Genomic DNA, 115624 nt, shown 5'->3' with positions numbered 1-115624 from the left:
AAAACAAGGGCATATCCACTCCAACAAAGTCACACCTACTAAGAGTGTCACTCCCTATGAGATTATGGTTTATGGGGACCAATTTCATTCAAACTACCACAGCCTTGTTTGGTTGCTATCCCCAGGAGGCCTGCTCTTTTCTGTTGGGAAATGGAGGAGGAGTGGATCTGGGGGAGGTGGAAAATGGGGGAAGCTGGGAGGAGTGGAGGGAGAGGAAACTCCAGTGGGGATTTAATGTGTGAGAGAAGAATAAATATAGAAAAAAGAATTCTAGGAGTTTAAAGGAGACACAAGCAACAGTTCAATGAATTCAAGGAGAAAGAGCTAAGTGAAATAAATGCCCGAGGGTTGCAAAAGAAAACACAAACATAAAACTGATGGAAATGATGGAGACAATGCAGGACTTGAGAGCGGAATTCAACCAGGCGGTAGAAACACTGATGAGGACTCAAACTGAAATGAAAATGGAGTGGAAAACCCCAGTAACTCAACTAGGAAACCCCAGGGAAAGCCTTGCAGGTCAAATGGATCAAGCAGAAGATCTCAAAGATAAAGTGAGGATCTAGACCAAATAACCAAGCAAAATGAATTAGAAATAAAAGCACAGAAAAGGAACACATAGGAAATTCAGGAACTGTGAAAAAAATTAAACTTTTGAATTATAGGCATAGATGAGAGAGAAGAATCCCAAGTAAACAGCATAGTCCAGCTCTTCAACATAGAAAATGTCCCCAAACTAAGAAAAGACATACCCATACAAACACAAGAAACACACAACACACCAAATAGACAAGACCAGAAAAGAAGTTCCCTATGGCATATCATAGCTGAAACACTAAGCATACATAACAAACAAGGTGTATTGAAAGCTATAAGAGAAAAACCACAATTCACAGATATGGGGAAACCCACCATTATAACAGTTGAATTCTCAGTGGGATCTTTGAATGCTGAAGAGCCTAGAGCAATGCATCCAAAGTCCTAAAAGGCTACAATGGCCAACCTAGAATAATACATAATACATAAAGCTTTCTTTCATGATTGAAAGAGGAAAAACAACCTTTTCAGAATACAAACACTCCCAAAACATTTATATACTACAAACCAAACCTAAATAAACACAGGAAGCATTGTTTGGAGCTGGAGAGAGGAATGAGGTATCAGGGAGACTGTGGCAAGAAATATGAAGCCATAATTATTAACACACAAAACACCACTGAGAACACAGCACCACCAAAAATCAACAACGCATGGTAACAATTAGCACACACATTAATGATTACTTAAATATTGCCAGGCATCGTGGTGCATGCCTTTAATTCCAACACCTGTAAGGCAGAGACAGGAGGATCCCTGAGTTTGAGACCAGCTTGGTGTGCACAGAAAAATTCTGTATTGAAAAACAAAACAAGCAAGCAAATAATAACTTTAAATATCAATGACCTAAATTCTCCAATAAAAAGATATAGACTGATTCAATGGATCAGAAACAAAATCCCTCTCATTTGTTTCCATTAAACACAGTTTTAAAGATAGGCAGCACCTTGAAGCTTGGACAGAAAAATCCCGTCAGATGGGAAGCAGGTGTCTGTATCCTAATATCTGACAAAATGACTTCAAATTAAAGCTTAACAGAAGAGATAAAGAGGGACACTTCATCCTAATTAGGGAAACAGTTAACCAGGAAGACACTACCTTAATATCCCATCTATCTATCTATCTATCTATCTATCTATCTATCTATCTATCTATCTATCTATCTATCTATCTATCTCTATATCTATCTATATCTATCTATCTATCATCTATGATTACTAGATTTAGACATTGATTCACACCAATCCCTTACAAATAGGTGATTTCAATAGCCCACTTTTTCCAGTAGACAGGTCATCTGTACATAAAAAGTAAACAGGGAAGTATCAGGATGAATTGCCATCATACCAAATGAACTTACCAGATAGCAACAGAGTATTCTATACAAACTCCAAAGAATCCACATTCCACTCAGCAGCACATGGAAACTTTTCTAAAATAAACCACATTAAAAAAGGTTGAACTCATTCCTTTTATCCCATCTGACCACAGTGTGCTGTGATGTAAAACTGACAGCAAATGAACCTCCAGTAAACATGCAAACTCATGGAGATTAAACCATGATGAATGATGAATGGGTCAAAGAAGAAATCAAGGAAGAAATTTAAAAAAACCTTCTGGAGCCAAATGAAAATAAAAACACAACACAACAAAACCACACATTGAAAGTGATCCTACAAGGGGAACTTATAACTTTAAGTGCCTACATTAAAATCAGAAAGCGCACAATAAATGGCTTAGTGATGCAACTCAAATAGTTGGAAAAGCAAGAACAAACTGAATCTAAACTCAGTAGATGGCAAGAAATAATGAGAATCAGAGCAGAAACCAACAAAACAGAACAGGAAACAATACAAAGAGTCAACAAATAAGACCCTTGTTTATCTTGGAGATGATAAACAGCTTTAAGAGATCCTTGACCCAAAGAGGGGATACAAATGAACAGAATCAGAAATGAATGGAGAAATAATATGACAGACACTAAAAAAATACAGAAAATTGTAAGGAAATATTTTTGATACCTGAACTGGGGCTGGAGAGATGGCTCAGCAGTTAAGAGCACTGCCTGCTCTTCCAACAGCGTTGAGTTTAATTCACCACACGGTGGCTCACAACCATCTGTAATGAGATCTGGTGCCCTCTTCTGGCCTGCAGGCATGCACACAGGCAGAACACCGTATACATAACAAGTAAATCTTAAAACAAAATAAAACAAAAACAACCTGATGGATGAATTTCTAGATTCAACCAAGCCACCAAAATTAAATTAAGTTGGATCTATCACCTTACACAAAAACTAACTCCAATTTGATCAAAGTCCTCCGCGTGAAACATGTAGAAGAAAATACAGGTGGTACCCTACCTGATGTAGGAATAGGAGAGGACCTTTCTGAATAGAAGTCAATTTGCCCAAGAACTAAGGCCAAAAATGAACAAGCAAGACTCCATGAAACTAAAATGCTTCTACACAGGTAAAAAAAACAATCAGCTAGGTGAAGAGGAAGCCTACAGGATGAGAGAGAATCTTTTCCAGTTATATACCTGACAGAAGATTATTATACAGGATATACAAAGAACTCAAAATACGGAGTCAAAAAAATAAATGACTCATTCAAAAAAATGGGTCTGAAACCTGATTAAAGGGTAATCAAAAACAAAACAAAAAAGAATGGCAAGAGATATCTGAAAAATGTCCACTGTCCCTAGTAATTACAGAAATGCAAATCGAAACAATTTTGAGATTTCATTTTATCCCAGCTGGAATGGCAAAGATCAACTGAACAACCAAAACCAAACGCTGGGAGGATGCAGGGGAAAAGAAAACCTCATTCACTGTTGGTAGGAGTGAAAACTGGTGCAGCCACTGTTGGGAGCAGTGAGACCCCAGATCCTGAATTTCTTGTAAACAACTTGTTTTCTCCTAATCTGAGTGCCTACAGCTGCTCTGAGCACGAGACCTTCAGGAGTTCCTGATGGCAGGAGAGTGGTTTCTGGTGGGTTTGGCTTGGGCGTGGCTATCTCTATATTATCTGCCCCTGAACACAATAAAAGAGCATTCTTGGGGCTTTGGTGTCAGTCTGTCTCTGAGTCTGAGTTCTCAACCTCCAGCCCCTTACCCAAACCTCGTGAACGGGGGTCTAGTGCATAGAGCGCAGACTGGGGCCGCAGTGTGTGGCAGCCACTATGGAAATCAGTGTGGAGAATTCTCAAACAGCTGAAAATAAATCTACTGTATGTCCAGCTATACCGCTCCTTGGCATATGCCCAAAGGACTCAACATCCTATTCTACGCACACTTGCTCAGCCACGTTCACCAATGTTCACCAATGCTCTATTTACAATAGCCAGGAAATGGAAACAACCAAAATGTCCTACAACTGATGGATGGGTGATGGAAAGGTGGTACATGTATAAAGTGGGGAATTCTTCTTATTATTCTGATGTAAAGAAAAATGAAATCATGAACTTTTCAAGTAAATGGATGGAACCCGAAAAAATCCTACTATGTGGAGTGAGTCAGACCCAGAAAGACAAATGCTGCATGCTCTCTCTCATTGGCCGCTCCCGGCTTCAGATCTTCAGACATGAGTTCATAGTCTGTAGTAACTACAAAAGCAAGGACAGAAAAAGAGGATCATTGACAGATATGTAGGGTGTTTGGTGGGGGGCAATAGAAAGGGGTATAGCTGGGTACCAGTGATCTGCCCAGGGAAACGGCAGAGGGGAGGACCTTTAAAGAGGGAAGAGAGGTAAATACAAAAGAAGGAGGGAGGATGGTAAAACAATAATAATGATGTCTGAAAACTCATAAGGAATTATACTGCTATTTACCTAAAACCCTAAAATACGCACAATTACATACACAACCACACACACACATACACAGTTTTAACGAACTTTTCTCATCCTGGCTTATGGTGCTGTCTTCAAGAATTAAAGATCACCTAACAAAAACCTAGTACTTGGCTTGGGAAGCCTCTTTTATTTTTGAGTTGTTGGTAGGGTTGTCCCCAAATACAGAATCTATTGCTATTGCCCTTTGTTACCCCCATCCCAGAAATAGGAGGTAAGTCCCTATAGCTGAAGATACCACGAACTTCAAAAATGGACCCCAGAGATCCCTTAGCTGGAACTGGACTGAATGTCCCCCACCCTGGGGGTTTACTTTCACAGTACCAGAAGACACTGTGCAACCTTCCAAAGGAGAGCGGCACCAATAGTCCTACCCAGCGATGATACCTATGAACCACATCAATGACGAGCCTGGCATGATAGCCCTAAGGGTGCAGCAATGGCACACATACCTTGGCAACAGCCAACAACTGTCTAATTGGACTTAGGACCCTGCCAACACAAGGGAAACCATGCCTGGCACCGAAACCTAGCCAGCTACTCAGTGCTACAGAAGTCATGGTTATTGGAGGAGAATCTAGAACCTTATTAGCCCAGCATCATCCTTAACAACAATCTACAAACATTTGCCCTTCTACCCACAGAGAAGTGTGGTCTTCGCTCCTCATCAAGGGCACTACCGTAGGCAACAGACAGAGACCACTACAGAAAACCACAACCAACCAAAGTGCAGAGTTGTGGCGCCCAGTCCCAATGGATACATCTACAAAACTCTCACACCTAAGGTTCCTTGAGGAAGTGTGGACAGAAAGATTGTATGAGTCAGAGGATCAGAGAGTTTGCTGTGAGATTTTTGTCTCCTAATAATGTTAGAAGTTACACCAATAAAGTCTCATCAACATGAATGACCATAAGTGAGATGACACCAATGGACATGCCAAAATAGACCAGGGAAAGCCCACGGAACCTCAACCCTACACGAAGAACTATAGGCAACTGTAAAGACTGGGAAAAGAGGAGATGGCTTTTCCCAGGGAAGAGCACACAAACTAGTTATCCAGGGCCAAATGGCAACCCTGAAAACATACATAGGAGTCACATTATATAGATTGAAAAGGTTATATTTAGGAACACATACACATAGACAACACACATACACACACCCATGCACACATGCAATAACAGTTTCTTTTAAAAAGCCATGAATTTGAAGGAGAGAAGGGAGAGGATTTGGAGGGAGGAAATAGCAAGGGAAAACTTAATTATAATCTCAAAAGTGCAACTAAAATGTAAAAATAAATAGAATGATGTGGAGCAAAGTAACTGGCTATGATGGTGGGGTGTGTGTCTAGATGTTCTTAGAGAAGGTTTGTATGAGCAGGCGACTGTTAGCTGGGGTCTAGCAGATGAGATAGAGTAGTACAGATGCGTTATCTGGGTTAGAGCAGCTGGAACAAATTTGATGAGGGTCTATCACTCTAGTGAAGTTGTATCAGTGGTTAGGACCCTGTCAGTGGACAGCCTTGCAAGCAGCAACAATGAAATCAGGTTATTTGCTTGTGAGCAGAGAGACTTCCAATGGAAAGTGTGGGGATGATGGGTTTTGTATATCACCAGTCGTGGTGGCTTGGGTCTGTGAGGCTGCAGCTGAGGAGGAGAGGGAGCAAGAAGGAATCAGGATACCTGGTCTTTCCCCATCGGACACTTGGAGGCTGGACTGGCTCATCTCTCAGGACTTTCCAGCTCTGGGATGTGGGGCATCTTACTCTATCACAAGTGTTGGGACACCTAAATGAGGAAGTGCCAAGGAAGACCTGTTTCACAGAGCAACGGCTTCATCCCTATCTCGTGGGCCGCTTGCCCCTGGGATTGTGTTGACCCTTTTATCACCTTTATCTGCCCCACAAGGATGTTGGCCAAGCCCAGCCAGCAGGCAGTTAGTCATATTCAGACTTTATCTTTTCTATGAGGCTAGGGAGTCCAACTGAGCAGAGCCTGAGTCTATAAAAGGCTACGTGTGTCTTTTATGATCTGAAAGGACTCTTCCTCTCTCTATTAGCTGTTCTTCTGTCCTGGTGTTCTATTCTAGCAAGTTCTCGGGCTTATTTCTTGGGACCCTTGCCTATGCCCCTCCCTCCACCAAGTGAACCAACTGACAGGGAGATGGTCCCGAAGTTGTTGGTCAGCCATGCCACAGGATATATTGCTACACGTTTAGTAATGTAGGGCCACACAGTTCGGTAGATCAGAGATATGCATATGGCATGACTGGGGTTTCTCTTTAGAGGCTCTTAAGGCTGAAATCAAAATGTTGCTTGACCGCATTTCTGAGCTAATGAGGTTGTAGAAGAATTCTGTTTCTTGTGGGTATGGCACTGAGGTTCCTGATTTCTCACTGGCTGCAAGAAGGGCTTCTGTTAGTTTTCAAGACTGCCCATATTCCTTGTCATGGTGCACTCCACTCTAAAAGCCAACAATAGGTCCCTTGGGTTGAATATCCTAACAAGAGATCTGTGACTTCAGGAAGAGTCCAGTTGCTTTTAAGGGTTCATTTGCTTAGACAAATTCACCCCATATAGCCAGCCCTTCTCTGTCTTTCTGTTCTCCCTACCTACCTCCCTTCCTCTTTACTCCTGTTTTCCTTTCTCCTCCTATCTGGTTTTTCTCCTCTCTTCCATGCCCCTTTCCTCCTCTTCCCTCCCTCCCTCCCTCCCTCCCTCCCTCCCTCCCTCCCTCCCTCCCTCCCTCCCTCCCTCTCTTCCTTTCTTCCTTACTTCCTTTCTTTCCATCCTTCCATTCATGCTGGGGATTGAACCCAGGGCCTCATGAATGCTGGGCACCACTGAGCCACAATCCCATCACTATCCCCATCTTAAAATTAGTTCTACTGTAGAATATATAACACGACCACAGGAAGAAGGTCCATATCAATAGTCCCAAGGATTTTGTAGAGTATACACACTGGGAGGTGGGAAATGGTGAAGACTTTAGAGAGCATTGTAGGATTCTTTCCATCACAGGAGCTTGGAAAGTCATTTCTGGTTCTTAAGGAACAAACCGTTCAGTAAAGTTGGCTGTTTTTTAGACTTTCTATAGGTCATAAAAGAACCTATCAAACATCACACACGACCTATCTATGACTGTAGGCTTCATGACTCCTGGGGCATTATTCAGTGTCCAGGTTAAGACGATATGTCCAGGTGCTGGGAATGCAGGGGCATGCTGGTGATGCTGATGAACAGACAATGTGAGTGATATGTTTATATGTGTGTATGTGTACAAGTGTGCATGTGTGAATATGTAGATTAAGGGATAATTATTAGCTCACTTCCCTTTTTAAGGATTAGGGATGGGAAGATGACTCAGAGGGTAGGCTGCTTGTAGTATAACTAGGGGACCTACCTCTGGGTTGAGTTTGGTATTTTGAGCACGCACACATGTGCACACATATAAACACATGTGCATGCATATGTTGCACACAAAGATTAAATAAACCAATATTTCCACACACAGTACTGAAATATGCAAAGTTTATAATTATGAAGGTGGTAGATTGGCCAACCAAGGGGTCCAGTTCTGAGAACAAGTAGATGGCTGTATGAGAATAATTCCTGTTCATTGAGTTCCTCAGCTCAGTGATTTCCAGGCCCATCTTCATCACCATAGTCTGGACACATTAAATGCTCTAGAAAAACTAATTAATAAGAATTTCTCAGAGAAGGTCTTATGTGTTTTTAAAACATCTTTAATACAGACTTTCTTCAAGTTACAGATTTTTGCACAGATAGACTGTAATCCACAGAGACGTGTAGAGTAATAAAAGAAGGAATAATTGCCTCCCTTCTCACTCGTGGATGCCACCAAGGTCCAGATTGGTTGAATTCTTTACACATCTAACTATGGTCTCGATGAAGACTCACAGGAAGGAGCTGCCCAGGTTTCTTCTTGGAAAGCTGTGTTCTCACACTGAGTATTTTCTTCTTGCTGGTGGGTGTGGAGGCAGCACAGGCCTATGGTCTCAGTACTAGAGAAGCTGAGAAAGGAGGATTGCCATAGGTTTGAGGCCAGCCTGAGCTACATAGTGAGTATCAGGGCAGCCAGGCCAGCAAGACCCTGTGTCAAAAACAAAAAGAAAAACCAGAGACACAAACAGAGGCAACGAACAGAGAAACACAAGCAAAGCCCTCAGATGTTTTCCTGTCTGTCTTGCTTTCTTCCCTTCCTGGTGTGGTCCACACACAGCTCCTTGGGCTCAGAGGCACAGGGGTAGCTACAGGAGATTCTCTAAAACAGATGTGACACATTTTAGTCGCCATCCCAGGGGTGGGTAGCCCAGTTGTTCAGATGGTACAATCAACCAATAAGCAGCTTTGTGAAAGTGCCTACATTACAGGTACTTTCCTGTCTAACACAACGGTCTACAGAGAGGGATGCTGGTCAAAAGTGATAATCAATAGGCTCTAACAGATAATCAATAGGCTCCCCCAATGCCTCAGGTAAAGTGGGGAAGACTTGAATTGGGGGGAGAGTCAGAACTCTTAGCTCAGGCCAAGAACTCAAGGCTTCCCTCCCCCACGTGTGGGGGAGTAGACTCCTCAAAGGAGTGAAGAAAGGGCTCTTATCAGCTCATCCTCTCCCTCTGATTGAGACAAGCCCTCCTTTGGCCAGGGGACTTCCTCCAAGGCGCCTATAAATGTGGCTGTGAGATGGGCTGAGGGGGGACCCAGCTTTGGAAACCTGACACGACCCAGGAAGACCTGTAAGTGTTCTCCCTACTGGGGATGTCCAGCTTCTGGGGAGGACCCTGATGTACGCAGAGGGCTGTGGAAGGCTGGCAGGCTTTCATGGGGCTTTCAGCTTCTGCTGGTGCCATAAGCATCACTTCTGAGCAACAGGCAAACTCTCCTCATCAGGATGAGGATAGGGGGAAAGCGTAACTGGCTTGGGGGAAGGAACCTACGATTTAAGCGCTGTGCATTCCTAGCAAGCTCGACAGTTGTTGCTTTTCCATTCACTCATATTGCAGACACTGCCAAGCTCATTAATGTAAACAAAGGAATCATCAATCAATCAATCACTGATCTTGCTTGCAGGCTTACAGGAAAGCAAGGCTGAGCTGCTCCTTATGGTCTGCTTCATTTTGTCCAGAAAGGACTTCTTGGGGCTGGGGCTGGGGCTGGGGCTCAGGTCGTTGAGTGATTGCTCAGCAACGCAGCAAACATTGAGATCAACCCCCAACAAAACATAAACCAGGTGTGATCGTGCAAGCCTGTAATCTCAGCACTTGGGCAGCAGAGGCAGAATAGCCAGGAACTCTATGCCCTCCTCAGCTACATACTGAGTTCCAGGCTGCCTGGGCTACATGAAACCTTGTCATAAGCAGAGCAAAACAAATGAGTTCCTTGGAACAGCATGGACTGGACTCAGCCTTAGCTCTTCCGGGTCATTCTGAGTTCTTGCCTTCTTTTTCCACACTTCCCCTCTCATGGGTCCAAAATGGTCTGGCAGTGCAGTGTGTGTGTGTGTGTGTGTGTGTGCGTGCGTGCGTGAGTGCGTGTGTGCGTGTGCGTGTGCGCGTGTGTGTGTGTGTGAAACATCTGTGTTCTCTATTTCAGGACAAAGCCAAAATGAAATTCGCTCTACTTCTGGCTCTTCTAGTCGGGGGCGCATCTGCTCTTCATCTGAGTGAATCATCAGGTTCTTCAGGTTTGCTCTTCCTCTTTTGTTCCTGGTGTAAAGATGATGGGAATCACATGATCACTAATCATCCCCAATTTCAGAACCCCTGTACACTAGGGGTGCAGGGACTCTGCAGGACTCCCGAGAGCATCTGTTATGTTTGTAGCCTTGATTCTGCTGTGGTATTTCCAATTTTGTCCTTTTTACATAATTCTAATGATGTCTGCAGTAACAATGGCTTCTTTTTATTTTGAAATTGTATACCAATTTCACACACAAAGAAATAAAGTGAGTTGTTGCAGTATCCGGGACCCAGACCCAAAAAGAATGGACTCTAAGCTACTGTGGTTAGCCTTCTTGACCTCGTGGTGTGAAATGGGTTGTCTCCTCATGGAGATGTGGCTGTGGGTTCCTTTCTTTACAGGCAGGGTTTTGCACACTGGTGTTTGGAGTGGAGTAAGAGATACCCATAGTTCTAGGGAGAATAGGGGAAGGTGCCAAGGAAGGACACTTGAATTTTCTACTTGCCAGAGCCTGAAACTTCTGACTTCAAAAGCCCTTTGGGAGATGACAACTTGCCTAGGGATGTGGAGATCTCAAGACCGGAAGCAGAAGAGTGTCCACCTGGAGAGGAGCTAATATCATTGGAGGAAGAGGAAGGTTCTGGAAGTGACGACACCCCTGGGGTTGAGGGAGCTGTCTCAGGCCAGGATGTGGCTGATGAGGATTTTCAGTGCCCCAAGGAAGAGGACACAATCAGTCTGAAGGGCAACCCTGGATGTAAGACTTGTCGGTTCCTCCTGGTGAGGCAGTTTCGAAAGTTTGACAGTGCTCAGGTAAGTGGCTTATGACTGAGGCTGAGAGCAGGGACAGACAGGAGACATGCCTCCATTTCCCACAGCAGTCCACACCAGCAGAGTGTGGGGTGGGGGTGGAGGCGTGTGGAAGCATGTGGGGGGAGGGGTGTGTGGAAGCATGTGGGGGGAGGGGCATGTGGCAGCATGCGGTGTACTTTGCTTGCTTGTTTTCTAATGGTTATGGAGGGAGGGGAAATAGAATAGGAGGGAGGAAGGGAATGGATTTTGGAGACTCAGAGACCATGGCTGTGACCATGGGAACTGCTGTCAAAGGGGTGAGGGACCTTCCCTTCTTCCTCTTTTGTTTTGTTCTGCAGTCAGTTTGCCGGAGATGCTACCGGGGCAACCTTGCTTCCATCCACAGCTTCAGAATCAACTTCCAAATCCAGGCCTCTCTCAGGGCACTCAACCAGGCTCAAGTCTGGATTGGAGGCAGGATCAGAGGCTTGGTAAGAGGAGTACCAGAATTAAATGGGAGCATCTCTTCACCCCATCCCGTATCAATCTTTCTACAGCTTTGTCTGTATTCCCCCCTTACTGTCCCCCAAAGAGTTGGGGATAGAAGGCCACTCACACAAGACACTGAGGTGCCACCAAGGCTTTAGAGTCAGGTTTGAGTCCAAGTTCCTCCCAGACTCTCTATCTTTGTGATCAGGGTGCTATTTCCTGACCTCTAGGTTGCACCTGGTTTCCCTGGCGCCATTTCTTGTTCATGATGTAAGGATGATCATGTCATAGAGAGGCAGAGAATGGTGACGATCCCTATGGGCCAATACTTCAGCTAGCTAGTCTCCGTTATGGCCCTGTGGTCAAGGACCTTAGGGATAGTGCTGACTCTGTCCCTCCCTCCCTCCCGCCTCCTTCCCTCCCTCCCTCCCTCCTTCCCTCCCTCCTTCCCTTCTTCCCTCCCTTTCTCCCTCCCTCTGTATCCCTTGGCCTCCTCCCTTCTCTAGGGTCCCTGCAAACGCCTTCAGTGGGTTGATGGAAGCTCTTGGAACTTTGCATATTGGGCTTCTGGCCAGCCCCGCTGTGGTATTGGCAGATGCGTGACCATGTGTACTCGAGGTGAGGTTGGTTGGCTATGGGAAGGGAAGGACTCAAGAAAGAGTGCCAGGAAGTGAGCCTGGTCACTCAGGGAGAGGCTTTCTAGGTGAGGTGTAGGGCTGGTAGGAACCACAAGCTTCCTGGTGTCATGTGAGGGTAGACACAGGGCTGAAGTTTTCCCATTCTCCCTTCACAGGAGGCCACTGGCGTCGATCTTTGTGTATCAAGAGACGTCCCTTCATCTGTTCGTATTGAGCTGGTCCCAGCCAGGAGTTCAAATCTATGCTCTTCTTGGCAACCTCCTCTCTTTTCCTGCCAGATGTCCCCTTCTTTCTCCTACCCACAATAAAATGGCTTTACTGAACCAGACTCCCTCTCTCTTGTGATCGTTGGTAGCTGGGTCTCATTTTGAGCTTTCTGTTTTATCATCTCATCCTGCCTGTCAAATAGGATGGTGCAGTGGGGGTGCATGAAGCATTCTGATAGTAGAGAATGTGTGCAGGTGGCTCTAAAGCGCCTGTGGAAGACCCAATGACACAGCATCTGTGTATTGGGTACTGCCAGGACCCCGCCAACAGCTTCCAGACATGTGACGGTTTTGAGTGAACTCTCATCCACACCGGCTCTTCTTTCCTATTGTATTAGTGGCTTTCCCTGTTGCTGTAACAAAATATCTGAGTCCGGGAGACAGTTTACTTGAGTTCATAGGTCAAGGGTACTGTCTACTATGGCAGGGAAGTCCTGGTAGCCAGGCTCCAGGCGGATGGTTACATTGTATCCATAGTTAGGAAGTAGTGGGACAAATGCTCAGCTGCAACCCAGGATCCAAACCCAGGAAATGGTGGGTCTTTACATCTCAATAATTGACCCAATCAAGATACTCCCTCCCAGACTTGTTCAGAGGCTGGTCTCCTAGGTAACCAGAGAGATGGTTGACACTCAATAGTCACCATCGGGCCTATTAAGCAGAACAAACACATAGCATGTACTAGGCTCCATTTCTGTTACCCATTAAGGTGGCTGGCATTACAGCAGGTATTTTATTGGCTGCGTGCCTCTCCCCAGATGAATCCTCTCTTCCTCTAGCAAGGTTTCTGCACTTCCCCAAGTTAACTCTAGGATGTGGACTTAAATCCTTGTCTCAGGCTCCGTTTTGGAGAAAACCCCGTATTAAACTCTTTATTATGAGTCAAACTTTCAATAAGGTCTGGGAATCTAAGACACAGTGTGTGTGTGTGTGTGTGTGTGTGTGAGAGAGAGAGAGAGAGAGAGAGAGAGAGAGAGAGAGAGAGAGAGAGAGAGAGCACATGAGCACGTGCTGGTTGTAACCAATGATTGGGCTCTCACCTGCTGTGGCAAACGCCTTGCATTGATCACACTACGGCAGCAGTATCATTATCTCTGCCATGCAGAAACAGGATCAGAGAAGTTATACATGGATGAAAGACTTGCTCAAGACAGAACAGCTGGCTGTTTCCAAGGCAGAGATTTGACTTTCTCAGCTCCAAAGCCTGCTGCTTCTGTATCTATTGTTTCCATGCCTGTAAGTCTTGAATGACCGCCTTCACTCTTGACTTCACCTTGGGGCATAGAACTCAGCCCATCTGGAGGCGAAGAAGCTCGGTTAACGACGGGGAAGGACAGCTTTGATATTACCAGGGAGCTAAGCAGGATGCAAACGGAGATGTGTGAGCTTCTGAATGACTCAGAGAAGGAGGACCGTTTGCTCAATGTTAGTTACTCTGTAAGCTGAAAAGGAGACAGAGCCACATTTTTGTTCATGCAACCACTGTGTCGTCTGCTGTTGGTTTTATCTATGGTCAGCTTCAGAAAGTCCGTGTGTTTGGCTCTGTGGTGGGTGCTGGGAGGATATAGCCAAGGCACCACAAGTCCTCAGGGATGCCATCTTCTGCTGTCACTATTCTTGTTCGACTCTTAATAATAAAGATTAGGAGGGGCTGGGACCATCAGTCTGTGGTAGAGCAGCTGACTAGCACACATGAAGCCCTGAGCAGGCTTCCAGCTCTGACACACATGAATGGATAAAAAGCTGCGGGAATAAGACACGGTTCTCCCCACCACCATCGCTAAGCATTGCTATACTCTGGGTACCAGACTGAGAGTCAGGTAGACTTTTTGGTCATGCTTCTCAGAGACGGCTCTCTTAGGGGAGTTTGTGGCACCTGCTCCATCAAAGTCTCTTTAAAGGATGCCAAGGAAAAAGCAGGCGGAGGCTCCAAGGTGGTTTACTATGTTCTCTACATAGCTTTGGACGTGCTTGTACAGGTGCAATGACTATAGTTTTCCTGCCCAGCTCACTCACAAATACTCCAGGTGTCCTCATCAGTGAGTAAGGCTCAGGAGGCTGAGCTCCTAAACACTGCTCTGACCTGGGGATTTCATTCCTTCTCACACTGATGATGAGAATCATCCTTTTGGTAAAATGGAGTTGGGCTGAGTTTTAGTACAAGATGAATATCTAGAAATCCACATGAAAAACGGATTTATTATTATTACATAAAACTGTTTTTTAAAGTGAAGTGAGTCTGGGGATGAGCATGGTTGGCACGGTGCTTGCCCGGCATGCATGAAGCCCTGGGTTCTGCCCCTGGCACCACATAAAGACACTTAAGGAAATGTTCAACATCCCTAGCCATTAGAGAAATGCAAACCAAAGCAACTCTGAGATTCCATCTTACACCTGTAAGAATAGTTAGTATCAAAAACACTGATGACAACTTATGCTGGAGAGGATGTGGGGTAAAGGGAACACCCCTGCAATGCTGGTGGGAGTGCAAACTGGTACAACTGCTTTGGAAATCAGCATGGCGATTTCTCAGAAAATTAGGAAACAACCTACCTCAAGATCCAGCTATACCACTTTTGGTATACACCCAAATGATGCTCAATCATACCAGAAGGACATGTGCTCAACTATGTTCATAGCAGCATTGGCTATTGGCAAGGTTATTGAAGTCATTGGAATGCCTTTTTTTTTCAGGATTTGTGTGCAAGGAAAACAGGATCCATGTGAATGAATCGATGGGGTTGGAGAAGACAGAAATCCAAGAGGAAGGGCAAAATGGGGTGTGTAAGGGGCACAAAACCCTGAGTTTCGGCTGGTTCCTGACCTGCCATGGGATCTTGGGCAACTCCTTTAAGTACATGGAGATCTGTAAAGAGAAATAATGCCTGCAGAACTTATGGTGCTGCTGGCTCATGAGAAGAGCAACCCCGGGACTCATCCCAGCCATCCAGCGAATTGCCACCTCTGTCATGGGCCCCACGGTGAAGGAGAGCAACAGGGAACGGTGTCTGCTTCTCCTTTCCTCACTGGGGCAATCTCAAACTTGAAACTTATAGACCAAGTTTTAGAGGTCCTAGAATTGACCAACCTTTCCACTGTCAGGTAGATAAGTGGACAGTCTGGTCTGTCGGTGGAGAGATAAGGGCCAAGACCGTTACTCTGAAATCAGGCCAGGAAATGGCCTCTCAGCTTCTTCTCTAATTATAGGTCCATTGGGAGAGCAGAGGAAGTCACGGCATGCATAGCCCATCTTGCCCTCTAGATGATTTGTGTCTGCTTCTTTGGAGGTGTGGGCCAGTGTACACATAGCAAGTATGCACTATCCAATAGAACACCTCCAAACTGCATCAACTTCACTTCCAACAACACACAAACTCTTGGCAGGAAGATATGGCAAAGCCAGGTCTACACACTCACTCTTTTTTTTTTTTTTTTTTTTTGGTTTTTCGAGACAGGGTTTCTCTGTGGCTTTGGAGCCTGTCCTGGAACTAGCTCTGTAGACCAGGTTGGTCTCGAACTCACAGAGATCCGCCTGCCTGCCTCCCGAGTGCTGGGATTAAAGGCGTGGGCCACCATCGCCCGGCTTCACACTCACTTTTTTCTCTTTGGGCAACAGTGAATGAACTGGAGCTTGATTATTTAAATAAAATTAGTCATTGTGAAAATATTTGCACTTAATTTGATTTCAAAAGAGTTTGCATTAAAGTATTACTATGCTTAATATTGAATTGTTAGTGTCTTCTTAAATTTGTGGTCTGAGATGAGCGTTTCATTGCTTGATCCTACTCCTAACCCTGTTAGTGCCAGAGGGCTGGTAGAAGGTAGACAGTGAGGGTGGGGAGGGCAATGTGGTCTCCATGTTGACCGGAAGACCTAACATGAGGGTTTTCATCCCAGTTCCTGCTCCAGTCCTGGAGCTGCGTTTAGAGGTTGGGATGAAATGATGTAGTCTAGGCCAGTGGTCTCTAAATGATCTGGAGGACATTAGGAAATAAAACGTGTGGAGATGGTTTTGATGGCTGTCTACTCGGTGTGTGTGTGTATGTGTGTGTGTGTGTGTGTGTGTGTGTGTGACATCAGACATCTCAAGGATACAGACAAATAGTGCTATTAAACTTTAGATAATGCATAGGGCAGCCCCCACAACTAATACATGGTCCTACATATTAAGAAAATAAATGTTGAGAAGCTTGATGCAGGTCCATAAAACAGAAGAAACCACATACATATTGAAGATGGAAACCACAAAGGTCCTGGTTTGTGAGGAGGGAAAGAGGGAGGAAAGAATGGAAGGGATGGAGAGAGGGAGAGGGAGAATGTGAGAATATTTAGTACTTAGAAATCCCTGCCCCTTGATTTCTTATGAGTCTTAGTTAGGGTTTTTATTGTTATGATGGAATACCATAATCCAAAGCAACTCAGAGAGGAAACTGTACACTTCTATATAACTGTTCATCAGCAAAAGCAGTTAGGGCAGGAACTCAAACAGGACAGGAACCTGGAGGAAGGAGATGATACAGAGGCCACGGAGGGTGTTGCTTCCTGGCTTTCTCATCGTGGTTTGCTCAGCCTTCTTTCTTATAGAACCCAGGACCAGCAGCCCAGAGATGGCAGCACCCATAATAGGCTGGACCTTCTCCCATCAATCACTAAAAAAATGCTTGCCTGCAGCCTGATCTTACGAAGGCATTTGTCAGTTGAAGGTCCCTCCTCTCAGATGATGTTTTTGCCAAGTTGACATAAAAAAAGCCTTTCCTTCTCTGAAGCCTATTGCTTACATCTGTGAAGCAGGAAAATCCTACAGTCTCAGTGGAGATGGGTGAAGGCGAGGATCAGGGGTGTGCTGTCTATGAAGCACCTCGTGAGGGTGTTGAGGCTTACCTCTTCCTCCTTCCCTCCACAGTTCCTAACTGCTCCTTGAGATCTGCACATCACTTCCTAGAATAGTCACTTTGGAAAACTGCTTCTGAATTAAGGGGTATAATTCAGGCTGGGCACTAATTAATATTAATTACATCATCGTGTTATACATGCCTCTCAAATAAACTGGTGCAGAAGGGCTTCTACTTAGGGCAGCAAGCCCCAGACAGCAGGACTCTGCTGTGTTAATAAAGAGCAGGGTCTGGGGTGAACAAAACTGAACAAATTTTTATCAGTTCCATTATCCCCAAGCCTGGCCTGGAGCAATCACCCTGGCCCCTTTCAACTTCCCCAAAAACAGAGTATAAGGCTGGCTGTGCAGCAGTAGCCACACAGCCACTGTGCGTGGAGACTGCAGACTCTCACTCGGTGAGTGTTGTCCTGGGCCAGGATCAGGGAGGACGCAGAAGGACACAAGCAAGCAGACAGCTGGGGAGCCTGTTCTTAGGGTCACCACAACTGCCTTCATTGCTTCGTCTTTCCCCACATAAGTGAAGTCAGTTCTGACTCGGGAATGGTCTGTCCATGCAGGTCAGGAATCTGGGTAGAGTGTTGTCTTAGGGAACGGCCATGGAGATCTTAGCAGGGGTTTCTGCAGCTCAGTTGCCCACCCTGTCCACCACTGACTCCTGTTTCAGATTTTTCAGCTCAGGGAAGAAGAGGGAAGGGAGAAAGAGGAGCTCCCTGACTCTCCCTTTAATTGGGTAATTAAATGACAAGTATCATGTCATGCACCAGAAGCTGTGTTGGACACAGACGGGACAGTTGTGAGGACAAAGGCAGAATTGCCTCGACTGCAAGATCAAGTAGACATGAAACAGCCCCTGATCTTGTCCCTTCTCCTGCTGGGGACAGTTTCTGCTTCTTATCTGGGTAAGTCCTTCCCTTTTATTCCCATCGATCATTCTCCCTTCCCCTCTCTCCCACCCTTTTGGTTATTGTTGCTGTTGCCATAGGGCCAGGGTCACAGAGTGTTCTTTTAGGTTGTTCACGCATCTCTGGTTAGCTATCTCCCAGACCCAGAACTGGTTCCTTCAGAAGGAAACAAACAAAACCAAAGCACCTATATTATAAGATAAAGGGCCAGTGATCATTTCAGGCTTCTCACACAAGGTCTTTCCACCCATATACATACCTGTGGTGACAATCAGTTAGAGTTCAGGCTATTGTCCATCTGTAAATCTGGTGAGAGACATCTCTTTTTGTCCAATCTAGAAGAAGTTCCTTCTTAGTGTGTGGCTCCAGATTAGGACTCAGGAAAGCTCAAGTGGACGCTTAGAGCTGTCCGAGGTGCTGGAGGAAGAGGGACTCTGATGTGGTGGCACGTTACCATCTTCTTCCTAGAGACCACTCGCCACCATCAGGAGAGCCCAAAGAGAGAGCCAGACCTGTGGCAGGATGCAGATGGTTCAAGGGATCAGGGAAGAGATTTGACTTTGACCCCAGAGACAATGTGGACAGAGGGAAAGGAGACTGAGGGTTCCAAACATCAAGACATCTTTGAGGATAAGGATTCGGACTCAACATGTCCCAGAGAAGAGGACATAGCTCATTTTCAGGGAACTCCTGGGTGCAAGAGCTGTCGCTACGTGCTGGTGAGGACTCCCAGGACTTTTGATAAAGCTCAGGTAAGTGATAGGAAGACATGGTGAAAGATCAAGGGAGGGGAAAGGCACTACGTTAAAACTTCTGTTCTGTATTCATTTAGACTGGTGTTTCCCAAAGCTGCAGAATTGCCTGGAGGTCTTGTTAAGATATAGGAATTACAGCTCCATCTTCACAGTCTTTGAAGCAGGAGGTGAGGGGGGGCGGGTGTCTCAGGGAATAAAGATCTTCTTGGTCTGAGGACTGCAACTTTAGAACCAATGATCTGCATTAGAACACTTTGGTGAGAGAGATATTTGCATTTCACAGAAGAGGAGGTGGAAAATGTGTAAGAAAAGGATGTTGGGGGTGGGGATTGGGGTGAAGTGAAGCAGTTTCTTATAGACATGACCGAGATGTTGCATTTGTGAGCCCAGAACAGTTTCGATTGCCTGTGCAAGACAGGATCAAGCCAGTCAACATTCCATTGTGGGTGTGCAGGGGTCCACAAGCACCACCCCTAGGTGATGAGTTATTGGCAATTGATGACTGCTAAGGCAGAGAAAGTCAGCTTTCGTTAGGGTATGGTCACTGGTAGGTTGACTATGGCCATGCATGTAGAGGTAGCCATTAATTATTCTCAGTAGGTCGTATATTTACTAAAAAGAGGCTATGAGGTTGGAAAGAAGATGTTTGTGTGTGGTTCAGGAGGAGCTAGAGGAGGAAGTGGGGAAATGAATATGATCAAAACACATTATATGCATGTATGAGAATCTCAGGGTAAATAGAATATTGTATTAAAACCAGATAGAGCATTAAAAATAACTCCTATAAGAGGGAAGAGTCAAAATGACAGACATACTCTTCTGTGCCTCACTCAGATCTGCCGTGTGTGCGTGTCTAACTGTGTGTGTGCATGCATGTGCATGCTAACTAGGAAGTCTCAAGATCTGACAACCGCGCTGGATGAATTTTAAAAGAGTAATCTTACCCCCAACGAAGAAAAGAAACCACTGTGCTAAAACAACACTCCCTCCCTTGATTGACAATTGGTTGGTTTGTGGGTGACTCTCTTTACCTTTCAGGGCTCAGGCTCTTCCAAATAAAGATATATAGCTGCCCCTTAGTCTCCATGGGACGTTGGTCTTAGGACCCTCTCAATGAACACCAACGTCTATGTTCAAGGTGCTTATAGAGAAATGGCATAGTATTTGCATATAATCCTTGCCCACTCTCCTGTATTTTAAACTTTTATGCATGTTTATTTATTGTGTATTTGTGGGGGGGGTGCACACACTATGACACATACATGTAGGTCAGTAGACAGCTTACAGCAGTTTGTGTTCTCTTTCCTCCATACGTGATCTGGTATCAGATTCATTTACCACTCACCGAGCCCTCTCGTTACCCCTCGTGTGTTCTTTAAACCATCTCTAGATTATTTATAACACTGCGGTGTAAATGCCATGAGAATAGAGCTTATACTTTATTATTTGGGGACTAATGTCAAAGGAAAGAGTATTGCTCAGTGTAAGCATAACTAAAAATAAACCTTTTTCAGGGGCTGAGGAGATGGCTCCGTGGGTAAAGTGAGCTTGTTCTGCAAGCATGAAGGCTTGAGTTCAAATATCCAGCGCCCATGGGAAAATCTGGATACGGCAGTGCATGCCTGCAACTTTAGCACTAGGGGGCAGAGCCAGGCAGATCCTAGGAGCTCACTGACCAGGCAGTCTATCTTGTATACTGCTTCAGAGAGAGTCCCTACTCAAGACAGTAAGGCAGAGGGTGACAGAGGACACCCCATCTGATGTCCTGCTCTGGCTTCCACATGTGCAATCCACACTCACATGCACATACATGCAATACTCCCAGAGCCCCACATACAAACATACAGACATTTTCAATGTATGGTTGGTTGACTATGTGGGCAAGAAACCCACAGCTATGGAAGGCTGACTGTATGGTACCGGTGCTTTTTAATTGTAATGAAGGCCAGACGAGATTATGTTTTTGAATTATCATGTGGAACAGTCTGTAAGTGGTGGCTATAATTATAATTAGTATTAGTACTTCCTATAAGGATTTCCTGACCACTGGCAAAGGAGCAAAATATAGGCTTGAGGGAAGCAAGTGGGTTCCTGTGTTGAATCTGTGAGTAGTCGTAGGGATCTTTCTTGGCGATTCAGGATCTTGAGGCAAAAGAGAGTGAATTCTCTCTCCCATTTCTCCCCTCTGCAGTGCGTCTGCAGGAGATGCTACCGAGGTAACCTTGCTTCCATCCACAGCTACAGTTTCAACTTCCAAATTCAGTGCCTGGCCAGGAAGATCAACCAGTCTCACATCTGGATAGGAGGCATCCTCAAGGGCTGGGTAAGTTAGGGCCCAACTCAGTATAGAAAGCTTGGACTGTCTTGAGGGCTCATTCACTGACTCCACAGTTAAGGTGTCCTTTAAATGATAGGCAAAGGATGCTGGAGTTGCCCTGCACTGTCTTGGGAGAATTGATTACCCACACCTCTCACTAATTCTATTCAGCAACTTCAGGTTTGTGCTCAAAATTAACCATGGGAAATTTACACCAAGAAAACTGGCAACTGTTATCAATTGCTGTCACTGCGACAAAATGCTTGAGAGAACCAACTTAAAAGGAAGAAAGGCTTATCTTGACATAGTTTCAGAGGCTTCAGCTTACACTCACTTGAAGGTGTTGGTCTAGACTTGACACACAGTATGTCATGGTGGGAGTGTGTGGTAGAGAGAACTACTTACTTTTGGTGACAGGGACATAAAGAAGAAGGTAAGAGTTCAGCATCATCACTTGGTATCTTGCTAGAGATGCAGAATAATAGGCCCCATGCCTGAGCTCCAGAATCTGAGTCTGCATGTCAGTCAGATCTGTACAGTTGGGGAAACCTGCCCTGTATGGTGTCTGGGAGCAATGGTTATTTTCCCATCCCATCCCATGCAAACACTGAGAGGTGGGTGATGAGAGCATTCGGCTTCTTTCCAGGCAGGCAATGAAAGGGGTCAGCAGTGGCTTGGATCTTCCTGCCTTCTTTGGTTCTCTGATTCGCTTTCTCTCTTCTCTAGTTCTTCTGGAAGAAGTTTCGGTGGACTGATGGGAGCTGCTGGGATTTTGGAAACTGGGCCCCAGGGCAGCCTGGGAATGGGGGAGGACACTGTGTGACTCTGTGCACCACAGGTGAGAGGAACAGGCTCCCGACAAGGAGATGCACTGATAGAGTAGAATTTTAGCTGCTGTTGCTTTGAGTTGCCTGGACATCCCTCTTCGAACCTACTAACTCTATGTGGAGAACTCAGACTTGGTCTGTGGGGAGAGCTGAGGTACACAGACTTCTCAGGGCAAGACCAGATGATGGGATAGTGGGGTAGCTTGGGGAGGAGGTTGCTGGGAACCCTGTACTTCCTCTGATTCCCCGTGGACAAACTGGAATGACTTAAGGCACTGGTGATGGCTGAGACAAAATGCTAGCTTCTGACTGCAGATGTGAGGCACTTTAGTGCAGGGGCTGAATGCATGCTAGAGCAAGGGGGATGTGATTCACTGTGTTCTCTGCTGCAGGGGGCCATTGGCAAAGAGCTTCCTGCAAGACTCGCCTGCCTTTCGTCTGCTCCTTCTAAGCTGGAGGAAGACCCTACCTCTGAACCTCCTGTCTCCACAGCCCTGGCTGCTGGTGTCCCAGCCTCTGGCATTCAGTTCTGTCTCCTGCCTCTCCTGGTCATAAAGTCAGCGTCCCCCCTGCATTCCCTAAGTCTTGTTTCTTCCTTTTTTCCTCCCTGGAACTCACTTTGTAGACTTGGCTGGCCTCAAACTCACAGAGATATGCCTGGCCTCGAACTCACAGAGATCTGCCTGCCTCTGCTGGGATTAAAGGCGTGTGCCACCACTCACAACAAGTCTTGTTTCCTCGTTGCCCTTTCTGGGAGACTCCTGCTTGTTGGGAAAACCCTGGAAGTTCAAGATGATGGGGCTAGGCAGCCTGCTGCAGGTGGGGAGCAGTGACAGAGCTTGGGGTTTGTGGTGGCCGCATGGAGTCACCCAGAAGCTGAGCAATGCTCTCTGCAGTCTCTTCTTCACTGGGCTCTGATTCACCTTTCTACCTCGAGAGGAGAACAGAGATCTCTCTGGTGGGAGGCTGGTCCTGCCTTTGCTTGGTCTCATTATGAGGTGGGGAGTTGAGTGGCTTTCCACAAAGGAAGAGATGGGGCTTTCTCAAGATCTGGTATGCAATAATGTGATTGGATGTGGGGGACACCCTGGGGGTATGGGGTAAAACCCTCTGTTGGAGAAAGAGATCTGTTCCTCTAGTGGGGTGCTTTTCTGTTATCTAGCAACTGCTTCCATTACTCATTCTCCGAGGCCCCATTGGCTGTCTGGAGAGAGGCGGCCCTCTCCTCCTTCATCACCCCCCCTTTCTGTAGAGAGGCCATGATTCTGAAGGGATCTGTCCTTCACTTGGAAGCCAAAGGCAGGAGACTGGCAGCAGCACAGACCCCACCCTTAGGTCTATTATCTTAGGCCTCAGAAATCCTTCACTTCCCGTTCTCAGGCCTGGGGTGACAGAGGGAGTATCATTGTTGCCTTTAACTTTAGGCCAGCTAGGACCCTGGGCTAGAAGGATTTTGCAGAAAGGGTTTAGAGTTGACAGAACAGGAAGTTCAGAGTATTGAAGGGTATAGAGAGAACCTCAAATTGTACGTGCCTGTGTGCTTATGCACAATTTCTGTACACGTGCTTGTAAAGGTGCACACTTGTATTTTTGTGTATGCATAGATGGGCTATCTGTGTGTGAGCCTACATAGGTGTGTGTGAATGTGTTTGTACGAGTGTGCTATGTGCACACTTTTGCACCTCTCTGCGTATTTATGGAAACTTGTCTTGGATATGTTAGCCTGTGTAACTTTATACCTGTATGTACCTGAGTCTCCGCACATACACATGCATATTTACCTGTCATAGGTATGTAGGGGTATTAGTGTTCGACTGTGTACAGGTTTTGTTTGTATGTGCATCTGATGCAGAATGGCTTGAGGCACAAAAATACTAGTATCCCACAAATTCTATCTCTAAGTTTACTGGATCTGAGGGAACAGAACAGGCATGGCACGGTCCTAGACAATGGTTTGGGGAGAAACAGTAGAGATAAGCCTTTCAAACGTGGAGGTCTCTGACCATGGATGGATAAGCTCTGGTACCAAAACACCTCACTAATGGTGTATGCTCAGGGTCTGTCTCGGTAGAGAGACTGTTGCCTCAGCTCCTAATTACAGCATAGAATCCTGTCAAGAGGTGGGGCTGCTTAGGAGTGGGGTGCCATGTAGGTCCCCCCTCATTGAACACTGCAGTAAGTAGACTCAATTCAATGCTTCTTAAGAGAAAGTGGAATTGCTGCAGGGGGTAAGGAGATGAGCACTAAGGAAGACATTTCAGGGGTACACCAAGCTCCCCCTCCTTCCCTGACAGAGAAGGGTGTCTGACTGAGGAGTCCAACACCCTGATGACCAGAGCCATAGGCACTGGTGTGTGTGTGGGGGGGGACAGGCTCCTTCTCTGCTAAAGCCTCCCTAGGGCACACCTAGCTAGTCAGATGCTCAGTTCTCTGGCACTGTTTCAAGGGATCGCAGTCTGCCCTTGTGTAGAAATTGTACAGTTGTGCAAAGCTTTCCACTCTTGCTTAGCTCTTGACTAAAAGGTGAATAATCTTGACAGAAGGTAGTCCCTAGAACCTATCAATTACCATCTCTGGGAGGCTGACTGGAAACTCGCTGAGAACAAGGTGTTGTGAGGACGAACACAGAAGGGGAGGGTATGGGATGTCAGGGTATGGTAGGCATCTGGGGGAGGGGAGGGAAGTGACAGCTGTGTCCATGAGACTCGAGAGGACATCCTCGGTATTCCTTTAGTAAGTCGGCTCTGTACCTTGTTCCTGAGCCTGGCCAGTGCGGGTCTAGGTACCGGATGATTCTTATAGTTCTCCAGGTCTCCGCTTTCCTGCCACTGGGAGTCTGTGTTTCTCACCCTGCCTAGCTACTCCACAGAGATTTCTGTTGGGACTAATTGAGTCCTGGCTTTCAGCTGCTCTTCCCTGTCTAAAGCCTTCTAATTGAAGTTACTAGAAGCTGTGCCTAGCCTAGAGGATCAGAGGATGGGATTTTCATCTGTTGGCCATTGACTGCAGGGTATTTAAGCCTCCATGGTGCTATTAAAGGAGGGCTTTTGGTACCAGTGTTTGAAGGTCTGTGTGTCAGTCTGTCTCTGCGTGTGTTTCCTCAACCTCCAGCCCCTTGTCCGAAGCTCGCAAACTGGGTTCTGGCGCATAGAGTGCAGACGGGGGGTGGGGGTGGGGTGGGAGCGTGGTGCGCGGCAATTTCACTAGTCACCTCAAGAGGATTCGGGGGCTGGAGAGATGGCTTAGTGGTTAAGAACCCTGCCTGCTCTTCCAAAGGTCCTGAGTTCAATTCCCAGCAACCACATGGTGGCTCACAACCATCTGTACTGAGATCTGGTGCCCTCTTCTGGCCTGCAGGCATACACGCAGACAGAATATTGTATACATAATAAATAAATATTAAACAATGTTAAAAAAGAGGATTTTGATTAGCCCAAGTGACACATACAGATAAAAAATGAGCCAGCAAATTTTCTGACATCCCCCCAAAAGAGAGACCACAGAAGCCAGCATCTCACATCCCAGCAGACAGACCACAGAAGCCAGCATCTCACATCCCAGCAGACAGACCACAGAAGCCACCATCGCACATCCCAGCAGCACACATCTGGGTTCAGGTCGGCTCCACTTCCATTCCTTCATCTTACTCAGCCTCAGTTTATTTTGTAAAACGAAGATTGGATTAGGCAACGCCTGCTGTACATCTAACCCACAGCCTGCCAGTGGTGAGCCACCCCACCACCGAATGGCAGCTTGTATGCTGAGCAGTGTGGCCTCGAGAGTGAACACAGCTTCCAGCTCTAGTTCTCAGAACTGTCCATTTGTTTTTCTACCAAACAAAGAGAATAACAAACCCCAGGACCCTCAGCAGGTGTGGCCAGGGCCTGTGTGACGACGTTGGTGACGGCGCTGAGTAAACACAGAGTATCAGGTACAAAGCTGGCTGCTGTGATTTCTATTATCAGCCTACAGCTAGCACACGACAGTGGACTTGATTCAAAGGAAACAGAGAATGGGGCTTTCAACCTACTGGAAGGTCCAGAAGAGGTGCAGGCACCTGGCGGGGGGGGGTGTGTGTTATCCTAGCCTGGGGTACAGTTCCCTTCCAGGACACAGCATCTCCATCTCTTCCTGTGAACTCAGTCTCAGCTCAAAGAGGGCCTGTGTGCCTCCTTACTGGAGGATGTGCTGTGTCCCTAACTGATGTCTCTGCTGGAGATGAAGCCTGGCCAGGTCTCTGGATGCTGGTGCCGGGGAGACAGTGCCCCATCACTCATAATGATGGGGGCTGTGAGCAATCAGAGTGAGGGAAGGGTTGATGAACCTGGTAGAGGACTCTCACCCCATCTCCACCTGGGGTGGGGGTCATTGGAGTTGAGTCTGTCTAGGCATGCCTCCCCACTACCCTTCCCCACTGCTCACTGTACTTTCTGGTGAGGGGCCAGCCCTCTGTCTACATGTATGCTTATCTCTGCTAAGACCTCACATCATGCCCATGTTCCCAGAGGAGACTGGCCCTGACACTAAGGAAACTTGTACCTCAGGTCCACGTACTAGCTGAACCTCTCTGATATCTAATTCTGTATTTCCTCAGCTGGGTGATGGCACTTGCCTGTAAATCCCAAAACTGGGGAAAGATTGAAGGAGGAGGGCTATAAAGTTGAGGCCACTCAGGGATACACAGCAAAGTCTTTTCATCAAAAACCAACCAACCAACCAATCAACCAACCAAAAAACCCAAATCAAAACATAAAAGCCTCTTGAGGGGCTTCTTCCCCAAACCTTGATCTTTCTTCTAGTTTTGCCCTGTGCAATTTAGAACTTCCTTTCCATCTCCCATTTTCTTTAAAAGCCCAGAAAGGACATCTAAGCCAATGGAGACAAGATGGACTTGACTTCTGCTCAATAGCACCCTTCTGTGAGCACAGGACACCAGAGCTCTCTCTTGGCCCCTACGATGACACAAGGCAAGCCCTTTTCCACTTCTGGCCTCAGTGTTGATGATCTGTAAGCAAGAGGGTTGGACACGGTTCCGGAGGCCCCGTTAGCTCCTAACCGAGCACCAGTTAGGATCACGTGGAACAGGGCTGGCTGACCTGGCTGGAAGCTAAGAAGGGATTGCATTTCACTATGCCTCCCACTTCTTTTCTGAGACAGTTTCAGGGGTCCCAGGCTGACCTCAAACTTCCTGTGCAGCCACACATGAGCCTTCCATCCTCTCTCCATCTCCTGAGTGCTAGGATTACGGGCGCACCACTATATGGTGTGTATAGCGCTGGACATGGGTTCTAGGGCTTTCTTTGCACATCCTAGACAAACACTACCTACATAGCTACATCCCGAGCCCTTACCTGAGGTTTTCCCAACAATGCTTTAGACAAGGACAGCTGATGTACTGGGGCCTGGCGCTAGGATCCGCAACCACTTCTCAGCTGTCGTGTGTGTGTGTGTGTGTGTGCGTGCGTGTGTGTGTGTGTGTGTGTTCTATCTGGATTCTGGAACGAGGGTCCAGATGTGTGAGGGCCTAACTGGAGAAGGAAGGCCTGTTCCTCAGCTTAGGCTTGAGATATGCAGCGAGGCAAGGAAAAATTCACTGGCAGTCATACCTCCTATTTCCTTCTGAAGCTGGACTTGGCCCAGTCAGAAGTGAGAGTTTATACTCCATCTCACTGGGCTCCCCTAAAGTTGGGCCTGCGTTCCTGAGAAAGCTCCCTGGTGACCTGGCCATGGGAAAGTCAGGGAAGGGCAACTGACCCAAAGGGCAGATAACCAGGGATCTGATTCTCCCCCTAAGGCTGTGGGCAAAGGACCTGGGTTGAACCCTTACTTTCTGGCCGCATGGCCTGGGGCAAATGACTCCGTCTCCCTGACCCCTTGCTTCTCTTCAAAAACAAAGAATGGAAACACACCCTATAGAATTATTTTAGGACTCAATGAGATAACGTGTATGGAAACGCCTGGTACTTGTAGGCCCCTATGGGCGTAACTATAGCAACCATTTTCTCTATCCTTTGGAAAGGGATGGATTCTGCTGTCCCAGGACCCTGGGAAGCAGATGGGAGGCATGCAAGGGGTAAACACGAGACTTGGGTCTTAGCGGGAAGCACTACCTGTCTGCTGAATGGGGGCCTGGGTACCTGGCTGTGGTCTTTGGGGTGAGCAGCAGAAATGAGAGCCTGTCTCCTCCTCCCATCCCACCCCTTTCTGCCCAGAAAGAGTGGCGTGTTGGAGGTTCTGCAGCCTACGGGTGAGTGGGACCCTGGCAAGAGGCCCTAGTGGCCGATGGAGTAGGCCCCTGAGTCTGTGGACTGCTTTTCCACAGTGGCCTGGTCGCCGGGGAACACTGGGTTGGCAGAGGCGGTGCCCTTCAGTGTTGTCTCGTTCACCTGCAAACACAAGAGTCAGTCACGTCTGACGTCGGCAGGATCTTCCAATGGGACCCATTTGACAGAATCAGAAGCCGGGGTGGGGTGGGGTTGCCTGGCCCAACGCTCTCTTGGACCCCTGCATACTAATGGCCCACTGAACTTCCGCCATTGAGAGCCCGGGGTCCTTTGCTTTTCAGTCTCTTCCCCGACTCACCTCCTCAAACTTCCTGGCTTTGTAGTGATCAGCCCCTTTGAGGAAATTGAGCAGGATGATGTCACAGAGGACAGTGCCCTGGAGAAAGAGAGAGGCAGTACAGGCTCAAGCAGCAGCTCGGAGATTGGCAGGGCTCGAATAGTTCCTGTGCAGCAGCTCTTGGTTAGGATGATCTACAGAAGACGACCTGACTGTATAGCTCTCAGAATATTCCCAGAGGCTCTTCAGGGTCCTCTATGGCCCACCTTTCTAGCTACTGAGAAATACGCTTGGATCACAAGCACAAAAGGCGTGAAGGAAGAAACAGGGAGCTAGGGGAGGAGTCCTCGGGATGGGCCTTTGTTCCCCAATTTCCTGGTGACTCTGTTCCTCACTAAGGCATCCCAGGACTGTGGAAACACGGAGTCTCTCCCTCCCTTCATAGTGAGAAGCATGATAGCCCTGTGCCTCGCTTGGCCCGACTCTGGCTGCCTGGGAAGAGCCCAGGAAGAGCCTGGGAAGACTGAACTTACCACTCCCACGGAGGTGAAGGCAGCCACAGAGCTGATGATGGTAGGGATGATATTGAACTTGCCAGCCTGTATGGATAAAGAGCAAGGCCTGAAGACAGAGGGACCAGCAGGGAGGGGTGAAGGCTGAGGTTCAACCTGGGCTCCTGTGAGAGAGGCCGTGGAGCCAGAAGGGTTTGTGGAGGGTCAGACAGTTCCGCTCTGCATAGGATAGGGAGCTGATGGGGGATATGGCCAGTTGGCCCGTGGAAGGCCACTGTCCCGAGAGCCTCTTCAAGGCCCCAGTGCAGGCATGGGAAACCTCCCCTGGTCCCCTCCTCCAATGGATCCCAGGACTCACGTTCCCGTACACCAGCACGTCGAAGCGGATGCCGAAAGCCTTCAGGAGGGTGCGGTACTCACTGCCGTTCTCCATCTTGTAGTACTTGGCAAACCTGGAGGCCGGGGGTGAAAATGGGTCTGTCTGTGAGCTCTCCTGCCTGAACTCTTAGGGTTCTTTAGAGCTCGACAGCCAGTATCAAGCAGCTGATGGTTGGTAAGATGCCTGCCATAGTTCTTCCTGCACTCATGTGGGGACTCCAACGGCAGACTCTGGGGTCGAACCTAGAACCTACAGAATCAGCATCTTTCTTGGTGAGAACTAAGAATCTCCTTTTAAAATAATCTTCCTACAAGTGTGTGTGTGTGTGTGTGTGTGTGTGTGTGTGTGTGTGTGTGTGTATGTGTATCCCTATGAATGTGAATGCAATGGTCTATGCATGTGTGTAGCTTGAGGTCAACATCAGGTGTCTTCTCTGATTGCCTTCTACCTTATCTTTGAGACTTTCTCATAAACATGGGGCTCTCCAGTTGGCTAGATGGGCTAGTTAATGAGACCTCTCTGGTTGGCTAGATGGTCTAGTTAGTGAGACCTTGGAAAGCCCCATCTCCATCTCTCCAGCACTGGGACTATGCACGTGTGAGTGCTGGGGATGGAACCCAGGCTCTTAGGTTTGAGCAGCAAGTACTCTACCCACTGAACCACCTCTGAAAACCTCTCTCCCCATGAGTTCTATGTTTATGAAAGCTTGAACTACAGCTGACCACAACTGGCCCCAGGCGTCTTTAGTTCTATTTGCTTGGGTATCACGGGGCCCAGCTTTAACCTACCTGGGCTCAAAGCCTGACTCATATAACTGTGGACCAGAGTCATTTAATCTGTCTGAGACCCAGTGGCTGCATCTTGAGGGGCAGCAATAGAACAGTTCTGCTCTATAGAATTGCAATGAGAATTGAAAACACATGGCCATGTTCTAGAACATCCCTGGGCCCATGAAACATATACTAGTGTTGGCCCTGGTTATTTGCAGAAGAAATATATTTACATGGGAACTGAGAAAAGTATTTCCTGACGCCTCACCTCATTCTACCCTTGCCTCCATCCCATGGCAGAAGGAAGTGATTTTCATATTTTCCGAGGCTCTACAAGGTTGAATGACTCACCTAGGATTTCCTACTGGAAACTCAACGCTAGATCTGCCCAAGTCCTTTGCTTTGTCTTTTGCTCCTCAGCTCTGGCTGTTGGGTGCCGTATGGCAAGCTGGGGGCTTATAGGAGCGATCACATTCCATTCTTCCCACTGACTCAGCCGGTGCCCACACAGAAGGGTGGTGTTCACACCCCGATTGACAGGGGAGGGAGTTGCCTGTGGTCTGGCAGCTCGTAAGTGCTGGACGTGGGGTTGGAATTGCACTGACCGTTTGAACTCTAAATCAAGGGCACTTCTCCTGATATGGCTCTGCCTACCACAGGCCAGGCTCTAACACCAGCAGAGTGTAATCTCCCTGGGCAAAACCCCACTGCTGGGAAGAGGGTTCCTGATGTCAGGACTCAGTGAAGTGATGGAAATGAAAGGGCCCAGAAAGTTCTAGGTGTGAAGCTGAAGCTGTGCTTGCTCAGTGCTGGCTTCTTCCTCTGAATGCAATGGTTGAGGCGGGAGAAGGAAGCGTCAGCCTGAGTAGATCGGAGCTGGAGGACCACAGGTGTGGGAGGAAGGCGTGGTGAAATGCTGGCTGCTGCTTTGGCTGCCTTTGGGGAACTCCAGACTCAGGCAGAAATGAGTCTGGATAGCCGGGCGGTGGTGGCGCACGCCTTTAATCCCAGCACCCGGGAGGCAGAGGCAGGCGGATCTCTGTGAGTTCGAGACCAGCCTGATCTACAAGAGCTAGTTTCAGGACAGGCTCCAAAACCACAGAGAAACCCTGTCTCGAAAAACCAAAAAAAAAAAAAAAAAAAAAAAAAAAAAAAAAAAAAAGAAATGAGTCTGGATTCTACAGTCATCTCCTGTGAGGTTCCTAGCCCTCAAAATGTCAGCTTCAAGTCTATAAAGATGGGGTGCTCCTGTCCTGTCAAAGCTCTGCTAGCAGTTAGGTGAGTATTCGCTGAGACCGACTCTGAGCGCCACTAAAATCCCACAGCAGATATTTTGTCTGCTGGACACTGTCTTTCTCTGCCCAGGGAGCCCGTCTCTTGCCGCTTTTCCCAAGCAGTCTGCTCAGCCTTTAGGTGGGTTCATCCAAAGGAAGAACCCACAGGAGAGCAGAAAGAATGGGGTGTTCAGTCTGCTCAGCCTTCAGCAGTGGCTTAGCTTCCACACAGGCCGAGGGCTGACAGAGCAGCGTCAGCTTTTCTCCCTTGGCCTGCCCATGCTAGCCCTGGGACAACAGCTTCCACAGCTGACAGTCTTGGTCCTTCCCCATCTAGGCTGGCTCCTCTTGGCTCGTGTGTACCCTTGCGCATTGTTTCTTCATGGAATCACACCTTCTGGGCCACCCATGTCCCCTTGAGATGCCTACCCTAACTGTCCCCACTCTGCAGACAGGGAAGCTCAGGCCAGGGGCTTTTGTCACCAGTACAGGAAAGTTCAGGCAGCAGGCTTCTGCCCCCACCCATGCCTGGGCAAGACGAGTGCTGAACCCGCCACCAAGTAAGGCTGAGAACCATTCAGTGGAAGCATTCTCGGGGGTGCCTGATGCGAGGTGTTTCCCGTGGGTTCTGCAGTTGAAGGGACAGAGTGAGGGAAGACGGGAGAGTTCTCCAGAGACTGACAGTGACCCAAGGGGATGCTGAATGAAGAACAGCCACTGCGCAGGAAGGAAGGAAGGCTCGGAGGTCAAGAAAATGTGTGGGGAACGAGACCATCTTTAACTCCGGTCAGTAATGTCTGGGTAGCAGTGGAGAGCTCTATTCAGGTCAAAGCAGAGCAAAGTGAATCCAGCAGCAGCAGGGGGATGATGGAACGGACTGCAGAAAGGGAAACAGTTCTCTATCTATGGCGAGACCCAAGAGCCTGGATTTTCAAGGAGACCTCCAGGGATATCTCAAAGAAGTGTTTGAAATGAACAGAAGATTTCAGACACCCATGGCTTTCAGGCTGCCTTGAGGGTGTGTAGATCAGACAGACCACGCTGTATAGATCAGACAGACCATGGTGTGTAGATTAGACAGACCACGGTATGTAGATCAGAGAGACCACGGCCATCTCAGCACCCACTATTTATAAAGCCCCAGAAATACATGCAGAACACCTCGGCTAACTCATGAATAATGCATGGCTGTTGACCCATTTTACAGATGAGGAAGATGAACAGGTAACTTGCTTGAGTCAGGATGCTGATGACTTCTGAGTCTATGACTTGGAATCTCTGAACCATCTGTCTTCAGCTGGCTGTTAAGGAAGCAGGGCACCCTAGTGCAAAGTCCTAGAGTTCTTCTAAATTCTACATTCTTACATCACTGCAGGATTCAAGGTCTCTGTCACCGAGACATACTCCTAGCAACTGGACGGGGGAGTGGGGACGAATCACGGGTGTTTGGGGAGGGCAAGGGTCAGGCCTGCGGTCCTGCAGCCTTCGTGTGCAGCCCAAGGCTGCGTCCACGACAAGAGCTCTGACATGGACTCAGAGAACAAGAAGTTGGCAGCCTGGGCTCCACTGGTTAAATTTATCCTGGGAAAAAATGTGAAGGGAACAGGGAGAAAAATCAGAGCGGACTTGGTTTTCTTCCAGCACCTACCTTCCAAGAGGCAATAAGCGTGGTAAGATCATTATCTCACCAGCCACCCACCCTCAAGGAGGCTGCCTGCTGGGAGGGAGGAATTGCAGAGCCCAGGGAGGAGGGTCTAGGCTGTGAACAGGACCAGACTCTGCTCTAGGGGAGCCAACGAAGATCATGGAAGCTGTCACATACCTGAGGCGGGGATGTCTCAGGGCACAGGGGCTTGGAGTATATCTCTTGTGAGGCACACCTGGACTGTTTTCCCAGTCCCTCGTACCTAATGGGGCTTCATCACTGGCTCTTCTAATGGAATGAGGATGGATGTGAGGCTCGTTACCGTCGGCTACGATGGTTCAGTGCAGTGTACCTTCTGTGTTCTCCTTTTCTCCCATCTAATGACTAATGGTGTAGGAACCAGGGGAGATTGATGAGGCAATCCTGGAGGAGACTGAGTCGAGATAGGGCCCAGAATAACCACACAAAGCCCTCCAACATTACTGGCCCACAATGTTGTCGCCGATGAGATGAGAGGACTGTTTGTTACAGCAGTTGTCAGTACTTACTCTGCCTGTTACATCCCTCCCCACTAGCTTTATCACTGAGAAGACTGAGGCACAGTGAGAAGTGCTTTTCCAAAGGACAAAGAATAAGTTAGAGCTGACAAGGACTGCACCAAATGGGTCATTCTGAGGGTTAAGCCCTCTAAGAAGGTCCGAGATCTGAGGATGCTACTCGGCTCTTCTTAAACCAGCATTTTGTCCCTGCGTAAGTCACTCAATCTCTCCGAGACTTTACCTTTACTGAAAGGGGGCAGGTTGTGGAGAGAATGAATTAAGAGAGTGGAGTGTCTTATCCTAAGGCCAAGATAAAGAATAGCATTGTTATTTGCCTTAACTCTTCTTGCTCCTAATATATTAATATTACAATATTAACTAATATAATATGATACAACATTTACGATATGCTATATAATAATTATAATATAGTAATATTAGTAACATATACTAAACTCTTACTGTGTAGTTCACAGTGTATAGGACTCACAGAGTTCTCTGTAGTGCCGTAGCTGCCAGCACATCCTGAGAACCAGGAACCGGCACTGTGAACAGTGTTCTGCACTCACCGATTCACTTTGTGCTTGCAGCCACTTCATGTCACAAAGCACTGTTACAGATGAGTGGACAGGGTCAGAGGGGCTAAAGAGTCTAAGCCAAGGTCAGGAGAGGAAGCTGGACCCCCAAGCCCCGTTCGTCCAGCTGCAGAGTGCACACTCTTAGCCAGCTCCGTGCTTTGATAATGGTTTGTCTCCTGCTGAATCTCCATGTAAGACGTTAAGAGGTGGGACAGGCAGGACCTTTATGAGGTGATTAGCTCCTCTCCTTGTGAATCTCTGTCCCAGTAATAATGGGTAAATGCGTTAAAGTGGATGTGCTGGGCTGGGGAGACGGCTCAGCAGATAAAAGAGCACTTGCTGCCCCTGTAGAGAACCTGGGATCGGTTCCCAGCACCCACATGGTGGCTCACAACTCTCCGTAATTCCAGTTCCGAGGGATCGGACTCCTCCTTCTTACCTCCACAGACACCAGGCACACATATGGTGTACATACATACTTTCAAGCAAAACACTCATACACATAAGATAGAAATAAATACAGTTTAACAAAGAAAGGATGACTGGGCGTGGAGGGCAAATGCTGTTAATCCCAGCATTTAGGAGGCAGAAGCAGGCAGATCTCTGTGAGTTTCAGGTCAGCCTGGTCTACATAGTGAGCTCCAGGACAGATAGAGCTTTGTAGAGAGATCCTGTCTCTAACAAACAAAGAGTGGGTGTGTTATGACAGCTGGTCCAGTGGGTCTATTGAACATCACCTGTCTGTCACTATGCGATGTCTCATGCTGCCTCAGGGCTCTGACAGCAAGAAGACCGTCTCCAGATGTGTCCCCTCTACTCTGACCCATCTCCAGATGTGTCCCCTCTACTCTGACCCATCTCCAGATGTGTCCCCTCTACTCTGACCCATCTCCAGATGTGTCTCCTCTACTCTGACCCTTCTCCAGATGTGTCTCCTCTACTCTGACCCATCTCCAGATGTGTCTCCTCTACTCTGACCCATCTCCAGATGTGTCCCCTCTACTCTGACCCTTCTCCAGATGTGTCCCCTCTACTCTGACCCTTCTCCAGATGTGTCTCCTCTACTCTGACCCATCTCCAGATGTGTCTCCTCTACTCTGACCCTTCTCCAGATGTGTCCCCTCTACTCTGACCCATCTCCAGATGTGTCTCCTCTACTCTGGCCCTTCTCCAGATGTGTCTCCTCTACTCTGACTCAGAATCACAAGTCAAAATGAGACCCTTTCTTTGTCCATACCCAGCTATGGTATTGCTATTAGTAACAGAAAATGGGACAGGGCAGCCAGAATTCTGGATTGTTCTCCTGCTCCCTGATTTATCTCAGGTTCTGACTCCGGGCAGTACTTCTGCAGCTAGTAGGATCTCTTCCACTTTCTGGTGTCTGAATCCCTGGTGTCACGGACTGGGTTGCACAGGAAGCCCAGGAGAGCTGCTCAGAGTGGGAAGAAGAGACCCCTCCACCTGCAAAGGGGAAGGCTGGCCTCTGTAGATCCCCATTCTCATCCCTCTAGTCTTGAACTTCTTGGCTAGGAAGTGCGCTTGGTGGTAAGAACACTGCCACTCGACACCCTGGCCTGGAGTTCGGGCTCTCCTAACATGAGCCACAACACACGTCCTCCCCACCCCAGCACATGCCTGCCTTCCCGTGAGTCCCGGACATGCTTCACATACAGACCCTGGAGCTTTGGCTCACGCTGTACCCCTTTCCTCCCTCTCCACTCCGTGAATACTTTATCTATCCATTAGGGCCCAGGCTCAGACAACCTCTCACTTTTTCAGTGGTCAGTAAAGGCTTAGAACGCTTACTGGGTGCTGGGCACTGGGCTAGGCACCGCAGACACGCTGATAATCTCTACTGTTGTTAGAGTGAGAGAAGTGTCCGTCACAAAACCCAAAACGGGGCGCAGAGAAGCCTGGGAAGCTGAGGCACACCAGCTGAAGAGCACAGGGTCGCCAAAGACTTTTGGCCTAGGCTCGATTTCAGGCAAAGCTCGGGGTGATAACACTGAGCTTGGTGGGCTGGGCGAGAGGCGGAGGTGGCAGTCCTGGTTAAGAGAGCAACAGGCTCTTTCGTGGAAAGGACATGGTGCTTTGGAGAAGCTGAGCGTGTGGCTGGACTGGAAGGTAGGGATGGACCGAGGTGCCTGTGGCTTGATCCGCCTGCTCTGGCTTGGTCATCATAGCGAGGGGCTGAGCAAACACTTACTGGAACAGCAAATGAATTTCTCGATTCTTAACCCCTCAAAGACTGAGTTTCTCAATGCCAGCCCCTGGGCATCCTTCTGCTGGCCAGGCTTCTCCAGATTCTCCCAGTTTGGCAGATGGAACTAGGATGGTGGTATCAACATGCTGTTTTCTCTCTCAGACAGAAAACATTTAGATCCGGCAGCTGGCTAGGTGGGAAGGTAGGTGCCACTGGTGGGGGACGTGTTGGGAGGAGAGAGGACATAACATGTGTGGGGCACTTACATAAGCTCAGCCTGGCGGGGAGGCTTCACACTCAGGACTGCCTCTGATAGCCCTAGGTGGCATAGGGACTTAGACCTGGGACAGTCCTGGGGTCTGAACCCTTGCTTTGCTACTTGAAGTACTTTATACACCCTTGGAAACTCTACTCCCCCCCCCCCCACACACACACATATCACTTCCCTGTCTGTAAGGTGGAGACATCAGCATCTGGTGGCTGAGGGGATTAACTAGTGATGGGGGCGGGGGAGGGGAATACTTAGGGAGAGCCAGGAGAGGAAGAAGGGAGAAATAACACTAAGAATGTTTTTAAAAGCTATAGGAAAGCACATTGCTTTAGAAGCTTACTTAAAAATACATACATAACACATATATGTATGTGATAAATGGAGTGATAATGCTTCCCACAAGAGCTATAGACGATCTAATAAAAACCCCAGTGCCTGGCATGAGAAACTCCCTTTGAGTCCAAGAGGCTACTGCCATTGTACTTGGCATCTTCTAGAACATGAAAGTGAGACCCTAGTGCACTCTGAACACAGGACTTGGAAGAATGAAGCTAGGAGCGACCCGGAGCCTCCTTCCTGAGGACTGTGGCTCTCATAGTATCTGAAGGAGCAACACAACATGCCAAAAGAGAAAGGCCATCAACAGTTCTACCCGCTGTAAAGCACATGAACCACAATGACAACACGGCAAGGTATCCCTAAAGGTGAAATAGTGGTGCTCACATCTTGGTGGACAACAACTGTCTGTCTGGACTTAAGGCTTGCTGAACAGGAAGGAAATCACGCCTCACGCTGTAAGCCTAGCTAACCACGCAGAGCTAGTGAGGTCACAGATTTCAGAGGAGAACCGACCACAGCCACTTTTCTAAGCCAGGGTATTTCCTCACTGTATTCTAAACACCAGTCCTGACATCTACAGGTAAGTGTGGCTCTCATCTCTCATCTCGGAAGTTTCTTTTCACAGCAATAGAGACCATTACAGAGAGCCACAGCTAGTCAAAATAGAAAGAACAGCTCACTGTGGGTGCCTGTCTCCAACTGATACAGCTACAACACAACCCTTATATATATCTAGGGCTCAGAGGACAGCATGGAAGAGGGGGCTGGAGAGACTGTGAGAGTCAGAGGACCAGGACTCCTGCCTGAGATAGTTCTCTAGACATGGAAGCTGTATGCATGGAATCACAATGCAGTTGACTACACAAGACCTGCATAACGACACCAGCTGATGCGCCAGTGTCAGTGGGGAAATTTTACAAGGCCTTTCCACTAGGATAAAGCATTACAGGTCGTTAAATCGCTGCTGAGAGACAATCAATTTCCTTAAAAGTCAGTTCCCTGATATGTTGTTCAATCCTAAGTGGCCATCCTTAAACACATGTATGTACAAGCAACACAAAATTGATTCAGTAGGCTGTGTGTGTGTGTGTGTGTGTGTGTGTGTGTGTGTAGCCTGTTTATCTTCACTTCCTTTATTTTTTGTTTGATTATTTTTGAAACGGAGTCTTGCTGTGTGGCTTGGCTGGCCTGGAACTCTCAGTAGACTGGGATGGTTGTGGTATTCTTCCTGTCTCTGTTCCCTGAGAGCTGAGATTACAAGGTGTATACCACCACCCCAGACTCTCTGTGATTTTACAAGCCACAGAAAACCAGAAATACGATCAGGTTAGGGACATGGTTGAGATCCTAACTCAGGCTGTTCAAATCCAAGGTCTACGGCTCTCTAAAACAGAAACTAAAAGGGAGCAATAGCAAAATTACAGTCATGAAGTAGCAAATAAATAATTTTATGGTTTAGGGTCACCCAAACATATGGTACTGTATTAAAGGGTTGCAGCATTAAGAAGGTTGAGGGCCACTGAGCAGAGGGAGTCTCTCTTCTCTGGGGTCTGCTGTCTTGCTCTCTGGCTTCTGGAGATGTGGTTGATAGGAGGTACTGACTGGGCATCAGAAGGCAAGCAAGAGGAAAAGGTGGGTATTTACTCTGCCTGCTGCTTCCAAGCCCTGTCTTGCTTTTCTTAGTGGCTATGTCTGTTTGTGATGGCTGCTCCTGCCCGGAATCCTGGTCTAAACCACGTTCCCATTCCTCCCTCAAATCTAGAGTAGCGATGGCTGTCTGTATTCCCCCTGTCTGCTGCAGCTCCCATGTTGGTGCCTTGGCTGTACACTTCTTCCCAAGTCTTGGCTCAATGTGCTTTCTTACTGAGACCTCCACAGAGATAGCTGTTCCATGAGCAGACAGGACAGCCCGACACTGGACCAAATTGAGCTGTTTTGAGGCCTGCCAGTAGGGCAAGGCTTCACGCGTGTTCCCTTGTGCCATCAGCGGGAACGGATAAAGGATGAGTAAGTACGAACGCCAATTGCTGTAATAAATCATTTGTCAGATGTGCTTCTGTGGGGCAGGACTGAAGCTCCATCCCAGCGTGGCAGGGCTATAAATAACAGTGCACACTTCAGCAGCCCCAGCTCTCAAAGCCATCCCTGGTCCCAACCCTATGTGTGTTAATTTAGGTTGTCAGAGTTCAAAAGGCTTTATAGCCCATTTTACAGAAAAGGAAACAGGCCCACAGAGGCTCTGAGACTTGCTTTCAGTTGCACCAAGTGTCCCTGATTTGTATCCACTCCCTGGACTCTAACTACCTCCCCTTTATTTCATGATAATGATGAGAATTGTTATTAGGACAGGGTCTCACTATGTAGCCTAACCTGCCCTGGTTGACCTGGAGCTCACTATGTAGACCAAGATGACGTCTAGTTCATTGAGTTATGAATGCCTCTGGATCCTACAAGTTAGGTTTAAAAGCAGATTGATTCTTTTTGTTTGTCTTCTATAGGCAAACCTGGCCTCAAACTCAGTATGTAGCTGAGAATGTGCTGTGGGATGTCTTTCTGTATGTATTTACTATGTTACAATGAAAACTTCAATTTTTGGTTAGCCAGAAGAGGGGAAATGCTGTGGGATGTCTTTCTGTATGCTATGATATGTGTTGCTCTCATTGGTTGATAAATAAAGCTGCTTTAGCCTATGGCAAGGCAGGATATAGTCAGGCAGGAAATCCAAGCAGAGATACAGGAGAAGGGCAGAATTTAAATGTAAGCGTTAGCTAATAATCAGCCTTAGTCAAGGGCTAAGCATCTGTAAGTAATATTAAGTAAGTAATATTGGAAGCTGGTGGGCAGGAGAGAAACTCTAATTACAAAAATGACCTTGAATTTAGGATCTTCCCCTCTACCTCCCAAGTGATTACAGGTGTGCACCAGCATGCCTGGTTTTATACTGTGTTGGGCATCAGAAAATAGGGCCTTATGTATACTAAGCAATCTACAACTGAGTTACATACTCAGTTTCATCTTAATTATTCCTAGTCATCCTTCAGTAGTTCCAAGAGGTTGATTCTAGGAGCCTTGAAGACACCAAGACCCATTTTTATAAGGCTCAAGCCCCTTATATAAAACAGCATGGTATTTGTCTAAACTGTGCACACTGTCCTGTGTGTGTCATATCCTCCCTACATAACTTATAAGGCTCACCAGAGTGTGTACTCTGTGCAAACAGTGGTCATGCTTTATTGTTTAGGGTATAAGAAGGAAACAAAGCCTGCTCTTCTTTGGGGCAGGTATAATTACTTCCTCAAATATCTCTGATCTATGTTTGGTAGCATCCACAGATGTAGAACCCACAGCTAAGGAGAGCTGCCTGCATTTTTCAGTATAAGCAGTTTTTCTATTTGGGTTTAGGTTTATCATTCTCTTGATCACAGGAACTGGCCTCATTCCACTCCCCGTCAGCCCTGCAGCTCAGCATGTGAGAGAACCAGCAGCTGAAAGAGACCTTCAAAGCCATCGCCTCATTATCTGTAAGAGTTTTCACTCTTGAGGCCTCAACACTCCTGTGCAGGAAGCATGCAGCCAAGTTTAAGCTTTGAGTAGTGCCAACCATTACAAGGGCTTCCCCATGCTGAGCTGACACTCAAAGAACACTTGCTGAATGGAGAAGCGTTTTTTATCACCGAGCACAAATCCCTTGGAAACACTCATATCTGTTTAGAAATGATTTGTCCTCCCATAGAGTAGTGGAAACTCCTTCCTAAACCAGGACCCAAAACTGTTAAACCAGCAGGAAAAACAGCAACAAACGTGCAGGATCCGGTTTGACTTGGGAGGGAAATTTTGGGTCTGGGATTTGGGTTTCTCTGTGAAGGAGGTGCTGTTCTCAGCAAAGCTTTGCCTGCTGGGAAGTAATTTTGCCAGCTGAAATACACTTTTACAGTTGATTCTGTACAAATATTGCCTGGCAGTCTCTTTGCATCTGGGACGGGGGCCACATCTTTAGAGCCTGCTTGGACTCCTCCCCTGAGAGACAGGCCCAAAGCCAAGCTTATTTATTTAGGGTCTATGGACCTGATAAACTGCAAAAGCAGCCATTTAAAAAGTTGCCTGTTGTTGATGTTTAAGAACACATCCCGAGCTGACCGTGGTAGTCTGCACCTGTCATGCAGCCCTAGGAGAGGCAGAGGGTTGCTGTGAGGTAGCAGCTGGTGGCTTGCATAATGAGCTGCAGGCCAGCCTGGGCCACAGGGAGTGCAGGGGCAGGGGACAACCGTACTGGTCTTATAGTTTACTAGCAGCCGCAAGTGCAGGCTGTGGGGCCAGGCTGCCAGTCTCTGAACATCTTCCCTGGCACTATATAAGGGTATGTGGCTTTGCCCACGTAAATGGGACCACCCAACGCCCAGAGTTTCTCAGAGGTGAAAAGATAGCCCCTTTGGCTCTTTGGTCAGCACTCAACAAGTTTTAGATGATATTTTCTATTAGTAACATTGGTTTCTGTGCTTACAGGCTGGACATGGATGTTACAAAGGGCTATATGCACCTGGGACCACTGGTCCTCCCTTGACATGGCAAGAGAGAGAGGGGAGGAGAGAGGACCATGGGAACATGCAAACACCCCACGGAGAGGCCTTCCCAAAAATGGTTTTCTGTGGAAATGACTGAAGTGGCTGCCTTTGAAACCCAGTCTCTGCGGCGTCTGAAAGCAGGGAAGGAAATCCAGATTGCAGGGAGAGAGGTGAAAGCCAGGGCCCACTTCAGCTCTGTCTGTCAGCTGGCCTAGGAGCTTGGTGAGCTGTGTGCTGTGAGATGGGAGGGGAACCAGGCCAGATCTTGAGCTTCAGGAAAGCTGCCGCGGGTGATTTTCCAACACGGAAAGCCTGCTGGAAATACCTAGCACACGAGGAGTATCTAGCAGATGAACAAGTGCCCCCCCCTCCTTTTTCTGTCCTAGACACCAAGAGAGGAAATCCAAAACTGTGTTGTCTTTTAGTAGCAATGCTGTCTTAGGAACTCTGAGAGTGAAACTGAGAAATCAGACATCATTAAAAGTGCTTCTGTTCCCTTCTCCCCAGCTGTCAGCACTGGGTATGTCCCTATGGCTACTGTATTTGTGTGTTGTTGGGCCAGTCACATAATGGTTGAGGGTATGCCAGAAGAAATGAACACAGACCAGGCTTCTGGCTTTGAGGCTCAATGAAGTCGGGCTATTTCTGAGTGGGAGGGTGTGGTGGTCTGTCAGTGAGGTCAAAGAGCCAAGCGTGAGAGGGCTTCACAGATTCAACATTAAGGGTTTCTTTAAAAAGTAAAGATTTATTATCCTTTTATATATACATTGGGGATTTGTCTGCATGGACGTCTGTGTTAGGGTGTCAGATCCCCTGGAACTGGAGCTACAGACAGCTGTGAACGGCCATGCAGATAATGGGAACTGAATCCAGGTTCTTTGAAAGAGTAGCCGGTTCTCTTAACCACTGAGTCATCTCTCCAGATGAGAGCCAGAGGGGAGTTTTTGAGGTCTTCGAAGACCAGGAATTTTAGGTTGCATGTGTATAACTGACTGGAAGGACGACCCTCCCGCCCCGGCTGCCATCTATGACACTAACTTCTGTGAGGGGAACAGGACTGAGAGAAAAGGAGCCCATGTTGCTGCTCTGTGTAGCTCTTGTAGACAGTATCCCTTAGAGGCATGCTTAGGGACTGAACCCAGGGCCATGCACACACTAGGAAAGGGCTCTACCACTGCGCTACATCCCTAGCCTAAAAAAAAGCATATTTTAATAAAACTTATATTTGTAGAGAACATAGCCTCTAAGAACAAAAGCAGCAAAACGCCAGCAAAATTGTTCATGGCTAGGAGTACACAGTCTTTTATTAGGCAATGGTTCACGCTTTCACCAGGGTTCAGAGACCTCCACAAGGCAGCAGAGGGACTTTGACTGGACCTCACATGTGCCCTCTGACCCTAGCTTCTCCCTGCTTCAGTGGGCTGCTTTGCCTCTGTTCTGACTGCTGGGGCTTCACTCTCCATGCATGCCCACATCTTTAGCTCTAGCCCCTTTCCACAGGCCCTGTAGCTCCCTGCACCCTGCCCACATTTTCAAAGCAGTATCTTTATTAAGCTCTCCTCAAAATACCTAATTTGGGTCTGTCATTTGCTTCCTGCTGAGGCCCGCATAGATACGGTGTTATAAATCTGCCATTATCATCAATGCCTACACACACACATACACACACACAGACACACGCATACATATACACACACACATAATACATATACACACATACACACATGCACGCATGCACATATATACACACACATGCATACACATACACACATGTACACACACGTACACACATACACACACGCACACATGCACTGTACACATACACAGACTTGCTCTCTCTTGGCTTGTAACATTTAATCACTAACAAACACGTGTGCCTCACAAACTCACCATGCAATGCAACAATTAGCCCAATTAATAATACTGAGCTGAATTTTCAGAGGGAATTGAGGCAAATTAAGGGTATATACCTGGGCTGCAAGGTCCCACCCCATTCCTGTCTAAGCTACAGGATGCTACCTCCTGCTTCTGGGGGGTCCTTTGTCTATAGACTGTTTAGCTGTTAGTTCTTATGTTTAGACACGGTGGCGACACTTTGTCCACCACACACCTAGACAACCCTATCAACTGTACTCTCTATGTGCTCGGAAAAAAAGCTCCAAAAACAAACAAACAAACAAACAAAAAACAAACAAACAAAAAAACACTAGAAGATCCTTAGAATAGTTAACTATGCAGAATAGACAAATCTAGGTATAAAAACCAAACATTCTTCTGACCAAACTGCAGGTGGAGAAAGAACAAAAGCCTTTGGAGATCACACAAAAGTTAATTTTAGATGGAAAGAACCAAGTCCACTAGGTAAGAACTGAAGGGAGATGTACCCAGGCCACTTTTCCAGTAACTGGACCTGACTCATGACCAACAGGCCTGCTTGGGGTTGTGACTCAGGAAAGCAGATGCCAGCGGCTTGGACAGAATAACCTCTACGGCTACACTAATATGCTCTCATGGTCTTAGACCAATCACCTCCCCTTCAGAGCGTTTGTTTCCCCTCCGTAAAGGGACAGCGTTGTCTAGATGGGATCTTTAACACCTAGACCATCTCAAAATCAATGATTCTGCAGGCAAAGAGCTGCACAGAGTGGAGAGGTGGGGGCAGAGAAATGAGCCGCAGAAGTAATTAGCGATGGAAGTGCAGGTCTCCAGCTGCCCCTGGGTATCAGATGTGCAGCGAAAAGCAAGGCCAATCTTGTCTGAATAATTCCACTCTCTCCAGAGCAGACGGCAACAATAGAGTGGGGAGAAATCTGGCTTCTGTTGGAGGGGAGACGGATGAACTTGTTTGGGAGGCAAAAGGCCAGACTGCGGATTGGGCCGCCGGCATCTGCTAGTATTTTCACTCCCTGGGAACCCGGGTTCTTTGTTTTTCAGCAGGGTGGAAAGAATCAGCCACCTATGCATGCTTTACTGACGATTCATGAGTGTGAATGCCGCAGCTTTCCTGGCTGTGGCAGGCATCACTAAGAATATTTATCCACATCGGGGTCCCTGCATGGACTGGATGTGTGAACTCAGCGAGCCTGCCTTTTCTCGTTAGGACTGGAGGGATTATAGCGTCTACCCTCTAGGATGGGTGAGGAGCAATCAGACACACAGCACGCTATGCATGTGGCTATATGAGTGCCTGTCCTACTGCTAAGTGGCTTTGTGAGGTTCAAACATCAGCTTCAAATCACCTTGTCATGGAAACCATGAGCGTCCAGAATGGCGATTCTCCCTGCCACAGCAGTAGCTTGGCCTTGAGTGTCAGTGTCTCTACTGCTGTATGAGAGTGGCGGTGGGGACCCGGGTGGAGGGAAGAGATAGAACTGTGCCCTGCTTGGCAAGGTTGCCAGATGTCTCCCGAAGGCAGTTTTCTTTGGCTCTCTGAAGACTTTACCCAGGTTCAGCTGGGTAGCTTTGCCTGCCCTGTACTTCTGGTTCTATTACAGAGCAGGTTATTTGGGTTCCTCAGAGAAGCCTATGCCACTCAGGTGGCTCCCCTACATCCTGATGATTACACTGGTGGAGTCCGGGGAGATCCTCTTCCCAGTCTTGTGCAAATAAACAATCTAAGCTATCTTTCTTTTGAGGCGTGAACTCAAATAGCCCAGGCAGACCTTGAACTCCCTCTGTAGCCCAGGCTGACCTTGAACTCCCTTTGTAGCCAAGGATGACCTTAAACTGATCCTCCTGCTTCTGCCTCCTGAGTGCTGAGGTTACAAGCAAGTGCCTCCATTCCTGGTTTTAGGTTTTGTGTAACTTCTTGAGGTGGGGCTGGAGCCCCAGGCTTCTTGCGTGTTAGGACCACACTCCACCGACTGAGCTACATCCACACCCTCAACCAAAGCTTATGTTGAACTAAGTGTTTCTCCGGTCCCATTGTGCCTAGCCAGGGCACAGCCACTGCATAATCAGCTGGAGCTACAGAACTCCAAAGCAGCTCTTCCTCAAACGAAAGGAAAGGTACTGTTCCAAACTGCATGACAGCAGGAGGCGGGGTCTTCACAGCAGACCCCAACTTCACACAAGCATTCTGTCACTGGAGTCGTTTGGAGGACTGAAGGCTTCCTAATGGCCAAAGGGGAGTTATAATGTGAAAACTTGTATTTTAGATTGAGAATTTTATTAAAGTATATAACTATTTTAAGCCACCATACAAATATCCTTTGTATTGATCTCAGTGTGATGAACTAACTGAATAAATATGCCAATTTCTTCCAGTGAGCCAAACAGTATTTTTAACCTACTTTAAAATATGTGTTGTTTCCTAGGGTTTTTCAAACTCTGGAGTTGATTATGAAAGCAATTTCAATTTTTAAAAATTCTTCTTTCCAGAGAACATACATATATATATTTTAAACTACCAAATGGAAAGCGTAATGGGAGAAGCCATTATTTTTTAAAGTTGCAAAGTAAGGTGAAAAGGAAAGCGGATTATTGTGATGGTTAATAACAACTGTCAATCTGATCTGATTTAAAACACCCAGGGCACCAACTTACGGGTATGTCTGTGAGGACTTTTCCAAAGAGATTTAACAGAGGAGTGAAGACCAACCCTGAATGTAGACAGTACCATCACATAGGTTGGAGTGGCCACGAAGTGAAAAGGAGAAAGCAGGTGGAACCAGCATTCATCTCTCTCTGCTTCCTGGCCGAGCATGCAATGTGACCCGCCACCTCACACTCCTGCCACCAGGCCTTCTTGTCATTATGGATTATGCCCTCAAACCACAAGCCAAAGAAAATCCTTCCTTCCTCAATTGCTTTTGTTGGGTATTTTGCCACAGAAGCTAGAAAAGTAGTTAATGCAAGAAATTGGTACCAGGAGCAGGGTTCCTGTTGCGATAAACATAATCACTTGGGTTTGCGTGCTTTTGGGATGAGTTTGCTGGAGGAATGCAAAGAATTTGGGGCTCCAGACTAGAGAAGCCCTAGAACTACATAGGAAGAGAGTAAAGGGCCACTGTGTGTCAGGGCCACCGTGATAGCACATCAGGAACAGCAGAAAAGCCTGGCGTGTGCAGAAAATGAGAACGGAGTACGGCAGGTTTAAAGCCAAAGACAAAGCGGATGTGGAGAAGGCAGCTAGAGCTGCTGGAGAAATCAATGCCACTCAAGAGAAACTGGCACCCTAGGGCAGTAGGAAAGGCGAGGTCTTACTCACAGAGCACTTCAACTTGTGAAAATGCAAATTCGCTTGAAAAAGAGAAAGCCTATATTAAGCATGCTAATCACCAGAACCAGAGGGCCACATAGGAAAGCATTTTCCCAGGGTCTGCCTCCAAGGCACACAAAGGTTGCCATAACCGTTGTCTGAGGGCTTATGCTACATCTTCATCTGGCAGCATAACTTGGCAGCATTTTCCATGACGCACTGGTTCTGCAGGCATGGAGGAGTCACAGACGCTAACACCAGAGTTCTAGAAGCTACTGAAGCCAGGCAGTGTGGAGCTGGGTCAGGTCAGACTTGTTGTAAGTAGGCCTTAAGAGGCCATGGCATGAAGCTGAGAAGGTGAAGCCTAAGTTGCAATGGAGACCCCAGGATATTGGAGATGCTAGTAATGAGGAATGCGTTCCAAGAACTGCATCATGAAGCAGAGCTGGCCTAGGAGAGAGTCTGTGTGTACTGCAGCCACCCAAGAAAACTGCAGCCCAGACAGTGCCATCAAGAGCCCCACATCCCAGACATGGAACTACAGGGTTTGGTGTCGACCCTGCTGTGATCCAGTCATATCTTGCCTGAGTCTTTGTTTGTTTATTTCCATCCTTCCTTTGTCAGAAGAATATCATGTTTTCTTCATGATATTGCATAAGAGAAGTGTACGACTTGAAGGCTTGATTTTTACAGGGACTCATATATAAGACATTTCCCAAATCTCACAGGAGAACGTATTTAAAGTTCTGAAATTTTAGAACTGTTGAGATATTGGAGACTTTTAGAAATGAACTAATAGGGGCTGGAGAGATGGCTCAGTGGTTAAGAGCATTGCCTGTTCTTCCAAAGGTCATGAGTTCAATTCCTGGCAACCACATGGTGGCTCACAACCATCTGTAATGAGGTCTGCTGCCCTCTTCTGGTCTGCAGACACACACACAGACAGAATATTGTATACTGTATACATAATAAATAAATAAATAAATATTTTTAAAAAAAAGAAATGAACTAATATATTTTACATTACAAAATGAACAGGAGATAGGGATCAGGGAGGGATGCAATGGTATGATTTAAAAGTGATACGCTCGGGTGTCAAGCTGATGAAATGAAGACTTGTGATAGTTAATCCTGATTATCAACTTGGCCAGACTTAGATTCGCCTAGGAGACACACTTCTAGCCTTGTGTGATGGAGTGTTAATTCAGGTGGGAAGACCCACCCGGATGTGGTGGATGTGGATGTGGCGGCTGAGTTTCAGATGAGTGCAGAGCAGGCAGTGGGTGGAGTATCTCTGTTTGCTGACCGAGGATGCCATCTGACTAGCCATTTTAGGCTCATGATGCCATGACTCCCCTCATGATGGACAGGACCCTCAAACTGTACCAAAACAAACCTTCCTGCTTTAAATTGCTTTCTTCTGGAATGTTTTCACAGGAGGAAAAAGACTAACTATATACAATGTAGCATTACACTGAAGACTGCTACAACAAGGTGAAGCTTGAGTAACAATTCTTCACATCTGTAACAATGTATTCTACGTATTTTACCCCATCTATGCAAATCCGTTTTCTTAAGTTTCTTTTTTCAAGCATATAACGTTGTGTACTTAATCAGGGTCCTTCCGGGAATTTGGGGATTTTCAGAAATTAAGGCAAGGACTGGGGAAATAGCTCATTTGGCATAAGTGCTCAGTGCGTAGGCCCGGATATCTGAGTTCAAGTTCCCAGCACACATGTAAAAGCCAGATGCATGGCACAGGGATCTGTAATAGCGGAAGCAGAGACAGGGAAATCGCCACAAGTACATAGGCCAGCTGTCCTGATATGTGGGAATGAATGAGCAGGACCCTGCCTCAAACAAGGCAGAGAACATAGTTTGTAGAAAATTCAGAGTTTGTTCTCTGACCTCTGAATGTGCACATGTACACACATGCGTGTGCGTACACACACACACACACACACACACACACACACACACACACACACACGAGAGAGAGAGAGAGAGAGAGAGAGAGAGAGAGAGAGGGAGAGAGAGAGAGAGCACAAAACTCCGCCCTTTGGGCAGCTAAGTATATTCTCTCAGCATTTCACAGATGGGGACCTAACAGGGAAGAGGCCAAGGACTTGTTCAAGGCCCCGCTCTTCCAATCAGTTCACCCTGGGCTTCCTCTCTTTCCCTTTTGCCTAGTGGGAAAACTCCCCCAAATAAAAGTCCTTCAGGCCCCACAGCTATTTGGAATACCAATTAGATGATATTTAAAAACCAGTTTTCCCCCAGAAGAGCATGAAAGAACTACTGATCACTATAGCTGCTGCCTGTGAATCACGGGATTTCCTGGTTTTAGAGAGAAATGTCAATTTCCCATTTTGGAAGAAGAAACTGTGGCAGATATTGTGCTTACTTTGGGAGTCAGAGCCTCAGAAAATTCAGGCTCAGGGCAGAGAATGGGGCTGGACAGGAACCAGGCACACCAGAGTGTGTGCAGGACAGGGAATGGGGCTGGACAGGAACCAGGCACACCAGTGTGTGTGCAGGACAGGGAATGGGGCTGGACATGAACCAGGCACACCAGTGTGTGTGCAGGACAGGGAATGGGGCTGGACATGAACCAGGCACACCAACCAGTGTCAGGGACAGAGCTAAAAGCAAGTAAAAAAAATGACAGAATCGAGTACTTCCAGAAACTTTGGCCAGCTGGTGTGACTACTGTCCTCAGCAGATCCCAGGTGGTTGGATTCCTTTTATGGCAGGAATCCACACCTCACACCACAATTCAGGGATGGCCAGCTCTCAGGAAGTCCTCCCCAAGCTTGAACTGAAACCTGGTGGGGACCAGACGAGGGACATGAGGAGCTCCCTTCCCAATGTGCATTTCTGCTCAACAGGAACGTCTTTGGAGCTAGCTGCCTGAGGCTTCTGCCCCTGCTCAGCCAGGGAGGCTTACCTGAAGTTGTAGCCAGGGGAAACGCTGCTTTTCTCAGACACTCCGTCCAGCCGGGTGAAGGAATATTTGGGGATACACTGGTCCCAGGCCTTGTCCAGGTCACACACCCAGCCGATCTTAATGCCCAGAACGCCACCCTGAGGAAAGGGCCAGGTATGAGCTCTCTGCTGTCCTCAGTCAGGGCTGAGGGTTTGTGGAGAGGGATTTCTTTCTCTTCTCTACATGGGAGGTGGCAGTAGGGAGGGGGTGACCTTCGGGGAAGAGCCCAGAGTCTTAGAGTCCCTGAGAGACAACATAGGGAAGAGAGAGCACTGTTGCAGATTGCTTTCCTGTGGCATGGTGCTTTCAAGAGACCGAATGCCTCTTCTGGGGAGAAATGGGAAATTGAGGCTTGGGGAAGTAGAGGCAAGATCTCTGGGGGAGAGATGGACAGGATTTGGGGATCTGCATGTCTGGGGTGCTTCCACCAGGAGGCATTTACTGCCCAGCATCCCAGGGGTGATTCCTGAAGTCTATGGGAGCCCTGAGCTTTCCGGGTAAGCAGAGTGGCATGGACAAGAGACAGGTTCTCACCGTGCGGGCCAGCTTGGCAAAATCTTGCCCGGCAAACTTAACCACATCCCCTACCCTCAAGATGGGGCAGAATGGGGCCTTTTCAGGGTGGAAGCGGCATGTCTTTATGTCCTTGGCTGTCAGGTTGGGCAGGAGGTTTCCCCTGGGGAGGAAAGAGGAAAGAGATGAGGCCCAGAATTAAAGTAGAGATAGTTATGCCTAAGTTTTCTCCAGTCTTCTGGATGCTTCTGGCCCTCAACACCGAGCTGGGGACATCTACTGCACCTCAGCCCCTCCCCGTCTACCTCCCTTCTTTCCCCGCATGGTTTTGTAACCCCCGTGTTCCATCTCATGGCAGGGCTAGAAATGTCTGTGGCCAGGGTCTCCAACTACCAGGCTGGGCTCCTGGTGACCAGAGTCTCTCCTGATTGCTCTGTGCATCTCCGTGGTGCCTGGCAGGGTCCTTTGCACAAGGCTCACTGCCACTAGGTAGTTGCTGAATGTATGAGCCAATGTAGTGAGGGCAAACTAAGACAAAGCAAACAAGCAAACAAAACAAAAAACAAAAAAACCAAGCAAACCAACAGTCTCTATTGAGGGCTGTAGGTGGCAAGAAATAAAAGTGCCAGACACTTCACACCCCAACTGCAGGAGGCCTCGGTGTCCACAGCCGGGCCATGCTGTCTTTTCTTTGCTGCGAGAGACTCCTATGTGGGTTCAAAGCTCCAAAGCAGGGACACAGGCAGAGAAACTGGCTATGTGGCATTTGGGATAGGAGCTCCAGGGAGTTGAGTAGATGGAGAGAAAGAGGGGGGCCTCTGTGGCAGGCTGAATGAGGGGGGAATCGGCGACTCACTTCTCGAAGTTGAAGAGAGGGAAACGGATGCTGTTCTTGATGAAAATGGTGAAGTTCTCCGCTTCCATCATGATAGGCCTGCGGGCGAGAAGGGGCGATTCAGCTCTTGGGAGAAGGGAGACAGGGGGCTTTTCTCAGGAATATTCCTTTGCGGGTGCCTCTGGAAAGGAGACATAGACCAAGGGCCTATGGGAGCAAGGGTGAGAGGCAGAGGCAGGGCAGGGCGATGACACCCTAAGATAACATTCCCACTGGGATCATGCAAAGCCCTCCATATGCTTGGGGATGCTCAGAGCCTTACATCTCCACGGTGTCCACTTCGGTGGGGCACCAGCCCTGGATCTCACAGGTCCGGAGAACAGAGCTGTAGTTCACACAGCGGCCAGTGAGGATCCCTGGAGGGTGGAACTTCATGTCGAGGTGGCTTCCTGACCCTTGCCACTCCCACCTCCCACCCCCGTCCTCACCAGGGCCCCAGCAGGTGAGCAAGGCAAGCCAATGCATGTGTCCCCAACACCCCAGGACTCTTCTTCCTTGCCTCTTAGTCTGAGCATCCCTTCTTCCTAGAATACCCTTCATGACGCTCCCTCCATCTTGCCGAATCTTCCCCCAACTTCAGGTCACCTCCAGGAGGGCTTTGGAGCCACCTCTCAGAACCATCCTTGTTCCCTCCCCTGGGCTCTCTGTATTTTTTTAAATATTTATTTATTATGTATACAATATTCTGTCTGTGTGTATGCCTGAAGGCCAGGAGAGGGCGCCAGACCTTATTACAGATGGTTGTGAGCCACCATGTGGTTGCTGGGAATTGAACTCAGGACCTTTGGAAGAGCAGGCAGTGCTCTTAACTGCTGAGCCATCTCTCCAGCCCCTATATTTTTTTTTTAATACTACCTGCTACTCTACGCTGCCACTAAAAACCTAGACTGAACTCTTGGGGCAGGAACCATGTACCTCCACAGCCCTGACTGCACCCAGAAAACTTCTTGTAACATTGGCAGAATTCCATAGAATAGGCTTGCCCCCTTTCCTGACTTGGGCTTATCCCCATGGAGAGTTCACTGCATTTTAGAGTCCCATGAAGGCTTGGGGTTGGGGTTGGGGTGGGATGGAGAAAGGGCTGCACTCACCCCCACCCGGGAAGCGCTCAGGCCCACACTGGCTGTCAGACACACAGCGGTACTTCTCCTCATTCTGTGGAGAGACAGGGTCACACGTGTATGAAGGACCCTCCCTTGGCCATTAGTTCCCATTGCCTCCCCCAGGTTCCCACAGCTGTGGCTTCTGGTGGGTGGCAGGTCCAGTTGCAGCTCCGAGGCTAGACCAGGGGCCTCAGTTCATACCCCCTGCCTTGCTTCTGCCGGTACACTTCTGTGACCTCTTCCACTCACCTCTGGACAGAATCCTTGCATTTGATTTTCAGTGACGATCATCTTGGTGATGATGACAAAGACAGAGGTGCCCTTGGGAGGAGAAGGGAGAGGGAAAAAGCCCCGTCCCAATCTGCAGGGCAGGAAGTGATTTCTGCTGCTCTACAGAAGAGGAAGCCGCAGTCTGCCTGTGATTTGGCCAAGGTGGCAGAGCTAACAAGAGGTACAGCTGGCATTCAAACAAACTTTTCCTAACCACCTGGTGTCCCCTCTTGCTCTCCTGATCGCTCTCCATGAAAGAAAAGATGTCACAGGGCCGGGGTGGGGAGAGGGTTGGGGGAGTCCAGCTTCTTTATGTCCAATCCCCCCAGCAGTGTTGTAGCTTCTGTCCCCACGCTTCCCAGACGTGGGCATGCACGTGTCCCTAGGGTAGGGCACCGTACCTGGGGTGGGGTCACATAATCTGAGACATCCATGACTCTGTTGGCATAGCGTCCGAAGCCTTTCACCTTCGTCACTACAGAGGACTCAATGGCGGTGTCCCGCACTTGGTAGGCCTTCTCGTGCAAGAAAACCCACCTGCAGCAGAGAATGGGGCTCATGAGATGGGGTGGGGAATCCTCCTTCCTGCCAACATTAGAGTTTAGGGGTATGCTTGGCAGGGTCATGCGTTGGGATGAGAAACAGGGACGAGTTCTTGGTTAGTTAGCAAGTCTTCATAACCACCTCCGGGGAGCACGCCTGGGCTTCTTCTTCTAATTGTTCTCCTATGAAAACTCTTATTATTCCTACATGTACCATATGGTGTACAGCGTGTGCATGTCTGGAGGTCAGAAGTTTGGTGCGGTGTCCCTTCTCCTACAGAAGTTGATATTGTTTTTTTTTTCTTTTTGAAACAGAGTCTCACTCTAGTCTGGCCCTGCCTGGACTAGAATTCATTTTGTAGACCATGCTGGCCTTGAACTCACAGAGATACACCTGTCTCTACCTCCTAAGTGCTAGGATTAAAGGCGTGTGCCACCGAGCCTGAAATCAGAAGTTGATACTGAGACAGATGTTTGGGTATCACCTCTATTGCTGTCCACCTTATCTTCTTGGAAACAAGGCCTCGCTGAACCTGGTACTCGGTGACTGGCTAGGCTGGCTAGCCGTGAGCCCTCTATCTACCTGTCTACCTATCAGCACTGGATTACCAGTATGCACCGCCATGCCTGGCACTGCTTTTCTTAGAGACTGCACCAGGGACTCTACAATGCTAGGAAATTGCTCTACTAATGATGAGCTACAGTCCCAGCCTATTTGTGACTGACACATAGAAAACATGGAACTATGTTTGACTCCTTAGGAGGAAGTTCCACCCCTTGTGGGCTACATGCATGGCCAAAAGTAAGTACTGCTGATAACAAGGTCTCGCCTCTAGCAGGCACCAAGGAGAGTGGAGACAGAGGTCCCCAGCTGCAAACCCTGAGCAGCCCAAGCTTTATTTATGGTTGTGCCCTGTGTGTCAGGAACACAGCAGACATTCAAGAAAGAAAACAATGAAAGGTCCTTGGAGCGGGCTTCTTGGCAGTCTTCACCCGGCCAACACAGGCTAGGAAATTAGGAGGAGGTGGGGGTGTGGACAGTGGTGGTGCCTCTGCCTGGGCGGCGAACACCACTGGGGAAATGGGGACACTAATCTTATTTCTTGCATTGTGCTTCCACCTAGTGGTCATTACCTGTCTTCCCATAGTTTAAAGCCGTCATGTGACCTTCCTTCTGTCTCACCTGCTTCTACGGACCTTCCCAGACCAGTCTGAGAGACTCAGACTGCTGACTCCGCCCATCTGTGAAGGCCCGCCTGCCCGTGTGAAAAAAGCCACCACAGCTCTCAGGGTGCAAGGCATCCAGTCCCTATACCTGTCCCAGCCTGACATCTGGGCCTGGTGACACACTGGAAGGTCAATGCAGTTACTGTCTTTATTCTGTAGGTGAGAAAAACTGATCAAACAGGTTTGGGAAAATTTACACATTATACAACAAACCAATGATTTGCTAAATTTTGGTAACCTTATCATCATCATAATCATCATTAGTACCACTGTTATGGCTGTTGTGTTGCGGTGCTAAGGATGGAACCTGGGGCTTTACAGGTACTCTATCACTGAGATACACTCCTAAGCCTGCTGGCCTTACTTGACCACACAAGCTGTTTGGGAGAGAGAACTTAGGACAGTTGGCCGAATCAAGCAGAATACTTCGGGAAGGCTGGGTTAACATCATTATCTGCCTCTACCAAACGTTGGGAAGGCACATCAGGAGATGACAGAAGGAGTCTGGGACAGTTTAGCTCAGAGAATGTGGTGGGCACCCCTGGAAGGGCAGCTGCAGAGGTATACAACCCCACAGAGGGTTAGGCAGGCATGAGGCATTTGGAAGGGGTTAGTGAGTGTCCATCCCAGGAATTCCTGTCATTAGATTGGCTATGAACTGCTGTTTCAGGAGGTTATGGACACCACAAGGCTGGCAAGACTGGGAAGCTTGCTTTTCCATGTTTTATGTAAGCTGAGAAGATATTTTTCTTGGGTGGAGGGTGGACTGTATGACCTTGGGGTTCCTATACTGTTAGAAGATTGAGAAGGAAGCAGCGTTCAGGTCACTAAGGGAGGTAGAGTCACTTGTAGGATAGATACACTGTTGTTTACAGCAAGCATGGGCTGGTCTTTGTGAGGTCTCTCCATTTAGTGAGTCCAGTACCATCCCTATGATGGAGCTTTACTTACTGAAGCTCTCTCTCTCTCTCTCTCTCTCTCTCTCTCTCTCTCTCTCTCTCTCTCTCTCTCTCGTGTGTGTGTGTGTGTGTGTGTAATTCCTCAGAAGCTATCTACTTTTTCCCTTGTGTGGGAGTGAGTATGTGTATGCCATTGTATATGTGGGGAGGTCAGAGGGCAACTTGCAGGAACCAGTTCTCTTCTATTCTGTGGGTCTTGGGGACTTAACTCAGGTTTCCAGGCTTGGTGTAAGGTAGCTTGACATAAAGGCTCTCTCTTACTGGCATAGCATCTGTCTGCCTGTCTATCTACCTACCAATCTACCTATCTCTCATCTATCTATCTATCTATCTATCTATCTATCTATCTATCTATCTATCTATCTATCTATCTGTGACAGGGTCTCTCATCTATCTGTCTGTCTGTCTATGAATCTATGAATGGCAAGGTCTCTCCCTTTTACCTGGCACTCACCAACTAAGCTACATTGGCTGGCTAGCAAACCCCAGGGACACACCTGTTTCTGTTTCTCCAGCCCTGGGATTAGAAGAATGTGCAACAATGCCAGGTCTTCTTCACACACGTTCTGGGGATTAAACCTAAGTGCTTGTGCTTGCGAGGTGAGTACTTTATGCAGTCAACCATCTCCCCAGCCACTCCGTTTTAACGTGTAATTGGCGAGCAATCGTTGTCTGTATCTATGGGACATACTGTGAATGTTTTGGTGCATGTTTACATTAGAGAATGAGTCTATTAAGCTGATTTGCATAACTATCTCTTTATACTTCTCTGCTTTTTTTGTAGCATCATCTTCTTGGATTCTGAATGCTTTCTTGCATGAGAGCAAGAGGGTGGAGTTGCAGCTCTGCCAAATGGCTTTGAACCTGTTACCTGCTTTACTGTGGCTGCCGTGTAGCAGCCGGTAAGTTGATTAATGCACCATTAAGCGTTATCCACATGCTTGTAAAATGCTCTTCTGAGCACCACGCCTTTAGAGAAGTCTGCAGTGCTGTCTGCGTTACTGGTCTTTCCATAGTTCCTTTTTTTTTTGAAGGGGAGGAATTTCATTAAGGTCTCATTCACCATGTTATGTTCTAACGGAGACGAAGGCAGGCAGCATCTTGTTACAGGATCCAAGGAAGTTATCCGAAAGAGAGCACCATTAGCTCATGGCCTTGTGCCCTCTGGAAGGATGGGGAATGAGGTCTGGGGGCCTCATTCTGGCTGCTGCTGAACACTTATCAGAGAGTAAGGCACAGTCCACATGGACTTCTGGAACTCCGGGGAGCCTTGTCACAGGACTGACATGCTTCTGGGTGCTGAGCTAAGGAAATGGTTCTCTGAGGCCAGTACCCCATCCTTAAAGCCAGGGCACATTTGTAGATGTAAAGAGCATTCAGAGTGTCATATCATATACCAAGACTATGACGCTACATGGACCCAGTCCATAAAGCCTTTGTGAGACGGCTGGACATGACCATTGTGCGACAATTGGGAAACAGATACAGATGGGTTGCTGACTTGCCCAAAGTCACGTAGCTGGGAAGTGGGTTCCAAACTGGAGTCTGCTCTGGACCATTCCCAAGCACACCACTGTAGGGTCTCCAGCTATATCGCAAGTAGGATCCCTGCTTCACTGATAGCAAAGCATCCCCTAACTCAGGAAAGTCTCAGGAGGAAGGGGCTTGGGGTGGAGAAACAATTAACCAATCTCTTCCTCCTCCTCTTCCTTTAAGACTCCCTGTATGCCCAGTAGGGAGGAGAGGCCGCATTAGAATTCTCTCTGAGTTAACAAATGGAAGAATTTCAGTGGCCCCATGGGGCTGAGAACGTCATCAGGGTAGCTAGCAATGGGAGGTGAGGGGTTGCTTCATTTCCAGCACAGAGGGGCTGAGGCTGTCTCTAGAGGTCAGGGCTCAGGAGATGCAGCAGGACTAAGCCTCTGATTCTTGGCATTTACTCGGCTGCTCTGATTTCTTTTTTTTTTCCCCTTGCATTTCTGGTTCATTATTTATAGAGCGGAAGGTGGTGGCAGCTCCTTGGCAGGTGGGAAGTGCAAGAAAGAGGCCCAAGCAGCATCCCAAACCCCTCCCATCTGCCCCCAGGGAGGCAAGGAGGAGGAGGAGGCCAGGGAGTGGGTGTGAAATGTGTGCAGTTGTGTGTGTCAGAGGAGAGGGGTCATTTTAGGAAGGTGTGAGCTGGGTAGAGAGAAAGACAGAGGCACATCAGGGAGTCGAGGAGCAGTAATAGTTATCACACATAACACTACTGAGTCACTGTCTCGGAGAGGCACCTAGCATGTGTCACCTCTTGTCCCTGACAGGAGGTACCCTTACACCCCTTTCCTAGACCTTGTGGACTGAGACTCACAGGTCTGTGTCAAGGTGGTATCAAAGCAGGGATGTCAAGCCATGGAGTCCCTTCATCCTGAGGCTGTGGCATAAAAAGAAAGCACGCAACAACGCAACAATGGGTGTCACTCCCCTTGTATCTAGAAGATGAGGGATTCCAACTGATCTTCCAAGTGTGTCACCTAGTGTGTTGACAAGGAGCCTTGGGTGGCCATGGTGGAGCACACCTTTAATCCCAGCACTCAGGAGGCAGAGGCAGGTGGATCTCTGTGAGTTCGAGGCCAGCCTGGTCTATAAGAAGTAGTTTTAGGACAGCTAGGGCTGTTACACAGAGAAACCTTGTCCCAAACCAAACAAAGGAGCCTTGGGTGCCAGCAACATGGTATCCCCAGCCTCTGGCACACTTAGGGCGGGTGAAGGACAAAGTGTGTCAAGCCCAGCTGGCAGATGATTAGGTGGTGTGTTGCTGTGAGTGTGTAAGATGAATGCTTGGTTCATGTTGCACACTTCTTAGGTGATGCTGTATGTCCTGTCTCCCTGGCAGGAAGTTACAGGGGAAACACTGAGGAACTAGTGAGTGCGGACACCATAGCAGTCATTAAATATCCTTTCAAGGGACAGGGGCAATTTGGCTCCTTGGATAAAGTCCTTATCAAGCCCGTGTCCCTGTGGTGGAAAGAGAGAGCGGAAAGCCCCGCAACTCTGTCGTTCTCTGACCTGTACACATGTCTATACTCCATTACCTCACAAAAAGAATAAAATAAAATGCAAAAAATAAATAAATAAAACCCTTTCAAGTTCTATTGAGTCTAGGGAGTGCTGACTCTCCTTCAGGCTCTTGCTCAGCCGCATCTACTCCTGTTAATCCTTGGCGCACCAGGAGGCTCAGATCTCACCGTAGGACTCTTCCCCAGTCTCAGTCATACATAGGCTGACAGAGTAACTCCTTTCTCACTCTACTGTCCTGTGAAAACACAGGCTTCTGTGGGACGCCAGGTCTGACCTCTGTGCTTCCAGGGGTCTTCCTACACGCTAGCCTCTACTCCCATAGACTCCTTTCCCTCCTCCCCCAGACTAGGCTCTTTCCCTCCACAGAGGTGGGTTCTTTCTGCCTCGGGACTTCTTCCTTCTGCTCATCTGTCTGCTCCAACCCATCCTTCAGAACCTGGGCTGGTTGTGGCATTTCCAGAAAACTCCCCTCGGGTTCCGGATGAAGCCAAGTGCCTCGACGGTGGCAGCACTTCTGGTGTTGTGCATATTTCGGACACCATTCACACTTTGCATTTGTCTGTGGGGATCACTGCGTGAATAGCCACTTCTTGCCACATTCATGGGTGTGATGTGGACGGGATAAAGACCCTGTCTGCTCCTGTCCACGGCTCTACCCTCAGTGCCCGATGCCTGGCATGGAGAGATACTTGATGCCTTTTTGCTAAATTAATCACAATGGATTCATGAAGTCACATGGTGTCTGGGCCCCTATAAACAGCTTGGGCCGGGGGGCTGGGCTGCCAAGCGTGCTGATGTAACTGCAGGGCACGGGTCCACGGGGAGCTGTCAGGCTGGCAGATGGATGGGGTTGCATATCAAGACGCCAAAGAGCCTCTCTCCTGCTCCCCTGAGCAGGCTGGACTCCAGCCCCCAGCACTGGAGAAGTCAATCTGATCCCGATGAGGGGCAGCCAAGGGCAGTGCAGGGCTGAGGGGGCTAGGCTAGTCCAGGAGACAGCTGTCTCTGTCGTCCATCAATGCCCTGCCTGGAGCCAGGAGAGCCGGACCAGGTTAGGAATGCGCTGAAACAGCTTTTGTACTCATTTGGACCAATACAGCATCCTGTGACTATCAACAATTAAGATGCTGAATACATGTGTGAGCACAGAAGGCTTTAGGACTGACTCTGAGGCTCAGGATGTAGCTTGGTTGGGAGAGTGCTGGGTTCAACCCTCCAGCATCATATAAGGATGTGGTGGCCCACACTTGTAATTCAAGGTCATCTTCACCTATGTAGTAAATTTAAGGACAGTCTGGAATACATGAGACTGTGTCTTAAAAAAACAAAACCAAACAAACCAGGCAACCAAAAAAGGAACCAATTTCGAGCCAAACTTTGGAGACAGGGATACGGAACATTTCTCTACATCTTTCACAAAACAATATAGGAAAGGAGTTTCAACTCTATAGCTTGGATTCTTTCTAATGTCCTCACAAGGCTATATAGCCCTGTTATACATGGGAATACCAAGGTCTACTGGCTTTCATCAAATCCATAAAGCAAAAATCACTTTAAAAGGACAGCCACATCTGCCCGTCTCTCCACTCATCCAACCTCTCCACATTGCTCAGACCTTTCAGCTCCAGCCCACAGGCACACAGGATGTACTCTTTGATTTGCCTGAATTAACTCATGACCTAGTCAGTGGCTTTCTGTCTTTCATAGACAGACTCATTGTCTCAAGGAACAGCAAGTGACCACAGACCCGAAAGCCAGGAAAGAAAACCCTTGAGGTTTCTGCCTGCATTTCCTGGTGCCGACCAGGGTGTAGTACTGACCGCAAGAAGGACAGACCTGTGTTTTCCTCCCAGCCATTGTTTGCTCAGGCCCCTTTGTGTGTATGTGTGTGTGTGTGTGCGCACGCGCGTGTGTTATGTGTGTGCGTGTGAGTGCGCGCGCGCGTGTGTGTGTGTGTATCTTGCTGACCTTTGAGCAACCCCTAGCATGAGTTTTACTGCACAGAGTCCGGTAGAGGGGAGATTTTATGCTTTTTAACAATAGATATCATTTCTGCATTCTTGAGGGAAGAGCCCCACACTAAGTCAGGAAAGGTACCTTTGTCTTTAGCAAACTCTTTCCGTGAATGTATCTGTGCCTGTGCCTCTCTCTACTGTGAGGGTCACTTTCCTCCTTTGTCCTGCTCTCCAAGAGCAAGGGGTTCTTGCCTTTTTTAACTTCTCACCATCTAATCCATGGTAGGGAGGAATCCCCAACTCTATATGAAGCCCAGAGCTCTCCTTTCCTCCCCAGCCGGTTCTTTTCCCAAAAAACATCAGTCCATTTCCCTGGTCCCAGTGCCTCCTTCCTGTGCTCCTGTATCTGAGACTTCAAAGACTAAGGGGAACGGAAAAGTGTGCGGAGGGCTCTGTCCCCTCACCGCCCCCCCTTTTTTGGGAAGGACCGTGTGGGTCCTTAAATGCCTAGGGAATGCACTTATCCTTGGAGCGTGTGTCTAGACTGATTTTCTAGCCCTGGAAGAATTACTGGGTAAAATAATCCACCTGAAGATGGGACTGGATGGGAGTGGCAGAGGCCAGTCCCGAGGAGAAGCTCTGGAAGCTGCCGAGCAGTCTTGGGAGAGGGATGGAAGGACATCGGGTAGCTCTCCTATCCCAGGACCTGAAGGACCATGGACTCACCCCACAAAGTAGGAGATGATCAGCAGCTGGACGGCTCGGTTGATGATCCCAATGGTCCAGCTCTTCACAACCACCGACTTGGTAGTCTCGTAGGTGAAGAAGTCTGATATACAGTTCATATTGAGAGAGTGCTTACAGTCACTCAGAATGGCCGGCCGTAGATGGCAGCCCAAGGAGACGACCTCAGGACAGGGAGACCAAGGCCTGCAGTGGGTCGCTTAGTGGGACTTGAGGAATGGATCCTGTAAGCCAGGCAACCGTAGTCAGTGCGGTCTCTCTCGCCTCTTGACACTCTGGCGGCTGCCAACTGTCTAGGACCAGGGCGGACCACCTTTTTATTCGTCTTCTTCGCTCCACTCCCCTGTGATGTCACAGCAGGGGTGGGGTCTCCAATCCCGGGCTCCAGATTGCCTGGGATGCAGCTGGCTAGGGCCCTCTGGGACTCGTGTTTTATCTGCACTCTGTCTACTGCTTCCATTCAGTTCTCTTATGCGGTGTCTCCACCACACAGCTCACCAGCTCCTCTGTGTTCTCCAAAGCCCCTTGGAAGGGTCCATTCCTGAGTTAGCTGATCTGCCTGAGCCAAGGACTCCACTGCTGTGTGTCTGCCGATTTCTAGCTAATAGCACAGATGGGGAGAAAGGGTTCTTGGGTCTCCTGAGAGGAAGAGTCACATATCCCCTCCTTTTTACCCTCCAGAATCTCATTATGTTCCCGAGCTAGTCTCAAACTTGTTTATGTTCCACACTCACAATCCCCCTGCCTCAGTCTCCAGAGTGTTGTGATAACAGGTTTGTACCACTGCAAAGCGGAAAGTCACTTAATTTCCAACTCCAGTTGGCAGGGGTGGTTGAAACTTTCTGGTTGTACAGAAATTGCCAGATTTCTTTTTTTGCCCCCAGGTTATTTGGATCTTTTGTTAGGGTACTTGCTCCTGAAACCTTGGGGCTGTTTTAACCATCTTCCACAGTTTCCTCAAATCCTGGAACTGTGCTGCGTTAACAACAGGTTCTCATGACATGTCTTAAACCCAGTTTGAATTAGCTAAATAGTGCTAACAATAGCAGTATTTAACCCAGAGGTTAAAGGCACAAGTTCTAGAAGCCAAGAATGCATTTTGACTGTCTCATATCCCAGGACTGAGTTAGCAAGTCAGTGCAGTGGTTGTCGGGAAAACCGCGAGTTTAAATATTCTGTCTTTATGCAGGACACGTTCTTGCAATTCCTCTAAAGGTTGGACCCTCATGGTTACGATGAAAGGCTGATGTTAAGGATTCTGAGTTCTAGGATTCTTTTGAAGGCCTCACTTTTCTCTTCTGTAAAATGGGGAAGGGTGAGAGAAACTCTAGCACCTCTTTCAGACCCGGCTTCAAATTTTGCAAGATGCACCCTGATGCTATGTGAGGCCATCGGGTTCTGCCAACTCAGACTGATGTGGTTCAAGTAAGTTCTAGCTCAAAGGTAAATCTGACACCAGCACTTGAACTTAATGCGGCCATCTGCCAGGCTCTTCCGGAGAACCCACAAATTAGGGATATGGATGGGATCGTGTTGGCGATGGAAGGTGAACTCATCTCAGAGAGGATCTGATGCACTTGCCAGGGTACAGCGGGAAAGCAAGCAGTCACCGACTACTGCATTCCCTTTGCAGCTAGTGGGGGCGTCATTCCTGGCCACAGCTCTGTATTTTTCTGGTTCAACAGACTCCTTCCCAGACCATTTTACAGGAGGGAGGGACGTGAACGAGTCCAACGCACAAACAAACCTGAAAACCTGATAAAACTGCATAACTTTTCCTCGGAATCTACGCTTTGCAGAGCGGCTTGTAACTTTCTGAGCGGAGCTCCCATCTCCTAGCTAAGAATCGCTTTGATTGCAGAAGGGGACGGAGGACTGACGCTCTAGGTGCCGTCCCATTGGTCGGCTCGGCGGGCGTCCTTCTAGCCACGTCTTCCTCTCTATGGTCAGTGCGCGACTTCCGGTGGCGGGACGCGGGACCGCGCACGCGGGAAAAAGCTTCCCCGGCGGCCCCCTCCCCCGCGTCCCTGCCTCCTCCCCCGCGTCCCCTGCGCCCACCGCCCGGGCGGTGCCGTCGCGAGGCTGCAGCTCCAAGAGGTGAGTGGTCGCGATCCCGGGGTCCCGGGTGTGCACGGGTCCCGCTCCCCCGCGGGACGCTCGAGATGGGTCGTTCCGCGTTCAAATTCGCCGGCAGTGGGCGAATCCAAGTTCCAAGGAGGGGGAGCAGCATGGGTCCAGGGGGCCTCGGGGTGGTGGGATCGCTGGGATCCGGACGCTGCCCCCTGGGCACAGCGGAGGTGTCCTCTCCGGGCTGGTCGTGGGGTTCCGCCGTTTGTTGCTGTGCCTGTCGGTGGAACGTCCCGAGAGGGTGTCGGTGGGGTGTGAGCGCCACGACAGGCCTGGTTCTGCACCTAGGGTCCTGGGCCTTGGCCTCGGGAACGCTGTAAGGTCCCCAAGCAATGGAGAACTTGAGACTATCCAATCCAGGCACAGCTCCCCATGGGTGTGCGGAGTAAGGTGGCGCCTTTACTTGTTTATCAATCTCCTTCCCGAATTCAGATTCCCACCCTGCTGAACATCTTCACATCTACCCAGGAAGTGGGGCCCAGCTCCCAGAAGAGGGTTCGTCTTCTCTGGTGCAGCCTAGGGCTCTGTGCTCAGGCCACCACGGGCAGGTGACTATGGCAGAGACACTGGAGTTCAACGACATCTTCCAGGAGGTGAAAGGGTCCATGGTGAGAATTGCCTGGGCTTTTATTAAAGGCAGAGAGATTGGGAAGAGTTTGTGTCCGTTGGCAAAAGCTTAACTCTTGACTACTGTTTTGGCAATAGTGTATCTGGTGTTTCCTCAAGCAGAGCAGCAGCAAAGTCTTAAGAGTTGTTTGTGACCCTGAGTTTGAAGAACTTGCATGTGCCGTTCTGTCTTGAACCCCTGTGTTAAGAACCAGGCAACTGGGATCCTTACAGGGCTCTGGATGCCATGGTCAAGCTTGCAGTCTCTATTCGATGTCTCTTGTGTCTCTTGACTTGATTGCACTACTTGTTGCTTTTCCATTGATGAATCTGTTCAGCCTGCGACACCACACCAGTGAGGGGTGAAGTCTACCTGGTACACACTGCATCCTGTTCTGAATCCGGGTTTGTGTTTTGGGCAGAACGATGGGAGGCTACGATTGAGCCGCCAGGGTATCATCTTTAAGAACAGCAAGACCGGTAAAGTGGACAATATCCAGGCCGGGGAGTTGACAGAAGGCATCTGGCGCCGGGTAGCCCTGGGCCACGGACTTAAACTGCTCACAAAGAATGGCCACGTCTACAAGTATGACGGCTTTCGAGAATCGGTGAGAGATCTTGTTGCTGTGACCCTCTCCTTTTCTTAAAAACTGTCCTGTCTTGTTTATTTTTAGTCTTCTAGAGACAGTTGGTATTCTGATAATCATGTCATTGCTCATATGGGCTCCTCAGAGCAGGGCTGCTGGAGACTATTGAACCAAAAACGAGTGTTCCATGTTTTGTGAATTTCTTTGTGCCTGGACTCTGGGTTTATCTAACATCTTAATATAAATAGTGGTTTCACTTGCTGCTTCTGTCCTGGTTCAGAATCTTGAGTCTAGAGCGTGGTGCTGTAGGGATTTGTTTTAACATTTTGGGTTGCTTGGTTTTAATATCCACTTTCATCAAAAGAGCACCTGCACAGTTTAAACACTCAGCCAGGTGATTTCTACATCTGGGAATGGAAGTTCCTTTACTCCTCTCCCAGTCTGGGATATTTTTATCTTTTTAAAAAATTAGTTATTTTGCTGGGCAGTGTTGGTGCATGCCTTTAATCCCAGCACTGCGGAGGCAGAGGCAGGTGGATTGAGACCAGCTTGGTTGGAGAGCGAATTCCAGGACAGCTAGGGTTAAATGGATAAACCCTGTCTTGAAAAAAACCAAAACGAACAAAAACACTAAAGCTAATTTTTATGTATATGAGGCTTTGCTTGCATGTATGCCTGTGCACCATGCACATGCCTTGTGCCCTCAAAGCTCAGAAGAAGGCATTAGGTCACCTGGAATTGGAGTTACAAATAGTTGTGCACAAGCCACCGCCATGTGGGTGCTGGGAATCGAACCTAAGTCTTTTGCAAGAACAAGTACTCTTGACCACTGAGCCATCATGTCTCTAGCAGTGTTTTAAGCAGCTGGGCAGTGGTGACACTTGCTTTTAGTCCCAGCTTTCCAGGCTGGTCTACAGGGTGAGTCCAGGACAGCCAGGGCCGTTAGACAGATAAACCCTGTCTCTGAGAGTGTGGCTGAGGGCATCTGGTCCCAGAAACAGCCTCTCGTAACAAAGTAAAATTTGTTTTACAACAGTTTCAGAGTTGATGTGCTAAGTTCCTGTGCATAGTTTTAGCTGTGGTTTCTAATAAAGGATATATTACTGAACTTTTTCTGAACTAGAGATCTCAGGGCTTTTAAGTTGTGTTAAGGTCCAGAGGGTTTACTGGAATTTCACTTTCTCCTTACAATTTATAGGAGTTTGAGAAACTCTCTGATTTCTTCAAAACTCACTATCGCCTTGAGCTAATGGAGAAGGATCTGTGTGTGAAGGGCTGGAACTGGGGGACGGTGAAGTTTGGTGGTGAGTGAGGAAGCTTGAGGGGTTTGGGGAGATGGTGGGGTGAGGGCTTTGGATGGTACCTCGCTTAGCTCTTTGCCCTAATTTCTAATCCCAGTGTGTGTGTTTAGCTTGTATTATTTACCTAGCGTGTCTAGTGTAGCAGGCACTGTGCCTGCTTGCGGTACAGCGTGAACGAAGTTCCTCTGGTCCTTTGTCCTCACGGAACCCAGAGCTGGTGGGCATGCTTCTGCAGACTCCCAGGGAGCAGTTTGCGGCTTGAATAGCCCTTTCTTCACAGGACAGCTGTTGTCTTTTGACATTGGTGATCAGCCCGTCTTTGAGATCCCCCTAAGCAATGTGTCCCAGTGTACAACAGGCAAGAATGAGGTGACCCTGGAATTCCACCAAAATGACGATGCCGAAGTATCGCTCATGGAGGTGCGCTTCTATGTCCCTCCCACCCAGGAAGATGGTGTGGACCCTGTAGAGGTGAGGCTTCTGCTTGTTGGTCTGCTGGGTACTGCTGAGTAGGATTCGGCTGGCTGGCCTGGGAGTAGAGGCTGTTTGATTGCTTGTGTGTGTTTGCAGGCCTTCGCCCAGAATGTTCTGTCAAAGGCAGATGTGATCCAGGCCACTGGAGATGCTATCTGCATCTTCCGGGAGCTGCAGTGTTTGACACCTCGTGGCCGTTACGATATCCGGATCTACCCTACCTTTCTACACCTCCATGGCAAGACCTTCGACTACAAGATCCCCTATACTACAGTGCTCCGCCTCTTCCTGCTGCCCCACAAGGATCAGAGGCAGATGTTCTTTGTGATCAGCCTGGATCCCCCCATCAAGCAGGGCCAAACCCGGTACCACTTCCTGATCCTCCTCTTCTCCAAGGATGAGGACATCTCCTTGACTCTCAACATGAACGAGTAAGCGTCTCACTGAACTTGTTTCTTGCGGCTGTCCAAGCAGAAAGCCGGCCTGCCTCAGGATCTCGTCTCGCTTTCTTGTCAGGGAAGAAGTGGAGAAGCGCTTTGAGGGTCGGCTCACCAAGAACATGTCAGGGTCCCTCTATGAGATGGTCAGCCGGGTCATGAAAGCACTTGTAAATCGGAAAATCACAGTCCCAGGCAACTTCCAAGGGTAAGAATGGGGGCAGAAGTCCTGACCCACTGGGGATGGGGTGGGTGGGAAATGTCCTGCACCTTAGTAATAAAACCTTTCCTGTGATGGGCACCCTCTAGTAGAAGCCCAGGTGCACTTCTTGTAATTGCCAGCACCTCTGTCAAAGCAATGTAGTGGCCTGGACGTTACGTTGCTATTTCTGTGGTCAGTGCTGACCGGGCCCCTTCCATCCTCCATCAGGCATTCGGGAGCCCAGTGTATCACCTGCTCCTACAAGGCCAGCTCAGGACTCCTGTACCCACTGGAGCGGGGCTTCATCTACGTGCACAAGCCCCCTGTACACATTCGCTTCGATGAGATCGCTTTTGTCAACTTCGCCCGAGGCACCACGACCACTCGCTCCTTCGACTTTGAAATTGAGACCAAGCAGGGCACTCAGTACACCTTCAGCAGCATTGAGAGGTAAGAGCTGTCTCCTGTTTCCTTCTGCTGTCCTGATCCTGATCCCACCTCTACTGCGAAGCTCAGACTAGCCTTGGGTCCTCTCTGGGCCCATGATTGGGCTTTTCTAGTTAAGATGAAATTTCTTCAGGTTCTCTGAGATCTGGTCTTTCAAGTATTCAGACTCTAGAAATGTATTCATCATTTTTTTTCTGTCCTTAGAAAAGTTTTTTTTTTTTAAACATTACGAAAGCTGTGTGTGTTGGTTAGCTCATTCTCCTCTTTTCCCATGGTGGAAATATTATCTCTTCCTTTCCTGGAATGAGCTTCATGCCCAGGAACACAGCAGCTAATGTTTATTGAGTACTCAGCTGTGAGTGAAACATTTTACAAACATCTTCGTGTTTAATCCTTATTACAGCCCTGCAAAGGGCGAAACGCAGACCAGTAAAAAAGATGGAAACCTCCCTTCCCACAATGCCCCACTGTGGGTCTATTGGTAACTACCTAGACCTACGCCTCTTCTGTCCCATAACACTTTAGGGTGTGTCTAACCTACCAGGTTGGTGTGGTCATGAGCTCCACCTCCACCTAACCCGTTGGTATCAGAACATTAGTCTACCTAAGTTGGTTCTAACCATCTAGTAACGACATTTGTCTTCCCTCGCAGGGAGGAGTATGGAAAGCTGTTTGATTTTGTGAATGCCAAAAAGCTCAACATCAAAAACAGAGGACTCAAAGAGGTATCTGTGGGCAGGACGCACCTCTCTCCTGTTCTTTCTGTAGAGGAGAAAGGAGCAGAGACTTGGTGGCCTCTTTTTCACTCTTTCTTCTCTTCTTACCCTTATAGAAAAAAGAGGTGCGTGTGGCTCCTTCCCCTTCCTGAGCAGGTTCTCTCTGCATGGCCTTAGATCAGTCTGTGCAGCCTCTTAGGAGCCCTTGTGGGGCCAGGAAAGGGAGGGGCTTGGATACATTCAGTTTAGTAGACCCTGCATGTTGGCTGTGTGGACATTCCTGCTCAGGGGCTCCTGGGAGCGGCCGCTCTGGTTCATAGGTGTGGGGAAAGGCTTTGTGGCGTGCGCAGGAGTTCCGGCTCAAATATGATGGCTGAGTCTCCTCTCTTCCTCGGCTAGGGCATGAACCCCAGCTACGATGACTATGCCGACTCGGATGAAGACCAGCATGATGCCTATTTGGAGAGGATGAAGGAGGAGGGCAAGATCCGGGAGGAGAATGCCAACGACAGCAGTGATGACTCAGGAGAAGAAACTGGTAGGCTAGCCGCTGTGCCACGGCCTGGGGAGTCAGGTTCTACCCTGTGCCTAGGCCGGGTGTCTGGGTGCGGGGTGGGCTAGCCGCTGTGCCACGGCCTGGGGAGTCAGGTTCTACCCTGTGCCTAGGCCGGGTGTCTGGGTGCGGGGTGGGCTAGCCGCTGTGCCACGGCCTGGGGAGTCAGGTTCTACCCTGTGCCTAGGCCGGGTGTCTGGGTGCGGGGTGGGCTAGCTGCTGTGTCGGGGCCTGGGCAGTCAGGTTCTACCCTGTGCCTAGGCTGGGTGTCTGGGTGCGGGATGGGACTCCACTGGAGTAGAAGGTGATGCCGTCTGTGTTCTTCCTTAGATGAGTCCTTCAACCCTGGTGAAGAGGAAGACGATGTGGCAGAGGAGTGAGTTTTGATTGGACCTCACTGGAATGAGATTATGGCCTATAAATTTAAGGGTTTCTGAGTATTTATCATGTCCCTGTCTTAGCCAGTGTTCCGAGATGGAAAAGTGACCTCCCATGAAGTGAGACATGAAAGTATTTGTCAAGGTGTCAAGGAATTTATTAGTGCATAGCATGATTTAAAACCAGAGACATGGAAAGAGGCTGGGGAGGTGAGCTAGAGCTTCTGCATGTGGGGTGCCCTCGCCTGCAAGTGACCGTATAACAGTCGTGTGTGCCGGTCAAGACTCCTGATTGTCCTGTGCAGGAGGGACTGGAACTAGCTCCACAGGGCTGGGTGGTTGTTTTGGTTCATGTAACTGGAGAGTGCAGGGATGTAGTTAACCTTAGGTCCCACTGCATCTGTTTGCTTAGAAGCCGTGAGGAGTCTTTCTTGCTTCTAACTGTACTATTCTTAGGACGCTTGCTCCATGTCCCTCAGAAGGTCTAGGTAGGCTGAACATGGTTAGCTTCATACCCAGAAGCCCCTCTTGGTGAACAGCACAGCGGACAGTGTTGTCTCTGTTCAACTGCCTTTCAGAACTTGAGATAATATGTTCAGGGCTCTAATGGGTCAGAGTCACCCTCAGACCCTGCAGTTGGAATGATTTCCCCTTCTTGCAAAAAACAAACAAGTAAATAAATGGAACTATTCATCTGGAAAGATTATGGGCAGCAAAATCAAAACCCAACTGTGAATGCCCTTCAGAAGCCCACTGGTTTGCTGCAAAGGTTGAGGCACAGATGCTGATGAACCTTGGGAGCCTATCTTCAGGAGGCAGGTATCTGCAGCTGCGTGTGCAGAAAAAATGCGGTTTATTGGACAGGAGAGTCAAGGCAGGGACTGGCTGCGGTTGAAGCTTGGTTTCCTCCCTTTCAGGGCTGTCTCTTTCTCAGAACAGGTTGTGGTATAAACTGAGGTGCTTTAAACCAAAGGGGGAGGTGCAGTAGTAGCCTAGGTGTGCTGCAGGCCCACAGGAGACAGTGACCTGACGGGCAGAGGTGGGGCAGAACCCACCAGGGTTAGAGCGGAGGAGCCCACTGAGGCATTTTGCTCTTCATTGATTGAACCAACGAGTAACCCTGTGTGGTACTGGGTCTGGAGAAGGACTGTGAAGCCATCTTCATGAAAGGCAGGAAGCTGGGGTGGCAATGAGTGGTGCAGACTGTCCTGGGACTTACTCCCTTGGCCCTTTCTGGGCAGATGTCTAGATTCCTTACTTCTGGCTGGGCGGCGGTGGCGCACGCCTTTAATCCTAGCACTTAGAGACAGAGTCCACTCCCAGCAGGCCCTGTCTGTGAGTTTGCGGCCAGCCTGGTCTGCAGATCCAGTTCCAGGATAGTCAGGGCTATACAGAGAGACCCTGTCTTGAAGCAAAACAAAAGATTTGTATCCTGCTGTCCTTTCCTGAGTCTAAGCTTTACTCTGGCAGGTTTGACAGCAACGCCTCTGCCAGCTCCTCCAGTAACGAGGGTGACAGTGACCGAGAAGAGAAGAAGCGGAAACAGCTCAAAAGGGCCAAGATGGCCAAGGATCGCAAGAGCCGCAAGAAGTCTTCAGAGGTATAGACTAGCTGTAGGTTGTGAGAGAGTGTGTGAGTGTGTGTATGTGAGTGTGTATCCACTTTCTATTTCCTTTCTCCTGTCCCCTCCCAGCAGGCCCTGTTGGTTGTACTGTCTTTGTAGGCAAATGGCTTTGACAGATAACTTCTAGGCTTTCTTTTTTGGTCCTGAGATACTCTGTTTCTAAAAGATCTGGGTTTCTTGTTTGCCTAGTTTTAATATTTTCTGACAATCTTGTACATACATTTGCTGTACTGCGATTTTATTCATACCCCATTTTCCTCTGTTCCCCTCCGTTAACTCCTTAACTAGTCCATCTTTTACTTTCATGTCTTGCCTCTGCTTTGCATCTGGTGAGTTTAGTTAGACTTGCTTGGATAGCACAGGTGAGACCTTACCAGTGCTGTGCTGCTGAGAAAAAGAACTCGTCTTCTAGCAACTGCATGCTAGCTGCATGTAGCTCCTTAGGAGGGGTGAGCCTTGTGGGTGCCTCTCCCGTGTACGCTAGAATATCAGGGCCCAGTCTTGTGTGGGCCTGGGACAAGTACCCCTAGCTGCTAATAGTCACAACAGCCAAGCTGTGTATGGGTGGCAGAGTCCATAGCTCTTGCCCTCTTCTTGCCTACCCCTTAGCTATATCCCCTGGCCCTCGATGATACAGACGTTCCGCTGAGCACCCATTCACTGATTCTCAGTACAGTCTGAATTGGAAGCCATCCTGCCTCTCCGGGGATTCTTGGGGAAGGAAGAAGTTGCCTGTCTTGCCCTTAGAGCTGTTTCTCTGTCACCAGTGTTAATTAGTTCTTCCTGCATCTCCTCGCTCTCCAGATGGTCTCCTTGGGGAAGCTTGGGGTAACTGTGACGTGTGGATGGCCAACGGCCTTTGGGTTCTTTCTCACGTAGGGGAAGAAGGGTAAAGATCCAAATGCCCCCAAGAGACCTATGTCTGCATACATGTTGTGGCTTAATGCCAGCCGGGAGAAGATCAAGTCAGACCATCCTGGCATCAGCATCACCGATCTTTCCAAGAAGGCAGGCGAGATCTGGAAGGGAATGTCCAAAGAGAAGAAAGAGGCGAGTAGCCCGCGGACAGGAGGGGTGGTGAGAAGGGCTGTGGGGTGTGGGGCGTGCGCCCATGGAACAGCTGTGGGTCCAGATGTGCTGGCCTCGGTCTGAAGGACTGTCTGACAGGAGTGGGACCGCAAGGCTGAGGATGCCAGGAGGGAGTACGAGAAAGCCATGAAGGAGTATGAAGGAGGAAGAGGAGAATCTTCTAAAAGGTGAGTGTTAGGGACAAAATGGCCCCAGTAACTGCTTTTTCCAGGTTAGAATTGTACATGTTTTCAATTGCCAAGTGTGGGTGATGTATGGGGTCAGGGCATAAATAAGACCCAATTTTCTAGATAGTTTTATCTTCAAATAAATAATGGGAGAGTTGAGAAAAAAGTATTTCCATGAAGCTTAATTCAAAATCCATATGACCTTTTAAACAGAATAAAAGTGTCAGGTAAGTTTTGTATCTATGACCCTGGCTCTTCTGGGGTACTCAGGTGTGACCCTTTCCTTTGTGCACTCTGGTGAGATCAGTGTGGCCAGTACTGGGAAGAGTCCTCCTTCAAGCCGGGAGAAGTGCGGCCTGTCTGATAATACGGAGAGGCTAATGGCCTGACTTCTTTCACATTCTCCTAATATAGGGACAAGTCTAAGAAGAAAAAGAAAGTAAAAGCAAAGATGGAGAAAAAGTCCACGCCCTCTAGAGGCTCGTCATCCAAGTCTTCATCACGGCAGCTAAGTGAGAGCTTTAAGAGCAAAGAATTTGTGTCCAGTGATGAGAGCTCTTCAGGAGAGAACAAGAGCAAAAAGAAGAGGCGGCGGAGTGAGGTGCGGCAGAAATGTGGGGTGCAGGGGCTCGTGAGACGGGGTGGAGTTGGTCTACAAGAGGAGTGAGTTAAGAGTGGACAGTTGAATTTCTGAAGTTCCGATGAGTGCCGGAGCCATGGGAGGAACTGGGCATTAGGGACCTTTACTAAAAACTGTCTGGGAAGGTAGCTGGGCATTACTTTTTTAACTGAGAGACTTGGTTTTCCAGGACTCTGAGGAAGAGGAACTTGCCAGTACTCCACCAAGCTCGGAGGACTCTGCCTCGGGATCTGATGAGTAGAGGAGGATCCGTCCTTGCCCTGTCGCGTCTCCAGGCTTCCTACTCATCCCACAGTCCTTGGATGCTGTGCCATCTGAGCAACTGCCCTTGGTGGCTTCCACTTCTCTGAGGCATCGAGAGGAACACCTAACCTCTGCTGCTGTGCAGGAATGGCTCCTTGTGATCTGGGGACAGACTGGGTAGGAGTGTGTTCTGTCTGCTACAGTGCATTGAAGGATCCAAGTCCTGCGCTCACCTTCCCGACTGCGGGGAAGAAGCTGCTTCCTGCCTTGTTCAAGCGGCTGCAGCTGCAGCACGAGTGGGTCGTGCGAAATCGGGCCTGGAGCTCCTAATTGGGGCCTATTTCTACTTTTATTTTGTATTTCTGGGCTGTGAAGTCAATTTAATAAACGGAACTGACTTTGGAAATGATGTCCTTATGTCTCCTTTCCCACTTTGCACGGAGTGTTTACCTTTCTATCCTGACTGGGCAGGGCTGTGCTGTTCAGCCGGGAAGCAAGTCTCTAGGTACATCCTGTTCCTGCCTGCTGGACAAGCCTTGGTTTTCACCCTGTCTGGGTGGAGTGAAGAAATGAGTTCTGATCTGATTAGGAAGCCTCTCATAGTTCCATTCCATTAGCCGGCTGGTGGGGGGGGGGGTACTGAGCGCTATCCTTAATCACTTTACAAGTCAAGGGTCTTACAAGGCTTGAGATAATAGAATGAGGATCGACTTTCCTTTCTAGTGTAGAGAGTGGAAACCTGAGTCAGGAGGATGAGTTGTGTGAAGTTAGGCGTGAGAGGGAGGGCTACAAAATTCTGTGTTTGGGAACTGTATCTCTTTTAGATAAAGAGATCTTAAACACCTAACACGAGGGGAAAAGCTACCCCACTACACACTGTGTCCCTCAATCTGAATTTATCCACGTGGGGTGGCCACGACGCTTGCGCTCCCAGGAAGGCTCAGGTGTAACAGGAAGCCTCCTCAGTCCGCCAACGGTTCCCTTCGTGCTGCCCGCGCTCTATGGTGCTGTAATCAGCGTAGGCTTAGGGAAAGCAGTCCAGGGCGGTTTCCTCTCTAGGCAGTCATCTCGGTGGCGCTGGGGTAAAATTGCGTCAGTTTCGCCCAAGTCTGAATCGGGACCGGCCCCTCATTTACAAGGTCATGAATAATTATGTGCGAGCTGTGCTTGTTTGCCAGCGGTGCGGCCGGACTCTGCCTCAGCTCCCGCTTCCCACTCCGTATCCCTACATGAATATTCATGAGCGGCATGGAGGCGTGGCGCTGGGCGGGGCTAGGGGAGGGGCCTCGGGGCTTGCACTGGCTCGGTCCCGCGGTGACGGTGGCGGCGGCGGTGGCGGCAGCAGCGGTCACTGGCGTCGGGGTGCCTAGCTGAGCGGAGCCGGTCCCGGGGGAGCGCGTGAGTGCGGTGGCGGCGGCCGGAGGGGGCGGGATCCGGAGATGGGGGCGGGGAGGGGCATGGAAAGAACCGGGCGCCTAGCAGCCCTGATCTCATGTTGGGGCGGCGGCGGCGAGGGGGGGCTGTCACCAGGAAAGTTTGCGAGGGCCTGGGGCGCTGGGGACGCGGGGACGCTGCGGAGCTGGCGCGTGTGTGCGGGGGTGGAGGGCACTCGTGCCGAGAGCCAGAAGAAAGCGGGGAGAGGCGAGGGTGGGGCGGGGCCGGGGGCGGGCCGAGCGGCTCGAGGGATCGCCCCCCCCTCCTGCCCCTGCCCTCACTGGTGGCCTTCCCCGGCTCCCATGGCACGCCCCCAGCCACCCCAGGCAACCCCCACAGTCCGCGTCGCCAGTCCGCGGTCTGTTCCTTCGCGGGCCGCTTGGCATCTCGCGCTGTCCTCGGCTGCTGCCGCCCCCCCTTCTCCGCCCTCGTCTGCTCCTCCTCTTCGGCTGGCCGCTCGGTGTCCGTAAGCTCCCCACGGAGGCCCTCCTAGCAGCCCCTTGCCCTGAGCTGTTCCATCTTCCTGCTGGCCCTCCCTCTTCCCACACTTAACCCTCCTGGTCGCACTAGTCGCACGTCCAGCGGGAGACCTTTAGGGACGACCCTGCCTGCCCTGGTGCTTGCCCAGGGCTGAGGCTACCCAGCTCCTTCCCATCCTTTGGGGGCAGCCTTTACTCCCAGGGCTGTCTGGCTCGCCTAGACCATTAAGGGTGCGGAGTTCTTGAGGCACTGCGATTCTGCAGCTTGTGGCCATGGCCTTGGTTTCTTGGGGCTCCTGGCTGGGGCCTCTCTGCTGTAGCCACGTCCCCTGTTGGGGACTCGAGTCTGTTTTCCTCTCTGCAGCCTCTTATAACCGCAGAGGTGTCCATCAAGCCTGCAGGTGAGAGGGTTTTTCTGTTCTGGACTAGTTTTTTTCTGTTTCTAACCACCCACACCACATCCCTTGTAATGATGTTCAAGGACAAGGAAACAATCTTGTGTATTTTTAATTTTATTTTTTCCTGTCATTCCCCCCACCCCCCACGCGTTATTCTCCCACGTACCAGGGATACAGACCGTGGTAATTGGCTGATCAGAGATTGCCATTGCCAGAGTTTCTCTCCGTGCCCTCTTTGAAATAAGCTGGGACAGGGTCAAGCATGATAGGGGTGTCTTTTGCAAAGACTGGGCACCACAGGTCGTTTTAGAACTGAGAGCTGTCTTCTCAGACCAGCTGGAGTGGGAGCGGGACTTTAAGGTTACTACACGGGGCCGGTTGGAGAGGGCTGGGTTGCCCTCCAGGGCTGTGTGCATTCCACACAGGGCCGTGTGAGGCAGCTTCCCCCTTGCTTTTGAACCAGAGGGGCAGTGCTCATTCACCAGGCTGCAGAGCCTGAGGGGTTCTTGTGGGTGGGAGGGTGCTTCAGCTGCCAGGGTGGGAACTGAGGAGGTGGAGTGCCTGAGGAACTGGTGACTTTTGGGGATGTGAAGGAATGGTCTAGGAATGCAGCCTAGGGTAGGGGGAGAGGTATATAGGTGGTTACCAAGGGCACTGAATTTAAGTCACGTTAATAGTGGCCAACTGTTACTCATCACTTCCCTGCTTGGGATTTTGCATGCATTGTCTGGCTTGAAACTCAAGTCTTAATACCATCTTTTTTAGATAGGGAAAAGTCACACAGTTCTAAAGTGGTATGCCTGCTTAGCGGTTAAATCTTGTAATATCGGATCCAGAAGTTCCTGTGACAGGTTACTACTGTGTGGTTATCATCTGGTTTAATTTCTTCTGGTCACTCAAAACTCCTTCAGTCTGTCTCCAGGCTAGTGATCCACACACATTTCCATTTCACAGGCTATCGGGGACCCTCCCTGACTGTCCTAGAAGGCAGAACCCTGGGGAGTTTTCCTCTAAGTCAAACCCCCCACCCCCATGTAATCAAGCCCAGTCCATTCTCCCTGCCCATCCTGGGCCGGCTCCTCCTTCCCTTTGGCTAGGCCCTGGAAATCCAGTGGGAGGCCATTGCTATGGTAACAGGACTAGGCCCTGGCTTTACCTCATCAAATTCCAAGCTGAAGCCAAAACGATTGAGAAATTAAAGGGAAAAAATGTATTCCAGATGTTTACTTTTTATTTCTTATTTCCCAGTGTTTGGATGAGACAGCTCTGAGAGAAGGAGGGGGGGTGCAGGGATGTGGAAGGAGAATGGGGGAGAGGGGGGTAGGGAGCCACTCCCAGCCATAGGGGGAGGGAGGAGACTGGGAAGAGGGGGGCCGGCAGTGGGGCGGAGTCCCAGGTTGGGGAGGAGCGGGTTTTTCCCGTCTCCCATGAGGTGATTCCCGAGACTTGAGACTTTCAGGCCCTCTTGCCCCGCCTGGAGTGCAGATGCCTTTAGTGGGGCTGCCTGACCGAGAGGGGTGTCTTGAAAACTGTAAGTAGGGTGTCACAGGAGGGAGCTCGGGGACGGTGTGAGTGGAGGTCGCTCTCTGATGCTCCCCGTCTTTGAGGTTCGGAGCCAAGAGCTGGAGAGCTGTAGTGAGGATGTGGCTGTGGGGACCTTCCGCACCCCTCCTGTGGGGACCTCCTCGACCTCCTCCTGGAGTTAGTTCTCTCTCTTCCTGTCCCACACAGCCTGGGTCAGAAATAGACTTCCTCGGCTAAGCCTGTTGCCTCGCCCAGCCCCTTTCCTTCTCCGCCTCCCCCTTTCCTGGGTCTTCAGCCACCCAACTTAACACCGCTTCCACTTTCTCGAACAGGGTCCGCCGCCTGTGATGAAAGTCGGGGAAACCACTGCCATGGCTTCCCCACTGCCCCAGGAGATGGGGGAGGAGCTGGCGCCTCTTGGCTCTGAGCCAGGTACCAATGGGTGATGGGTGCAGGGTGGGGCCGGTGACTGGGAGGGTGGAGAGGGCAGAGGCTGCACCCCTGTGCTGTCCTACCAGGTAACTGAGTGACAGCTGTGTTCCGTGAGAGGCAGCAAGGGTGGAGTGAGGGCCTTGGGAGCTGGGAGAGTGAAGGAGAGCCCCAGCGGGTGTGGACGCAGAATCTGTAAGATGGGTCCAGTAACTTTGAGAAGGCGACATGGAGTGCATTTCTTTCTCCTTGTCTAGACTTCTTGCTTTCTATTAATGCTTAGCTGAATGAGTGGGTGATACGGGATTCTGTTATAGAAGGGCTGTGGACGTGAGAGGTCTTTTATTTGGCATTAGAGTGCCTTATATACAAGGCAGATTTCTGGTCTTTTTATCTTCTTCCTGTGGCAGATTTACTTCTGTTTGACATAAGTCAATAGTAAGTTTGCATTCCTGATCACGAATCACATGACATTGAGGAGGTCGCCTGGGAATGTGCAGGGATACGGGGGCGGCGGGGGGAGCTCACTTAGGGTAAGATCTTCACTGTGGAAATAGGTCCACAGGGCCCTATAAAGAAATAGAGCTACACTGGGTACCCGGGCTGACTGCTTGGTGGGCTCAGACAGATGAATATCCTCATTTGTTCATTCATGTATTTGATAGGCGTCTGTGCTAGGTGTAAAACAGGGTGCTTAGAGAAGTCAGGTGCCATAGCACCCACAAATAGCTTGAGCTTTTAAGAAGGGGAACGGGTGAACACGGAATGAGTTTGGAGAAGGTAGGCTGCTTCTGGGATGTGAAGAATGGAGGCAGGTTTTCATGGAACAGGAAGTGCATACTTGAACCGACACGGATGGGAGCTTCCTGGAGTTGGAGGCTGGGAGATTTGGTACAGCAGGAGTCACAAACATTTCTGCTCCACCATCCTCCTGACAATTCCAATGAATCCTTCCTTTCGATAGGTGACCCTCGGGCTAAACCACCTGTCAAGCCCAAGCCCCGAACCTTACCCAGTAAGCCAGCTCTGCCCGCCAAGCCCAGCCTCCTGGTTCCTGTTGGGCCTCGGCCTCCTCGGGGTCCCCTGGCCGAGCTGCCTTCTGCCCGGAAGATGAACATGCTGGCAGGACCCCAGCCCTATGGTGTTAGCAAGCGTCCCCTCCCGTTCGCACCAAGGCCTGCAGCTGAGGCACCTGCCGTAGAAGTTACCCAGGAATTTGGGAAAGAGGATGCTGGGAAAGAAGACTTACCCCCCTTAACACCCCCGGCTCGGTGTGCTGCACTGGCCGGTGTGCGGAAGGCCCCTGCCCCCTTCCGTCCCTCCTCCGAGCGGTTCGCCGCCAGTACAGTAGAAGAGATCTTAGCCAAGATGGAGCAGCCTCGGAAGGAGATCCCTGCTAGCCCTGACCGCCTCTGGGGCTCCCGCCTCACTTTTAACCACGATGGAAGCTCTCGATATGGCCCCAGGACCTATGGTACCCCTGGACCCAGAGAGGATGATAAGACCACTGGCAAAGGACAGTCCCAAGAGGGGACAACAAAGTCTCCAGCGGAGTCCCAGGAAGAACGGAGCAAGACTCCTGAGGAGAGGTGAGAAGTCTTGAAGGGGCCAGGGAGCAAGCCAGTTAATTAGGTGAACTTGGGTCACCCGGTCTCAACCTGAGAGTATCAAATGGTGATGTCATTGTGCTCGCTCTCTTGCTCTCTCTCTCTCTGCGTGTGTGCGAGTGTGCGCACACAGTGCCAGGGACTGAACCCAGGGCCTTGGGCAGGTGCTTTATCACTGAGCTACAACCCCAGCCAACCATAATTCTCTTTATAGAGTGGGTGCATGGTGGGCCAGAGAGGCATAGGGTTCAGTAGATCAGTGTGTAGTCCACGGAATGCATCCATACCCATGCTCCTTGGAAGAAGGGACTGTTGGGTCTGTTTTAGAGACTGGACCACCCAGGCTCCAAAGTGACTTCCTCCAGCCTCTCAGTTTGAATGCCAGTGCGCATGATTCTAAAACCCGTGATTGATCTTACCTGCTCACTCTCACGATCTGTAGGGCACAGCCCTAGCCTGTGAGGACTGTGATGGGAGAGAGTGGACAGCAACAGATCTTAATGTACTTTCAGCTAATTTCTGCCTAGAGATGTCTTCCATTTAGAGACTTTTTCCCCATGGTGTACTGCTTACCCATAGCTGCCCTGCATGTAAGGGAAACCTGACTGGGAGGTGCTTCTTGGGTTAGTAGCCACGGCATGGGGTGGGAGGCGAGGGATTTGACTACCCGAGGCCGGAGAGAGCACCAGCGTGAAGCCTGCATAGTTAGTCCCAAAGGTTGCCTTTTCTCTCTCACTTTGGAGGCCAGACTTGTTGTGGTCTGGGCTGAGCCAGTAGCTGAAGGAAGGCCCGGCCAGGCCCTGCCCTGCCCTGCCCTGCCCTGCCCTGCCCTGCCCTACCCTACCCTCCAGCTTTTCCTTCTCTCACCTGAAAACACCTGGTGGTTGGGCTGGGACATTAACCTTTGCACGTCCAGGACCAGGGCTGCTGGGACTCCCAGCCTGGATTCCTCCTTCCATCCATGACGGATTCAGTCTTGGAAACCCCCACCCCACCCCCACCCCCCTTACAGTCATTCAAGAAATATCAGTAGGGCTGCCAGGACTCGCTACATTCTAGCCACAGAAGAAACTTAACCCCTTAGGGACTAGGAGAGGGAGACATTGTCTCCTTAGGAACCCCTGAGTGGTCTGGAGCCACGTGATGTTCCTAAAAGGGAGGGGGATTTTAACCTTTGTATGCAGGAAGGGAAGGAAGTTATGTCTTGGCATTTTCTCTCTGGACACCACCTAGCTTCCTTATCCCAGGTTCCAGGCCAACCTCAGGAATAATAAACCCTGGGGTGTTTAACCTTTGGGTACTGTTAAAATTGCTTCTCCCCTTTTCTGTTTTGTGACAGACTTCAACATTCCTTATCTCCCCTCTGTCTCCCTTCCTCTCAGGAGCATCACTTCTAGCCCGGCAGTGAACGGGGACCTGGCTAAGCTGACCAGCTCTGAGCCACCTACTGATGTGAGTTGTCTTCGTGTCGTGACCACAGTTGTGGTAAAGTAGAGCGGACAAGTTGTCTGACATCACCTCTTATGCTTTCAGAGTTTAGATGGGGAAACTGAGGCCCATGGGCTTGCCCAGGGACTGGCCTCCAAGACTCAGATCTTTTTTTAAACTCCCAGCCAGTGTTCCTGGTCATCAAGGTGTTTATGCATGGTTGATCAGGATGGTTAGGGCAGTACTCATGATACCTGTGATACCCATAGCATTGACCAAGCCCCTACCATGTGCCGAGCATGTCCTAGGAACATTAATTAATTTAGTCCTTTTGGCACCTCTAGCTAGCAGGCCTTGTAAGCCCCTTCTGAGAACGCCAGGACTTGGGCTAAGTAACTCACGTGACCTGAGGCAGGACCTGAAGTGTCTGACTCTAGAATCCCACCTGGTCGTACTGCTACTCCTGGATTCAGAAAGAGGAAAGACTGGGCTTTCTGTTAATTCCTTCTCTCCGATGAAGCCTAATTTCCTGAGCAAACTGTGTTAAAACAACCCTTGCATTGAGAGCCGTTGTCAGCCAGAGGCTGTCTCATGTGCCCGGGGAATGGAGCTCTGGGTCTGTGTAATTGTATGCTATATGTTAGGACATCAGGGAACAAACTGTGCATTGTGCTGCTGTAAGGCCCTCACCTTCCAAAGGGAGCCAGTCAGAGACTAGGCTAGACGTCCTGGAAACTGGCAGGCACACAAGGTGTTGCATACATGCTCGGAGAACTGGGAAGGTCACATGCCGGTGAGGATAGCAGGAAGTCCTCACTGCATAGGTCAGGGAGTGAGCCTGTGAAGTCTGAGGAACAGCATTCTTGGCAGAAGACTCGGCAAACACAGCAGCAAAGAAGCCAGAGGTCTGGGGGTGCAGGAGAGGAGGACTGAGTAGTAGTGAGACCAAGAAGCAATAGTACTAGATGTCAGAGGCTTGCAGGCCTTTGAGGACTTTGACTTGAGCAAGGAGAAGCTACCGCCAAGCAGTCTGAAGTCAGAGAAAACTGCCTTAGTTGGGAAGACGTCTTGCTTTCTCCAAACAGCAGCAGAGATCAGTGAGATGATGTTAATGGCTTGGATCCTAGAGGCAGCTGTTGGAGCTGGCGAGAAGTAGTCAAATCTGGATTGAAATCTGCAGGTGATAAAGAGGGGATATCCAGAGTCTCTTGCGGAGGGAGCTCGCAGCATCCAAGAATACCCCATGGCTGTGGCCTTAGCATGGGAAGGATGAGGGTCTCACGTACTAAGATGGGGACTTTTAAAGGCAAAGCGTAACTGGGAGATATATGAGGAGTTGGCTTTTGCGTTTGTTGAGATCACGATGCTCTTTAGACGTCCAGACGGAAATGTCAGCTGGGTGACTGGATAGAGTGTGATGACGTTTAGGGGAAGGGAATGTGTTTGAAGGAAGTCTCGGAAGTGACCAGTGTAGAGATGGTGGCTAAGACTGGCTCGGGTCACCAAGGGCACAGGTGGAGACAGGGAGGACAGCTCCAGGGCCTGGACTGCAGGGGGCGCCAGCAGCTGCCAGTCCCTCTGTGGGGTTGCCTCTGGTTAGCATCAGTTGGGTTTAGCTACAGGGAGGTCCTCAGTGACCTTGGCAAATAGTTAGGAGTAAGACATGGAGGAGAAAGCCACTTTGGAGTGAGTCAGGAGAGGTGGGCTAGAGGAGCTGTGCATACCTTCAGGTAGCAATACTTTCCGGAAAACAGATGGTAGCTAGAGAGAGATGTGGGGCCAAGAGCCATCTCTCTCTTTTTCCATCTCTGTCTCTCTCCTGTTTCTGCTCAGACAGAAGAAAATAGAGCAGTTGGTGTGCTGTGGGTAGGATTGAGGGGGAGGGAAAAATCGATGTTGGAGAGAGAAGAGGGGTTGGCCTTAGCCTGGAGCAAGGACACTGCCTGGTCACCGAAGGGGAACCAAGCCCTCCTGGTGGTGGACAGGAAAGGGTACAGAATGTGGGAGTTCTCTTCTGTTCTGAGGGAACCGGAAGCAAGGCCATCAGCTGAGAGGCCATAGGAAAGAGGTGTTGGAGGTTTGAGGATAGACTTGTAAATATGTTGTTTGTTGGGGTAAATGGAAAGTAAGTTCGGTAGGGTTGGTGGGCACCCGGGAAGCAGTTGGAGGTCAGTGACCTCCTCGGTCATTGCTGTGTGTTTTTCTCCAACCACAGCTAACTCCCCAAGTGCCAGGGTTGGCAGAGAACATTTACACATTTTCAGACAGTAAGGTGAAGGGAGCAGTGAGGGTACTGAGGATTGTGTTGTACAAACGGCAACTGTTGGTGGGAGTGCCAGAGAGTTGAGGCCTGGGAGGAGGGACGGGCTGTGAGGAGGAAGTAGGGTGACTGACCCTTGCTTCCCCAGGGGGTTGAGGAATGCCAGAGAGCTGGGAACGTAAAAAGAACCGGCAGGACAGATAGGAAATGGGACGGACTGGTAGCAGACTTAGAGTTGAGACTAGAGGCAGTGGTGATGTGGTTATTGGGAAGGATTGGCGCTAAAGGTTTGACCCCAGAAGAATGCAGGGACCGAATCAGAGTGTAGGGAATCAGGATGCTGGAAGACTTGACGCTACCCTTGAACACAGGGATGGTAAAAGTGATGCCCAGAGGCTTTCGCTAGTCCAGGGGCTGCCATTTTCAAGAAGTAAAGTGGCTGTCAGAAGAGTGGCAAAGGGGTGGGGCCTCAGGGTACAGTCCAAAGGCACCAGTGTGGGAACTAGATTATTGCAGAGAAGGAGAGTGGGGGCGGGGCTTGAGAAGAAATAGAATTCGTCCTGTCACCCAGATGCAGCGGACAGTGACATTGGAGGCTCGAGGTCACGGCCTCCAGTGGTGGGCACAGAAGTTGGGGCCAATGTCAGCATATCTGGGTTCACTTAAACTGCCTGGGCACAAGCAGAGTGTCACAGTGCGGGAGAACGGGGGGCTTAGCGTCGCCTCTGCCTCCTTTCTCTGCTCATAGTAACCACAGCTGACTTTTTATGTTTAAAATACCCCGGGCCCAGATGCACAGGTCTTGTTTACTCCTTCTCTAACTCTGAAGTGGACAAGACTCTGTAGGAAGGAGGCTTCCGTCATTCTTTGCTTGAATCCCTGGCGTTGGGGCTTCCTCGGGTAGTGCTGAGACCCGTGGGCGCACAGAGCAGAGGCTGAGACTTCATTGCTCTCTGTGGTGGTGCTCCGGGAGATGGATGCTCTGGGCCTGAAGTGGACTGGCAGTCCCTTTTGTTCTGAGGCAAGCTGATTCCCTTCCATTCATGCGTATCTAGGTGGTCAGAGTCCCCCTTTTCTTCTCCCATTTATAAAACATGCAGCCTCTTGGAGAAGGTGCTCAGGTGCACCTTGGGGTGGGGTTTGGACCCCTGAAATATAAGAACGATGCCAGGTGAACAGAGCTGGGTACCTTTTCCGGGCGGATGACCCGGTGGAGGAGCCCTGCGTGAGTTCACCTCCTGGGCCTTTCCCAGCTGACCCGAGGTGTGTGTGTGAGCTTGGACCCAACTGAGGAGTGACTGACAACTCTTGATCTTTCTCTTGTAGGTTCCCAAGACCTGGACCACCCCCAATTCAGACCCCATTTCAGAGCACAGAGGCTGTACCAGCACCGTCCTCCCTGCTGACGCCTCTGTCCCGGCCTCCGAGTCTCCCCGGCTTTCAAGCCACCAGAGCTCTCCCCACCATTCTCAATTTTCAGAACCCCCGAGTCTTGCAGCTTCTGAGGCTGCCGTTTGCCCCCATGTGACTCCAGCATCCTCCAGTGCAACCTTGCCCGATGAGCATCCCCGCCATTCCCCCAGCTCAGAGCTGCCTACTGAGGCAGCCCCAGCAACCCTCAGACCCAGTAGCTCTCCTGTGGAGACAGTCTCAGGACACCCCAGCCCAGAGCAGCCCCCAGCTGTCCTGCCTCAACCCCTGATGGAGGGGGCTGAACTGCCAGACCTTACACGAACGTTCCCATGTGGGGAGGAGGCAGTAGCCAGGAGTCGCACAGAGCCCTGTCCCAGCAGCCTGGCTCAGCGCCGATTCTCAGAAGGGGTGCTTCGGCCACCTAACCGGGACCAAGAGAAGCTGGGGGGCTCGCTGGTTGCTCTGCCGCAAGACCAGGGGAGCCAGTCAGCCTTAGATCGTCCCTTTGGAAGTGGCACGGAGTCTAACTGGAGCTTGTCACGGTCATTTGAGTGGACCTTCCCCACGAAGCCCTCAGGTCTGGGTGTGTGGCGGCTGGATTCCCCACCCCCATCTCCCATTACCGAAGCCAGCGAAGCCGCAGAGGCTGCTGAAGCCGGCAGTTGGCCTGTCTCTGCCAGGGAAGAAGGAGTGTCCCAGCTGGGACCAGGAGCCCTGTCGTCTCCAGAGAGTCCAGGGAGACCTATTTCTGGGGTTCAGGGAAGTGATCCAGGAGTCTCCCTACCCCAGAGAGATGATGTAGAGAGTCAGCCTCCGTCCCCGGCTGTTCTTTCCTCTACAGTTGAGGGCCCAGCTGGAACACCCTTACTGCAGGCCGAGGAGAGCTATGAGGACCAGGAGTCACTGGCAGGGCGGGAGTCTCCCATCACTTTGGCCACCAGGGAAGCAGCCCTGCCTGTTCTTGAGCCAGTCCTGGGACAGCAGCAGCCGACACCCCCTGACCAACCCTGCATCCTCTTTGTACCTGATGTACCTGATCATGAGCAGGCACTGCCTTCGGAGGAGGAGGTGTTGACCCTAGGCTGGGCAGAGACCACCCAACCCAGGACGGAGGCTCAGGACCCATGTAGGGTGTCCCCAGAACCGACAGGCCCCGAAAGCAGTTCTCGCTGGCTGGATGATCTCCTGGCGTCACCACCGCCCAACTCCGGCAGTGCCAGGCGGGCAGCTGGATCTGAGCCAAAGGATATTCAGTCACCAAGCACCTGCTCGGAGGTACGGAGGACGTAGGGAGGGTTCTCTTAACATTGGTACTCCAGAGTAGAAGGTAGCTGTGGACCCAAGTCCCATATTTCTGCAGTTGATATCAGAGCCGTATAGGGTAGTGCTTATAGCTGTTTGCGTTCTGGTCCTGACACCAGCATGCACTAACCTAGCCGTCCTAGGAGTGAGCCTTAATTGTAAGCTTTGTCCTTTTATAGAGATGCGTGTGCGTGCATGCATGTTCACACCTGCGTGTGTGTGTGTGTGTGTGTGTGTGTGTGTGTGTGTGTGTGTGTGTGTGGTGGGCATCTCTGTCCACTTTTTTTTTTTTTTAACATTCTACCTTCATATATGCCTGCACGCCAGAAGAGGGCGCCAGATCTCATTACAGATGGTTGTGAGCCACCATGTGGTTGCTGGGAATTGAACTCAGGACTTCTGGAAGAGCAGTCAGTGCTCTTGACCACTGAGCCGTCTCTTCAGCCCTGTTTACCATATTTTTTTTAAGACAGGGTCTCACTGTTCACCCATTTACCTAGGCCAGCCAGCCGGCCAGTGAACTCCCTGCATCCTCGTGTCCCTGCCTCCGCGCTGCAGGGATCGTAGACACACGCCCTGTGCCCAACTCTTTTGGGTACTGGGGGATCTAAATTTGGGTGCCAATGCTTGTGCTGCCAACACTTTTCCAATGTCGCCATCACCCCTGCTGTGTTTGCCTATAATGAAGTGGAGAAAGAGCTCAGGCCCTGCATAGCCTTTGCGAATCCTGGGAGTATTATACAAGGGAACACCGTATAGACTGGGGGTGCCTGGGTTCTTCTGACAGCAGAGCTGTGTTTCCTGGGCTCAGCGGCTTTACCAATTCCTTGCCCAGGTGTAACCGTGAGTCAGAGACCTCTCTCTCCTCTGCCTCAGAGTCTGTGTATGTAAAGTGGTAATGCCTGTGATTGGCTGGACCGCAGAGAGCCAGAAGACTCAATGAGTTGGGACATGTAAAAGTACTGGGGCTAGTGTTAGTGTTGGGCTCATTATAAATAGTTTATGAGCGTTGGCTTTACAACTGGAATTACCGTTGAGTTCAAGATCTGTTTTGTAGACCAGCCACTGAAGCCCGGAGGAAGTGGTGTCCCATACAAAGTTACCCAGCAAGTTGGTAGCTGGGCCTGAGCCAGGACCAGCCCAGTTGTCGGCTCTGTGCCTTTTCTCATGCCAGGCTGCCTCTGCATTGAAGGGCTAGGGATCCAGGTGGCTTTTGAGACAGATTTTTCAATCCTGGACTGGACTGGTTCGGGTGGAGCTGGAGGCAGGGAGGAGCCCCCGGAGGCCCTCTGGAGTTTTGGAGGAGGAGGGAGGAGGAAGGGGTTAACAGCACTCTGACTCCTGCAGTAGGTGTGTCTGTCCCAGGATGTGAGTGACTCAATTGGCTTCTGGGCGGGGCTGCCAGAACTGCAGCTGCTCCCGGGGCAGGAGCAGGGCCAGGGCTGGCGGGAGCCAGAGCCGTCGGACAGGTCCTGGCTAGGGGTGCAGCCTAGCCCTGTCCTGGTACCTGGCTCACCCAGCAGCCCCTGGGTGGTCAGTAGGGAGGTGTGGGGCATGGCCTGGCCCGAGGAGAGGGAAGCCAGTATGTCTGTCCTGGAACGGCTACTGGCCAACGCGGCACTGCGGGACGAGGCTGGCAGGCTCCGGAGCCCGGAGCCCCGAGCCCGCCCGCCCTCTGGGGTGAGTCAGGGAAAGTTGGGTGGGGGTGCTGGGAGCCTTGTGCCCTGAGTTTTCTGGGCTGGCTGAGGGCGGAGTCTTCCTGGGGAAGGCTGTGCAGAGGGAAAAAAGGGCCTGGGTGCTCCTGGGGGCTGGAAGAGCTCTGTGTGGTGCTTTGCAAGGTAAGTTGCAGATTCGTTGTCCTTCACCGACAGTGTGCCCCCTCCTCCCAGTCACGCATTTAGGCCTCTCCTTCAGGCTGGGTTTCTCCTGGCAGCTAGCCAGGTCTTGCCCAAGGGCTGTAAACATGATCACAGGACTGTCTAACTGAGTGTCCATGTGTGCCAGGCTGTTCAAATGCTCCCGACTGGTCCCTTCACGCAAGTCACATGGAGTAGGAATTACCTGTTTAAAGTTGAGGATCCTTAGGCCCAGAGGAGTTAAGTGATTTACTCAAGGTCGCACAGCTGAAATCTGGGCAGCTTTCTTCTGCCACAATGGGGCTCGGAGGCACTTGGTAGCCATCTTTCTCAAATTGGGTTGGCTCCTCAATTAACTCTAAGCCTTCTTTCTCTCTCCCCTTCCCCCTCCTGTTTTCCAGGGCCTCCTTGGCTGGGCCCAGAAAGACCTGCAGAGTGAATTCGGGGTTGCAGCCGACTCACACCCCAGCAGTTTCGGCCCTGCTAGCTGGTCTCAGGATGCTTCTCAGAACTACAGCCTAGGAGCCCGGAGCCCTGGTGGAGACCCAGGCCTGGGGAATAGAGACTGGAGCAGCGAGTGTGGGCAAGGGGGCACCAGGGAGTGGGCCAGTAGATGCAGCCTTGGCCAAGAGGTGATAGGAGCCAGTGGTGGCCAGGATGAGAGTGAAGTGTCTGCCCATGAATGGGCAGTGGGAAAGCCAGCCCAGCTTAGCAATCAGGGCCCAGAGTCTGATGCACAGGAATGGGAGTTCAGGAAGAGGGACTCACAGGGCACTTACTCCAGCCATGACAAAGAGCTGCAGGACCAGGAGTTCGGGAAGAGAGATTCCTTGGGATCCTTCAGCGCCCGAGATGTGAGCCTTCAAGACTGGGAGTTTGGGAAGAGAGATGCAGATGAGAAGCGTCAAGAACTGGGGATGAAGGACCTCTCCGGTGGCTACAGCAGCCACGATGCTGAGAAGCAGGACCGGGAGTTTGAGAAGCGAGATTCTGTACTTGACATCCGTGGCAGCGCGGCCACAGCCCAGCAAGACCAGGAGTTCGGGAAGAGTTCTTGGCTGCAGGATTACAGTGGTGGCTCAAGGGCCCTCAGCTTACAGGACAGAGGATTCGGGGCACGCACCCTGAGCTCTGGGTTCAGTCCCGAGGAAGCTCAGCAGCAGGATGAGGAGTTTGAGAAGAAGACCCCAAGTGGCGAAGACAGGTTCCACGCGGCCAGCAGGGACACGAGCCACCTGGAGGGAGGAGAATCTGGGGACCTGCTGAGCCCTAGCACACCGAAGTTGCAAGATGGAGCCATCAGGCAGAAAGATCAGGGCAACTGGCAAGATGGTGGTTCCAGCCAGGAGATCACAGGGCTGCAGGGGAGAATTCAGGCAGGAGGAAGTCAGAGCCCTGGCAATGTGGACTCAGAAGACAAAGAGAGAGGGCAGCGAGGCTGGGCTGGAGAGTTTGGCCTTGGTGTTGCAGACCAATCGGAGGCAGCATTTAGTCCCGGGCATCAGGATTGGAGCAGGGACTTGTGCATGGAGGCTCCCGGGAGCAGCTATAAGTTTGGCATCATTGGCGATGACAGAGTGAGTGGAGCTGGCCTCAGCCCTTCCGAGAAGATGGGAGGTGGCCACTTTGTGCCTCCTGGAGAGACAAAGGCCGCGGGGGCCCTGGACTGGACTGACCAGCTAGGTCTCAGGAACTTGGAGGTGTCTAGCTGTGTGAGCTCCGGGCGCCCAAGCGAGGCTGGAGAGAATGTTGTGGGACAGATGGGCTGGTCAGCCAGCCTGGGCTTGAACAATGGGAATCTGACCCGTCATTTGGACACTGGAGGTTCTGAAGAGCCCAGGGGAATGGGGGTTGGGGAGAAGGACTGGACTTCTGACAGTGAGGTGAGGAGCAGGGATTTGTCAGGACAGGGAGAGAGAGGAGGGCACAGCCAGGCCAGAGAGAGTGGTGTGGGGCAGCCCGACTGGTCAGGTGTGGAGGCTGGAGAGTTCCTTAAGTCAAGAGAGCGAGGAGTTGGACAGGCAGATTGGACACCTGATCTCGGATTGAGAAACATGGCCCCGGGGGCAGGCTGCAGCCCTGGAGAGCCCAGGGAACTTGGAGTGGGTCAGGTAGACTGGAGTGACAACCTAGGTCTCAGGAATTTGGAGGTGTCCTGTGACCTAGAGTCGGGAGGTTCTCGGGGCTGTGGAGTTGGCCAAATGGACTGGACCCAGGACTTGGGACTCCGGAGCCTCAATCTCTGTGGGGCCCCAAGTGAAGTTAGGGAGTGTGGGGTGGGGAGAGTGGGCCCTGGCCTAGAGCTAGATCCTAAGAATAGTGGCAGTTTGTCCCCTGGTTTGGAGAATGAAGACCCCTTGGAGACCAGGGAGCTGGGGGTCGGAGAAACAAGTGGTCCAGACACGCAGGGTGAAGGCAGCTCATCACCTTCCTTGGAGACCCATCCTGAAGACACTGGAATGGATACAGGAGAAACCCCAGGCTTAGCCAGGTAAGGTACTCCATCTGGGGACCGGAAGGGAATGCGCAATTGCTCCTTAAATGAGGGACCCCTTTTAGGAGGGAAAGGCAGTTTTCCCTGTGGACGATGGTGGGAAGGGGAGTCCTCTAGGTCTGTGAATGTCAGCTTCACATTTTACGTTTTACGTTAAACTTGGATACGTTCTTTCTTGGGGGATGAATGTAAAACTTGAGGTACTATTTTGCAACTCATGTTTTGGGCTGAGTTATGACTGTCTAGGGGAAGTGGAATCTACCACATCTTTGGTGGTTTCTGGTAAGTTGTGTGTGTGTGACTGTGCGTGTGCGTGCGTGTGCAAGTGCACGTGTGTGTGGGAGCACACACATGCACGCTTCTGTGCTTATGGCATGACTACCTCTGCTAGTATTTCTTTCACTGTATTTTTGGGACAGGTTCACTTGCTGCTCTGAAACTTGCCAAGTAGGCTACGCTGGCAGGGCTAGTCACCAGTCAGCCCCAGGGGATCACCCTGTCTTGTCTCTGCTTCCCCAGTGCTGGGATGGCAAGCGTTACTAAGTAATCTATCTTCCTGGTCTAGTTTCTGGTGAGCTCTGTAGCCCTCAAGCTCTGATGCCAAATGAGCTTGCGTAGGTAGCGGAAGGCGATCCGTGGGTGGTGACTCTGGTTGTCTGGCCAAGGGGCTGGGACTAAGTGACCTAACCTGCTTGTCATGGAGCCCAGAAGAGCAGTGGTCAAGGAATCTGAAGGTGTTGACCCCAACCCCTCCTTCCCTTCCTCCCTCTTTATTTTTTGAGACAGGGTCTCTCTGTGTAGGCTTGGGTGACCTCAGACTCTCTGTGTGAGGGCCAGGCTGACCTCTAATTCAGAGAGATCAGCTTGCTTCTGTTTCTCAAAGGGGTGCTGCCTGGGGAAGAGGACTTTTCTTGGGGGGCAGGCTGGTAAGATAGATGTTCTAAAGCCAGCAGAGGTGGTTTCACACCTGGAGGGGAGGGCATGAGAAAGGCATGGCGTGTCTCTCGTTGATGCTTTCACCCACCGAGATGTGGCTTTCTTGTCTCCAGCGTGTGGAACTCTTTACCTTTTCCAGTTCCCGAGTGGGAGCTGAGGGAGGTGTTGGGTGGGGGTTGTTCTCGTTGGAAGGGCAGATGGAGGTGGGAGGAGAGCTGGAGGGACCAGGAAGGGGCTAGGGAGGCTCCGGGTGGGGGTGAGAGAGACATGTGGCTTGGAGGTGGAAGCGGGAGAAAGCATAAGGTTAGGAAGGGAAGCCGAGGAAGGGTGTTCTCAGGTGACTGGGCTGAGGATTGGGGGGCAGGGTACAAGGAACGGCGTAGGTTGCAGTGGAGTCTATGGGGTGGAAATGTGCGAATTCGATGTTGGTGGGAGGGCCCTGTGAGCCTGGTCTGGTGTTGGGCTCTGAGCTCCTGTTTCTGCCGTTGAGCCCGGGAGGTCCTGGTGTCTAGGAGCGGTCCAGTCCTGACACAGGGATTATGGGTTCTGTGCGCCTGTTCTCATTTTTCTTCTTGGGACTCAGCCCTCTGTTTGAGTGTTCAGCGATGCATTGATCTTCACAACTGCCCTATGCATCAGGAGAGGGATTTGGGTCCTCTTCTCTTGTTAGAGTGAGATGGTGTGACCTGCCTAAGGTCACAGAGGCATCCTGACTTCCTTCGTCAGCTGCTTTCAGGCATGGCCACTGTATTCAAAACAGATTCCTCAGGAGTGGGGGTCTGCCCTGCCCCACTGGGGTTGGCTCCTGAGGAGGGCGAGTGGCCTTTTCTTCTGCTGTTTAGCATGGAGGGGCGATGCTCCCTGAAGACTGACCGGACGGTGCGTGAGGATGACTTTGATGGAGGCTGCCTGAATCTCCACACCCCAAAGCACCTGTGCCTTTCTGGACACCATGATCCATCTGGTGTTGTCACCCAAGCTTAGAGTTTAGCTGGAACACAGGCAGCTGAGCCTCATTGTATGTAAAAAAAAAAAAAAACAAAAACAAAACAAACAAAAAAAAGCAAAAACAACCAAACCAAAAAGCCCATGTTTCTTGCACAGCTGGAAGGGAAGGGAAGGGAAGGGAAGGGAAGGGAAGGGAAGGGAAGGGAAGGGAAGGGAAGGGAAGGGAAGGGAAGCTTTGTTTGCTGGCCCTTGTGGATGCCGTGTTTTCTGATGCGTGGCCTGAGGAAAGCCAGTCCTGTTTTTGGAAGGAGCTGTGCACTCTGTGACCATGCATGGGGTAGCGTATCTAGAACTTGAACCAAGTTTTCCAGACTTCCCTGACTAATGCCCAGCAAGTTGGTGCTGTGTGCATCTGACATGGGGCAGCTGATGCACTGTGAGATGCTTATCTTCCAAGAAAGATTTGGAGATTGTCTCTGTATCAGGAAGTCCTTAAGAATGGGTGAGGGTAATCTGGGTTGGGGTCTGTGTGCTGATCCCGATGTTATACCCATCTCTGTGACCTCAGGCAAGTGACCTGAAGCAATGGCCTTTTCTCCTCAGATGTCTTTGGCCTTTCCTTAGAATCCACATACTCAGACGTAAATTGAGAATTTACTCCAGGCTCTCTTGGGGTTTTTTATGAAGAAGCTTAACACATGTAAAGTGATCAATACAAATCCCCCTCTCCTGTGGTAATTACTTTTAAAAAAATACTAGTCACCTGCATTTGCATCTGCTTTGCAAATTTGAATGCTGGAGACATTTCTGTTGCGGTCCTCATATTGAACAAACACACCCCTGATGGCAATCATTGGTTGGACAGCTGGTAGGAGTAACTATGACAAGCTAGTGGAAGTGGGTGGCCTGAGTTGTTCTGGATCAGGGCCCTCTCACCCCAGCGAGAGTGCTGCTTTTGTCTGACAGAGCTGGTCCAAGGTCCTCTGTTTTCTGGCCTTTGGGTCATCCCTGGCTCCTGTCCTTTGGACTCAACAATACAAAACCTTCCCAGCCAGTTTGAACTCTTTGTAGGATTCATGAAGACTCAAAGATCAAATCCAGCTACCTCATTTCAGGGATGGAGAAACTGAGGCCCAGAGGGCGAGTATTGTGAGTTTCTTTCTGTCCCTGTGGGCCCTAACTTCATTGTCCTCTCTGAGTTCCTTCCCAGTTTCTCTCTGGTATCAAAGCCAACTTTGTCCTGTCAACTGTGTCATCCCAACTCTGACCCTGGTGTTCTGTCTTAGAACCTTCGACACGAGGACATGTTGCAGATTGTCCCCTGTATTTGCATGTGAAGCAGCAGTGGAGGGCAGCGTTGGGCAGAATAGGTCATCCTTAAATTGGGCAGCATATGGGAAAGGTGTAGGTGAGGCATTGTCTCGGGCCAGGAGCCTCTGATCAGAATGACAAGGACCATCGGAGCAATGTGTGTTTATCATGTATCAGCCACATTGTGGGCACCTGTTTCTGCCAGGAAGCCCAGTGAAGTTCTGGGATTTCTTTTGATTCCCATTTAACAGAAAAACTGGGGCTTTGGTGGGCCATGCAACTTGAGGCCAAGGCTGGCATGGGTGTGGTGGAACCCAATTCTGTAGGCCTAGCAGGCTCAGCTCCCAGGTTCCTCCCCATCCTGTCCTTCCAAGGCTGCCCCTAGGTTGTGGATACCCTGGGATCTCAGTAAGGACAGCTTCTCAGATGCAGAAGGCAGAGGCTCTTGGGTAGGTGTACTCTCCATTCCTCCCATAGAGCCCACTCCGCAGGGTCCTGACGACCTCTGCCCTCCGTGGACGGAGCATAGATCTTTCTGTCCCTTCTCAGTTGGTCCACATCTCTTCAGCTGCCTTGTTGTCCAGGCTGGGTGGGGTCCCGTTGCTCCTCTCTTGCCTCCTCCCTGTCTCTAAGCTGGCTTCAGGGTCAGCTGGGTTTGGCTGCCATCCAGGCTCTTGAGTCCTCTGTGCGGCTGCACTGTCGCCTCTGCCACCTTTTCCCTGCCTCTCCCTCCCATGCTGCTTTAATTTCCATCTGTCAGCAGCTTATGGAAGGACAGACTGACACATTTCCCCCTGCCCTGTCTCATCTTCTTGCTCAGGCTTGACTCACCGGCCTTCTACAGTATCATAGTTACCCAGCAGTCTGGCTCTCAGGCATTGCCCGTGAGCCTTCACTGCCCCTGCGTGTGTCAGAGTGTGGCTTTGTGTTTGTGTGGGTGTGGTGGGTTCCAGCACACACCCAGCCTGCCCTAGGTGTGTGATGCGTGAACATGTTTTAGGGAGTAGCAGCTGAAGACAATGCTGTGCTGTAGTCTAAGGTGACCGACCCTGCCTGATGTTTGTGTGGTCTCATCTCTGGAACAGAGGTACATTTCCGGGGCCACAAAGATGAAAAGGATCTCCCGGACAGGCAGTGGAGGCAGATACTCAAGATTGAAGGTGATTGGGCTGTAGGTTAGAGCTGGCGTAGGCTGGAGTCTGTAGCTCTCAGAGTTGAAGAGCTGTGTTAGCAAGACGGCTTCTGAGCATGACATGGGCTCTGCAGAGGCTACTGGAGTGCAGCCCTGGAGGAACATCCCGGGGGAGGGGAGGGCGCTACGTGTCCGAGATGGCCGTGTTCTGCCCAGGTTCAGTGAGACTGGGGATACAGGGTGAAGGTGTGCAGGGGCCGAGGATGAGATGAGGGTGAAGGCACATGGGCCGACTCCTGGCTCGTCCCATCCGGGCACAATGCAGTGATACGTGGGATTTCTGGGAATATCCTGAGTACTGGATGCTGTGTGGACAGGCATTGGTTTGTTTTCTCCCTCGCCTGGACTCTGTAGAGGAACGCAGAGTATTTACAGGCAAAGGGCTTAGGTACAGGTGCCTGTCCTAACCCAAAGATCTAAAGCCCAAAATCTGAAACTTGAAAAAAATTTTCTTTAGATTCTAATTATTTATTTTTATTTATTTTTAAATGTTTTGTTGTTTTTTTTTCCTTTCAAGACAGGTTTGCTCTGTGTAGCCCTCACTGTCCTGAACTCACAGAGATCCGCTTGCCTCAGCCTGCTAAGTGCTGGGATTAAAGGCATTTGCTTATTTTTTAATTTTATGTGTATGGGTGGTTCATTTGCATGTATAGCTGGGTACCCATGTGCATGCAGTGTCTGTGGAAGCCAGAAGAGGGCGTTGGACCCCTGGAACTAGAATTGGTTGTTGTGTAGGTTCTGGGAATTGAAAGTTCTTTGAAAGAACTTTCAATGCTCTTAGCCACCAAGTCACCTCTCCAGCGCCCTAAAGTCTGAGCATGTCATCACATAGAAACGCATACCTGGCCCCAGTGACGGGTCACAAGGTACAGATAAACCAAAATTGCCTCAAAATTACCTCACGTCTACACCTGTGAGGTAAATATGAGACACAAAGGAATTTTTGTTTAGGTTTTGTTATCCACATAGCTCCTTACAGGGCTGGGAAGACAGCTCAGCCAGTAAAGTGCTAACAGAGTTTGGTCCCTGGAACCCAGTAGGAGAACTTGATGTGGTACCTGTGACGGCAGTGGTGGGGAGGCAGAGGCAGGAAGGTTTCTGGGACTTCCGGGCCTGCCGCCTTAGCCTACTTGAAGAAAGGTCTAGGTCGGTGAAAGGGAGCAGGGCAGGTAAATGTGTCTTAAGTCAATGCTTGGCGAGCCAAGTTTGATCTCTGGAGCCTACATTGTAGAAGAAGAGAACTGACTCCCAAAAGTTATCCTTGGAGACACATGCATGCATGTGTGCTTGCGTGGGCCAGGAATGATGTCTGAGATGGTTCTTTGGCCTCACCACACATACATTGACCCACAAAGAGATCTCGTTTTATGCATGTGCAAATATTTCAAAACTTGGAAAAGCCTAAATTCTAAAACTGGAGCCAAGCATTTTGATAACGGATGCCCAGCCTGTCGTGTGATGTAAAGCCTTGTCCGGGGCCTTCTGAGCAGGGAAGAGAACTGTGGTCTCACTGGCTGGTGACTGACCCTGGTTTCTGGCCTGTCCCTTTTGCAGCCCCAGCAGGTGCCTCGCTCGCTCTCCACCTTCTGGCTCCCAGAGCCTTTCGGAGGAGATGATGACAGCCAGCTCCTCAAAGGCAGCTGCTCAGAGGGAGTCAGCCTCTTCAGGCCCCAGGGTTCTGCTGGAGGAAGAAGGAGCCATGGCAGGTGCTGGCCAAGGGGAGCCTGAAGAGTCTAGCAGAGACCCTTTGCCTCCCTCGAGGCCTCAGCCTGATGGTGAAGCCAGCCAGGTGCAAGAGGTGGACGGCACCTGGAACCTTACAGGGGGGGCGAGGCAAGATGAGCAGGGGTCAGCCCTGCCCCCCCGGCGGCCTCCCAGAGGACCTCTGCCTAGCTGCCCCAGTGAGGACTTCTCCTTCATAGAGGTCAGTGGAGGGTGAGCTTACAGTGGTAGTTGGGTTGTTGGGGGCTCAGGGTAAGTGGGTGATGGAGTCAAAGCCTCATTCTCAGAATTTTCTGAGTGGTCGATGGGAGACGGACACAGTCTGGGGTGCCTTGTGACAATGAGAACCCCTCCTGGGGTCATGTTGAGGGGCTCCCCTCCTGGGGTGTGGTGACGCAGGACGTGGGTCAGCGATAGCGATGATGTTGGTATTGTTTTGAGCAGGACACTGAGATCCTTGACAGTGCCATGTATCGGAGTCGTGCCAACCTAGGGCGTAAGCGGGGACACCGGGCCCCAGCCATACGGCCTGGGGGTACCCTGGGCCTGTCAGAGACAGCAGACTCGGATGCTCGGTTGTTCCAAGATTCAACAGGTATGATCAGTGTATTGAGTGGGGTCTGTGTCGATGTCAGGTTTTGGGGAAGCATGGTGTCTGCCTTGTTGCTCAGGTTGTGATGCCTTTCCCTTGACATCTGCAGAGCCAAGGGTTTCCCGGGTGCCATCTTCAGATGAGGAGGTAGTGGAGGAGCCTCAGAGCCGCCGGACACGCATGTCCTTGGGTACCAAAGGGCTGAAAGTTAACCTCTTTCCTGGCCTGAGCCCATCAGCCTTGAAGGTACCATCGAATCATTCAGCACACACACCCGGCCATCTGGCCTGCCAGCCTTGAACCCAGCATTTCCTTCCTTCCATCCATCCATCCATCCATCCATCCATCCACACCCACCCGTCCGTCTGTTAGGCTGTCCGTCCATCCATTCACCCACCAATCCCTCCGTCCATCCACCCATTTATCCATCCACCAATCCGTCTGTCCATCCATCAACCCATCTACCCACATCCGTCCCTTCATCCGTCCAGCCCTTCTCCCATCTCTTCTCTTACTGTGCTAAAGAGGATCCCAGAAGGTTCCCTTTGTTACTTGCTCAACTTGGTTCAGTATGCCAAGTTTGATGGAAGAAGGAATGGGATATTCTTTAATCTCAGCGCCTCCAGGGTGTTGTGGGGGTTGGGGGGTGGGCATGGTCCACGCACGTGAGTATCTCCTGTGAAGGGAGATGCGTAACTGCAAATGGGGAGTTCAACCATGGGCAGGACCGTTAGGTAGAAGGAGTTATTTCCTGACTGTAACTGGGCATGGGAGGTGGCTCAGGCATGGTTTCTTCTAAGCAGTTTCTCTTAGCCTTGAGGTTGGTGCAGGAATTGGCTCTGAGGTAGAAAGGACATTGCCTGCAGAAAGGGTAGACACGCAAAGGCATAGGTGCAGGAAGTTACCGCTCTTTGTTCAGCCTAATTTATCGAATTTTGTCCATCTGATATCTTTCTGATGTTCAAGTGTGAGAGGATCAGCTCTGTGGGAGGCAGATCTTTGACTTTCTGTCTATGGAGGAGTTCAGGCCTGGTTCTGGGCGCTGTACCCTCTTTGTAAAGGCCTGGCCTTCTGAGTCTTGTCTGTGTCGCCCAGGCTAAGCTGCGCTCTCGGAACCGCTCAGCCGAGGAGGGGGAGGCGACAGAGAGCAAATCAAGCCAGAAGGAGTCCTCCGTCCAGCGATCGAAGTCCTGCAAGGTCCCAGGGCTAGGGAAGCCCCTCACATTGCCCCCCAAGCCAGAAAAATCCTCAGGGTAAGTAAGTCACTGCGTTCTATCTGGGTATCTCTTGAGCTTCAGGTGTTATCTTGAGAAGAGGAAACCCACTTTGCAGAAATAGAAAACTGAGGTGGGGAGGACATTGAGCTGCCTCACATTAAGTAGGGGTCCCAGGCCTGCAACTGAACCCCAGGCTGCCTCTCCTGGTCAGAGGGTAGATCTTCTCACCTTGTGACCTTTGCACTCTGTCTTCCAGGTCAGAAGGATCATCACCCAACTGGCTACAAGCCCTGAAGCTAAAGAAGAAAAAGATCTGATCGAGGGCCAAGGTAAGGCTGGGCTCCTGGGCCTGAGTGAGAGTAGGGCCCTGTGTGGAGAGCTTGGGAGGCCCTGAACTGTCCTCTCACCTAGCCCTTGAGGCTCTCCTCTTTCTGTGAGAGGTTGGAAGGAAGCCGGAGAAACTAAACGAAGACTTGGTTGGGTCTCTTGGCCCCTCCAGGTTTGTTCCTCGGGCTGGAGTAGATCCTGGGATTGAAGAGTGGGAAGCACTTCCATCCTAGCCTGTGTCCCTGTGAGCTGGGACGGTCCTGCAGCTCCTACACTTAGCCTAGGCTGTGCTCCTGTGAGCTGGGACGGTCCTCCAGCTCCTGCACTTAGCCTAGGCCAGTCATCTTCCTGTGAGCTGGGACAGTCCTCCAGCTCCTGTGCTTAGCCTAGGCCGGTCATCTTCCTGTGAGCTGGGACAGTCCTCCAGCTCCTGTGCTTAGCCTAGGCCGGTCATCTTCCGGTCATCCAGCCTACACAGTTCAGAGCTCCCAAGTACGGGGCTCACATGAGGGAATCAGGATGGCCATGGGGCCTACGAAGCAGAAGCCTTGCCTCTTCTCTGACCTTTGCCCCCTCTCCCAATTGCAGGTCTTTCCATCTGGCAGTCTCAGGCAGTGCCATTCCTGTGGGGTACCCAAGTGAGGAGACAGCTGGAGCCCCACTAAGGCTCAGACTGCAGCCCCTCTCCCCTCCCCTTCTGAGGAGAGTCTGGGAGGCACATTTATGCACTTTGTATCACCGTCCCAACTTCTTCCAGCCCGGATTCTCTGACCTTCCCTCTCTTCCCTTTACCCTCTTCGCTTCCTTCTTCAGCTCCCCTTGGGTTTTCTTTTGATACCAATTTATAGCATTTTTTATAAAAGCCTTTGATTTTTGTAATGGGTGGGCCCCACCTCAAGCCCCGCCCCAAGCCCCATCCTACCTTTCCTGCCAGGTGCCCCAAGGAGACCAATGACATTTTACCACTTGAAACAATGAATAAAGTTTTTTGGGAATTGGTGTTGTGCAGGACCGTGGTATGTGGCGGTGCTCGTACCCCCATTCTGGTGCAGCGTTTGGAAAACGCTGCTTCTCCCCTGTGTTGGTACAGCCTGTCATTCCTATGACAAAATAGTTAAACAAGCACCTCCAGGGAGGAAAACTTACTTTGTCTTACGGTTTTGTTCTGTTGTGGCAGGGTGGGCAGGATAGAACAGCAGGGACATTATGGTGTCTAGGAAGCAGAGAGAAACCCCTTTATTTTTGTGCTAGCGTGTCCCTCTTGTTTCTGTCCTAGCTGGTTCCAACCTGTCGGGTACTCCATGGTCATTCAGGGTAAACCTCCTTCCCTTTCTGGAAATGCCTCCCCAGACACAGGTGTGTGCTGCTGATCTAGGCTCTTCTCTAGTCAGTGGGATCAACCATGTACTCTGTGAGCTCACCCAGACACTGGACACGTCGCCTCCTTCCACTCTCTGGACTTCCGTCTGTACAGGATGGTGTCGTGGTTTGGGTGCTGATTCAAACACCACCACCCTGTCTCAGTAGCTTGACACAGAAATGTTTATTTCTTATGGTCCAGTCAGTCAATGTGGTGACTGTGTTTCAGCCATTGGAGTTCAAAGTCCTTCCTCTGGAAGGCTGACTGTTCGTAGGGCCTTGGAATCCTGCCAAGCTTCCAGAGGCAGCGGCAGGGAGTCAGTCTTAGTCACCGTGGAGGCCGCGCAACCTACTGTATTTTGTTGTAGCAGCTATAACAGCAGCAGGTTGAACGACCTCTAAATGAATTTATTTCTGATGGCTTTGCAGACTGGGAAGTCAAATCAGGGTGCCGTCAGATGCCATGACTAGTGAGAAGTTAATTCACGGTGTCTAATCAGTCCCCTTCCGTAGTGTGCAGACACAGTGGAAGTGACCAAGTGGCTCCAGGGCTCCTTTACGATCTACGGATCTCATTTATGAAGCCTCTTCTCTTGGTCACTTCCCAGAAGGCCCCTTTTTTTCCTCACACCATCAGCTTGTAGGTTAGAATTGCGTCATTTCAGCGGCAGACATTCCAGGCTTGCATTTCAGCCACCCAAGGTCTTTTCTCAACATCACTTAATCAGATAGCATGACAGTTCAAGGTGCGCATTATCCTGAGGCACATGGCTCTCCAGCTGTGAGTCCGTGAACTCAGACATTTATTACGCTTCCCAGATACACCACAGGACAGTCATGGGCTAGACATTCCCAGTCTAAAGGGAGCCATTGACAAGAAGGCAGGAATAAATCATTCCCAGCATGTCTAGATGAGCGGCATCTAGACACGGCATCCTACACACTGTATGGATATCTCGTACGGTCCATGCTAACATCTGCATCACACTCTGGTGGTGTTTCCTAAACGTACCACACCTTCCTTCATGGCCTGTGACCGAGTTTCCGATGGTCAGAGCTATCATGCTGGGGAAGGCGGAGCAGAGCAGCGGGGCCCACGGTGTCAGATTTGTCACACAGAACAGACTTGGAAGCAAGGACAGCTGAACCAGAACCGGGTGCAGGCTCCAATTGCAGAAGCTCCAAGCCTTCAGAATAACCCCTTAATCTGGGAAGAGAGTACTTGAACCTGTGTGCATGTGTGTGGTGTGTGTGATACATTTCAGATTAAAAACTACAACATCTATCTTAAAAATTTATCCTTCAACCCTTTCTGTATTTACTATATCTATTAAGCAAAAGCCAAGTTGTATCTTCAACACTCTGCTTAGGACTTCTTCAGCCAAACGCCCTGTCTTTTCACTTGTGCCCCTAATGAAGCAGCTGTCTGTCAGAGGGATTCCTACAACTCTGCTCAGGGGTAATTAATTGGCTTGAATGGCTCCCAGAATGAGGGAAGCTCTTCTGTGTTATGATGAGGGATATTACAAAGACTATCAATAAAGAGGGGCTCGGCCGCTTGCTCCGGCTGCATGGCCATGCTGGCCAGCGTTGCATAGCCAAGCCAGATGTCTGAGATTGAAACAACAACAAAAAGGGTTTATTTTGGTCCATAGTTCAGGAGACTTAAGCCCATGGTCACTTGGCTTGTTGTGCCTGAGGCCAGTATTAAATACATCATGGGGGGTGGCAGAGGATAGCAGCCTGTCTCACAGTGAACAGGAAGAAGAGGGAAGAGGGGAGAGAGATACAGACAGATGCACACACACACGGGTGGGTTAGGTGGGGTGGAGAATGCACTTGAAACACTTCAAAGGCTTGCCCCTAATTGACCTATTTCCGAATAGACCTCACCTCCTAAAGTTGCCATTGTCCTCTAATAACCCACTGAGCCACGTACACATCCATGACTTAATCTACCGATGAGCTTATAGCCTTCATGATATAATCACCTCCAAAGGTCCTACCTACAAATACTGTGGTACTTGGTGTAGGGATAAGTCCCGCCCCTTAGGGGGTGTATTCACCTCGGGCTAATGTTTACCTATAAATCTGGCGAGTGTGCTCACAGTGCTTGCTTCTGCTTTCCTGGTCTCCGCAGGAACGGTGGTTCTGTAAGTCTATTTCTCCATTAAACATATATATATATATTTTTACAATCTGTCTGCATTCATTTACGCCATTACAACTTGGGACCAGTACTTTGATGTTGTGAGCTTTTGTAGGTCCATCAGATCCAAACCACACAGTTACCCTCTAAGAACCTCTGTGAGTTCTGCTGCCGAGAATCTCTAATCCCTATTTTTGTTTTTGTTTTGTTTGTTTGTTTTCGGGTTTTGAGACAGGGTTTCTCTGTGCAACAGCTCTAGCTGTCCTGGAATTAGCTCTTGTAGACCAGGCTGGCTTTGAACTCACAGAGATTTGCCTGCCTCTGCCTTCTGAGTGCTGGGATTAAAAGCATACTTTCCCACCGCCCGACTCTATTTTTTTTTTTGAGACTTCATTGTATAGGCACCTCTCAGATTCTTCAGCATTCCTGTCTTGAAGGGTAAAGCACAGGACCTCTGGAGTGAAGCAGGTTTTTCGACTTCCAATCAGACAAAGCAGGCCAGATAATACTTTTTATGGCCACTGAAAAGCTGGGGAAGGTTAGAATTTCTGTCTTGGGGAAAAAGCAACAAACCAGAAACTGTGGCTGAAAGCCAAAATATGTATGTCTTATATCACAAACCTGCTATAGAAAATACTGTTAACAGATAGCATATATACAATAGCGCTCAGAGTTCAGGAGGCTAAAATGCATAAGATGATTCAGGATCTGGTGAGGACCCGTTTTCTGGTTCACTTCTTGCTCACGTGGAGGGAGCAAGGCAAGCGTGTTGCTTCTGATAGAGCCCAGACACCCTTCAGGAGAGGTCTACCCTTGTGAGCTAATCACCTGTCACGAGGCTTCTCCGCCTATTTAGCATCACACTGGAAATCTGAATTTCACATATGAATCTTGGGTCTGGGGTACAAACATTTGGAACTTAGTTGAGACCTAAAATAGACTGTATTGGGCAGGATTCAACTCATGGCTCTTAGAAACCGCAAGGCCAGTTGGGAAATGTAGTTTCATCATGTGGCTGGAAGCTGGACGGGTATTGAAAAACCATCATCTAGAGGACTGGTTCCTGAGGCCCTTTCAGGTTTTTTCGGGCATTCTGGAATGACAGGCGTGGTTTGCTCTCACCTAAGCCCCTACCTCTGACACCGAGCTGTCACACAGACAGTTCTCTGTCATCTACATCTCCACACTATCTTTTTAGAGACACCTTTACTCCAGTTTGGTACTTTGAGTTCCGTACCTTGAGTTCCTGCCTGGACGTCCCTTGCTGATGAACTATGACTTGCAAACCAGAAGAACCCTTTTCCCTCCAAGTTCATTTTGGTCAGTGTTTCATCACAGCCCTAGAAAGCAAACTAAGACATTCATAAAACGTCTCAACGTTCCCAGAATCCCTGCTTTCAACTTCCTAAAGTAGAGTTTTTTTTTTCTGAAAAAGTTTAGAATGCATTTCATCATGGCACCTTCATGCGTGTGTCTGTGTCCTTTGCTCTCTGCATTGCCCTTCCCTGTCTCCGAGCCTCTTTCCTTGCTCCAGCTGGATTTTGTCTCCCTCCAGTTAGTGCTCCTTTCTGTTTGCCTGTGTCGTATAATCCATTATCCGTTTCCCATCTCTTCTTCCTCTCCTATCATCCTTATTGGAGCTTCATGACCTACACTCACATGGGAAGTGTTGATATGTGTATGTGTTCATGAGTGTGCTACACTCACATAGGAAGTGTTGATATGTATGTGTTCATGAGTGTGCTACACTCACACACAAAGTGTTGATATGTGTATGTGTTCATGTGTGTGCTACACTCACATAGGAAGTGTTGATATGTATGTGTTCATGTGTGTGCTACACTCACGCATGAAGTGTTGATATGTATGTGTTCGTGTGTGGGCTACACTCACATAGGAAGTGTTGATATGTGTATCTGTTCATGTGTGTGCGGATGTGTGTGTGTATATGCATACGGAAGCCAGCAATTAACATTAGTGACTCCGTCAGTTGCTCTCCACCCTGGTTTAAATATTAGTTAACTTTATGCATATGAGTGTTTTGCCTGCATGTATTTCTGTGCACCACCTGTGTGCCTGGTGCTGGAGGAGAGGACATCAGCCCTCCTGAAACTGTAGGCACAGGTGGTTACAAGCCACTAAGTGGGTGCTGGGAATTAAACCCAAGTCCTCTGCAAGAACAGCAAGTGTTCTACACTGCTGAACTATTTCTGTAGACCCCTCCTTGTGTTTTGAGACTGGCTCTCTAGCTAGACTTGGAGCTGATTCAGGGAGAACCGCTGGTCAACAGCTCCAGGGGTCCCCCCCATCTTTGTCTCCCAGCACTAAGATTACAGAGACACACTACATGAGATCAGAACTCAGGTTCTCATGCTGTGTTGCAAGTTCTTTTACTGAGCGTCATCTCCTCAGCACACATATGTAGACAATTTCAAATTTAGGTTCTGCATACGAGAGAAAAGATGTGGCCTTTGCATTTCTGAATCTGGCTTATTTCACAGAGTGCAACGATTTTCAGTGACAATCCATTTCTTTGCAAAAGTCATGCTTCAGTTTTTCTTTGCGCCTGCATGAAATTATCTTGTCTTGCTATGTACCACATTTTTCTAAAGCCTAATTCTTTCTTTTCTTCTTTTCATGTTTGTTTTCATGTGCGCATATATGAGGACACGTGCACACACGTGTGTGCATGTGTGTGTACATGCATGTCTGTGCATGCATGTGTGTGCACATGCATGTGTGTGCGCATACATGTGTGTGTGCACTTGCATGTGTGTGTGTGTGTGTGTGCACATGCATGTGTGGAGTTCTGAAGCCAAAGTCAAGAATCTTCCTTATTGCTCTTCCGCCATATGCTTTGGTCTCTCAATCAGTTCTTGGGCTCACAGGCTGGTCTTGGTAGCCGGCTTGCCCTGGGGATCCCCTGTCTCTCCTTTACAGGGCTGGAATTGCAAACATGGCCACCCTACATTTACCTGGGCTCTGGGGCTCCAAACTCCTGTTTGTCCTCTTGGTGGCAAGCCACTTTAACCCCTGAACTATCTCCCCAATCCTTAAAGAATTAATTCTTAATCTTCACTGCATATCACCGATTAAAAATGCACATTCCAGAACTGGGGAAATGATTAGTGGTTAAAACGGCTCGCCAAGCAAGCTTGAGAACTGGAGCTCAGATCCTCAGAACTCCTTAAATGCCTGGTGAGTTTGATATCTCACCTGTAATTCTAGTCTGGCAAGGTGGAGACAGAATCTGTGAGCAAGCTGGCTGTATACACATGAACATGCATCCACACCGTACAAACATACACAAGACAGCGGGGAAAGAACGATGCACCTTTCTGGGCCCACCCCCAGGTTCCAACCTGGGAAGCATGTTTAAGGAATTGTGCGTTTGGGGAAGTCTCCGAAGTGGAGGAGAAAGTGGGCCCTAAAGGGGCTGCCTGGCAGCGTTCCTGATTGGTTTGAATCAGGCAGCGGCTATGCCAGTCCTCCCAGGGCCTAGCATGGCTGAGCCCGCGTGAGCTCTGTCCCATTCTCTCCCACCCCTCCTCCCTGTAGGAGCGGGACTGGCAGGCACCCAAGCCAAACACTTAAGACTCATTAGGGGAAACAAATGGAGCCTGGGTCGATCCCAGAGCCAGAGTGGGTGCTGGGAGAAAGGCGAGGCAGGAGCCCCTGGAGCAGAGGCTCAAACTTTCTTTCTGTATCAGGGAATAATTTAGGGCCTTTGTCAGGGAGAGGAGATGAGTACCCACAGTGCTGTGGCGTAAAGGGAGGTGTCTGCAATGCTCCCAAGAAAATAATGGTACCGTTTCGTGCAGCTCTTTCTCAAACACTGCCCCGGGGTTCTCACGAGTGGCTTCAGAGGGCCTTATAGACTCATCTTGGGGAAGACTTTAGACCATCAAGCAAGCTGACCAATCAGGGTCAAGGGTGGCTCTGGAGACATTTCTAGAGAGATGAATGAGCTCCGGAAGTCACTGTACTACTTTGAAGGCAGTCGCTCAGCGTGTTTCTAAAAACAATCACCGGGTCTCTTACCAGCTAGAAAGCTGGGCTGTTCTTCCCCTGGGCTCCTGCTGATAATGCAGAAAGGGAATCTGGCCCTAATCTCATTACAATTAGAAATGCCTCAAACCTCTCCTCCGGCTCCTCTGCTTCTTCTGCCCTTGTCAAAGAGAATGCGCATGTGCGAACTGCGCTCTGGGATGGTGGAAGATGCTCTCAGAACCGACCGACAGGAGTCTCTGCTGCCCTTCCACGTCCCCATGATTCCAGGACACTGCGTCTGAGGAAGCTGGCCCTGTGGGTCCTTTGTGGGGGCAGCGGTACTGTGAACGTCTGAAGGATTGCTGCACGCTGTGCGCCCCTTCCTTCCTCTAGCATCATGCCTCTGAGTTGTGGTCCAGCTCTGTACTGTGGTCATACTTTGTTCCTTGAGAGTTAGTGTAGAAAAACATGCCCCCACCCCAGACGGTTCAGAAGGAGTTGTGAACCGATCAAAACTCACACTCCTGGAGCTCAACTTTGAAATGGGTACGTACTGGGTGTGGTGGGGCAAGCCTGCACACGAAGCATTTTGGAGGTAGAGGCTGAAGGAACAGATGTTCAAGGCCAGTCACAGTCAATGGAGATTTCGAGGCCAGTCTGGGCTATTTGACACTCTGTCTCAAAAGACAAAAGAAAGTAGCGACACTGGTTAGGAGTGTTTGCTGCTCAGTCCTGAGGACCATTGTTCAGACCTACGTGGCCACCTATAACCCCATGTAGCATCCATGTAACAAACTGGGCTTCCTGACACCCTCCCTTAGCCTTTGCTTCTGCATGGGCACAGGTGTGGGCATCCACCCACCCACCCACCCACCCATTCACACATCAATAAGTCAAATAAAAGTTTTGGCGAAATTGATTGATTTTTATTTTATGTATATGACAGTTTTGCTGGTGTGAATGTATGTGTACTAAGTGCACACCCAGTGCCTGTGGGAGAGATAGGAGGGTGCTGAAACCAGAGTTACAGATGGTTGGGAGCTGCCACATGGGTGCTGGGAACCATACCTGAGTCCCTTGTGAGAGTAACAAGCGCTCTTAAATGCTGAGCCATCTTTCCGGTCCAATAAAGTAAATCTTTTGTTTGTTTGTTTGTTTGTCTTTTTAGCTCTAGCTGTCCTGGAATTTACTGTGTGGACCAGTCTGGTTTTGAACTCACAAAGATCTTTCTGCCTCTGACCTCCTGAGCATTGGGCTCAAAGGTGTACCTCACAATACCTGGTCCAAAAAACAGTTCTTTAAAGAAAAGAAACAAAATGCGAGAGATGGAGAGATTTCTCAGTGGTTAAGAGCACTGGCTGCTCTTCCAGAGGTCTTGAGTTCAATACCCATGGTGGCTTACAACAGTCTGCAGTTTCAGACCTGGGGATCCATTGACCTCTTCTGGGCTCTATGGGCACTGCACACATGTGGTACACATGTATACATGCAGGCAAAAAAGACCAAGTCGGATGAAAACCCCAACTTTGATGAGGCAGGGCTAGCTGAGGTGCTGTTGGCAATTGATGGCTTTTGCAGGAGTGAGAATCAGTTCGCCTCAGGGATGCAGGCCCAGATAGTCTACCCATGCTCCAGCAGACAGCTCTAAGGCCGTGTACCTAACGGCAGCATTAGGTGGGCTCAGTGGATTTTTTAAAAAGAGCACATGAAGCTGGGAGGGGAAAGTGGTGGTCATCACATGCATACACGGAATTCCCAATATAAAGTAAAAATGGCTAAATAAGAAAGGGGTGGAGAGAGTGTTAGATTGACAGGACTGACTGAGATCTGAAAGACGGCAAACCCAGTCCCCGAGACGGAGCATTGGCTCTGTTCTCGCCTGACCATTGTGAGGGCTGGGGAGCAGGGGGAGTCCTCCCATCTCTGAGTTCTATGATGCTGATCTTTCCCTGGAGGCTGGGGATGTGATGCTGTTGGGAGCTGATTCAGTGTCTGGTCCTTCTGAGCCAGAAGGTTGGCTCACCTGAAAAACCCTTACAGCAGCTGCTCTGACTCCTGTCTGTCCCCTGTCATTCAGTGCCCATCACAGGGAGGAAAAATGCTGGTAAGTTTCATAGGTGCTGCATCCTACCCTGCTGTGGGTGCCAAGCCCTGGTGATCAGAGCTGCCTGGATGCAGAGTAAGTTTTGATCGCAGCCCAAGGAATGACTCTAATAATACTTTTATTTATACTGCACTCTGTCTCCGATGTCCTAACCTCCATTCATTAATTTTTTAAAGCAGTATTTATTGACTATTTTTCTGGTAACTAGCACAGACTCTATTCATTGTCGACAATGGAGGAAGCACTCGGAAGGAGAACTAAGAAGAGATACTGCTCGAGCAGGAGAGGCAGCTCAGCTGGCAGAGTGCTTACCCAACATGAAACCCTGGACCCCATTTCCAGTACCCCCAAAACAGGGTGAAGGTGTATACATCTCCAAGCCCAGACCTGGGAAGGTGGAGGCAGAAAAATCTAGATTTGAAGGTCTTTCTTGGCTGCATAGCAAGTCGAGGCCAGCCTAAGCTTCATGAAATAGTGTCACAAGAAAACAAAGTAAATAATTAGATGCATAAATAAATTGGCTGTAATCTCACCACCAGTTATACTGACAGTATTTTTTTAAAGAGATACTTTTATTTTGGAATAGATTTATAGAAAAGTTAAAATGATAGTGGAGAGTTCTAGCCCCAGTTTTCCCTCATATCACTATCTTATACTATTATAGTATATCCATTACAACAAATAAAACAATATCAACACATCATTGCTAATTGAAGTGTATAATTCATTTACATTTTCTTACTTTCTACACACTGTCCTTTTAAAAACAAAGACTTATTTATTTATATTTTATGTGCATGCGTGTTTTGCTTGCATGGTTGTATGTGTAACACATGCATGCAGTGACCCCGGAAGTCAGAAGAGGGCATCAGATTTCCCTGGGGCTGGAATTACTGAGCCATCATGAGGGGGTTGGAGCTGAACTCCAGTCCTCTAGAAGAGCTCTTAACTTCTGAGACCTCTCTCCAGCCCTACCAAACGTCCTTAAAAAATGTTTCAGAATCCTATCTAAGATAGCACATTAAATTTAGATGCTGTGACTCCTTAGATTTGACTGAGACAGTTCTCAGCTCTTCCTTGTTTTTGATGACCTGGACACATTAGTAGAATATTCTTATATATGAGTTTGCCAGATTTTCTCCTGATTAGGCTGGGGTTGTGAGTGGTTGGAGTCGAAGGTAAAGTACCATCCTATCTTCCACATCAAAGGCACCTGCTGTCACAGCGATTTATCAGTTGACTTTACCTGGACCAGCTGACCTGTGGAGTGCTTGATAATATTTCCCCCATGAAGTTGTTCTTCTTGTCCCATTAATTCATATATGTGTATGCATGCGTGTGTGTGTGTGTATGTGCATGTGTATGTGTGCATATAATAAGATCTCATATAACCGAGGTTGGTCTCGAACTTGTGATATAACAGATGATGAACTTCTGATCCTCCAGCTTCCACCCTCCAAGTGCTGGGATTGCAGGTGTCTTCTTGCCTGGTTGGGTGGCTCTGGGGATCTAGCCCAGCTCCATGGGTATTAGGTAGGTGCTGTATCAACCACTGAGCCATCCTGCTGACCCCACACTGTCCTCTTTAGGAAGAAGTTATAAAGGGTTAATATTTCCATGCATTTACTTTGGGTCTGAACTACACTCCCCACCCACACTATTTTCCAAAGGAACAAAATTCCACCAGACATCTGTTCACCCCCATCTATTTCGCTGATTGCTTGGACCTGGGTTCCAGTCTTAATCGTTTAATCTTCTTATTTCTGGTGGTTACTTCATGGAGACACCTACAGTCATTCTAAATGGGTCTAGGCTTAGTTTCCTCATCAAAACCAAAATTATCCAGCAGTTTCGAGGTGCCAGGCTCTGTGCTAAGTGCTTCCTTCTTTCCCACGCCCCCCTTATTTACTTACGTCTGACCCCAGGTTGGACGTAATGCTTCTGCCTTCAGTGGGGCTGGACTGTGATATGTGGTGAAGTCAGTAGTACAGTCTACTGGTTAGGCTAGTCTTCAGCCCTTGGTCTGTAACCCGAGAGGCCAGCACCAAAACATGCTGCAGCAGACAGGTTCAGAGAAGAACAATTCCAAGTGTGGACACAGCTTTGGGTAAACCAGGTCAAGTCTTTGTGCCTTGTTTTTCTGCCCTGTTCAATGGGGACAATGGCTCTCCTTCCGTGTAGGGCTGTTGTGAGGGTTATTGGCTCAGTGTAAGCAATGAGGAGGATTGCTATTATTAAGATACTTTTTTCTTTTGCAGTTCTACATAGTAATCTATCCACTGTCTGTGTACACTCCACCCATTCAGCCACAGTACCACCTGTTTTCAAGCTGTAGAAGGTTTTAGCCTTTTTCTCGCCTGTGTGTATGTGTGTGTCGTAAGCTCATCTGAAAAGATGGTAAGATAAGGTAGCATAAGGGGGCTGGAGAGATGGCTCAGAGGTTAAGAGCACTGACTGCTCTTCCAGAGGTCCTGAGTTCAATTCCCAGTAACCACATGGTGGCTCACAGCCATCTATAGTGAGATCTGGTGCCCTCTTCTGGCATGCAAGCATATATGGAAGGAATGTTGTATACATAATAAATAAATAAATCTTTTAAAAAAAAATAAGAAGAAGGGCTCTCTGGGAAGAGGAAGGTGTTCAGTGGGCGTGAGAGCAGGACTAGGAAGAGAAACGGGGGTGAGAGCATGATCAAGATTCATTACATGTCTGCATGTAAATATCATAGTGAAGCCCATTATCATATGCAACAAACACATGCTAATAAAACTTTAATAAAACATTGATTGTACTGAAAGCTTCCAAAATATTAAAACGTATGTTTGGGATATAGTAGTGTGTGTTGTATGGCGTAGCATTTCTTCCTGGTGACAGCGTACCACAGTGCCCACAATGATATGTGAGCTTATGAATGTATTAAACAATGAGATCTAGGATCAGCGAGAAGGCTCAGAAGTGCGAGCCTGGTGACCTGAGTTCGCACCCTGAGTTCACACGGAGGTGAGCAGAGAGCACTCCACAAGCTGTTGTCTAGCCCCCTCACATGTGCAATGGCACGTGCGCCCCCCTCCATGAGGCACCTGCAAGCGCACACATGTACACAATAACAAGAATGAACAAAACAAAACAAGGATCTGGAGTTACAGCTTTGAGGTTTGCGCAATCCTAATGTTTTGAGACTGGCACAATGACTGTAATGCACTATCAAATACCTGCCATTGCCCTTTTGTTCATTGCTTGTTGAGATTTATTTATTTTATATGTGTGAGGGCTTTGCACCCATGTTTTTGTGTGCAGCACATGCATGCCTGGTACCCAGAGGTCAGAAGAGGATGCTGGACCTGTGGAACTGGAACTTGGACAGCTGTAAACTGCTCTGTAGGTGCTAAGAAGCGAACCTGGGTTCTTTGCAAGAGCAGCAAACACTCTTGACTGCTGAGTCTTCTCTCCAGGCTCTTTTTAAAATTTTTGAAAGTTATAATGTTTTTGCTATTGCATATATGCATATGAATTATTCAGGCCATTTTTACCCCCATTGCTCTCTCTCTCCTCCTCCCACTCCTGATAAACTCCATATTTTTGCTTTGGTTTTTTATTTGTTTGTTTTGAGATAGGGTCTGTCTGTGTAGCCCTGACTGTCCTGGAACTCGATATATAGACCAGGCTAGCTTCAAACTCACAGAGATCCACCTTCCTCTGAGGTACATGCCACCGTTCCACAGGGGTGGGAGACTTGTCTTTTGAAACAGGGTTTTACTAAATAGCCCAGATTGACTTGAAACTCACACTCTTCCTGTCTCAGCAGGGCAAATGCTGGTGGTCCAGGCCTGTCCGTACCGTGGTGCCCAGCTTGTTATTCTTAATGAGAAGGGGTTGGTCACTCCTAATTCATAGGTGTCTTGTTGGCTATGTTTATGTTGAAAAGAAATGCTAAATTTCAGAAAGAGATGAGTGAAACTTTTATAGCCCCTTTCTTAGCTCACATGCGCCGAATTCTTAATGTTGTGGACTCCAGATAAAGAACCGAATTGGGGGAATTCTTGGGGTCCTTTCCAACTCTACGATTCTGAGTCTGACTCTGAGGCATCCCAGGTGTGAGGAGAGGAACTCTGTTCTTAGGATTGTAGCCCACAGGCACGCTTATAAAAGGCCTCTCCAGTCATGGCCTATCTTTCCTTCAGGGCCACTGGGTTCCCAGGTCGAGAGCCTTTGCTCTCCTAATCAATAGCGGCCATGGGAGATCTGTTGACCCAGGTCTTTGTTTTCGGGGAAACAAACATCTTTCTCTCGTTAAATCCCAGTCAGCCTGGCCCCAGACAAAATGATTTCTGTGATTTGGGCTCGGTGTGAGGGTGAGGTGAGTAAGAGAGGGGTAGCCTCCGAACTAAGAGGAGCACTCACCAAAGACCAGGAGCCATCAATCCCAGACTCTTCCACTGGAATGCCAGGCTGATTTCATCCATTAAAGCACTGAGCTGTTAACTAGGCCTTTCTGGTCTCCAGTATTCCTGTTCCTCTTACTTTCTAGGGTCCCAGAGGATTCTAGCCGTTCCTCTGCACACAGGTGAGGGTAGGATTTCCACCCTTACCTCAAGATTCAACATTCCCTCTTCCCAATTCTCCTCTAGTGCCTGAGGGCAATATGCATCTGTCAATCTTGAGTGAACACACACACACACACACATACACACCTCTTTTCCTGTTCTTTTCTTCTTTCCTGCTTTTTTCTCTCTTCCTCCCCCTTTCCTCCCTCCCTCCTTTCTACCTTTCTATCTTCTTTTTTCCCCTCCCTTCCTTCCTCCTTCCCTTCATCTTTTCCATCTTTCCTTCCTCCATCACTTCCTCCCCTTTGAGACACTGTTGTATTGCCCAGGTTGGTCTCAAACGAATGATCCTTCTGCTCCAGCTTCTTACTGATGTCACAGGCATGTCACATTAAGGCACGAGCACAGTCCTACAGATTTGTAGTGTTTAGGGACAACTTTACCCAGACTGAGAGGGAGCCGTTGACTCAAGCTTTAGGGAATGGTAGAACAGTGGTAAGGGCCTCCCCGAAGTCTGCTGTGTTCAATGCCTGGACACCCTGCACTGCTATCGTAGACAACCAGTATCTCTGTTTAAGTACCACTCTTCCTCGGGCTTCTATTTTGTGATCTGCAATCTGTAGAGCAGCGCTAATTCTTCTGACCCTAGCGTGGCTTTAGAATTTGCATAGGAAGAAGATGAACACACCAAAAAGTATGCTATGGGGTCTAAGGTGGGAAAGCCTGCCAGGAGAAGCTGAGCTACTTATCAGACGTCCAAGTTCAATTCAACCTACTCTTTGTTTTGTTAGTTCATCAATTATTCATCCTTGGGAGATGGCGAGGAGCCAAATACAGTCATGTCTCAAAGGTCAATTTCTTGTAAGGGAGGTGCTGACGGGAGATAAACTAAGATATGATGTCATAGAGCTTAGAATGGCAGCAAATGTATTGCCATCTCCTTGCTCACAGTTTCACTTTCCGTACGTTTGTCTGTCTGCAGTGGATTGTGGTCTGAAAATAGCAAATGGGAGATTCTAGAAATAGATAGTTCATAAGCTTTAAATTGCATCCCAGTCTGAGTAACAGTGTGAAGTCTTGTGTAGTCCTGTTCCATCTTGCCTGGAACGGGCATCCTCTCTTTGTTCAACATATCCACGCTGCAGGTACTACCCACCAGCTCATTGTGTTCAAGCAATCTTTCATTTTACTTACTAGCTCAAAGTGCAAGACTAGGGATGCTGGTCGTTTAGATGTGCCAAAGAGACGCGCTATGAAATGCTTCCTTTAATCTTTGACATCATAAGTCAGTGGGAGAGTAAAGTATTTTGAGAGAGGAAAAATGTAACTTTATCATTGGATGCTATCATCATTCCATTATTATGGATATTAATCTCTTAGGGTAAATTTTAATGTACACATATGAAAATGCAGAGTTCGGGAGTGCTTGTCGTTTTAGGCATCCATGAGGGGCATGGGAATATATCCCCATGGATAAGGGCCTGAGAGGATGGCTGTAGCAAGGCGGTCTGGACTGTGGAGTTAGTCATTAAGTCAGAGGAGGAGGGAGGGAATAGCTCCCTGAGAGGATTGATCCAGCTTATACCAAGGTTGGGTGTGAAGATGTGTAATTCTCAGAAGGCAGCAACAGCATTAGGTTGTCAGGGATGCTATAACAAAAGGCTCCAAACTTGATAGAAACTACTTCCCCGTGACTCTGGAGGTTTGGAGTATAAGAGCAAGGTGTCCCTAAGCTGAACTTTCTTTGAAGCCTCTCCACTTTTAAAAAGCTGGTTTCTCTCTGTGCCTTGTGAGGTCTCTTCCATGAATGTGTGTTCATATTCTTCATGTCTGTGTGTCCAAATTTCCTTGTTGAATCCGGAGGAGGCCCGTTTTAGTAGCCTCATTAGTGGAGTCATGGCTTTAAAGGTATCGTCTCCAAATCTAGTCACATGTTCAAGGACTAGGGGTTGCAACATATGTTTTGGAGAAGCTAACAGAGCCTCCATCAGGGTGGCTATGGAAGAGGGAGAGGTGGGCCTAGGCGGTAGTCACAGAGCAGAGTTCCGTGAGGGAATGCCTTGGCTCTCTGGGTTGGGTTTCATACTTTAGGACTTAAAGATGCCTGCTGCTGCTTTGGCCTGGGAAACCTCATTGGAAAGCAAACAATCCCAGCTTCCTGTCCGCCATACTCTGGCGGTTCTGGTCGGCACAGGATCTTTCAAGCATATGGCCCCTAGCGCTGATCACAGGAGCCACGCCCCAAGGAAGCGTCAGTTTTGGCTCTCTGCCTGGGCAGTATGGGATCCTTGCCCAGATGGGTGGGCCCTGGAAGCTTATCAGAAACTTTCTGGAAACTCCCACTTTGCAGACGTGACTGCACAGCACCCGTGCTGAGCAGTTTTATGGGTGTAGAGAGGAAGAGAAAAACCAGGAACCAGACTTCTGCCTTCTGTAAACTCCCCACATCTCAGAAGGTCCAAGGCCCCACACCGCTGCCCTTGGGCCCATTTACCTCCTGCTGCCTCACTGACTACTGTTTTCTTTCTCCATAAAATGAGGGTCAGGCTAACACAACTAAGGGCCTGGAACTTCAGGCGTGTTTAGACTCTGAAACCCAGAGGAAGAGGTGGTGAGGGAAGACTTTTCCACTCTGGGTGGAGGTACCCCAAATTCTATATTCCAGCCAAAGTGGGGAGGCTTGGGAATCTGCTTTCCTAAGGTGTGTAAGGCTGGCTGGGGGTTAGGATGGACAGAGATGTGTGTTGCCTGTACTTTTTTTTTTTAAGCAAAAAATATTTTTCTTAGTTCTTTGTGAACTTTGTACAATGTGCTTTGATCTTATTTATCCTCCATTTTCCTTGGTTCTTTATTTATTCTTGCACAGTTTTGCACATAGCAGTATAATATACCTTGATCACACCTTTCCTTCCAGGACTGTCTTGTATCTACTCCCTAACATATACACTTTTGTTTTCTCTGAAGGAGAGTGAACCTAGGGCCTTGAACACTGGGCATGTGCTCTGTTACTGAGCTCTGTCCCCAACCCTGTCTAAAGCACTGGTATTTACAGAATAAAGAACAGTGGATGCTGTATGTATTTCAGTTCAGAGCCTGGCCAATCCCTCACACACAAATACAGTAGTGTAGCTACCGCTGCAGGATGGCTTAGAACAGACCAGCAGCTCAGCAAGCTGCCTCCTTTGTACCTCGGGGAGAGCTTCTGTCTTTCATTGGAGGCTGAATAAAGGGATCATTTAGTGGGTACTCCTTCACTTCTCAGTTTGGTTTTAAGGCGCTGGGAGTCTTGGATGTGGGGCCTTTGGGAGGTGGTTAGATTAGACGACGACATGAAGGGGCACCAAAGATAGCAATGCATTTGAAGGAAGAGGGAGACCCAAGCCATCATGCTTCCTTTGTCTCACCGCCAAGTAAAGATGCACCAAGAAGCTGGGTAGTGGTGGTACACGCCTTTAATCCCAGCTCTTGGGGTGCAAAGACAGGTGGATCTCTGTGAGTTCAAGGCCAGCCTGGTCTACAAGACCTAGTTCCAGGACAGGCTCCAAAGCTACATAGAAACCCTGTCTTGAAAAATAAACAAAAAAGAAAAAAAAAGATGCCAAACAAACAAACAAAAAACAAAAAGAAAGAAAGAAGGAAGGAAGGAAGAAAGGAAGGAAGGAAGGAAGGAAGGAAGGAAGGAAGGAAGGAAGGAAGGAAGATACCTTATTTGGCCCTCACCAAAAGCTGGAGCCCCACCCTTGGATTTCTCAGGCCCCTGAACTAGGACCTAAGCTGTAGGAAGCAGAAGCCCCGAGTATCTGGAGTCCTGAATGAGTATGTATTGCTGACAGGGGCACAGCCATGACAAAGACCGAAGCCTCAAACACACGGATGTTGGCAAAACCACTCCCCATATGGG

General features: G+C 49.4%; 5 protein-coding genes across 7 annotated transcripts; 4 read left to right on the top strand and 1 right to left on the bottom strand.

The window, feature by feature from the left end:
• The first annotated feature begins 9172 nt into the window (after window positions 1-9172).
• Window positions 9173-12398, top strand: Prg2 (proteoglycan 2, pro eosinophil major basic protein). The gene is made up of 6 exons (XM_075984382.1): window positions 9173-9208; window positions 10065-10155; window positions 10660-10964; window positions 11303-11434; window positions 11939-12050; window positions 12226-12398. Exons 2-6 carry the CDS (start codon window positions 10077-10079, stop codon window positions 12282-12284), a joined length of 687 nt encoding a protein of 228 aa, XP_075840497.1. The 5' UTR covers window positions 9173-9208; window positions 10065-10076; the 3' UTR covers window positions 12285-12398.
• Window positions 12399-18068: 5670 nt separating this feature from the next.
• Window positions 18069-22482, top strand: Prg3 (proteoglycan 3, pro eosinophil major basic protein 2). The gene is made up of 5 exons (XM_075984381.1): window positions 18069-18129; window positions 18601-18884; window positions 21079-21210; window positions 21931-22042; window positions 22424-22482. Exons 1-5 carry the CDS (start codon window positions 18069-18071, stop codon window positions 22480-22482), a joined length of 648 nt encoding a protein of 215 aa, XP_075840496.1.
• A 5746-nt stretch (window positions 22483-28228) lies between these two features.
• On the bottom strand, window positions 28229-61344 carry P2rx3 (purinergic receptor P2X 3). Its single transcript, XM_075984379.1, has 12 exons — window positions 61101-61344; window positions 53033-53168; window positions 52611-52682; window positions 52350-52413; window positions 51521-51614; window positions 51220-51297; window positions 50385-50526; window positions 49812-49948; window positions 29463-29556; window positions 29126-29191; window positions 28614-28691; window positions 28229-28417 (listed from the first exon to the last, which is right to left on the bottom strand). The coding sequence occupies exons 1-12, from the start codon at window positions 61217-61219 to the stop codon at window positions 28304-28306; spliced, it is 1194 nt and encodes a 397-aa protein (XP_075840494.1). The 5' UTR covers window positions 61220-61344; the 3' UTR covers window positions 28229-28303.
• Window positions 61345-63073: 1729 nt separating this feature from the next.
• Window positions 63074-73114, top strand: Ssrp1 (structure specific recognition protein 1). Its single transcript, XM_075984673.1, has 16 exons — window positions 63074-63215; window positions 63678-63853; window positions 64274-64459; window positions 65637-65742; window positions 66020-66210; window positions 66310-66644; window positions 66730-66858; window positions 67081-67302; window positions 67952-68024; window positions 68415-68553; window positions 68899-68944; window positions 70416-70545; window positions 71449-71619; window positions 71737-71825; window positions 72240-72426; window positions 72635-73114. The coding sequence occupies exons 2-16, from the start codon at window positions 63800-63802 to the stop codon at window positions 72704-72706; spliced, it is 2130 nt and encodes a 709-aa protein (XP_075840788.1). The 5' UTR covers window positions 63074-63215; window positions 63678-63799; the 3' UTR covers window positions 72707-73114.
• Window positions 73115-74006: 892 nt separating this feature from the next.
• Window positions 74007-98576, top strand: Tnks1bp1 (tankyrase 1 binding protein 1). Of its 3 annotated transcripts, none has more exons than XM_075984670.1 (12): window positions 74007-74106; window positions 76876-76975; window positions 77937-78561; window positions 79962-80031; window positions 83594-84955; window positions 87240-89329; window positions 95274-95643; window positions 95886-96036; window positions 96143-96279; window positions 97129-97286; window positions 97507-97579; window positions 98166-98576. In XM_075984670.1, the coding sequence occupies exons 2-11, from the start codon at window positions 76891-76893 to the stop codon at window positions 97565-97567; spliced, it is 5109 nt and encodes a 1702-aa protein (XP_075840785.1). In that variant the 5' UTR covers window positions 74007-74106; window positions 76876-76890; the 3' UTR covers window positions 97568-97579; window positions 98166-98576. The 3 variants fall into 3 exon arrangements, with proteins under 3 accessions (XP_075840785.1, XP_075840786.1, XP_075840787.1); XM_075984671.1 differs by lacking the exon at window positions 74007-74106 and adding an exon at window positions 74380-75022; XM_075984672.1 differs by lacking the exon at window positions 74007-74106 and adding an exon at window positions 76414-76550.
• Window positions 98577-115624: the final 17048 nt, after the last annotated feature.

This window comes from Microtus pennsylvanicus, chromosome 9, assembly GCF_037038515.1.
Source record: "Microtus pennsylvanicus isolate mMicPen1 chromosome 9, mMicPen1.hap1, whole genome shotgun sequence".
Taxonomy (NCBI): Eukaryota; Metazoa; Chordata; class Mammalia; order Rodentia; family Cricetidae; genus Microtus; species Microtus pennsylvanicus.
This window is presented reverse-complemented; position numbering and strand designations above follow the sequence as displayed.

What these genes read in the sequence shown, in the direction of transcription:
- Prg2 (XM_075984382.1), top strand. Translation starts at nt 10,077, where the DNA reads ATGAAATTCGCTCTACTTCTGGCTCTTCTAGTCGGGGGCGCATCTGCT. An exon ending in GAAAGTTTGACAGTGCTCAG is followed by an intron (nt 10,965 to 11,302) that starts GTAAGTGGCTTA and finishes TTTGTTCTGCAG; the next exon opens with TCAGTTTGCCGGAGATGCTA. An exon ending in CGTGACCATGTGTACTCGAG is followed by an intron (nt 12,051 to 12,225) that starts GTGAGGTTGGTT and finishes CTCCCTTCACAG; the next exon opens with GAGGCCACTGGCGTCGATCT.
- Prg3 (XM_075984381.1), top strand. Translation starts at nt 18,069, where the DNA reads ATGAAACAGCCCCTGATCTTGTCCCTTCTCCTGCTGGGGACAGTTTCT. An exon ending in GGACTTTTGATAAAGCTCAG is followed by an intron (nt 18,885 to 21,078) that starts GTAAGTGATAGG and finishes TCCCCTCTGCAG; the next exon opens with TGCGTCTGCAGGAGATGCTA. An exon ending in GAGGCATCCTCAAGGGCTGG is followed by an intron (nt 21,211 to 21,930) that starts GTAAGTTAGGGC and finishes TCTCTTCTCTAG; the next exon opens with TTCTTCTGGAAGAAGTTTCG.
- P2rx3 (XM_075984379.1), bottom strand. Translation starts at nt 61,219, where the DNA reads ATGAACTGTATATCAGACTTCTTCACCTACGAGACTACCAAGTCGGTG. An exon ending in GAAGTGGACACCGTGGAGAT is followed by an intron (nt 51,298 to 51,520) that starts GTAAGGCTCTGA and finishes TCTCGCCCGCAG; the next exon opens with GCCTATCATGATGGAAGCGG. An exon ending in TCCCCTGGCTACAACTTCAG is followed by an intron (nt 29,557 to 49,811) that starts GTAAGCCTCCCT and finishes CCCGGCCTCCAG; the next exon opens with GTTTGCCAAGTACTACAAGA.
- Ssrp1 (XM_075984673.1), top strand. Translation starts at nt 63,800, where the DNA reads ATGGCAGAGACACTGGAGTTCAACGACATCTTCCAGGAGGTGAAAGGG. An exon ending in ACCTTCAGCAGCATTGAGAG is followed by an intron (nt 67,303 to 67,951) that starts GTAAGAGCTGTC and finishes CTTCCCTCGCAG; the next exon opens with GGAGGAGTATGGAAAGCTGT. An exon ending in AGAAGAGGCGGCGGAGTGAG is followed by an intron (nt 72,427 to 72,634) that starts GTGCGGCAGAAA and finishes TTGGTTTTCCAG; the next exon opens with GACTCTGAGGAAGAGGAACT.
- Tnks1bp1 (XM_075984670.1), top strand. Translation starts at nt 76,891, where the DNA reads ATGAAAGTCGGGGAAACCACTGCCATGGCTTCCCCACTGCCCCAGGAG. An exon ending in CACCAAGCACCTGCTCGGAG is followed by an intron (nt 84,956 to 87,239) that starts GTACGGAGGACG and finishes CCTGTTTTCCAG; the next exon opens with GGCCTCCTTGGCTGGGCCCA. An exon ending in AGGACTTCTCCTTCATAGAG is followed by an intron (nt 95,644 to 95,885) that starts GTCAGTGGAGGG and finishes TGTTTTGAGCAG; the next exon opens with GACACTGAGATCCTTGACAG.